Here is a 124,730-nt window from a genome sequence, read left to right on the forward strand (position 1 = left end):
TAAAAGGGTTATTATGCCTGTCTGAGGCAGAAGGATGCAAGAGTGGGGTCTGGGCTATAAGGGGGGAAATATCTCTAGGAACAGGTAGTTCAGAAAGAAGATCAGGCTAGAGTTTACATTTAGGAATAAGATAAAAAAAAAGGAAACCCCAGGAATGTGGTGTGAGTTTGGACACTGACCCTGTGTCTATTCTGTGTCACAGTAGGACAGGGACTCTGCCATTTTTATCTAACCCCCTTTCCAAGGCAATAGATCGAAGCCACATGCCTCCAGGTGACTTGAGCTCCTCAAATCAACAGCTGAAAACCTGCTGTTGAGTCCTCCCACACTGACGGAGATTCAGCCAATGGAATGTCCCAGCCTTCCCAATGGAGAACTAGCAGGAGAGGTGTGCCTCTATACTTGAGTGATTGGCACTAGCTAAATACCACAGGTGAAGAGAGATGAGCGGCCTCCCGCAGCCAGACACCCCAGTGGAAAATCTGCCAGGTGATAGGTCCTATCCTCTTGGCAGCCTGACCCCCTGCAGGGGGAAGGAGAATGAATGGTGCAGTTTCCTGGAAGGTCATTACCAGGGTTTTAATAACATGATCTAGAACTGCAGTCTCTCTTGGATTTTCAGTTGACTCCCTTTCCAGTGAAGGCAGAAGAACACCAAGGCAGAGACTAAGCCTTTGCCCAGTCACATGGTATAAATAGTGCTGCTGGAAGCATAACAGGAGCTCAGTAAAGCAAATAAGGATGTCACAGGTTCATAGAGTTTAAGGCCAGAAGGGACCATTAGATCATCTGTCTAGTCTGACATCCAGTATATCACACCCTGGGGAGTTTCATCCAGTTACTCCAGTCTGGAGCCCAATAACCCATGTTTGACTAAAGCACATCTAATCACTATCACAGATATCACAAATAGATCACAAAACACACCCAGAAGCCAAACTGGTCCCTTCCAGTCTTGATTACCAGTATCTGTAGAAGTGATTTTTTTGGACGTGAAGTCTTGGGTGCAATTATGTATTTGATTGTCCAATAAAAAATCCAGCTGGTCTGTCTTTTCTATGATTAAAAGAGATGAACCAAATGTGGGGCATTTTATCTGAACCTCCTTGAACGCTGGGGTTTTGGATAAAATGGAACCGAGGTCAGAACCATACCTGGTTTTGGCATCAATTTTGCTAGCCTGAAACCATAACACCTGCTGTTTTTCTCTTTTCTGGCATGACACACCCCTGACTATACAAATCAGGAGGACACCTAGAGCCTTAATTCAGTCTGGGGGTTGTATAATTATGAACGTTCGATCCAACCGATCTCTGATCCCCACAGGGTTGAAGGCAAAGGCTTGTGTAAATGAGCCGTAAGTGCACAGCAAGCTGGGGTGTAATTTTACATGGCTATAGCACGTGCAGTACATCAGTGCAAACTACAGAACTTTCAGTGCACATCAGCAACGTCCACATGGACAGTTAGCGCACAGCACACTGGAGCTCTGTAGATTAACACCCCAGCTTGCTGGGCACTAACGGCTCATTTAGACAGACCCTAACATCAGAAGTCCTGCAGAAACTTAATTTCAGCCCTGAGGAGTTTAGTTACGTTGCAGGACTGGAGTTACGTTGCCGAGATCAGGAGCTCTGAAGAAGCAGAGTGTCAGTCAGCCAACTTCTGAGGATCAAACCAACTTTCAACCCATCAGGAATTTCACCTAACCATGCTTCAAAAATATCCAGGAGGCACTGTAGCTGTGTTGTTCTTTGAGTGGGATGGGTCGAGACTGAAACCTTTTATCTAACCACTTTCGCCACCTATCCAATTAAAGTTCTACAATGGAATGGCACCCAGAACCAAACTGCATATGAGGTTTAGTTGTGCAAAACCTAACTGACATTTTGTGGGCTCCTCCCCACCAATCCAAACCCATCCTCAGTTTGACTCATTGCCCTCCGCAATCGCTGTCTCTAACCACATTAAAAGGGACTGAGATGAAGACCCCAAACACTCTGAGAAAACAGGAACTATAGTGAACAGCACTGATGGCAGTAAAGGAGCTGCTCAATAACACGGAAATTAGTCAGTGTGGCGAGAAATGCCCCTTGCAACAGACAGGCCTTTCTCTAGACTTCTCCCACATTCTGTTACAAACAAGTTACAGCCAAGCGCACGTGAGTTAATATGACTTTGATTTTGACAGAAGAAGAATTCCAATCAAACACCCAAGACATAATATTTGGACATCTTTGAAGCTTGCTGGTCATTTTCCAGTGACTATTCAGGCCATTGATAGTAAGTCGGAAGAAATTCACGTTACTCATAAAAAGAAAAACACAACAACAATGGTGCTTTCAGTTAAGCTATGGGTGCTGGACACAAGGGCCAAATGTTTAAGCCCTGGCCTCCAGCTAGATTTGCATGCATGCACAAAGATGCCTTGTGTGGAAGGGCAATGTGTTGCTGGGTGAAGAAACAAAGGCCCTATGTAAGGGTTGAGATGTGCAAATAAGTTGGAGTAAAAATTGGAGGGAGGTGAGACTGGTTGCAAAATCACCCCATGAATGTTTTTTCATGCAGTGCCTTACGTGGGAACTATTGAGTGCTCAGCACTTTTGAAAAATCAGATTCCTCATTTAGGAACCCAATGGTAGACTCCTGTGGTTTACACTGTTGGCCTTTGAGAGAGGGACAAAGGCATCAGAACGCCTGAGTCTGTTTTCTGCCACTGTGGGAGATCAGGCAAGTCGCTTGGGACTAGACTCACAAAGGAACTTAGGCTTTACGACGCTCATTGGAGCTGGGTGACTCGATCCTGCACCTCCCACATCTAAACACCAGGCGGAAGAGTGGTCCTGGTCCTTGCGCTTGCTCTCTCTTCTGCTCTCGCTCTCTGGCCCAATGACTCTTTAATGATTTCATCCAAAGTGAAACAGCTTCAACGGGAGAGACCCATCAGACTATCCCATAGCCCAATGGTGAGAGCACTCAGATCCCTATTCAAATCCCTTCTCCCACTCTAGCAGAAGGGGAGCTGAACCAGACATCTTCCACATCCCAGATGAGTACCCCGAGCCCGCCTATCAGACTGGCCCTGCAGGTGAGTCGGGCAGAGGAGAACACTTCTCTTCCCCCGGTCCATGCATGCACTGAGGCTTAGGCGTGCAGCAGCAGTGTGCTTGCCCAGAGGCAGAAACATAGGCAACAAGGGAAATTTTACGGCTAAAACTTAAGTGCCAAGTGAGTTTAGGCACCTACAGGATTTGGCAGCAGCTGAGCAGGGGGTGGGGGCTATGAAAACCAGTATTGTCTGGTCCTGGGATGTAGGCACCTAAAGTGGCAGTTAGACACCTAAGTCCCCTCACCTCTCTGTGTCTCAACTACCCTTTCTGTAATAGGAAGACAATAGTGACCTCCCTCGCAGAGAGGGCAAGTTCATGAACAAATGCTGGTCTGATACTCTGCTATCCAGAGGGGTGAAATACTATTATCCCTCCCTAGCTACAGGACAGAAAATAGGGAGCTGTATAACTACCAGTGGGGGGGCCATTCTGGTGGCCTCATTGTCACAAATTAATGCCACGTGTCAGACTTCTAATGCCACATCCCAGTTAATGCCATCTCAGGCGCTGTCCACTCGATGCCGCCTTGTGAGATCCCTGCTGTCTCCTTCCCTGATATATAAGTGTGGATTTCCCAATGCAGCATGCTCCTTATTTCGGAGAGTCTCTGTGACGCTAACAACAATAGCAGTGCTGTATTGCTAACCTCCAAATGATGGAAGGGGACATGGGAAAACTCATGACATCTCTCGAAATTTAAAGCATCAGCTTACACCATTCCAGACGGAAAGAATTTCCCAGCCAATTGAAAATCTATCAACATTTCTGAGTGTCGCTATGAATTGAAGTACTTGCTGGCTGTTCCAAGTGCACGGTTTATGCTCAACACTCAGTCCAGGCATGAAAGAACCTTCCTTTGGAAGAAGATACTTGGAATTCTCTAATCTGTTCCTGTGCTAGAAGGTGAATGAAAGCACTTGTCTCGCCTAGGGCTATACAGGGTTTCATTCAATGCGGTCGTCGAAATGATGGTTCAAATGATAACTGACAATGTCCTTGACATGTGGCCAAATGCCAGCTTCCTTATCAGTGGGAGTTTTGCATGAAGAAGGACTGAACAAGGACCCCGGGGGTTGACCTGTGGCTGTTATTCGCCCTGTCATCATCCGTTACTGACATGGGATATTTTCCCACCCAACTTGCTTGAGGGTGTTTAGAAATGTCAAGTGTAAAATCCCCCAGGATGCAAACATGAAAGGGGGTCCTATTTGGCCAATCAAATGAGAGGATTTCAGTCCTCCCCTTTGCTTTGATTGGCTGTCCTTGATTAACTGGGAACAGCCTCACAAATGGGGTGTCATGTGACCTTTTTCTTAGCAATGTGGAAAAGAAAGGCCTGCAAGAATGGGTTGAGTGCATATTTGGCACTTGTATGAAACAGACCACAATGGGGTGGATGAGGTCTGTCCCATGCCTATTAAGCCTATTTCTCTCCTACCCAGTGCACAAAGCTACCACCCTCTCTCCATTCAAATCCTTCTTCAAAACTCCCAGGAAACCAACTGATGCCAATCCATGACAGTAAAAATGCTGTCACCCACCTGCTGACAGAAGAAACCCACTATGCTGTAAAATACAGCTGGTCAGGTATTTTTAGATTAAATGTTTTTCATCAGAAAAATGCAGATTCATTGACACTGAACCAGTTTGCAGAAAATGGTTGGTTTCAACAAATATCCTGTTTTGAAAAATTTTGAAAAAAAAGTTTTGAAATTGTCAAGATGCCCTGGTTGGGACATTTTTTAGAGGGGAAAAAGCTCCATTTTTTTTTTACAAAGTGACTTTTAGTTTTGAAATTTAAGTTAATTTATAGCAAAAAAAATGTTTAAAAAGTCTAAATTTAAACCAAACATTTCCAGATTCTTAAAGAAAGATGTTTTGATTGACTGAATCCAATGTTTTAAAAAATTTTCATTTTGTGAACATTTTTCCAGATTTTTGACTTTTCATCCCGATTCACAATGGAAATTTTTTTTAAAAAATAATCTTGAAAATCCTCCTGAGATGGGAAAACTGTCCTGCCAAGTTCTCCTCTAAAACAGATATCATCCTCTGGGTCACCCAGGACATTTGATGTCTGATAAATGTTGTCTTTTTGTTTAGAAAAGGGCAGGGACCATGGAACTTCAGGGTCAGTGCCACTCTTGGTATTAAGTATTGATATTGACCGTGCTTGAGTCATTGTCTTCTACTTCTACTGCTTGTAAGGTCTAACTTTCACACCCACCAAAGCAACAAACCATGAAAATGCCAGCCTCCAAGAACGTAGTGCTAATGCACATTGCTTCTGTCCATCCATTTATGTTGAAACATTAAGAAAGACCGGGGTTGAGCTAAACAAAATTACTATTTTTAAGGGGGCAAGGGATAGCCTATCTAATCTAATCTAATCTATCTGTCTATGCCTCCATCCCTAATCACTGTAGATCTGAGTGGAGAGCTTCAGATTCTGTAGTAGCAACTCATTCTAAATGCTTTAAGATCTTCGGATTCATCCAGGAGAACAAAAGGACCAAAGCAAGGGGGAGGGATGAAATCTGATTGGCTGGAAGGGACCATAGGACACGTGACCAGGTGGGTTTTACATGTAACATTTCTAAATATTATCAAACGAGCTGAAAACAAGTGGGAGGGGCTATAGCACAGTAAGACCCTATCGGTGTCAGACTTTCAGGGGCGTTCCCATCCCACCATCCTATATCAGGCAATGAGTCTTCAGCTGGAAACTGTACCCTATCTCCCATCTACTGTCCAATCGCTTCCTTCCTGCCCGATGACTGGAATCACACCAGTGTTGATTTCACACCTGCTGGTAGTGAATACCCCTGCGTGACCTTTCCAACGACAGCTAAAGCAGGGAATTTCTCGGCAGATAGATATACATACGTGCATGCAGGAGTGGAGGGAAAGGGAACAGGAAGGGGCCTCGCAATGCTGAAAAGGGATTAAAATAGCTCTTGCCCTGGTCGTTGTGGAATATTAGACTTCAGCAATGAGGCAGCGGATGTTTAAAACAGATTGAAATGTCTCACTAACAGGGGAGGGTGGAACACAATGTTATCGGATCCCTTCCTCCTTCCTAATCAGCTTGCGCCCTGTGCCCAATTCACTGAGTGATGTCAGTGATTAAAATAACAGGACCAGAAGCAGAAGCCAACAAGCGAAAGGAGAACATTTCAATGAGAAAATAGCTCTTTGAGAGGCAGAAACTGGGATAAGAAATACTGTACAGAAAAAGTATGACAGTTGAACTGGGTCTTTTTGTTTGGTAAAATATTGTATCTTCTGGCCTAATTATTCTCTTCCTTACACAGTGTAACTCATCCTAACGCACCTCGGGGAGGCGCTCAGATACCATGGTAATGGACGCAGTCTAAGAACCTGAATAGAATAGAACCTGATTGACTTCAGGGATGTTACTCCTGATTTACAATTGATGTGAGACAATCACAGGTACTCAGCTACCATGGTGGTGAGACTGGCATGAAACACATGATTAACTAGACCTCGTCCACATTAGAACCGCAGCCTGATTATTAAAGTAGATTTATGGGGCCAGATTCTCTGCGGGCACAACAACACTGAGGTTAATATAGTCCATAGCCAGTAGTGTGTGACTGTGTATGTGTGACTCTTCCCAGTGGACAATAGCCATACCACTCTGGTCTATGATTTTGGCAGGACAGTCTTAGGCTTAGCCAGCACTTGGATGGGGAAATCTAAGTGCTGTAGGAAATTATGATGGTAGTTCAATCAATGGCACTCTTCCCTCGGAGCAGCTACTGGATCAATGACTCAGCATCGTGCTGCCCCGCTGCTGAGATGTCCCTGTAGAGCAGATGTCCAGGCCTTGCAGATTGGCTTCCCACTGGAGGAGAAATCAGTGATGTGGCGTATGGGTCTATTCTAGTTGTAACTTGTTTATTTACACAAATATACACCAGACCTGGAGCAGCACTGGTCAAACAGCACGCAGGGAAATCTCTTCTTGCAGGGATCTCAGCCCACCACCAGGAAATAAGTCTGCCTCAAGAACTGACTCCAATCAGAGACCAGGGCAGAGAGCAAACTCTCCAGTGGCTCATACAGCTCCCCACGCCCTCTAATTTTTCCTACAAAACTAACAACTACAAGGCACATCTTCCCAAGACTGAACATTTGCTCGCCCAGCACGTAAAAGAACCTGGAGGGCTCTGGGTAACAATGCCAACCAGTGATACCGATCATAACAAGAGTGTTAGGGGGGCACTGGGCTGTTGTAGGGGCCACCTTTCAAATGAAACATTAAACTGGGTCTTCGCCTGATCCCACTGAAATTTGGGCAAGAGTAAAACTCCAGGGGGCCTGACCAAATTCCAGCCTGGGTAATTACATTCTGCCAGTCTAAATTCCCCCTACAGTTTCAACAGCTGACATTACTCTTCGCTTCCTCTGCTAAACAAACTATGTAGGATAATGTTGCTTGTGCAGAATGAAGATATTTCAATGGGAGGTGAGAGATCCTGATATATGGATAGTACGTGTTGTACAGATCCGTCGGGATGAAAGGTACTATGTCAAATGTCACACTATTTGTAACCATTATGCCACTGGCTTGGTGACTGCCCCTTGTGAGTTTCAAGGAATATCTAGCTAAGTATTCTGTGGCCCCTATCACCCGAGTATCTGCATGTCTCACAATCATCAAAGACTCGACCCACACAAGCCCCCTGGAGGGCAGCCTCATTAGCCCCATTTTACAGATGGAGAGCTCAGACGCAGAGAAAGAGGAGAAGGACTCTTACCCAATGTCACGCAAGTCTGCGGCTGACCCAGGAATTGAAATGGGGTCTTCTGGGTCCCAGGCCAGTGTCTTGACTCACAAGACCCTCCTCCCTCCCTAGCCCCGTGTTGCAATAGGAGTCCTCAGCCCCTCTTTATCTGATCTTTGCATCTGGATAGTCCAAAGATATCAAACCAAATTCTGCCCTGACTTCCACCCTGTGCAGCCCCTTTCACCTGCGTCTGTTGGTTTGCACAAGTGGTAAGTCAGGCAGAATTTGAGGCTGGGGGGTAAATGAGGTGGCAGCAGGTCACACATTAGATTGAGGCCCTGCCGAGCAAAATTCATGCTTAGAGAAAAAACGTCCAGTGCCACAATGGGTCCCACAGGGAATGACCAAAATGGTCCTATCCTGCCTCACTGCCCAGGAACTGCTACCTTAAGTGAGCCCAGCAGGGCAGCCTTTCACAACACTTGCTGCAAGGATTTCAGATTTCCACCCCTAGAAGCCTGCTCAAGTACAACAGCGTGGCTGGGCCATGTAACAGGTTATTCCTCTGCTCCAGCCTGGTGATGAGCCGTGATTGGATTGGGGTGCTGAGTAGGTCGGGGACACAGAAAGAGCAGGGGCTGCTGTGGTGGGCTTAGCCAACACCTGCTATTCAAACAAGCGGGGACAATACTCGGTATCTGCAAAACACAATGACTCAGCTATGTGTGGCTACAGGATTTAAGATGACCTGTGAAGTCAAAGCTGAGATCCAGTCCCTTGCTGGCAGGTGTCTTGCTCCAATGGGTGTGAGCCCGGCTCACGTGATCTACACATAGCTGTGCACATGTTCGGATTTAGCTCTGCCGTCAACTGACTCCGCTTAGAAAAGGTTTGTTTGTCTTGTTCTCTTTGTGTTTACAACTGCTTGACCAAGCCAGAGAGTTCATTGGCTGCTATGTACAGCTTGGGCTTTCCTTAGTGTCGCTCTCCGGTGAACCATCTGGTTGCAACGCAAGGTCAGACGGGCCTGAAATGGACGAGGGTTTCAGATTCTCTCTGCAGAGATGCAGTCTGATGGGAAAAGAACCGCCTTTTCTGGGCATGTTTAAGACATTAGACTGGGAAACAGAAACACAGTCATAAACAGACATTGCAAAAAGCATAGAATCAGGGGGTTGGGTCTCTAGTTGGTTTAAAACCAAGACCACCCTTATTGCCACACAAACTGCCAGACTTTGTTAACAATAATTCTCGTTGTTCCTGTGTGTACAGGGGGTCTGACAGATGCTCTCGGTATGTACGCTTACCAAGGGGCTATGTAAAAACCCCATAAGAGAGGTTCAGACAAAACATATACCCCAAATCAGAAAAGACAATCAGAGGACTAAAAGAATGCCACTGTGGCAAGACAGCTGAGTAATAGAGGCTGTTAGAGGTGAAAAGGCACCTTAAAATTTGGAGGTGAAAACCTAGTGAGGATAATAGGAAGGAGCACAAATGCTGGCAGGTCAAGTGTAAAAGTATCATACAATAGGCCAAGGAAGGATCTGAGAAGCAACCTGCTAAAGGCACAAAAAACTAACAGTAACAATTTTTGTAAGTATGTCAGAAGCAGGAAGTCGGCCAAAAAGGCAGTAGGGCTGCTAGACGACAAAGGTGCTAAAGGAGAGCTCAAGAAAGACGAGGCCATTGTAGAGAATTTAAATGAATTCCTTGCATCCATCTTCACTCCAGAGGAGGTGGGGGAGATCCCCACAGCAGAGCTATTCTTTTTGGATGACAAATCTGAAGTACTGTCCCATGCTGATGTGCCCACAGAAGAAGTTTTAGAACAAATTGATATATTAAACACTAGTAAGTCACCAGGACCAGATTTCCCCATGTTTATTTCCCCCCCTACGCCCCCTGCAGCCCCCATTGTTCCTGAGATGTTCTTGTCAACTGCTGGAAATGGCCCACCTTGATTATCACTACAAAAGGTTCCCCCCTCCCCCCCCCCCCCCCAGCTCTCCTGCTGGTAATAGCTCACCTTACCTGATCACTCTGGTTACAGTGTGTATGGTAACACCCATTGTTTCATGTTCTCTGTGTATACAAATCTCCCCACTGTGTTTTCCACTGAATGCATCTGATGAAGTGAGCTGTAGCTCACGAAAGCTTATGCTCAAATAAATTTGTTAGTCTCTAAGGTGCCACAAGTACTCCTTTTCTTTTTGCAGGACCAGATGGTTTTCACCCAAGAGTTCAGAAGGAATTCAAATATGAAATTGCAGAACTATTAACTCTGGTATGTAACCTAGGGCTGAAACAAGCTTCTGTTCTAGAGGACTAGAAGGTAGTTCATGTAACGCTGGTTTTTAAAAAGGACTCCAGAGGCAATCCTGGCAATTACAGGCTGGTGAGCCTAACTTCAATACCATTAAAACTGGTAGCAACTAGAGTAAAGAACAGAATTATCAGACTCAGATTAACAAGATTTGTTGGGGAAGAATCAACATGGCTTTTCTAAGGGAAGTCATGCCTCACCAATCTTTTAGAATTCTTTGAGAGTGTCAACAAGTATGTGAGCCAGTGGATATAGTGTACTTGGATTTTCAAAAAGCCTTTGACAAGGTGTCTTACCAATGGCTTTTAAGGAAACTAAGTAGCCATGGGATAGGAGGGATGGTCCTCTCATGGACTGGTTAAAAGACAGGAAGCAAAGGGTAGGAATAAATGGTCAGTTTTCATCAAGGAGAGAGTAAACAGCAGAGTCTCCCGAGACTCTGTACTGGGACCTGTGCTGTTCAACATATTCATTAATCATCTGGAAAAGAGAGAGAACAGTGAAATGGCAAAGTTTGTAGATGATACAAAATTATTCACAGTAGCTAAGTCCAAAGCTGACTGCAAAAAATTACAGGAGGATCTCACAAAACTGGGCAACTGGGCAACAAAATGGCAGATGAAATTCTACATTGATAAATCCAAAGTAATGCACATTAGAAAAAATAATCTCATCTATACATATATAATGATGGGTTCTAAATTAGCTGTCACCACTCAAGAAAGAGATGTTGAAATCACTGTAGATAGTTCTCTGAAAACTTCAGCTCAATATGCAGCAGCAGTCAAAAAGGCTAACAGAATGTTAGGAACTATTAGGAAAGGGATAGAAAATAAGACAGAAAATATCATAAAGCCACTATATAAGTCCTTGGGTCACCCGATGAAATTAACAAGCAGCAGGTTTAATGCAAAAAAGAGGAGGAAATACTTTTTCACACAATGCACAATTAACTTGTGGAACTCATTGCGATGGGATGTTGTGAAAGCCAAAAGTATAACTGGGTTCAAAAAAGAACTAGATAAGATCATGGAGGACAGGTCCATCGATGGCTATTAGCCAGGATGGTCAGGGTTGTAGCCCAATGCTCAGGACAACCCTAAACCACTGCCACGAGGGGACGACAGGGGCGAATCTTTGCAAAATTGCCCTGTTCTGTACACTTCCCCAGAAGCTCTGGTACTGGCTGCTGTCAAAGACAGGATCTTGGGCTAGATGGACCGTTGGTCTGACATTGTTCTTATGTTCTTGGTGTAGGAAGGAATTTCTCTTTCCTACTGTCCAGACATCACCGCAAATATTTAACTCAAGCAGTTATCTCTTCCTGTTCAGTCTCTTTCTAGTATTTTCTTCTTATGTCTGCATTAGAGCTGCATGAATCAGGCACAAACAATTAACAGTACTATGTTCAGCTCATTGATACCCTTGAACAGACACTCTGATAACTGTCCATCCAAGGTATCTGGTGAGCGCATACATAAAATGAAAACTGAGTCATGAACCATTCACAAACAGAGGAGAGGGCAAAATTCACATCTAAAGATATACATAATGAATAATAATAATAATAATGTGACCAGATCTAATAATGATCCCTGATATAGATCGTGGTTTTCAAGGAGAGAGGCCGATGTGATCTAGTTGTCTGAGCATAGGACTCAGAAACCAGAATCTCCTGGGTTTGTACCTTAGCTCTGACACTGATTCTCTCTGTGGCCTTGGAGCAGTCTCTCAACCTCTCTGTGCTCCAGTTAGAGAATGAGGACAACACCACATACTCCCTAACTCACAGGGGTAATGAATTATTCAGCTAGCTCTCGTTTACCCCCTCTCGTGTTATAACCAGTCTCTGCTGTCTCGTGCAGCAGCTGCCATCAGCCAGAAAGCTATTTTCTCTTGATGGCGCTGAACTTCATGGGCTGGGCGTCCCGTAGAGAGGCCAGGGTTCTGGAACTTGCTCCTTCTAGCACAGGGGTGGCCAACCTGAGCCTGAGAAGGAGCCAGAATTTACCAATGTACATTGCCAAAGAGCCACATTAATACGTCAGCAGCCCCCCATCAGATTCCCCCCAACTCCCAGCGCCTCCCACCCACCGGCAGCCCTGCCGATCAGCGCCTCCCTGTCCTTCCCCCACCTCCCGATCAGCTGTTTTGTGGTGTGCAGAAGGCTCAGGGGGAGGGGGGAGTGAGGGCACGGCAGGCGCAGGGAAGGGGTGGAGTGGGGGCAGGGCCTGTGGCAGAGCCAGGGGTTGAGCAGTGAGCACCCCCCAGCACACTGGGAAGTTGGCACCTGTTGCTCCAGCCCCAGAGTCAGTGCCTACACAAAGAGCCGCATAGTAACGTCTGAAGAGCCGTGTGGGGCTCCGGAGCCACAGGTTGGCCACCCCTGTTCTAGCAGGTTGGTCAAAGTGGGAGTTGGTTTGTGGCAGAATCAGCTTACCTACCCGGTATGGTAAGTGACAGAAATTGGTTTATGTTGCGATGCGGTCCAGATACCATGGCAATAAGCATCTTTTGTGATAAATAGTATCAGCTGCTGTCCCCACGCCATAGAAATAAAGGACTGAAATTTGAACTTGGAAGCTGACCAAAATACAGAATGATCATTGTTTTCTAATTTGCACAATCAAATGTCTAATTGGCATATGCAGTTCAGGTATCCCAGCTTTCCAGGGGACGCTGCCCTGCGAACAAATGCATTCACTTTCAAACCCTTCACTGCATTAAAAGACAACCACATACACACGTAACTTTCTACAGAACCAAAGTGATCCACTGAAAGTAACACAAGGTGGGAAGGCATCCAAAAGAAGACTCCAGCTCTGGTCTGCTGGTATCTTCATACAACATTGTAGGGGGAAAGCTTGAGCCCTTGAGAAAATCATCCTTCCCAGAAAGTGGGGTTCCTGGGGAGGCTCCAGGGATGTATTCCCTTCCCTACAATAACAAGAAGTTGCGAGAACTGGCTGACATCTCAAAAGGGGATTTAACTTGGCCTCTGTATTGGTTTCCCCATATTTTGGAGCCTGCTGCATTAGAAGATGGCATGTTTGCATGTCCATATGCTTAGATTTGCTCAGGAAAAATTAGATAGCTTGAGGGCGCAAAGCCAGGTTTAGGTCACCGGCGTGCAAATGTAGCTACTGTTTAAGAAAATGTGGCTTTAAATGTGTTAAAGACAAGGATGGTGAGTTTCAAATCATTGTACATGTCTTTCTTTCTCTCTCTTCCTTTCCCTTCTCTCCTCTCCCTTCCCATTTGGAGAGCTTCCCCCCAAATCTCAGCCTGGCTCTAACAGCTGTGATAAGACCTTGCTGCTTCTAGCCTCAAACCATGCTAGCTGACGTGTTTCTAAAAGTGGGAACCCCGTCATGACATAAAGGGATCCAGTCAGTAAGGGATCCAGATGCACCTGGTAAAAGGCACCTTATTCCCCCTATTTAATTCATTTCCTTGTCTAAGGATTCATGTCATCCTGACTGTCCGCCAGGCTGGAGTACTTGCTTTGGAATTCAGTTAATGTTACCCTCAGCCAGCTAGACTGAGGTGACTCAGGGTATATGTTCCCTTTCTCCCTCCTGCCAGCGGGGTGTGAACTCCAAAGGCTGTGAGACTGGGACGTGGGCATTTTTTCCCCTTCTTTCTTTGCAGCACAAATATGTGGCTGTGTTCATAAAACTGGCTATTTTCTCCTTCATTCTCTAACTTGGTGTTGCTTTTGGCCCCGAATGAACCCTCCTTTCGTATGTAACATTCCCGGTGCGGGTCTCCAAGGGCACGTTATCGGGCCTGCAATCAAAACAAAAGTGCAGACCAACTGTAGTTCCCAGCCAAAAATAGGAGTCAGCAATTTCTCGCGCTCTGCCCTTGAAGGGTCTCTGAGCAGCCTCATGTCAGTGCCTGTGTTCACTGGACACGCTCAAGGTTTGCGTGTCATCATTCCTGTTTCTTTTGGCCATGACACGCCCAAAGAGACTCCTCTTGTTTTACACAACTGTGCATGACAAACTATATGCAAAACATCTATGACAAAAGTCCCATATTACAAATACCCTAGAAACTTCTAATCTGGCTACCTTGGGCTCTGCTGGTGACCCGTCACGCAAGCTAGGTAGGGCTCAGTTTGCAGGTGGATGGGAGACCTCCGAAGAAAACTCTCGGGGCTTCAGAAAGTGATGTCAATGATTCAGTAGGTGGCACTCTTCTCTGTCTGTATCGAACCAATGCCCCAGTCCAATACTAGTTTTATATCTCATCCCAAAGAATGGCACGTGCCCACAAAGGTCCTGAGCACTGTGGTCATTAAAGAGTCCATGCTCTTGCCAGAACAGAGTAATCTCGGTCCTGGCCTAATTCCAGAACAAGTAATGATTAGATTCTGCCTACCTAAAATTCCTCTAATGGTTTCATATGAAGGAAATATTCACAGGGTTGCTGTGCACTGTTGAATAGCCCCACCTCAGAGATGGCTGCATTATTGCATTATTTCAGTGGAGGATGAAGCTGTGATCTCCCTATCGCTATCTGTAAAGGTCAGTCACCCCCTGCCAATTTTCAAGTCCCTGCTCCAAAGCCGGGGGGTGCTAGAGTTTTTCAAAGAAAAGGCCACCAGGATTTTTTAATATGGGCAAAACAAAATATCTTTTCCTAGCCTCATCCTTGGGAATATCTGAGTGATTTTGGCTGAACTGTTGCAAAAACATTCAGGTTGAGGCAGGTACCCCCCATGGCTATAAAGAACAAATGGCTATAAACTGGCTATCAACAAGTTTAGGCTCAAAATTAGGTGGAGGTTTCTAACCCTCAGAGGAACCTGGAACAGCCTTCCAAGGGGAGCACTGGCGGAAAAAAACCTATCTGGGTTCAAGACTGGGCTTGATAAGTTTATGGAGGGGAGGGGATGATGGGACTGCCAGCGATGGCATGTGGCCCATCAGCGATGCCAGTAGCAAAAATCCCCAATTGTTGGAGACAGGACACTAAATAGGGAGGGCTCCAAGTTACTACCGGGAATTCTTTCCCAGGTATCTGCCTGGCGTGTCTTGCCCACATGCTCAGGGTCTAATTGATCATCATATTTGTGGTCAGAAGGGAATTTTCCCCTGGGTCAGATTCAGTGGCGTAGCCAGGTGGCGCGAACAGGAGGAGCGGACATAAAAAAGGGGTGCCAGGCGCTTGTATTCACCCGGCGGCGCCCCGGGTTTTCGGCGGCACTTTGGCGGCACGTCCTTCACTCACTCCGTATCTTCAGTGGCACTGAAGGACCCGCCGCTGAAATGCCGCCGAAGACCCAGAGCGCTGCTGGGTGAGTAAAAATTAAAAAGGCACCAAAAAATTAAAAAGGCACCACTTGTGCTCAGTGGGAGAGTGGCTGCTATCCCGCTCCCCCCTCCGACCCCCCCGCTAGGCTACTGGTCAGATTGGCAGAAATTCTGGGGGCTTTTCATCTTCCTCTGAAGCATGGGGCATGGGTCACTTGCGGGTTTAAACTAGTGTAAATGATGAATTCTCTGTAACTTGAAGTCTTTAAACCATGATTTGAGGACTTCAATAACTCAGCCAGAGGCTAGGGGTCTATTTCAGGAGTGGGTGGGTGAGTTTCTGTGGCCTGCAATGTGCAGGAGGTCAGGTTAGATGATCACGATGGTCCCTTCTGACCTTAAAGTCTATGAGTCTATTTCACCCCAAATGGCTAAAGTTTGTCAAAGTTATAAACAACTTTAAAAAGATCTGGTAATAGGAAGCATTGGGCAATCTTAATAATAGGTGATGCCACCAACCTCACCTATAATACAATACATATATGGTCACTTTGGGTTCCTTCAGGAGGAAAGGTAATATATATTATTATACATATCTGACATGAGCAGCATGTGACACGTGACTTACTAATAGATGTGTTGGTCAGGGAAAGCTGACTGCACCAAAGCCACAGTACCTATGCCTGCAGTCTACATGCCACTACAATATCACTCTGCTCTCTTGGCTTTCCAGTTTACCAGGAAAACTCAGTGAAGGGATATGGCATCAGAATGATGGAGGGGGGGGAAGGGGGGAGGGAAATTATCTTCAGACCCCTCTTCCCTCTTTGGTTATTCCCATCAGGGATCAGTAAACCTTCACTTCAAATCACCTGGCACATCACATCATTCATGCTCACACACAATACAATGGACAAGCACGATACACTGCATACATGTCGCTGCTACGCGTAATTATATATCACACAGTGCAAGCGCCATAGAAATACTGCCATCAAATGAGTTCAACTGATCAGAATAGGGGAAAAAAAGGAATATTAAAGCCCCAGATACCAAATTAATAAGAATAAAAGCATGTAGGTGAGAATTAAGAAGGCATTAACATTCAGATGGCATCTGCTGACTAAATTAAACTGCAGAAGCTCGGGATCAGGACAAATAGTTCTCAGATGGAAATCAGTTTTTTTTTAAATATGCAGACAAAAAAGAACACATTTTAGGACATTTCTGACTGTGAAGTTCTTTCTCCAGGTAGGGTTCTTAGGCTAGGTGGAACAGGCTGAAACATGATAAAAACACTGTATGTTCCCATCTCCACCAGAAGGACCAAGGTGGCTAATAACAGGACCCGGAAGTGCTACTGGGCTATGCAATTCCACAATAGGCTTGATTTGCTGTTGTAGATGGGCCTTTATGATGTCATGTTTGAAAACCTTTTCATTCATGGCAATGACAAGTATTAATGTGGGCTGAGCCAGAGGAAAAAGGAGGAGTATTAGGAATTGAATTAGGCCTCGATTTTCAAAGATGTTAGATGTGCAATTATATGGGTAATTGCACACATAATTTACATGTAGTTACTGTGACTAGTAACAGGTAGTGTCATAAGTAGCCTTCTAAGCATGTGATTACCTGATCTGAACACCCAGTCATGTCTATTTTGCACACAAATTAGGCAATCAATTGCATACACATTTTGCATCCCTCACTGGGCACTTAACTTCTTTAACAATTATGCCCTTAATCTCCCAGCACATCTAATCTCAGAAGCAGAGCACAGACAGACCTCGTGATACAGAAAAGCCTGCATGAGCACTGTAGCACAGTTCAGAGTTGTCCCTCAGACATCTAATTAATTTGATCTGCTCTTTCATGAGTTGTAAATTACCCTTCCGTTCCCAGATTTCTGTCTCATTTCTTTTCTCATTTCAGTAGCAAGGCAGTAAAAGGAGACAGTGCCAAATAATGAGCTCCCATTCTGATAGAAGCGGCCGAGACTCACTCATGCTTCATGTAATGTCCTTTGCCTGTGTCCAGAATACAAAGGCGGCCAGGGCTTAGAAAGGCTGCCAATGAGTCCTGGCTTTTCCTGGAGTTAGGGAATTCTTACTCTGTAAAAAAAAACCCAACATTGCTCTACTCACAGTTGAGAATCTCTTTAGACCAGGCTTAAAAACGTGACAAAGTTTTATTTAATACCTTTCAGGTCTATCAATACTGTAGGCATAGCACATGGCCCAGGACTGATGCAAGCCCCAGCTTGCAGTGGTTGGAAAGACGGGTCTACCCGCATTTCATAAATTCATGGATTCCAGAATGGACCACTGTGATCACCTAGTCTGACCTCCTGCACAACACATGCCAGAGAACTTCCCTGTGATTCAACTGAGCCGATGCAACCTGCCTTGCCTCGTCCCCACTATGGCCAGGAAGCAAGCACCTTTTTCTGCCCGTCCTCCTCAGGGAAACTCTTCTGTCCACACTTCCCAGCGTCACTAGAGAGACTGCTCTGAACAAATGGTGCCTTCAGCGAAGAGGGTTTGGCAGAGGGGTGGCATCTTTGCTTCCACTACAGCCCAGGCCAGAGGCAAAAGCTGCCCACTTCTCTTGCTGCATTTAGATTGTAAAATCCTGCTGAGGGAAATCTAGTGATGTCTGTGTCTTTATTTAGAAGGCTCCTCTGGAGGGGTTTCAACGATCAAAGCTAAGAGATCAATGTGTTCTCCCTTTCATTGGCTTACAAGCCCACTGAGATCCAGGAAATTTCCATGCATCAGTTACACATCTCAAACATCAATTGCAGCAATTATGTCCTCTAATGTCTCCTTTGCTTCTCATTGCTCTCATTTTCTGCACCACAGACAATGAGTTCCCCTCCCCAGCTTCTTTCTCTTAAAACATGTCTATAGTGCCAACCTGTCCTGCTGAACGTGTGGACTCTCTGGCTCAGCAAAAGGGGCTGCCAGAACTGCCTGTAAATCAGAGCATCCTTTAATTTGCACCAAAGACCAGATCAGCACCTCAATGACCGTAGGTAGGATCATTAGTGCAAATCCTTGTACTTAAGGCGTGCAAGAGACTTACCTGCTAAATAGCCTCTAGTACATCGAACACAGAGAGAAAAACGTTTGCTCACATGGCTCAGGGAAACGGAGCTATCAGTAGCCGTGCTTAAGTGCAGATGTGACATACTAGCACAGTCCCACCCCTAACGCAGAAGCTGGTCCCCTAGCAGTAGGGACACAACATAAACACACTTACAGTAAACTGGCTGCCCAGTCCCTGTGTTTTAGTAGATAACTGAATCCATTATTAACCACCTTCCTTCGGCTGCTTGGGCCTGGGCCTTCGGCAACAGCTGATGTTGTGTGGTTGTGGGTGTCAAGTGAGCTGCTCAGGTGTGTGTTCTGCTGATGATCTCACAAGCAGCAGTTCTCGCTTTTTCGACATTTCCCCTCTGCTGACTTTTCTCCCCTTACAAGGCAGGTGTCTTCCAGTAAACAAGATGAAAGTTCGTTCAGTGGAATGGCTTTGGATTTGGCTGGTGAGTGGGTTTCATTTCCTCCGCAAATCTCATGCTGTAATTAAAACCGGTTCCACCTGCGTTTATTTATTTCCTGTTCTCCTGGCGTTTAAAGGCCCGGACGCAGACACTTTGCATGTAACTAGCTCTAGCCCCCCATCCTGTCCTTTCTTATTCTATTTATATATGGGCATTCTGTGTTTCTCTTCACCCAGCCACGTTGCTCCTCTCTGCAGCTATCTCCCTCCCGCTTGCTGGTCTTACACAGCTCTCCAGCCAGCTTCCCTCGTGCCGGGGGTGGAATGGCAGCTCCGGGCTGTTTGCCACACAATGGATGCCCCCTGCTGTCATGGCAACAGAATGGTCTGGCCTGATTATCACAGCACCCCCTGTTGGAAGGACACTGAGAGCTTCCTCGTGCCATTTCAAGAGCCCATTTTAAAGGGCCATTTGTCTACTCTGCACCAAGCTCCTTCCCCATTGCACCCTGATCCGTGGGGCTTTATGGTACCATGAAATCTCAATATATTAAGTAATAATTCTGGAAGAAAAGGGACTTCCCTTCCTGTATCATTCCTGTGTGCTAAGGAAACCTCTTCCAGCCTTCTCCCTTTGTGGGATTTGCTGGGGATTTGTTCTGCCTTTTGTCTTGCTATGAAAACCCTTGTGCTGATGAGGGAGCAGTAACTCTGATGCATCAGCAGTGCCCGTGGTAACCAGTGTGTATTAGATACCCCGTTAGAGCTGCTTGTTCATATTTCCATGCGGCCAGAGGGGATGTTTTCCATTGGAATGAAGATTTTATAGTTATATTTTGGTCCAGCTCTCTTAAAATCAGGAGCATCCCACTACAAGCAGGTTTCAGAGCAGCAGCCATGTTAGTCTGTATTCGCAAAAACAAAAGGAGTACTAGTGGCACCTTAGAGACTAACCAATTTATTTGAGCATGAGCTTTCGTGAAGTGAGCTGTAGCTCACGAAAGCTTATGCTCATATAAATTAGTTAGTCTCTAAGGTGCCACAAGTCCTCCTTTTCTTTTTGCCACGACAAGCAGCAAATCCAGCTCCAGGAGGAAAGGTTTTCTTGTCCTGCCAACAATAACACTGTAAATAGTAACAAGCCCAGAGTGAATGAGACGCCAGCTGTGACTGTAGAGCAAATGGGACCAACTTACTGTCTTGCTCTGCCTGGCAGCATCTAAATCTCCACAAAACCCTTGTCAAACTCTGGGAAGGGACAGTCCACTGGAGAAAGAAAAAGATCAGCTGGCTGGGTTGTGTGGCTGAACTGTATAAAAAGCGACATTGAAAGAACGCAATGGATTTGAACTCAGGACAAGAGTAGCCTGAAAGTCTGTCCTCCATCAGGCCATTTAAAGGACAAACTCTGCTAGTTCAGTGTTACGATCAATTCTCCTATTCTCCAGCAGAGGGTGGTGTCGCCCATCCACCACAAATCAGCACATACTTCCTTCTCCAGCTATGGCCTCCAGCAGGAGACAGAGTAGCTGACGTTCACCAACGGGTGGCCGGGGCGGGTCTACCAATTTTGCGGCCGCAAGCAGTCACCGCCGAATTGCCGCCGCCCCCGGAAGAGCGGCGGAGCTGCCGCCGAATTGCCGCCGCGGGACACGGACCGCCGCTCCATTCTGAATGCCGCCCCAAGCACCTGCTTGGAAAGCTGGTGCCTGGAGCCGGCCCTGACTGGTTGGGCACCAATCTGTAGTGATTCCCATAGGCACAACATCCAGAGGAGGCCAAGGAATTCAAACTTGCTAGTTTCGCCTCCAGAATGCCTGGCATCTAGCCTGTAAACTAAAAGAGCAGCTCCAATGGTTCTTTTATGGTCTAGCTCTCCACTGATGCTGCTGTCACCCAAATTGGCTACATTCAGCCACACGGCTGTTGCAATCTGCCTGGAATGTTCAGAGCAGTCACAAGCTATAAAACTAGCTACTTCCAGCTGAGACAAGCTTAGTCTTCACTCTCACGAGAGTTGCTTCACTCTAGTATCTGGCGACCAGTTTAGAGCTAGTTCCGCTAATACGAAAGAAGTTTTACTGGTATATTACTATAATCTCATCCCTCATATAGCACTTGGGGCGGGGGGGCACAAGACAGTACTGCATCATGCTGGACCAGTCCACCCATTTAAGTCAATGACAAAACTCCCATTAACTTCAATGGGATCCGGATCATATTAGTGAGATCTACTGAAGTACAACGGCTTCTTCTGCACGAATGGAGCTTCTTTTATCTTCCAGGGAGGGAAAACTGTACCTTAAAGCTGCAGATTCTGAGTTCCAATCTCAGCCAGATGTGTACATGCAATAGGTTAATGACCATAAAGCTGGGACGTCTGTTGCCTTGAGTCATTTACACAGTGTCATTACCAAGGCCTGAGCAGGTTAAAAAGGGCCAGTTAACTTATAGGCTGCACCTGAAGGAGAGTCAGGGCCTGATAAAGCCTAATTGAAGGTGCAGCCCTGCTGGGCAGAGGCAGGCTGGGCTTGTACAAAGTCAGGACATGGAGCACAAGAGGGGCTAGCAGGGAGGAGCTCTGCAGTCCCTGCTGAGGGAGAAAGGGAGCTGGCTAGGGATAAGAAGTAGTTTTAGGGGGGGTCATAAGCCCTTGGATCCTGCCCTGGACTACAGCATTGGTAAAGAAGCTGAGGGGGTAAAGCAGCCACTGGGAATGGAGGAAGCCTGGGCTGGGGCTGGAAATACAGTGGGGCAGGAAATGGAGAAGTGAGGTAGGAAGGAGCCCAGGGAAACAGCAACAAGGCTGGAGATTGAGTAGACCGTGGTTGCTAAGCATAGGGTCCCTGGGCTGGAGGTCAGAGTAGTGGGTGGACCCGGGTTCCCCTACCAGCCACTGGGAAAGAGGTACCGGACCTGCACTTTGATCAAAAAACTGCCTGACCCTGCATGTGGACAGTTTGTCTAGGAGGACTTTGATATTCTGGAATAGGAGGATTAAATAGTGACCTGCCCGGAGGGCCAAGTCACAAAGAGAGATGGGAGAACAGTGCGAGCAATCGATGAAAAGGGGTTCCAGAGTGGGCAAGAGCTAATTCCCAGACCCGGCCGCAAGGCAGTTCCCCAGCTGTGAGTGAGACCCATCACACATGCGCAACACATATTACCACACCTCCAGACTGATTCACAAAACCCTGAAGCACGGGATTAATCATTACTCTTGGGCTGTTGAAACTGGATAGCAGATTGGACTTCCAAAGTAGGCATCCCGAAGTCCTGCATTTTTCAGGAGGGAACTGTTACATTTCCCTGTTAACAGAAAAGGAATCAAAGGTACATGTGCACAGACCAACTCCCGCAAGTCTTTGTCTGCCTAGTTAGACCTTGCTTGGATCGTTGCTTTGTGTAATGACTGGAGAGCCACTTTCCCTAGGCTACTGAGATGTAAAGAGGAAACGTTTATTGCAAAATGTGAGGCAGCCAGTGGGTCTGGGCCATGGTTTAGAGATAAAGAAATGGCTTTTTTCCCCTCAGAAATAGAAGTCACTAAAAATAGCAGCTCCGCAGAAACAGGGCTGCCTGAAAATAGCCGTTTCTCAGGAGCAGGGCTGGCTGCTTCTGAAAGAAGTAGCTATTAATGTATAATTGTCCCTTAGGCTGGCATCTGAGAAAATGCTATCTATACAGAAATCTGAAATGAGATGTATTCACAAGCAAGGAACAAGGGCATCTCTTAGTTTTCAACTGTGCTGTGAACGCCTGTAGATCACACTCGCTCAGTTAGGTCATAGGGGATTGATCTGCTGTCACACATACCTAGATCCATCACCCGAGTCATTGTCCTGCACCTTAATTAAAACAGGGCTATAAGAACATAAGAATGGCCATACTGAGTCAGAAACAATGGTCCATCTAGCCCAGTATCCTGTCTTCCACCTGTGTCCAATGGCAGATACTTCAAAGGGAATGAACAGAACAGAGTAATTATCAAGTGATCCATCCCCTGTCGTTCAATCCAAGCACCTGGCAGTAAGAGGCTTAAGGACACCCAGAGAATGGGGTTGCAGCCCTGACCATCCCTAAGTCCATGGATGGACTTATCCTCCATTAACTTGTCTAATCTTTTTAACCCAGTTTTGGCCTTTGCAACATCCCCTGGCAATGAGTTCCACAGGTTGACTCTATGTTGTGTGAAGAAGTACTTCCTTTTATTTGTTTTTAAACTTGCTGCCTATTAATTTCATTGGGTGACCTCTGGTTCTTGTGTTATATGAAGGAGTAAATAACCCTTCCTTATTCAATTTCTCCCCACTGTTCATGATTTTATAGACCTCCATCATATCCCCTTTTAGTCATCTCTTCTCCAAATTGAATAGTCCAAGTCTTTCCAATCTCTCCTTACATGGAAGCTGTTCCATATCCTTATACATTTTTGTGGCCCTTCTCTGTACCTTTTACCATTTCTAATATATCTTTGTTGAGATGGGGCAACCAGAACTTTATGTAGTATTCACGGTGTGAGCATACCATGGCTTTATATAGTGGCATTATGATATTTATTGTCTTATTATCAATCCCTTTCCTAATGGCCCTGGACATTGTTAGATTTTTTGACAGCCACTGCACATTGAGTGGATGTTTTCATAGAACCATCCACAATGACTCCATGATCTCTCTCTTGAGTGGTAAGAACTAATTTAGACCCCCCCCCCCACATCATTTTGTATGTCTAGTTGAGACTGTGTTTTCCAATGTGCATTACTTTGCATTTAGCAACATTGAATTTCATCTGCCATTTGTTGCCCAGTCACCAGGGCCAGATACTTTAATGGTCAAGACTGGTAAATAACAAAGCTAGGATAATGATATTGCAATCCATTCTCAGCTAACCTACCTAGGTTCTTATACCATGCCCAACACAGTGATATCTGAGTGGTAGCCGTGTTCGTCTGTATCAGCAAAAACAACGAGGAGTCGCTGTGGCACCTTAGAGACTAACAAATTTGTTAGTCTCTAAGGTGCCACAAGGACTCCGCCTTGTTTTTACAGTGATATCTGAGCACCTTACACATCTAAAGCCAACTTGGAAAGTGCAAAACTCTGTCTGCATCAGCTTCAGGTTCTGCAGCTGCATGCCCACCTGTGGAACCTAGCTCCAGTTTTCAGCCTTTTCAGTTCTCATGACCCAAAAACGTCACCTGCCAGCTCAAGGTCTTCAGAAGAAAGGCCTTGTGCTACTCCAGCCACTGTATTTCGTGACAATGGAGAAGCAGCAAGTGCTTAAGAGATAGGAGACTGCTTGGCCAGTCTTTCTCTAAAATGTCTCAACCTCCCTTCTTGCTTCATCTCTGTCTTAACAGATCGTGTCTCAGGCCTCCTCTTTACCTTCCCAACGCAGACAGCCAATATCTCTGCAGCTGCCATCTTCCTCTTCTTCCTTTTCATCTTAGAGAAAACCCCAGCTGAAAAGGAGCCTCGGACCAAAAGAGAGAAGAGGAAGAGGCCCTAGGATATGAGGGCTTGCCAGGGCAGCCACTCTAAGGAAACATTAATGATAGCAAAGTGCCGAATGCGCTGGCTGCTGCTATGTTTTGCATGCCCTGGTGTGCACCAAACTTAACACTATGCCTGCAGCCAAGCTATCATCTGCTGTGGTTGCCCCGAGATCTCAAAAGATAAGTAGGATTGGGTTGCATCACTACTTGGCTAGGAGACCTCCACGTAACATCTTCCTGTTCTAGGGAGTTGTGCTAGCAATTCATTAAGTGATACCCGCCTCTCCAGTCAGTGGTAAACCAATATCCCATTAAGGTGTTAGGCGGGAGGACAGTCTTCTGGATGTGATGTAAAACTGAGGATCTGATCACCATGGCCATTGAAGATCCCGTAGTACTTTTTGTTAGCACAGGAAATTAATCCTTGTGTCCTGACCAAATTCCAATATAGATAATTACAATCTGCCTGCTTGACTTCTCTCTGCAGTTTCAATTAGCTGTGGTAGCCTTCTTTACTTCCTGTCCTTATTGCTAAGTAGTGCTGCTCTGTGTTGCTAAACTGCTCCATTATAGCAATGGATGGAGGGGTCCTCATATATCCCTTACCTACCTTAATTCATTAATGTTTGTAAAGTGCTTTGAGGACCTCAGAGGGAAGGAGCTAGAGGAATGCAAAGTATCATTACTGTATGATAAAAGCTAAGTGTGGACCCTTTGCAGTTTGGATGGGTTTGATTTATGCAAACATTCTGCTACTTCAGTAATACAATAATAATATTAAATAATACTTTGCACTTCTGTAGTGCTCATCATCCAAGAATCTCAAAATCTCAAAAAGAGGCACAAGGAAGTTATTATTATTATTTGTATTATCACAGCATGTAGGACCAGGACTCCTTTGTGCTAGGCACTGTACAAACCTTAATTTTAAACCACTTCTCATTCATCTGGCTATAAAACCTTTCTTTACTCAGGTTTCAGAGTAGCAGCCGTGTTAGTCTGTATCCGCAAAAAGAACAGGAGGACTTGTGGCGTTTTTCTTTTAGTCTCTAAGGTGCCACGAGTACTCCTTTTCTTTACTCAGCTTAGCCACTGGGCCAATGGGGCCCATGCCCAGGGGCCCCGGCCAATTCAGGGGCCCTGGAAAAATGGGCGCTGCCATGCCCCGATTTGCTCCGCCCACCTGGCGCTCCTGCAGGATTTCTCCCGCTCCCTGGCAAGAGTGCCAGGCGGGCGGGGGAAGCCCCCGCACCTTGACCCTGCTCCCCAGCAGGAGCATGGCGGGGGGGCAGGACCCCGCACCCCGACCTCATTTCACCAGCAGGAGCGGATTGCAGGAGGAAGGGGTCGGGAGGGGCCCCCACTTGCTCTGGCCCAGGGCCCCACAAAACCATAATCCATCTCTGTCATTACTCTTTAGCTTACAATTGGCTTTCCCAATGAAGCATACTGAAATACTGTGCATCAAGGACGTTATATAAAAAGAAAAATGTCCATAGCATTGATTGAATTCTTTTACAAAACACTCTGTATATTTGATAGATGAAATCCCTGGTGTTTCCATGTGATTACTTAGGAAGTAACTTCCCACCATTTAGGAGGTCCCTGGAGAAATGCGTGAAAACCTCAGGGCAGCACTTCAGGAGGCTATTATGTGTCTAGGAGGCTATTATGTGTCGCAGAACCACTGCACATATTTACATCTGGTAAATATTGTGCTCCGCTCAGGGTTGAGGTTGTTTAAAGACTAAAACTCAGCTCCTCAAAACTTATTTAGGCACCTAACTCTCATTGATTTCCATGGAAGTTAGGAACCTAAACACCTTTAGGGCTCTGGGCCTAAACACCTACTATCTCTACTCTTGCTCTAAAAGAAGGTGGACAGTTCATAATTGCCACCAGCCTGACATTATCTTCTTTGCACAGTGCCAGGCACTTTTCCACAGGAAAGGACCTGATCCTACAGATTTTCCCCCTGCAAATTATCCTTGCTCACATGAATAGTCCCATTTCAAACAACAGGACTACATGCCTCAGGAAGGGAAGCAGGACTGAGCCTATAGAGTCTAGCAATATAAGAAAAAGGCCACATGAGAGGGCCACTTTAGCAATTAAAAAAAACCATTACCGGTAAGTGCAATAATAAAATAAAACTTAATTGAATAGAAGGATTTTTAACTCATTTAACTGACCATTGGGGAGGAATAATTCCTTTAACTGACTGAGCACATTACATTTTCCTAATACTGGTTCCTACTAATAACTAAAAGAAAATAAGCTATTCCATCCTTTTTCTTATTTAAGGGAGAGAGCATTCTTCTAAGTTAAGAAATTGATTAAGGCAAAATATGACCTGAACATGTAGAACACCAGAGGATAAAGTCTATTAAACTGTAGAATAGTACTATCAGAATAAGTGGTAGCAAAGCTCGGGCCTTTCCTGGCACTCCAAAGGCACCATGGACAGCTAGTCTCTGTTTCCTGCTGTATCATTTTGCTTTCGTAGAAAACCCAACGCTTATTTCATGAGTTTGAATTATGTCATTTTAAAACTTCTAGAGGTCGGGCTAATGTAGAGATTATTTCTCGACGAACAGTTCTGCTAAGCAAGGCTGACACCTGCTGGGGTTTTCTACTTGTTAAAATGATCATTCATTTAATCATATCTAGTTTCTCAGAATCTACAGAGTAGGCGTATGTCCCTCCCTCCCCTCTGCATAAAGAGATCTCCTTGCTGCCCAGCCCACACATGCCCAGGGACCCCAACAGTGGGCACAGAAAATTAAACATGAAACAAATCTGGATGCTCTGTTAATATTTATGGAAAGGAGGGAATAGCACTCATCATGGCAAGGCACAGTTCCTGTAGGTAATATGCTAACTATCCTTACGCTCTGCTGCCTATGCAGAGGCATAGAAGTTCTTAGTTACGGCTTCTGCTGTACTAGTTCTTGGCCGCTTTTGCCTGTGGTGCTGAAGGGTGGGATGGTTTTGACATGTAAAAAAAAGCCTGAAAGGGACGAAGATGGGACCACGTGATTCATTTTTCGCTTGACACATAATCACTAGTATATGAAAAGCTAGTGGCCTAACTCACCCCCTTCATCCTATAAGTAATTTAATAGCAGTGCATACACAGCATTGGAGACCATTCTGTAAGATACAATCCTGAGACAGAAGAGGGATGTGGTGAGAGCACAGAGGTGTGTGGAACAGAAACAAGAGGAGTAGGAGGATCGATGGAGATGCTAATTACAAACCAAAATCCATGACGCCAGAAAGGGCCCAGAAAGAGATGAGGACTCTGCAGTGACGGGCTCTTTCTATCAATAAAATTAACATATTTTAGATGCACGTTATTTTGGGTGAAGAGGCAGGTAGCGGGTCCTCAGCTTCAGAAACATTAAGAAACACTGGAGTAACATAGCTAGAAAAAAAGATCAACCCCTCCAACTCTCTAGTATTTTCGAAATGGTAAAAGAGAAAGAGCTTTATGGGTGTTTCACTCTCCAGCCCTTAGACTCCTGATATCATCTGAGCTGACAGTGCCAGGATCGTCCTCTTTTTGTTGCACTGATCCTACATCCTGGAAATGTCACTTGCAGGATATTAGCAGACCCCAAATAACTTTTGGGAGGGTTGTGAAACATTATTACACTGCAATGTTCTGATGTGATGTGGCAACAGTATCATGTAACTTCATCGTGTGGCGCTGCCATTTGGACATCACGTAACATTCTCCCATGTGGTTCTCAACCAGCGGTCCACTTGCGGCCCAATCGGCACACAGCTGTGGCCCATGTGACATCCTCAGGGCCATACAGGCAGTATATATATTGTGTGGATGCGGTCTGCATAACACATAGAGAGCTGCATATGCGGCCCACAATGGTAAATAGGTTGAGAACCACTGATCTAACCCATATGATGTTTTCACATGACATGATGTCATTCGGATTCAGTGTCCTCACACTGCATTGTTCCTTGGGAACACTCATGTGACTTCATGATGGCCAGACATGAAGTGATGATGATGCATTGCGACGTGATGGTTTAATGAACAAAGATGTTCTAACATGATACAGGATTCATTGCCACAGAAAGTAACTGGACCCAAAAACTTAACAAGATTCTAAAAGGGTCTGGACCTTTACATGGCTAAAAAGAATATCCAAAGTTATAGTAGACCCCTTCTTTTACAAACTAATGGAGGATCAAAACATTAATAAAATTAAACATCTCAAAATTACAGAAGATACGGTGCATAAGTTGCAAAACGATGCACTGCACTGTTTTCTTTTTGTCCTTCAAAACACTGCAACGTGATTTCCAATGCACGGAGGGCATTGGAATGTTAAGGGATATTGACTTGGTCTTCATCAGCATTACTTTCATTATGTGATTACTGTTTTTCTCCCACAGGAAAAAAAATTCATATAACCGGTTACTCATAAAATTGGTGTTCATAAAATCGAGGTTCTACTGCATCATGTTTGATAAATTTTGGAAGGGATATTACATCTCGTGTATTAAGCCATTCTCTGTTAGGTTCCATGATGATGAGACTTAGGCCTTGTCTACACTACCGGGGAAATTCGATCTAAGCTATCAATTTGAGTTACGTGACTAGCATAACTCAAATCGACATAGCTTAGATCAACTTACCGCCTGGTCCACACTATGCGATGTTGACGTGAGACGCTCTCCCATCGACTCCCCCTACTCTTCTCGATCCGGTGGAGTACAGGGGTCGATGGGAGAGTGATCGACGGTCGATTTAGCGGGTCTTCACTAGACCCGCTAAATCGACCGCGAAGACCCGCTAAATCGACCCCTGATGCATCGCTCGTCGATCCCCCTGTAAGTGTAGAGAAGCTGTTAATGTGGGGAATAGAGTTTCCCACATCTGCCTAGTGCAGGGCTCTTACATTTTCCACTGAAGCATCTGGTGTTGGCCACTATCAGCGGCAGGACGTTGGACCAGAATGGACCTTGGGTTTGATCCAGCCTGGCACTTCCTATGTTTCTATGTCTTTGCCTTGAGATGGTAGGTGATACTGCATGTAACTTGATCTTATTTGCATACGAAAATCATTGCATTGCATCACGTTCCGCACGGAAGTCCTCTTGCTGCCTCTCTGCAAGACAGCGTAGAGATGCACTGTGCAGACATTCCGACGCAGGGTGATGCTGCTTGGTCACGGGTCAAAGATGTTACCGTATGGCACCACGAGTCACTGCGCTTTCACACGACTTCCGCCTCTTGCGTCCCTAGATCGCGACAGCCTCACGCGAGGTGACGTCAGTTCGATACACGGCACTGAGTCCGGCGAGGGGGAGAACGCACAATGGAGCCGTTCTCACGCAGACACACGGCCGGGGTAACGTTTGGGGGAAAGTCCAGACGGTGCCCGGGCACAGCTGCTGCTGTGTGTCAGGCACCACACAAAGGTCGCCCCTGAGAGCACAGGGCGGCCCCTGGGCGGGGTGCAGGGCCTGGGGAGGTGACCCGCAGGGGTCTGTTCACGGGGGGCGTCGCCTTGCAAGCGACACGTGGGTGGTCTAGTCACACGGGGGGGCGGTGTCTCCTAGCACGTGACACGCGCGGGAGGGCCTGCTCGCCCGTGGCCCGGAGCCAGGCAACCCCGCCCTCCCTATCATGGCGCCCCGGCAGCGGCTGCCTCACTTCTGGCGTCTGAGCCCTTCCTCCCGTGAGTCTCAGCGCCACGTCCTGCCCGTCTTCCTCTCTTGCGCACCGACACCCTGCGCAGCTGCAAGATGGCGGACCGGCCCGGTGAGTGCGGCCCCGGGGGCTCCAAGGTGACCGGAGGCGGCGGCTGGTTCCCGCCCAGCCCCCGGTCCAGGTCCTGCGGGGCGCCTCTGGCCCTAGCCCGGCCTCCGCAGCGTGACCCCTTCCCCCACAAAGGGACCCCCCATGCCCCCAGGATTCCCTCCCTCCAGTGCCTGGCCCTCCCCTGCCCCCTGTGCCCGTCCCCGCACCCCCAGGATCCCTGCCCCTTGCCCATCGCCCATCCCCTGGACGGGGGTCCTTGCTCACCCCGCACCCCCAGGATCCCTGCCCCCCTTGCCCATCCCCTGGACGGGGGTGCTTGCTCACCCCACACCCCCAGGATCCCTGCCCCCCTTGCCCATCCCCTGGACGGGGGTGCTTGCTCACCCCACACCCCCAGGATCCCTGCCCCTCTCTCGGATCCCCTCCCCTCCAATGTGATTCTCTCCGTCCCTGTCCCGGTGCTGCAGCTACTCCCAGACAAACGGGCACTGACTGGGCTTTCTCTATGTCTCAGTTCCCCTCAAAGACACCAGGCTGCTGGACGTGAAGCTGGGCCAGCTGCCCAGCTGGTTTGCAATGCGGGATTTCACCCCCTCTGGGCTGACTGGGGCTGTGCGAAGAGGTGAGTCTGCCCCATGAGCCAGCAGTGGTAGCCTTGGTAAAGGACAATGCCAAGAGCTAGTGACAGCAAGGACAGATGTGGAGCTGCCCTGCCCTCTAGATCCCTTCCACATAGCCAAACCTTGCACATATTCTCAGATCCTGCTCAGAGCCAACTGCAGGATCTGGGCCTAAATGGCCATACCTGGCTTTGCTGGGGAGCATGAGGTGGTAGTATATGCCCCACCCATCCCCCACTCCTCTCAGACTTAGACCTTGTCTACCCATCACAGTGAAAAACAGCCTGCATCCACGCTCGCTGCCGTGTGTAGATACACATGGCAATGAAAAGTTCTGGCAAGGGGGAGGCAGTGAGGAAGGGCTCTGGCAGCTCTGCCTTTCCCAGCTGCTGGAGTTTCACTGTGGCAGCGGCATGCTAGACTTGTAGAGAGCCACATAGGGCATATACCCTAGAGTTCAGGCATGTAGGGTACTTAATCCTACTTGCCAGAGCTGTGCCTCATCATCTGTGGTGGTGTTTATACCTGTGCTAGCTGGGTGTGCAGCTTCTGTATCCTGCACATCACTACAAGCGTAGACCTACCCTCAGTGGGGAATGCTGCCCTCATTAAGGAAGTGGGAGTATCTCCTCTACTGAGGCTGACCAGCACCATGCACATATTTAAAAATACTGTCACCATCCTTCCTGTGAGGAGGAAACTTTGACGCATAAGACAACCTCTAACTATTGTAGAGATCAAGCAAAAATTTTCCCTGGAGACAGGTTATCCCACAATTGCCTGGTGCTGCTTCTGAAGCAGCTGGTACTGGCCACTGGTGCAGACAGAATACCGAACTAGATGGCCCACTGATCTGATTCAATATGTCAATTCTTATGTTCCTAAAACAGGCACAGAAATGTTGCCTTTTATAAGTATATTGTTCTGTTCTTTTGAATGTGTGTGAATTCATTAAGGTTGCTTTGTCAGCCTGTTCAGAGGTTTAATACGCTTTCAGTTTACATATCAATTAATAGATCTTTTAGAAGTTTTAAGTCAGTAAAATGGCCTGCTTATTCCTTAAAAGTAGTGTGTGGGACCTGAATTTTATCACAAGAGGCAAATAAAATGTGTAATTTTAGGTGATGGTGGCTTGGTAAGAAACAAGCTTTTGGTAGAGATTAACATAATACAAAGACTAATGAAATTCAGTAACAATTTTGCAAAAACCCTAAGGACTAAGCAATTTCTAAATACTGTACTTCTGTGTAACTTCATGGTTTATGTAGGTGCCGTATGCATCTTCAGATATCTTTAAACACATGAAGCTTCCAATGAGCTAAAGTACTCTTGACTAATCATAGTTGGGTAGGCAGAGCATATAGTTCTTTAAAAAACTGGATAACTGGAGAAACAACTTTGATCTCATGAAAGTCACAGTAGTGTCTGGCTTGCAACAAGATACTGAGTCACTCTTACTCCTTTCCATACATGAGTCTAAAGCTAATTCTAATCCTATTTTTCTTAACGTGAGAGTTATCTTCTGGTAGACTTGTTTCTTTAGTACAGTGGTTCTCAACCTGTGGCCCAGTCAGCACACATCTGTGGCCCATGTGACATCCCCAGGGCCATACAGATAATATTGGATGCGGCCCACAATGATAAATAGGTTGAGTACCACTGCATTAGTATGTTTAGAAAATAGCATCTATCATCTCCAGGGATTTTTTTTGCATTTTTTCTCATCTGAATTTCTGTTGAAAGGGGTGCAGTAAGTAGCTGTACAAAATGACTTTTGAGTCGTAAGTATAATTGTATACAGGGTCTAACTGACACTGAACCTAAGAAGAAAACTCTCTCCCCTATTTAGGTTATGATAGATACTTAAATAAGTACATCAATGTGAAGAAAGGGGGCATCGGTGGTATCGCTATGGTGCTTTTTGGTTATGTTGTTGTCAGCTACGTTTGGAACTATGAGCATTTGAGTAAGTAAAACCTTACTTTGTATGGTTGGGCACACTAGAATAGTCTGTAAAACTATTTGGGGAAAAACATTTTATTTCAAAAACTGTTCCTGGAAGAGGAAGCAAAGTGAGAGAGAGTGCTTAACTTTCTTATTTATATATCCGAGAAACACTGACAAGACACATACTAACAGATTGAGCATGGGACTAGGAATCGGGGGGGCTAAATTCTAACCCGCTTCTGCTGTTTTGTGACCTTCACTTAATTTTAACCAATGTAGAAAATGGGTCTAATACTTGCCTGTCAGAAGTTGTGAAGATGAATTAGCGGTTTGGTAATATTTAGGAATTAAATAATTTACAAAATAGTACTTGTGCTAATGGTGAACAAAGATGATCTCACTGCTTTTACTGTCCAGCAGTATCGTCAACTGCCTGCTGTGTAGTGCAATCTTAGACTGTATTTTAAATACGTAAGTACTAAAAATGGTCTTTGACTTCAGCATACTGACTTGTTTTAATTTAAATAATGCAGAGCATGATCGTTGGAGGAAGTATCATTGAAACATTAACTTACTGCAGCAATGCAAGTTACAGCCCTGGACCTGGACTCAGCTGCTGGAACAACTTTCCCTGATGAAGGCATATAAGCCATTCACACTGAATTCTGTACTGTTATAATTCCAGGCAGATTCTATGACCAATAAAATATGTACATTTAAGGTTGGTTGGTTTATGTAACTAATATTCTTAATATTGTGAGACTTTCACTTTCTGGTGCTGAACAGTGTGTGTGTGTCTCGTCCCCCCCCTCCCCCATGGTAGGTACAATGAAGATGGTTAGAAAGCCTTTTGCCATTTAATAATAAATAGGTCTAATGTGCAGTGCAAATGACTAAGGATAAGACTGATTAATCTTTAACTTTTACTGAGCAGTATTACCACTGTATAGGGTACCTTCTACTTGATCGCTTGACTTCAACCAAAGTGGTGCAAATGTTACTGGTCAGAACTTGTTTTAACAGGATTCTTACTGTTGTGAGTGGAGCAAAGGAGAATTCAATTGTTTAAGATGCCAACAGACACTTTATTGTAGCCACAGATGCCTAAAACTCATAATCATGGTTGCCTCATATAAAACAAAGTTTCTCTGCTGGAGGAACCCTTTCATCCTTTTTATTCTGTACTGTTTTACTAAGTAAGATCTCTGATCATGGTTGTCTTCAATAGTATGTTGCCAAGCAGCTCCTGCCACTGGTCCTAAAAGGCTTCCATAGATGTGTGTAGAACTACCCTTGCCCAAGTGATGGTAAAGGCAGAATGAAAGCAAAAGAGTAGCCTGAATTTGAAATGGAATGTGACAGATTATTCTAAATGCCAGGGAAAAGCAACTATGCTAAAGCTATTGTTTTATTTTTTTAAATAAAGGGGCGGGGTGGGGGGTGGAGATTAAATGAAACTTCTACAGCAGCAAAGTCATGTTTGCCAGCTGACACTTCCAACCATGATGGTGAAAGTCTAAATAAGCAATGGAGAGTACATGGTTGTCACTTAAAGCAGCACAGCTTTGATATACTCAGGACCATGTACACTAACAAAACACATCAGTAAGTAATGATGCCACTATGTTCAGAAGGATGTAGGGGCCAGTGCTTTATGGATGAATTACAAGAGGTTGTTTGTATAAAGCTAACAGTGATAAGTGTTTGATAACAGCTGTTAATGGGGTACAGAGGCCCCTACCTGTTAAGAACATGGTTAGAATAAAGGTCTTCCCGGAGGATAGCAGGGGGCACTTCTCTGTTCAGCCGTATTATAAAGATGTAATTACTGTCTGGCTTGAAAAAAATTACTAACACAAGCTGACTATAGTGAACTAAAGCATACCTGCATAAGAATAAGTGTAGACTGGGTACTTGCTTAGAGATGTAGAGTCTCTCACAGCCCTGTGCTGGAAGTATAAATACAAGTTTGGTACCTGTTTATACACTTCAGGAACAGAAGTCTTGATGTGTGTGTTCTGAAAAATGCAGAATGAGTAGTACAGTCAGCCAGTTTACACTTGTGGATTTAATTTTAACTTTTAAGTCTGAATATCCCACTGTGTACTAGAGGGAGTATCACTAAGTACAGCTTCTACAAACTGACATGTTTTTTTAAATTAATCAGTTTAAATCAACACAGGGCCTTATCTCTTCCCAGCCATACATTACCCTTTTCCTGAGAAATCACAATCTAATTTTCACAGCCAACTTTAAAACAGGAAGGAAAAAACAAAGGCAGATAGGCAAATGTAGATAGATGCTTGAGAACAGAAAAGGCTCACATATTCCAGATGCAACAGTTGGGCTTTTTTTTTTTAATTCCCTTTGTCATTGGCCCTTTGAAATAAAGTCTTACAAAATTAAGGTGTTTTGGCTTGGAAAAACATGCTCCTAAGAGGATATGCTCACACTCAGAGTCCAATTTAAAAGCAATCTCAAGAAAATATAGTTCCATTTGTTTTGAGAGCCTTTGAAGATATTTGTACAATTTGACTGCTTGTAGGAATGCCCACTAACTTCATCTGTTGGTATCCATACACTGTTACACCTTCAAAGCTACTTCAGCTCTGAGTTCAGGGTTGCTGTGGTGAGAACAGACCTGCGCCTCTTCTACAGCCAAGGCTTTCGTGATTTCAGCTAAAACCATAAATGTAAGTTCATGCCACTAGAAGTGGTTTTCACATACAAGGACCAACTTCTCACCCTGCAGACCAGCGAGGGGGAAATGCTTCCAGCCAAAGCATAAAAACTTTTATTGCAGTTGGACAAATACTTTACATCTTGGTACACAACATGTTATGTGAGCCATCAGAGCAGGTTAAGAAATCTCAGATTGAATAAGGGAACATGGGGCCTCCTTTCAAGGGCTGCATGACAAGCTCCCTCACTGAAGTGGGAGGCATTTCAAGTACTAGTTCTTCCAGTTTGTCTTCCTCCTTGCACAAGGATTAACAAAAGGTTGGAGGTTCCCAAAGGCTGTCCTTTACAGAAACACACTGGTGCAAGATGTGTATTATGCTGAATGTTGTATTGGTGAGGGCTTGCATATCTATTTGCCTTTAGATCTACCTCCCAGCTAGGCTCAGTGAAAGAAGGCAGAGGCCAAGATCTATTTTAAAAGGTTAAAACATAAAAAATTGGACAGTTACAAAAATGTTTATCAGCAGCCAGCCTCTGGCCACAGTTCTTTCACTAATGGCGTTAAAAAAAAAAACAACCTGATCAATAGTTCAAGGAATAGTGCTAGGCAGAAACCTTTCCCCAGTGTAAAGATCCTCCTTGCACACTCTTCCCTCTGTGCTGTCTCACTGTCCGCTAAGAAAGGCCAGATGTCCTTTGGTGCATCTGTTGGCGTAATGTCCTTTTTCACCACACTAGGAAGGAAAAAAGTGAGACATTATTGTGGCTTTTCCCAAAAGTGGCTTTAACAAATCAACTGGCAAAGTAGTTCTAGTTTGGAAATGATACCATTTGTACACAAGAGACACAATATTCAGCAAGTTAATGCATTCTGTACTATATCATAAATGAGATTGCCACAGAACCTTTTGGGGCCACTTGACTGTTAGTGGCAGGTAAGTTCTGGTCCTATAACCTGAAGATCCAGGTTTCATCTGAACATTGGGGTTCTTGGCACTACCCGTGGGAAAGGGCTGCAATAGAGACACACACAAAGCCCTGAGGAGATTTAACTGCATTACTCTGCTGTAGAGAAGGAGGCTTTTTACCTGATGTATTTCAGCACCTGAAGCCTCGAGGACTCTGCTCTGACCAATGTGTATGATGAACATGGAAGTTCAGATATGAGAGTCTCCTTGTCAGCCACTCTGGACTACAAGGATAAAACTCAATCTGAACAAAAGATGCTTTCTATGCTCTGAAATAGCCTTCTAAACTATGAAGCCATGACATATCGTAATCCGACCCTCCTACTTTCTCCAGATGTGCAATTTATTTGAATTACTTCTTTAAATCCCAGCCTGACAGCACTCTTTTATTGATGACTATGCAGAGAAACTGCTTAGCCTTGGGTAGGGTAGTGACTTCAATGCTCCAGCTGCAGAAAAATGGAAAGTCATGCATTGATAATCAAACCAAACAAATGCATGACAAGAGTCATGGGGTAACTAATTTAAATCAGAATATCCTTTATTTTCCAGTAAAAATCTGACCTGAAAGTTAGAAACCATTAAACATACAATCTCAGTGCCTGGTGGGGAAGTCCTGTGGTAAGAGAGAGAACAGGGCAGGAGAGAGGGAGAAGAGAACTGCTGCTGCCCCCATGTCCTCTTTTGTGCTGCTTTCCTGCTTTACCTTTGACAAAGGCAACAGCATTGCATAGATTAGTCGTAAAAGAGCACTGGAAGCCTATGACTTCTCCCCTGCTGCCCCGCCGAACTATGACATACAACTAGCCCCAATTAGAGTTTCTGCTACAAAGGAAGTTAATGGCAAAACTCACAAGGATAACTTTAGTGGGTAGGTTTAGGCCCTTTGCCTCCACTGAAACCCAAGTCTTGTATTAAATTGGAGCCTTAGAGGTTGTCAGTGAAACTGATTTGGATGTTTGCTGTTATAATCATGTAGCCAGAAGAAATGTCAAGTTATAGAAGATAATGATGGAATCTGAGTCCAAAAAACAAACAGTCTTAGTTGTATGTTTGGATTATTAAGTGACTTAGTTTTGAATAAAGAAATGTTTAGGTTCAGTATTAATGCTAATGCTCATCTTGGCCCGACTCACTGAAAAGAGTGGCTAAGAAGATCCTTGCTACCTACAGTAGCATTTGGGGATGTTTCTACAAAATGTTAATGGAAATTGAGGTTTCAATTTAATTGAGGAGCTGCCTGCAACACTAACTGAGAAATTTGGGTTTGATGTCTTGTTCCTCAGTTTGGCAGGAACTAAGTGTGCTGTGGCAGAACCATCTTCAGCCTTTCTTGATTTGACTACATTGTGTATAGGTCACTTTCCCCTGTTGTTTGGGTGATTTTTTCCACACAGCAACAGGGTAGAAGCCTTTTTAAAAACAGGAAAATGCAAGGAGGAACATTCAGGGGCAGGGGTAGCATCTGAAACTACTTTTAACAAGGTTTTTGAAACTGGCTCAATTTCGGGTTGATAATGTCCTTTTAACTGCCACCAGTGGGGTTTTCTGTGATTAGCAAATGGATCAAGTGCATTGAATCACTTCATACAGGCCACTGAGGAGCCACCTGACCGTCATTACCAACCCACAGGCTCCATAGCTCAATACTAACTCCCTGATCCCAAGCTGCACCCCCTATCCAAAATACATGTCGAATAACCAGTGCATACATTTCAATACTTTTCTTCATGTCAGTGCTTCTTCACAGGCCCTGCTGCCCCAGCAACTCAGCCACCTGTTCCCTTTACTGCACCCTGCACCAAGGTGAAAAGTGATGTGACAGGTGACTAGCAGCACAAAGGATGCACTAGTCAGTTTAGGTGACTTTTACCTTGCATTTTTCAAATGCAAACACCCTCTGAGAGTTACCTTGTAACACGTGACCTGCTCCAGCGGCCGGGGACCTCTGTTCCCCACGTTGTTGTTTTGAGACTGCATAACTCCGATGACTTGTGGGGTCCTCTGCTGGTTGGGAGAAGAGTTCTGACTTGTTAACTGGATCAAGGATGATGACCTTTGTAATGGCGGATTGTTATTTTGCTGGGAGGGAAGAGAACATCCCATACATTGAATGATAAATTTTCCTCTGAATTTATTTAGAAGGTTATCTGCCAGCCCAAGCTCCAGAGATGAAAGTTCAGAAACAGTAGGGCATACAGGGCTTGACCTAGCAACCAAGACTTCCCTCACAAAACAGATCTACAGAGCTGGGCTAGGCTGCTGGATATGTCCATTATAGCTCTGCGACAGGTGTCAAGCAGATTTTTTTTTTTAATCTGGCGGACGGTTCTTGGAATAAAGAAAACACAGATGTAGATGATATACTATGTAACATGGTAGTGCTCTGTGACCAAGGGCTTACACTGCAATATACAGTGATCTTAGGACTTGTGCTTGTCAGTGTAGCAGAGCTCAGGTGCACTGCTTAATGCTTACACAGTGCCCACCTTCCAGACAGTCCACGGAACAGAACTGTCACTACTGGCCATGCATTTGCCCTCTCAGCTGAAGGAAGGTGGCAGCAGCAGAATGATGACTGTGGAAGAGGGAAATCAGGGGTTCAGTTAGGAGGAAAAAAAAACAACCCCAGAATGAAGAAGGCAGCAACTGTGATCAATGCCAGAAGTAAGAGGAGAGAGGAAAAGGATAATACGTTGCATTTTTATGGTGGATTTCCTCCAATGATCTCAAAGTTCTTTAAAAACTTTTGGTCAAGTTTCAATATGCCTGTGAAATAGGAAAGGATTATACCCATTTTACAGATGTTTTCCAAGACACAATGAGTGGGATAAGAGTCCTGATGGCTTGTTCCAGTTCTAACCACTATACCACACGCCCTCTTAAACAAATTTGACTTTGTTTTTTATCTAATTGAGCTACGCTTCAAATGTGTTGTCTCTGGGAGAAGCAGGGAAGTCGTGTACCTTTTGCTGGGGTTGTGTCGGCTGAGGCAGTGGTGGTTGCTCTGTGGTTCCCATAGGCAGTTCAAATCGAGGACTGGTTTATAAACACACAAAGAGAAAAGACACACAGAGAATTGATACTAAAACCAGAAATTGGCATATACCACCAGCACAGCACTGAACCAGTTCCTTAAGAGACCAATAACTGTCCAGAGAGCAAAGCAAATGTTTAGTTATTTAAACTGTGCTTCACAACAGGTGGACCTTCTCTCCTGCGTTCTGCTGCTTAGCCTTTATAAACTAAAGTGGTAGGGGAGGTACTGAGACAGTAAAGAGTATTTCTGTATGCAGCTGTGAAGCATTCTGGGATATATACTCATGGAATCTGCAGTTGTCCTCACAACCTTTGTTTGATGTCCCAGAGTTGTGTGTGTAAATATGTAAATAGCCACTTGCGTCCTTAATCTGATATTTGGAAAATGCAATGCAATATAGTAAATGCCCATACCAATTTTGGCCATTGAATGAACTGATTCATATGCAAGGATTAAAAAAATATATACTACAAAATAAAACAGATGTGCAGCTGAAATCATAACAGTTGGAATAACGTGTCTAGAGTTAAGAGCACCAGATCAACTGTCATTAAACAAACTGCTTTGTACAAGTTGTACTGACCATGTAAGCACTGACTGACATTTTCAATGTCTTCTTGGGGAACATAGGTGTGATTTGCCCAATCCCTTTTGGTCATCCTGACTACAAATTCTTTTCACTTTTAAGAGGTAAACTCAAATATGAACAAAACTTCAGCTGTGTGGTACAGTACAGTTATTGCATCAGTGCTGCAAATGTTCTACGCTGATGGGTGCAATATAGGTAAAACAGACCTGATGGGTAACTGATCAGAGAGGAAACTACAGATGACAGAAAAGGCCCTAGAACATACTCACTGCATGAATTTACAAGCAGGCCCCTCTGGACAGAATCCCACCAGGTAATTCACACAAATGACTCTTCGAGTGTGTCTGTGTCTGCAGAGGGGACCTACAACATAAAACTTCATAGATCACATATATTACACGCATACCCCAGCACCTACCAGTAGCACATATGGGAGGTGGATTACATTAGCCTCATCTTTATAGCCACAAAAGCAGCACCTATGAACCATACATACCGTGTTTACAGAAGCCTCTGTCATACCAGGGGCAGTCTTTGATCTTAGACTCCGGGTCAATGTGCAAGAATGGACATTCTTTGTTACTGCACTCTCCTGTACCAAAGCCAAACACACGCCTTAGGTATTGTTTTGGGAGGGGATTCAACCTCATTCATGCTCTGTTTCCTAAGTCATCTAGTCCCAGCAAAACTGTCATGAATATTTCTAAATCCAGGCACAAAATCTATTTGCCTGCCCTTTACCAACAACAACAAATACTCCCTGCAGGTGAGAAAGATTTTGCTCAATTGGGTTATTTAGATGCGCATTTAAAAATAAAGTACACTGGAAAGGGAAGCCATTACAGCCAGATTAAACATTTAATGCAGCAAAAGTGTGGCGAAATTACAAATTACATGCTAACCTTGATCCAAGGAAACCTACAGGACTATAGTTTTCTAACAAGTTGCCTCAATATGTTAATTTAGCCCAGGTCTCCAGAGCTGAAAGGCTGATGCATTAAATTTCTGGACCCTTGAGCCTCCTGTCACTCATCATCTGCTGAAAAATTAATTCATGTAGAGACCATCTATTCATCCAAATCAACTCTGATCCAAATCAGCGTAACAGGTACAAAACCCCTTAAAGTCATGGGGCAGAGAGTTCAAGTTAGGGACAAGCTATGAAAGACAAAACATTTTAAATGTGTGAAGCGTTAAGGTGGTAAAATACAGTGTGGGACTAAACTGATCTGATCAGAGCTCGTAAATTACAATCTAACAAGCATCAGTAGCAGACATAGAAGGGTAGAGAGGGCAGATGAAGCAGGGATGACAGGTATATACCAGGGTCCTCTTTGCCTATTCCCATACTAGCAAGTGAAGTCAATGAGGAGCCACAACACCCCTTACCAAATTTGGAGTAGAAATAACACTCAGGCATCTTGGTCATGTCATACTCATGCAGGAATTCACACTGGTCTCCCTTCTTGCACAGCCCTCGGAGCCAGTGTTTGCAAACAACTGTCTTTTCTCCACTGATGTGTCGGAAAGGACACATGCCTCCTGTGGATGGAGAGGGGAGAAGCAAGAATGAAAAGTTGGAACTTTTAGTGCAAGAAGTTTCATGCAGACCTACAGGGCAGCGATGATCCTTTGTTTGAATCCTGGAAGAGGAGGAATTTCAGAAGTCTTTACATTTACATATGAATTTACCATTTAGTTCTGGTGACATGTCCTGAACTGACAGCCCTAGAAAGCGAGGTCTTCTGTTTATCTACGTAGATGGCTAGGAGTTCAACAGCCAGATCCTCTGCATGGCAGTCTAGTACCCAGTGCCCAAACCCCTCAAAAGGGTTTGCATGTAATCAGTTCAAGCCTCACGCTCCTGAACATCTCAGTTCACGCATCATCCACCTTACAGGGATCCCACCATTGCATCTTCGCTTTGGAGAGCTCCAGTGGGTGAAATATGGTCCCTCTTGATCTCCATCTCACTGTCTCTCTCTCTCTCCCCAACCCCTGCAATATAACTAGGGTATTATAAATTAAGATAATATAATTAATGAACTGCCAACCCCCCTATTTCTCCTATTTTTGTTTCTGTCAGAATACAGTATTAGGGATGTCACTTGCCTTTTCCACAAGCAGCTCTTAAAAAAAATTCACAGACAGCAGCACCTGATTCTGTGGAGAAAAAAAATTCACAATGAAGGTTTCTGAAACTCGGCAGCCATGTTAAAAGTGTTTCCTTCCATCTGGAGATGCGCTAGTTCTGGGCATCAAAAGCAGGAGAGCAGTATTAAAAATCCCCCTGGCAAACTGCATGTTAATGGAATATATGAACTTTCTTGTGCTGGTCTCAGCCATTTGGCTCTTCAGAGTATTTGTTGTTACTTTTATGTCAGTTTCACATTTGTGAAAGAAATTGACAGTCCTGGAGACTGAAATCTCATACAGTATTTATCCACTGAACAAGTACAGCATGGTCAGCAGCACACTGCCCCTTGTGATGCACAATGACCCTGACTTAGAGCATCTGAAGAGTGCAAGCAGAGTCAAACACAGGGACACTAGGCTCACCAGCACATATTGTTAAACTGTGACTCTCCTCCCACTCCTGGTGTCCTATCATCAGAACACAAGGTTTTGAGGCTCAGCCACAGACTTGCTGTGACCAGGGACAAGTCACTTCACCTCTCTGTCCAACCGTTTTCCCCATCAATAAGGTGGGGATTCTGATGCTGACCTTCCTACAGTAATTTGGTCCCTAGTGTCCCTTATCCAGCATTAATGAGATAACGTCTGTTTTCAAGCAATAAGCATGCAGATCAGACACCAAAATACAAAACACATTCCATTAGGCCATGAACGAGAACCTGTGGGGCCATCTGCTCAATGCTGGGGTGGTGGTGGGGGGGAGGTTAAAGGGATGAAGGAAGGATCTCCTCAAGGCCTTGAGGGGAACGTTCCCTTAGGAAGAAAGATCTGGAGAAGTCTCCCCAGGGAGCGGAGCAGGGGTGTTCCCCCCCCCCCAGGTCCGTGGGGGGGGGGTCTCCCCAGGAGAGAGGGGGTGTTCCCACCCCCAGGCCCGAGGGGGTTGTTCCCTCTGAGGGACCGTGAGCGGGGAGGTCTCCCCAGGAGAGGGACGGGTGTCCCACCCCCGGGGGCCGGCGGGGTTGTTCCCTCTGGGGGGCCGTGAGGGAGGAGGTCTCCCCAGGAGAGGGGGGGTGTCCCACCCCCGGGGGCCGGCGGGGTTGTTTCCTCTGGGGGGCCGTGAGGGGGGAGGTCTCCTCAGGAGGGGGGGTGTCCCACCCCCGTGGGCCGGCGGGGTTGTTCCCTCTGGGGGGCCGTGAAGGGGGAGGTCTCCCCAGGAGAGGGCGGGTGTTCCCACCCCCGGGCCCGAGGGGGGGGGGTCTCCCCAGGAGAGGGCGGGTGTTCCCACCCCCGGGCCCGAGGGGGGGGGTCTCCCGGGGGTGGCGATGCGGAGCGGACTTCCCGGCCCCTCACGCACTGTCCATGCCGGGGAAGGGCAGCGGCTGCGCCCCCAGCTGCTGCTCCACCGCGATCTCCAGGTCGAACTTGATGTGGTCCACGCTGGCGATGAGCTCCTGCATGGTGGCGGCGGGGCGGGGGCCTGGGCCGGGGACGCGCGGGGCCGGGGACGGGGGGAGAAAAGGGGGGCCACCGGCTCAGCCGCTCCGGACCGCCCGCCCGCGGGATGCTGGGATCTCAACTCTCACCCGCCGCCGCCGCCTCTGACCCTCTCCCCCTCCCAGCATGCACCGCGCGGGGCCGCCTCCGCCAATGGGAAGGGGAGCCTGCCGTGACTCCGCCCCCCAGCGCGAGCTGAGGCCGGGGCTGCGGGTGAGTGGAAGGGGTTTGCGCCCGCGCTCTGGGCTGAGGGACGGGATGGGCCATGCCCCCCCTCCCCGGATACCCGCCCCACAAGCAGTACCCGGTAGAGCCCCCCCTTCCCTCCAGGGGGCAGCGGCACCTCGTGGGGCCTGGCCCCAGCAGGCCGGGGCTGGGGGGCGGGAGGGAGCAGATCATAAGGTGCATGGACACCCATCCCCATCTCTGTGCTCGGGGAGAAGCCAGGTGCCGTGGCTGGGATTAGCCCCGACAGCCTGTGCAGGATCCTGGACTTTCTCCACCCTCCGCCGGGGAAGCCCTTCAGCCCGGGCCGCTTGCGGGTGTGTCTCCCGCTGTCGCGGAGGGCTCCCCTCGCTGGCCCCATTCAGGCTCCTCTCATCGGATCTCTTTCCTTGTTGCCTTTAGGAGATGGACGTTTAACCTCGTAATGAAGGGGAGCGACCCAAGAGGTGTATCATGAGGTTCACGCAGTTGGTGCCCCGCCAGCTCCCTGTGGGATTGTTCTCCCTGAAATGCTACTGTCCCTTGGTGTGTCACACTCGAATGTTGTGGGCAACTCCAAAGAGCTATTTAGGGTGTCCCAAAAATATACCGAGTCTGCTCAGATTCCTGGGCCAGAGACTGCAGTGCACGAGGCTGAGGCCTTTCAGCTTATCGCAGGGTCTCTATAAGTTACACAACAGAGACTTGAAACAGATTGACCCTGCCAGCTCTCCTGAAGCTATCAGGAAACACGAAGAAGAATCGGAAGATGGTGATGCAGATGAAGGCTTTGGAACACTATCTAATAAATTTTCTTCTAGAAAATATTTTCACAAAACAACGTCAGAGTTGCAGAACTTAAGATTTCAAGCAGAGGAGGGAGAGGAGGAAAAAGAGCCAGAATGGAAACCTAGACGTGGTCGTAAGAACACACCATACTGGTACTTCCTGCAATGCAAGGCACTGATAAAGAAAGACAAGGTTGGTTTCTCAGGTCTTGTAATCACTAGAGTAGTTAGCGGCATTTGATGATTATGGGGCAGTATGATCTATTAGATTGGTTGTGAGACTGAGACACAAAAATTCTGAAGTAGCATTAAAGCCCAGGACACTTTGCCTACTTCCTTATATACCTCAGTTTCCCCAGAATTAATATCTATCTACTTAATTCACAGGGGTGTTGAGAGGATTAATTCATCAAAGAGTGCAATGTGCTATATGAATGCTAAATGGTGTTTAGTGGCTGGTGAAATCCTAATAAAAGTGCTGAGCAATGAACACTAGTCTATATTAGCAAAGAAAAGGAGTACTTGTGGCACCTTGGAGACTAACAAATTTATTTGACCATAAGCTTTCATGAGCTACAGCTCACTTCATCGGATGTAGCTCACGAAAGCTTATGCTCAGATAAATGTGTTAGTCTCTAAGGTGCCACAAGTACTCCTTTTCTTTTTGCGAATACAGACTAACACGGCTGCTACTCTGAAACTAGTCTATATTAGAGTATCTTAATAAACAGCACAAAAATGACTACTAGTGACTGATCAGTCTTGTGGCCTCTGAAGAGCACAGGAAATACAGCATTTTCATACTTCTTGAACCAAGTCATCAGTAAAGGTCAAAAGCACAGTCCAGCTATATTATTTTTTGTCCAGATGCCATGTTTAAAAGTTCTTCTTTTGTTGGACTTGTTGCCCCAGTGACTTTGACATCTGGGTCAAGGAAACATGGTAGTTGTTTCTGGACAGTGAGTAGGGAGAGGAAGAAGTTCATGCAGGGACCACCACAAACATACATAGATGCTGTAATAGAGACATTAAAAGACCTGAAGAAGAGCTTTGTATAAGCGTGAAAGCTTGTCTCTTTCACCAGCATAAGTTGGTCCAATGAAAGATATTACCTCACCTACCTTCTCGCTGTAAAAAGCATCAGTCCATCTTGATACCATCTGGAGAAATACACTACTACTAAGATGCAAAGTATACTAATACAAAAAGTGCAACAGTACAGTCCTGGTGCATGCCCTTTCTGTGTGCTTGTTGCTTCCATCAACTCTGGTGCAGGAAAACACCCTGAGCTCAGGTACTAATTCCCTGTTCAGTGGCTTTCTACCTCCCCTTTTGCAGTTCTTCATCCCAAGCCCTGCAGCTCTCTGTCCCATCTCTGCTGTGCAAAAAAAGTCAATTTGCTCACCTGGCATCAAGTCCTTTCTTGTAGGTGAGAAATGAGGCAAACAAGTGCTAATCCATGTCATGTGAATGTTCATTCACTTCCTGGTCTTTCTCCAGGCTAGCATGGACTGTGAGTATTGCATAACCATACTTGGATTGTATGCTTTTGGGGGGCAGAGAACTGTCTCTTTGTTCTGTGTTTGTACAGCACCTAGTACAAGGAAGTCCTGGTCCACGACTGGGGCTCCTAGGTGCTATGGTAATATGAATAATAAATAATGATAATTGCTCTTAACCTCTGAGTGGGAAGGAGACTCTCACTAGTCACCCCTTTAGGCAAAGGAATTATGATGACATTTCTATGGCTTCATAAGGAATGGTGGGAGAGTGGTTTCTATTCCAAGGTGAAATATAAACATGCACCCCTTGTCTCATCATAGTGGTGTCTCCATATTTGTATATGTATCTGTTTTATTAAATGTTAGTTAAGGAACTGCTTCTCTTACCTTCTCATCTTTGTCTCTCCTGTCTGTAGCTGGCAGAGGCTCTGGAGCTATTTGAGGTGCAGATGCTGAAGGAAGAGCGTCTGCAGCCAGAGGAGAGCAACTACACTGTTCTGATTGGTGGCTGTGGCAGGGTCGGCTATGTGAAGAAGGCATTCAGACTTTACAACGATGTAAATATTATAGCTGTTTCCCTAAGAAAGGGGCCAGGGTCACTGGCAGGTAGTACAGTGTGGGGTCATTCATGAATTAAAGTATGCCCATTCACGTTCTGTCCCATAGAAAGATGTCATTCTGGAGATGCTTCCTCCAAAATGCCTTTCCATGGATGTTTCCACTTTGCTTGGGGACTCAGAAGGCTGGAGCTCAAGAATTTACTGTAGCCTTGAATCGTACATGTTGTATCTAATCTATTTTAGGTTTTCCTAATGTGCCTATCTCCATGGTATCTGTACAAGGTGGAACTATTTTTTAACTTAATTCTGGGCTCTTTATTTAATATTATTTCCTTAACTTTTTTTTCCTCTGAGAGTAGATGAAAAAACGGGGTTTAGTCCCCACAGACGCTACGTACACAGCCCTCTTCAATGCCTGTGCTGAGTCGCCATGGAAAGATTCGGGCCTGCAGAGTGCGCTCAAACTACGGCAAGAACTAAAGAGCAAAAATCTGGAGCTGAATCTGATAACATATCATGCTCTGCTGAAAGTATGTGCCATCTGCTCAGATCTCAGGACATGCTTTGACGTACTGAAGGTAAAGAGGAGTCTCTTCTTGTACTATACATATCTCCATCTCTAATCAAAGCACTTTAGGGAAGCATGTGGCTTTCCTTGCAGACAGATTGTAATTATGCATTGTTATATTAGCCTTTAAGCTTGGAAGAATAGATCGGTCCTTTAAAAAAAAAAAAATCACTCTTTTGTGCTTGCGTTGAGTTGTGCAATCAAACTGGGTAGGTAGTTCGATATCTTAAGTATTCAGTTTAAACAGACAAAAACAGGATTTTGCAGACTCAGACTTCAAGGTTTTGAAATTCTGCTCTTAAGTATTAAGTGTTGTGTAAAGGTCAGGTTTATAGTCCCCTTTTTTACAAATGTGTATTAATATAAAGCGATTGCTTTTACCCCTATTGCAGCTCCCCCTTGAAAGGCTGACAGTGGAGCAGCTGAGTGGTTCCTTCCCATATCCCACCCAAATTTCCTACACTATTCCTTATAGTATCTTCAGCTGGGACAGGCTGAGATTGGAGTAGCTGTCAGATGTTTTTCTCTTTTCTACAGCCATCATTCTGCTTAAAATACTTGGAGTCCTTAGACCTCCCATTCAGTTTGCTGCAGATGTGTCTCCAAAAAGTGATTCCATTGAGTAGCAAGAGAGGCAGTACTTTCAATTAAGGAATCAGCTGCTGAATAAGCTGCCTTGGTAACTGTAAGCTTCCTTTTCCTTCTCTAGGAAATTGTGCATAAAGGCCATGCTGTCACCACAGAGACCTTCAGCTTCCTTCTCATGGGCTGCATAAAGGACAAGGAGAGTGGCCTCAGATATGCCTTGCAGGTCTCTATCCTGTGTTTTGCCATTAAAGTATTCCTTCATGTAACTCTCTTGTATCTGTAACTTGGGATTGGAACCTGCTGGAGGGGGGAAGGGTGCCTTTGGAGCTGGTGGAGGTGGAAGGTGCTTAAACTGTAAGCTCCTCAGTCAGGCTCCTTATTTGATGCCCATAAAGTGCCATGTGCACTACAGGATTGTACTAATCATAGTTTGGATGGGTGTCCAGTATCTGGTGTGGAGGTCTTTTCTGTTGAGGAAGTGTATTCATTCCCATTTGTGCAGCTAGAAACCCTGATGGTGGGCACCTAAAATGTTACAATAATTGGGTCTAAATATGACAGATTACTTCTGGCTAAAAATACCTCACTTCTTTAATGCTGTACACATTTCACATACATTAACTCTATCTAAGCTTCTCTACCTTTTTCCCTTTCAAAACAGGTTTGGCGACAAATGATTAAATTGGGAATTAAACCTCATGGTTACAATTACAATTTGATGCTCCATGCTGCAAGGGATTGTGGAATAGGTGACCCAGTTGTGGCTTCTGACTTGTTGCTAACAAGCACAGATGAAAACCCTACTCAAGTAAAGCTCATATCGGGTAGGCGGGGTCAAAAGGTGAAAGGTCAGAAAAGGAAGGGAGCAGACAGTGGAATTTCTACCCAGTTGGATGTGGAAACCATGGAAAAACAAATATTTCAAGAAAATTCCAGGAAAGCTGAGAAACATTTAATCAACCATGAAGACAAAGTGAGTGAGGTTCAGGCTGAGCCAGGAACTGGATTGGCTGGAATCACCAATAAGACAGTAGAATGCAGTAGGACTGGAGACTTCAGTAGAAACCAGGCTATTTCAGATCCACCTCAAGCAAACCAAGGTCAATTTGTTGAGCCTGCTTGCAACCTGCCCAATTTGTTGGACTTGAAAATCTCCAGTAAGAACTTGGTTTCCTTAGGGACGATAGCAACGCCGTCCGATAGGCTGGCTTTGATGGGGAACATGGAAGGGTTTTTGAATAAAATGAAAGAGGACAATGTGGCACCCAACATTAAGACTTTCACACTGTTGGCTGAGCTGGTTGAACCTCTGAGCCAGTCAGAATCCTCTTTATTGACCGTCCTGGATGAACATAAAGTGAAAGTAGATGTGACCTTTTTTAATACTTTGTTGAGAAAGAAGAGTAAACTGGGAGACCTAGAAGGTGCAAAGGTGAGAATAAGAGCCCCTAAATGATGACTATACTGCAAACCCTTATCTTCCTACTGGAGTTGTGTTAGCTGCCTTTTAACCTCTGAGGAGATCAACTCTCCACTCACAGCAGAAGGCAGAGAATCCTATATTCTCTCTCCCACCCCATAAGTGACCCTTAAAGTACTTATTGGAGCCCTGAGGTTTCTGTTGCATGCTCAGATAGGAGCCTTCTGTCTAAAGAGAACTATAGGTGGAACTTCTTTTGGAAACCATCAGTGCTGCACCGTAAATCATCTAGAACCGTCTATGAGTACTCAAGTGTTTGTTTTACAGGGCATGCTGACAGCTCTAGTGCAGAGGGGAATATCACCCAACATACAGACGTTTTGTAACTTGGCAATAGCCTGCCGCAGAGAGAAAGATGGACTGCAGTTACTTTTGGACATGAAGGTACAAAAACTACAGCTCTGGCTACTGGAAAGTGTTATTACTTTGTTATTGGGACAGGAGTAATTGTGGGGTTCCTTCAGTCAGTGATTCTATACCTTTCTCTATATGAGCTTTCACTGAGGCTAAAGTAGCTGAACCCCCTCTAGTCAGATCTTCAGCAACTCCTTTGTGGTACAGTATCCTAGCTTAATGCATGGGTCATGGGAAGGAGGACTGGATTGTAAACTTACCTAATACTGTACAGGTAACCAAAAACATAATAGGAAAGGCAGCTGCACTCCCTAGGCAATGGGCCCTTCCCTCTTATCTGTAGTGGAGTTGTGACACGTGTCTCCCAAAGTGCATGTTGGCAGGCAAAAGTATTTATGCTTCAGCTCTTGCACTCTTAGCCTAAGTGGTGATGTGACTTGCCAGCACTGAGGTCAAATAATAACACTGGTCAAAGATCCTCCATTAGGATGTGCTCATATCTCTCAGGCAGAAAGGTCTGTAGAGATCAGCTCTGTAGTAAATAGCAGGCACTAGCAATTCTGCCACTGATGTGTTTCAGAAGTCTGGGATTACTCCTAACACCCACATATACAGCACCCTTATCAATGCAGCGGTGAAGCAGTTGGACTATACTTACCTCACAGAAATCCTACGAGACATGAGAAAGAACCAGGTCCCCCCAAACGAAGTTGTCATACGCCAGCTGGAGTTTGCAGCTCAGTATCCACCTCAGTTTGACAGGGTAAGTATCACAGTCATTTATTAACTGATTAAGGCTGAAGTGAACATTGTAATGTGGAAAAACACAGATGAGACTAAGCTCTTTTGGATAAGGACTGTCTGTGTTTATAATGCCTAGCAGGAGAGTGAGTAATTTTTAAGATCTCTACCTTTCCTCCCTGCCCGAATAAATTTATATCTTCCTCATTTACCACCTGTTTTAGCATCAGCTGAAATAGTGACAGTTAAGAGTCAAGTGCACCTGCCAAATATTTTCTATATTGGCTTAGTAGTGGAATATTCTGTCTTCCAATTTGCAAAATCAGAGCAGCCTAGTTACTCTTCCAAAGTATAACACGTACTATTGGGTTTTTACTTGCAGTATAAGTCAAAGAACACATACCTGGAGAAGATTGATGGGTTCCGAGGCTACTATTTCCGCTGGCTGAAAGCAATGGTAGCAGAGGAGACTCCACACCCGTGGGCAAAATACAGAACTTCAGCAGCCAAGGGCAGTGCAGAGGACATGCAGCCCCAGGGCACCATGGAACAGTAACTATTGAGAGCAAGTCAGTATTTTCCATGTGTGGAATGTGCACTATTTCAGATGCTGGAACTACCTAGACAGAGGAATTTGGAGGGCTGTTTCCTTCAGGTGCCTTATAGTAGGCACCACTATACTTGTATGTTCTGACTATTTTAATAAAGTACCATCTCAACAGAAGAAATAAGGGGGTAGTCATAGTGTAGCTTCCCACTACTGTTAAACAGATGCTTTGTTAGTAGTCGCACACTTGTGTTAGAGGTTTGAATTGCCAGAGTTGTTCGAAACAACTTAGTGGTTCTCTAATTCATCTGCAGAGGTAGATCATAAGGCAGGTTTTGATTCCATCTGCCTCTGTGTCCAGGCATTACTGAAGAAGAGGACCTTTAGACCTGAACAGCAACCAATGTCTGTTGCTTTTGTTTTAGGGGTGATGTTAGTTTCCTCTCCTAGGGAGCAGCAAAGGAAATGAAGTAAAAAGTAAGAGGATTATCTCTTTTTCAAAGGCCAAAACACTTATTAGATGCAAATGCTTTCCTATTACTTTTCCAGAGAAGCATTTCCTGCTGTTTTTAGGAGGGATACACTGATCACGTGGCAGAGGAGATGGAGAACTTAAAATGCTTAACACTAACAGCTGCTTGTGGAATACAGCTGCTAAGCATCTGTAACGTGAATGACAAACCTAAGGCCAGTTCTTGGCTCAAATAGGAGACGACAATACAGCTTTGACCCTGTTACTTTCCTTACTGTTTGCCAAGGGTGTGATTATCCATGAAATTAAGTACTCAATTTGTACCTCCATACTATCTCACTAACTTACAATGCAATTCTTGTTAAGCAATTTATTGAAAGCTGCCTTACCTTCCACCTAGAGAAGCTTTCAGGGCTTGAAAGTTGGCAGTCTGGGACTTGCTAAATTTAGTAACAGAGCAGAATTCCAAACCCCAGGAACTCATTCCTAACAGAAAGCTGTAACCCAGGGAGAATGAGGAAGATTGACTTTCCAATGGTACAACACACAACCAGGCCAGCTAGCCTCACTAGTACTGAAATTTGAAGTAACAGAAAACCTGCATTGAAGTTTGTACTAGTTTCTGTCTACCTGCCTCCCTATCTTGCTTTAGTGAGTCACTTTGTAATTAAGGACACTACTATTAAAGACAAAAGGATAGTTGTACAAAGTCAGCTTTCCGGGTATGGCATAGAGTTGTCACTTGTTAAGGAGTGCACCCCATTCACAGGTGCCTCTACTACTGACAATACAGCTCTGCTGTAAGAGCCATATGCCTGTGAGTGTGAGTGTGTGTGAGAGAGAGAGAATGTGTAATTAATCTTTGAACCTTGTCACAGGACTGTGCCACTCCACTGTGGGGGAGGTAAAATTTTATTTTAAAATAAAATGGATATACAAGACTAATCAAAATCACTCACTACTGCATTTTATGATCCAGGTGGACATATTGCTGTTCAGACTGTTAAAGGAAGCTTGACTCACTGCAGGGTTTATACAAGACAATTATAGCAGTAAAAGTCCATGATGTGGAATCAGCACTTTTCAGAACCTCAAAAGAAGTGTCCAGTTTTTAAAGATTTCACCCTGAGCAGCCTCTGCATCCACAGTGAGTGCACTCAATGATTCTCCCCTATAAAGCAAAAACAAGCATTAGTCACCACATTCTAGATAAGTTACTTTATATAGAGAACAAGTATTCTTAATAAGCTAGTGCAGTATGCTATGTCTCAAACAGGGGAAGTCCTCTGAAGCGTCCATAGCTCTAAATTTCCTGCTACTCTACATACAGTCTCTGCCACCGCTTTACACAACATTATGCGGAGGAATCAGGCATTACTATAAAAACAAATGGAAGTGAATATTCCATCAGGAAAGATTATGGAATCCTACAAAACTAGGTTTGGCCAAGAAGTGGATCACTGGGACTCTGCTGTCTGGAACTATGAATAGAAAATTCAAGGGATAGTCACTGGACCAGTTAAAATCTGGAACTATCAGTTTTCCTTTCTACTATACAAATTTTCATCTAAAGCAGTAGGAGCTTCTGCACTATAGCTATGTTCCAAGCTCAAGTTATCAAGAAGAAAGGGAACACATCAGAAACTAAACAGTTGTATTTCCTTTTGGGTATTTTAAGATTCACTGCACTTTGCCACAGTCAAATCCCTCTCAAAAATAGCTCAGTCTGACTTGCAGGGGACAAGGACCATTCTTTGTTCTGTATTTGTGCAGCACCTAGCACAATCAGGTCCTGGTCTAGGACTAGGGCTCCTAGATGCCACAGCAATACACATAATTAGGCTCAAGACACTATGTATAGGAAGTCAGTGCTCTGGTCTCACGTGTTGTTCTAGCACCCTAAACACTGCACCAGAATTTTAGTTGGTTAAGTGTGACGGTAACTGGGGTAAGTCTATATTACCCCCTTAATGTCATTTTCATGGGCAAATGCTTCAGGAAACAAAGGAAAAACAGAGGATAGCCACTTAACAGCAGAATCCAGTGGTAAGGAAACTAGAAACTGATACTATTGTCAAAGGTAGTAGGGGAGATATCATTCCGGTAAGTCATAACTGCTGGCTCAAAATCCAAGCAAGGAAAATAGCATTAGAGCAAATAAAAAATTCATACCACTTCCAGCTTGCTTTTTGGGACCCTGCAAATGCAGTTAGTTCCGAAGTTGGTATCCCGAGTCTGGATACAGCGCAGGCAGCAAAGGTTCTCATAACCCTGTTTCTTCCACTTTGCAATCAGGTTTTTGTCAGCATATCCTTCTCTGATACAGTATTCATACAGTTCTGCACAAGAGAGGTGACTGGTCAGCACCACAGAATTCTCAATGAATAGTTTATTTAAAAAGTTTTAGTCTTTACACTGAATCTAGTTCTCAGTGTCTGTATTTGTTAGCAAGTCGAACTAGCAGAGGGAAAAGTTTTTTTTTTTTTTTTTTTTTTTAAAAACAATTATTTAATCCTTTCCCATCAATAATCTAATTCTGGTTTACACTCACTGGCTAATGACTCAGACAGTCCATCTGGAAGCTGTGATCTCTTCACCTCAAGAGCAAATATTTAAGCTTTTTACCTCTGCTAATAGCTTTTCTCTTATAGAAGAGATCAAAGATGTAGCGTGTTTTCTGGTGATGAATTCTGAAGATGGGCCAGAGGGATTCTACCTTCCTCTTCCCTTCATGAGGCTCAGTCTCCGCTGAAGAAAGAGGGCACAGAAGTCAGATTTTGCTGTCAGTGACCTGCAAGTTATTACAGCAGTATATATCCTAAAAAAGCACCATTATTCTGAGAAAAAAAAATGTAATTTTAAAGGGGCCTGGGGAGATAGTAAAAAACAAAATTCAATGGAGAAAAAACACACAGGAGGTATTTAACTCTCATGCACTCTCACTGGAAAGAGAGTCAGAGAGCTAAAGGGATGATGGTAAGGAAAATGCAGGTATAGTGATTGGATAGGACAGGCACATCTGAATACCCATGAAACCAAGAGTGACAGCACAGACTGGAATCAAACACTGCTGGCCTTTGCAATGCAAGCTTCCCCCTGCACATAGTTATACCAGTGTGCTTTAATTCTGGCCTACAGTAGTCCTTAGAGGTTGGGTGGGGTACTATTGACTCAGAACAACATTCATTTCATTTGCAAATCAAGCCATAGATCCAGAGATGATCCACATAACTCATTCAGCCATGTCTCAACCCCACGTGTCTTAAATTAGAATTAGGAATTTGTCTTCTAGGGGTAACTTTCAATGCAGGAAATTAACAGACTAAGTTACCACCACCAAAGTGTTTCATCATTATTAGCCCCTACTGAAAACAGATTTAAAAAAACACACTTGCTGTCCTTTTATAAAACATGTGTATCCTGAAGCTCTTAAGGTTTGTACAGTCACAGGGTCACATGCTAACCAGCATCTGGCTTCATAACTTACCTTCTCTCATTTTTTGATCCAGCTCATCCAATGTTGGTTCAATCAGTTCCCAGCCATCCGGAGGAGCTTTCCTGCTTCTCTTTACTTTGGGCATCTTCTCAAAAAAGGCTGTTCAGGAGACAAATACAGGTCAGGTTTTAATAGCACTCGTTTCCAGACATCATAAAGTCATCGTGCCCCCCGCCGCAGGGAAAGAAAAGAAAAGAAAAAAAGAAGCATAAGGAAGCCCGTGAGACTTTTCAGGATTATTTTGACTCCCTTGCTGTCATTACTCCTTTTTCAATGATAAAGATAAAGGTGTTTTTGTTTTTTTTTTTAATTTAGAGATAAATGAAACTAAGGAACAAAACCAACACTTTTTTTTTTTAAATACAATGAATAAGTGTTTAATGTGTTACCAGTGTATAGGAGGGAGTGAGCCTTTCCTAACTGCCCTTATAATTCATCACATATTTCTTCACTTTTGGGGGCCAGCTAGGGAAGGTTTCCCAGTTAATAGTACTTTGGACTGAAGGCATTAGAGAAAAGCAAAGACCTGTTTATTATGCTTCACAAACTACTATGAGATACATATGCATCATAACTGCCATTGTAATGACAGAGAAGCCAAATAGCACCCAGCAAGTCAGTGACAAAGGTGGGATGGAAATCCCAGAGTTTTAGCTCCCGTCACACTTGCTTTTAACCACAGACTGTGGCCATAACCATTATACACAAATATTGTGAAACCACCTAGCCAAGTCAAAGAAAACCCGAGTTTAAACATCCAGGGCTGGGCTGAAAGCTAGTCATACCGACCAGTGGTTGCTACGTGTACCTAGGGGACTATCTCTGTACGAGACCCAGCCCAGACGCCCCAAGGGATGGTCGAAGCGGGCTGGCTGGAATAAGGAGCAGGCCCGAATAAGGAGCAGGCGCGGGTCTCTCGTTGCTAGGCTCGAAGGGAGAACGTGCCACCCCTTACAATGGCCTGGTGCCCCCTGACCTACTCTCATCCCGCCCGGCAGCGCGACGCGACCCACAGCCGCCCCAGGGGATATCGCCCTCCCTGAAAGAAGGGAGCTCACCTGCCAAATGGGGAGAGAAAGACGATCACTATTTACTGCTTCCGCCTTTTCAAATCCGTCGCTCCCCTATAACGTCACAAGCAGCTGGGGGTCCTTCCGTTGCCTAGTCGCTTTAATGACCTAAACGCACTCGCTGTTTTCTGGGCGGGGAGCACAGCAACCCGCGTGTGCATTTGGTGTCCATCGCAACGCCTGTAAGGAATCTCCCTCTCCTCCCCCTCCATGGGCGGTGGGTGCGGAAGGAAGGCGCAAGGACAGGCTTCTCCACTGGTGCCGTGAGTGAGGTGCCATGGGAAGCTAGCGGCTCGGTTTGTACTCAGGCAGTGCCGCAGGTAGCCCTGGTGCTGGGGGCCTCGTGCTCCAGGGCCAGGCTTGGTGACTGGGCTGAGGAGGGAGCCGCGCGCTGGGGCTGCGGTTTGCGGCTTCCGCTTCCGGGTCGAGGACTGGACGCAGGGGGGGACTCGCTGCAGCTGCTGCCGGAGCCGCCATCGCCGCCGCTATGCCTAAAGGAGGTGAGGGAGGAGCGGATGAGAGGAAACAGGCCCCAGGAACGGGGGGGCCAAGGGGGGGCCAAGCCCTAAATCCCTGAGGGAGGGCTATAAGCCCCCAGGAGCGAGGGGGCTAAGGGGAGACAATCCCTAGGTTCCTGGGGGAGGGATATAAGCCCCCCACGAGAGGTGGGATAAGGGCGGGCCCACGCTCTAGGTCCCTGGGGGAGGGGTATAAGCCCCCCAGGAGTAGCGGGGTTAGTGGAGGTAACACTTAGGGCTCTGGGGAAGGGGTGTAAGCCCCCCAGGAGTGATGGGATCAAGGGAGGGCCCAAGCCCTGGGGGAGGGGTATAAGCCCCCAGGAGCGATTGGGTTAAGAGGGAGAGGCAAGCCTCAGGTCCCTAGGGGAATGGAGCGGTGGGTTTTGGGGTGCAAGTCCCCATGGACTGATGGGTGGTTCAGGGGAGTACAAGCTTGAAGTCCATGTGGCTGATGGGAGAAGCATGAGGGGGCATAAGCCCCTGGGAACCTAGGGGTGTGTGCAAGCTGTAGGGGTACTGTGCGCAGGGGAAAAAGTAGTGGGACTGGTGGCCCATAGCAGATCTAGTGCAGAGTGATGGGTTTTGTTCTGCACTGGGGAGGAGGCTGGCATTTGTTGAGCATGGAGAGTATGATGGGTGCTGTACTGAATACATGAGGCACTGAGCTCACAAGCTAAATCGGGCACAGAATGCAGTTCCCATGTACCCAATGTACTGGCTGATGGGGCCTGTTTCAAAGGGATGCTGATGGCATATGGTTCTTTAAGATTCTTCTTTCAGTGGATTAATATTTGAGAGGTCTCTGTGGATATGTAGAAAGGATCTAAAGAAAGAGAAGGTGGTTACTTGCTGTGTAAGAGACAGTACAGAAGAAGACACACAGATGACTTTTAATGTATCATTTTAGAGTTTTTAGTGGCTCCAAACCCACCACCATAATAGCTTTACTCACAGCATCTTGCTGTTATGCAGCGGGTACCAACCTGCCTGCGTGTGATACAGGAGAGCTAATGAGGGAATGAGAGGCCATCAAGTCTGAGCTGGATCCACCCAGATCATTCTCTAGATGCACTAAATCTGTCCACATAATTGGCTCTGGCGTACTTTGTATGGAATCAAATCTTACTATGTTAATGTCAATTATTATTCCCCATTCTGCCCTTCGTGTAGTCTCTGCCAATTTAATTTATTAGTATCCATTAAGTGAGTTTGTGAATTGTTGCCAGACTGTGAGAGAATTCTTTAGGCATCAAATACAGTATTTCTCCCTCTTTCCCCCCCCCCCCCCGTCTTTAATATCATGAGATTTGTTTCCCAGTTTTTTTATACAGTTTCTTTGATGTCTTGATCTAGGCCAGACATCCTTCATACCAGTTTGTACTATATAAAACTGTTGCTAGATAAAGAAAAGGATCCAGACTTATTTGTATTGATGCTCATAATTATTTTTGTAATGAAAACTCAATCAATTCAATTTTTCTCATTCCAAATTCATCACACAATTCTAAACATGCCCCTCAAGTTTGTCTGTGGCTTTGCAGGGTGAAACCCTGACCCCATTGAAATCAGTGGATGTTTTGTCATTTACTTCAGGGGGGTCAGGGTTTTGCCTGCAGTGTTTGGTAGCAGACTTGGATTTAATCCTGTCAGAAATAATTAACAAAAACCCCAGCTGCATATGTTACAAATACATCTTGCTCCAAAAGGATCCACTCAGTGAATGCTCTTCTCTTTTCTGTAATGTGTGTGTGTGTGTGTGTGTGTGTGTGTGTGTGTGTGTGTGTGTGTGTAATTTTTTATCCTCTATATTCTGTAAAGAAATAGCTCTATTGAAGAAGTAGTTCCTAATGTGTTGGGGGGAGAGACCCTTTCTGCTGCACAAATATGAGCTTGTCTGCTAATACAGAACAAGTAGTTTCTGAAGTACTTCTCAATCTCTGTTTAAAGGCTGTAGAAACCAGGAGTTTTCCCATGTTTTTTTTTTTTTTTTTTAAACTCATAGCTCCATAAAATTCTGCTAAGCTTAAATTCACATTAATAGTGATACTCTTATAAACTGAAATAAATATGTATTTAAAACCATGCCTAGTTTAGGCTCTGTGTGCCTTTACCATAATTTAAAAATACAATCATCTGTGGGTTTCAAAGTGCTTTGCAAAGGAGGATAAGAATCATTATCCCTATTTTACAGATGGGGAAACTGAGGCACAGAGGTGAAGTGACTTGCCCAACGTAATGCAGCAGGTCAGTGGCAGAGCTAGGAATAGAACCCAGGTTGCATGACTCACAGTCCAAAGCCCCTTACAGTCCTGCCTCCTTTACCATGAGCAAAGGCCTTCCCTACGCCCTCCTTGATGAAATATCTGCATACTAATGTGACTCAAGTCTCATCTCATTCTAGTTGATGAGATGATAGTAAAAGTATTGAGCGGTACAATACTTAATTCTTTGGTACAGGCTTGAATACAGAATGAGTAAAGCTTAGAACTAATAAGCTTTGCTCTTCATATCTATTGCTTTTGACAGCACCTAATGTGAAGACCAAAGGGTTACAGGCTAGTTTTATGTTTTGAAAAAGTACATTGAAATCTGCTGTTATAAGCTGACCTTACACATAAAGAAAACAAATGTCTGAAAATGAATCTGCCAGACAACAATAAGCCTAGTTACCCTGGTAGTATTGTAGCAGATCATTGTTTTAGATCATGTAGCCCTTCATGGTGTAGAATAACGCATAAAGTTTACATCATAGTAGTTACTTTGTACCTGTATCAGTCATGCCACACTTTTTTTTAAATAAGTAACCAATTTTGAATTGTAACTCTACTCTGGCAGCTCTAGTAAGCTGTGAGAAGAAAGGGTGGTTTAAAGGGGTAGATAAAAGTCCTTTAATGTACAGCACCATCTATCAGTGGCAGCAGACGCTCTAGTTGAAATCACAACTGAAAATCCATCACCTGCTTTTTTAAGGTGAAGTGAAGACGGCAGGCACATATAAGTTCCTTGAGTGAATATCACCTTTCAAGGCCACTAGTGTACAGAACCTCACCTCTCATGTTAGAAAACTTAGAAATGCAGAGGTGAAGGTGGCCATCAGGCTTCCTAAGATTTATGGGGAGGTGGCTCATTGAGCTCCCTAAGATTGGCTGGGAATTCTTCCTTCAAGCCTCCTACTTTTCTCATTTCCCCCCTTCGGATCGTCTAAGAGCTGCAGGTTCAAGGCTCCCTTCCTAGAGACATCTGAAAATCTGCAGTGATAAACAGGGTGAGGAAAGGGGATGGGGGGAGGAGGTATGTTGGAGCTACTGAGTTATAGAGAGCCCTCCTCATGAACAGTTGTGCCCCCCCAGCCTTGGTAGGCTCCTCAAAACGACTCCTCGCACAGTCACAGTAAGTGGCTCAGCTCTGATCAAGAAAGCAGGGGTTGCCTGCCTCTGCTGAACCAACGTACTAATGCTGGTTGCCAAACTTACAGCCAAAAAAGGGACAGTTTTTTTCATGAACATTTTCCAGTTATTCAACCAGCTCAACAAATTAGGTTAGTTAGGCACTAATGAACCTCTGAAGGGGAGTGGGGGCTCTCCCCTCATACAGATCTCAAGAAGTGTTCCCTTGATTTCTCGCCCCCGACCCCTTCCCCTCAAGGCTACCTACTGACCTCAGGGAATAAACAGGGAGGGATAAAGAGGTCAGAGGGATGTCCCATAGCTCCTGCCAGTGGCCCTCCTGAGATCTGCAGGAGAAGAGAACCCCCTCATGAACTGTTTGGCAAAAAAATAATTGCAAAGTACTTTTAACGGTCAGATTGTACTCTGAGCTCTGTGTCTGCAGGCAGAAAGGTAGAGACTGTTTTAAAAAAGAAAGCTCAGGTCTCCAGCAGTCCTTGGATGTCTTGTGCCAAGACCACGGGAGCTGCCATTCTTCAGGAAACATTAATAGTTTCAGTGATTTCACATCAATCAATTAACGTTTGGTGGTAGGTACCGGATCTCAGCCAGGGCAATCCATCCAGGGAAACTGATTTCATCTCTCATTTGTGTGTGTGTAGGGGCAGCGGGCAGCCAGGGAAAATCAGGGTTCTCGTAGAAACTCACTTACAATTGCTGTCACTCTCTAGTGTTTCTCTGGCAGCATAGTTAGAGTGCAGCGCCTTGCTGTGCAGGAAATGCAGAGTAAGGAGCAGTTGTGGGATTTATATTTGGTTGCCAACCCAGGAAGTGAATCAGAGGCAACTGTGGATGTGGATGGAAGGGGAAGGATGGTGTTATTACTCACTGTCTGAGTCCTTGGAAGCATAATTCTCCTCATCCTTCTATAACCTGACAGAACTGGGCTGCAGTGCCTGGTGTCTGTAGTAGCTGAGGGATGAGAACAGTAGTACCTACCTTGATGAGTGGTGAGAACATACCTAGTGAACTACAGGCAAAGTTGAAATTGATAATAGCTTTTAATTGCTAACATGATGTAGATATACTTATGGAGATGATGGGCTATGTTCTTTTCTGGTGATGCCAGGTATAAACTGGGCCCTCTCAAATACAGACCATTGGATTAGATGGTCCAAGTGGGGCAGGCTTCCCTAGAATCTGGAGGGGGGTAAGTTAACTGCTGGGTGGTCTGAAAGTTTTTCTCTGAACACTTTTGTGGTTCAAGAACAGTTCTCTGTGTATTTATCCAAGGGCTCGAAGTGCTTGACTAAGGTCGGTGAATTATTGGGCTCCTTCTGTGTTCTTTTAGCTTTTACTGGAAGAACTACTGGTCTGTACCTTGCACAACCACAATCAAGAGAAAATGGGGGACAGGCTTTTGAGTTTGTGGAAATGTCTCACTAAATCAGTTACTGACTTATTTTCTCATGCAGGTAGAAAAGGAGGCCACAAAGGCCGAGCAAGACAGTACACAAGCCCTGAAGAAATTGATGCACAGCTCCAAGCAGAAAAACAAAAGGCCAGGGTATGTGTTCTCTCTGGTCACATGCTTAGCAAGATAAACTGCTACTCTTATAGTTCAATTATTTTGCAGTTCATGAGCAAAGGCCGCTTAGAGTCAAGTGTTGTAAATCATTCTGTCACCTGAATTACGATATGTGGAAAAGCTTTTATGTTGGGTTTGACAATCTGCTATTCTCCAGATTTTCTGTTGATGACCTAGAGTTTTAGAGCTGGATCTAGTTTGTAGTAATGTTTGGGCAGTTTCTATCAAAATCAAAGGGGTATCAAGCACTTGAAACCAAAGTCTGAATGTGTCCTTTATTCTCTGCCTCTGTGGGAAGTAAAATGTGAAACATAGAATACGGTGATCAAGTTACCTAGCGATGGATATCATATTGTATATAGAAAGCAGTGGAGTCTCTTATTGAGGACCCTGTTAATGCAGGTGATATGAATAATGGGACACATTTTGTGCCCTAATTGTATCTTGCTCTTGGATGCGATAAAAATAAAATTGATTATAGGAGACATGCCAATAATACTGACATTCTCGGCTATATAATTGTATCCCTTACCTGCTAATGTTTTCACTTCTTTTAAAGAGTCATTGCTAGAGGTTACAATTTCATCAGTTTACATTTTTTCTTAATCTCCTGTAAACTGACAGGAAGAGGAGGAGCAAGAAGAAGGGGGAGAAGGGGCAATAGGAGACCCCAAAAAAGAGAAGAAATCCTTAGATTCAGACGAGAGTGATGAAGATGACGAGGACTATCAGGTACCGTAACTCCCAGTGCGTTTAATGTAGATGAACACCCCATAGTCTCAATGTACAACCAACCTGCTAATCATTGATTTTTATTTTCCCCATGAATCTTCTGGCTCCTGAGCCCAGATTTATAAAGATGGTGGGATTTTTTAAAGTTAAACTTAGTGTGTGTCTCCTCCCAGTTAATCTTCACTCCATTAATAATTTGTTCGTTGCTGTACACTGAAGTGGAAGAAACAGAGGTGGTAACTTTCATGATTAACAGTGGGGTTGAAAACACATGGTAAAGTAAAATATGATGTGGCAGCAGGTATATTCCCTGGTAATAAGAATTTTTTTAGTATCTGTCTAGGTTTGGTTTCAGAGGCAATGACCACATGAGCAAACTTTCTCCACCAGGACGCACATGACGAAGTCTCATTGAGCCTTGACAGCTACAGAACTCATTGATAACATGCATGTCCTTTGTTTCTAAACTCCAGCAAAAGCGCAAAGGCGTGGAAGGGTTGATAGACATAGAGAATCCCAATCGAGTTGTTCAGACAGCCAAAAAAGTAACTCAGCTGGATCTGGATGGACCCAAGGAGCTGTCCCGGAGAGAGCGGTAACAATCCTCCTCCTCTCTTATAGCTTGGAGATGTGTGTGTGCTGTTTGTTCCTAGAATAACGCTCTTCCCCCTGCAATGGCCAAGCCATGTAGTGCCGGTAAATCTGACCCTTTGGGAGGGAAGCTGATGTCTCAGTGAGGTCCTTTATTTATTTGAGCCCACTGTCACAGTAGGTGTGAAGATAATTATCAGGATTCACTTTGGATCCCAATTTCATTGGGTAGGAACTTACATGGTTAAGTAGAGCCAGCCTATGTTGGTGGCTGCCATCCTTCGTGTGTTAACTACTTATGCTAAACAATCTGTAGTTAGCTCTGACACTCTGAGCACCTTTCCCAGACCTGAAGAAGAGCTCTGTATAAGCTTGAAAGCTCGTCTCTTTCACCAGCAGAAGTAGGTCCAATAAAAGATATTACCTGGCCCACCTTGTCATCCTAAAATCAGGCAGCTTTGTGAAATGCATTGAGATGGGCATAAATGTTTGTTCCTCTGATAATTTATTAGAATGATTATTAATTAGTGTTAAGCACCTAGGAGCCCTAGTCATGGACCATGGCTATCTAGTTTTCCTTTCTAAAAGCCTGATGTCAATAATCAGAAATAACTGCCCCTGTGCATTAGCGCGTAGTGCCAGAAAAATACCATACTAAGGGTCATGCTGTTAATTCCTGGTGTGGCGGGAGCCCTGGTATTGATGGGAGTGTGTTTTCCAGATTCCTGGAGTCAGAGTGAAGTTACTTGCCCCAGTGGACACTTAAATTTTGTTTTCAATCTTGAACTCAGTTGCCATTTCACACGTGAGTTTTTAGAGAGAAAAGTGAAAGTTTGATTCAATTCCTTCAGCTGGAGGACGGCTTGTGGGTAGGGCACTAGACTGGGAAACAGGAGGACTGTGCTCTGTTTTGACACTGTCCTGCTGTGGGATATTAGGCTAAGTCACAGCTCTTTGTGCCAGAGTTTTCCCTGGCACAGTGGGAACAGAAACAATCCCTAATTCACTGGACTACTGTGAGATACTTGGGTGTGGTGGTAATGAATGTTAGAAAGAAGCCTTTATTTAGGTATTCATTATATTGAATAGCTTTTCAAGCCAGAAGCCATCTTCAGCATGGTTCTTCCCAAGCCCCAGGACTACTTTTAAAAGGATTTAAACATTATTTTGATCTTCAGCCTCCTTGAATTGCTAGATCACTAACATGATAATTGGAGACTGAAATGACTGTATGCATTTGTGCTCCAAGATCAGAGGTCGATGCTGCTCGAGATCATGCCTTCTCTTAATCCCCTTTCTAACTCTAACGATACCTGTGTGTTAATTTGGATACCGTGATGACTAGTGTATTTCACTCAAACAGAGAAGAAATAGAGAAGCAGAAAGCAAAAGAAAGATACATGAAAATGCACCTAGCTGGTAAAACAGAACAGGCAAAGGCAGATCTCGCTCGACTAGCCATCATCCGGAAACAGAGGGAAGAAGCTGCCAAAAAGAAAGAGGAGGAAAGAAAAGGTAAGGCTGTTACAATTATATTAATGGTTCCTCATTCAGTCTACCTGTAACTGCCCTCACCGACAGCCATACCACCAGGAGCTGTGATCTCAGTATCACAGGCGAAGTAGGCATAGTATTCACTTCCTAACAGTGCTGTTACTGTGTGCTGTTAAGCAGCTATTCTGTTCAACCCTAGAGCCAGCTGTGTTTCGTCCTCTGCTTTATGCTGATTCATAAAGTGGTAGATTAGGTAGGCAGTGAGCAGGAAAAGTAAGGAGGGAATTGCTCTCTACACCTACAACGCTTCAGCTGAACAAGGAAAGGGACTTTTGTACACGTTCACACCAGCAGTTCAGTGAATTCCTTGCAAACAGCGTGGATATTGTTTATCAGAATTACATATGACATTATCTAAATGGCTCAGGGAATTGGTAATGGGATATAGAGCTTTGCACCTCCAGCTTACAGGCTGACTCTTAATTCAGCTGAAGTCTCTAATGAACCAAAGTGGTGATGGGGGTTTGGTCTCAGTCCATTTCGCACTGCACAGATCTCTCCACAGCTGGCATGAATGACTGAGACCAGGGTCAGAATGGACCGGAGAGATGGAATTCTCCTTTCACTCTGGATGTGGGCCCACCAGGAATTTTAGCGTCTAAGGAGGGGGGTGACAGAGGGACACTTGCTAGGCTGCTATGTGAGTGGTGTGGCTAAATGGAGCTCCGTCTCTCTAGGGCCACTGAGACAGCACCAATTCCCCACATGCATCTGGAAACATTGACAAGTCTCTCTCTTTTTTTTTTTTTCCCCCTCCCCCCTCCCCCCCCTCCCACCCCCCCCATTCCCACAGCAAAAGATGACGCGTCTGTGGCAGGCAAAAGACTGCAATCACTATCCCTTAACAAATAAGCACAGGACATGCAGGAGGAAGAATTCCAGGGAACTGTGCCTGGTGCCTGCCAGGAACTCTGCCATGTTGCATACCATGTAGGGTGTACTGCAACATCGAAGTCAAATTCACCTCCAAGAGACACTGACCGTGTGTTTGTCTTCATCTTGGCACAGAATTCCATTTTGGGTTGGGGGGGCAGCTGCTATCTTCGGGGCAGAACCGTGCTGAACAGCAGTTCTCTGTGTAACAGTTTGGAAACCTGAATGTTTTTGCTGTTTTTAGGACTAAGAACACATTAGGGGCAGGGTGGGGGAGCAAGGTGGGAGGGGAAATGCTTCATATGTTAGATTGCAAAACCTAGATTTTCTGTCAGCTTGGGGGTGGGGCATGGGGTCGGCAATCTTGATGAAAACCCAAAGGTCGGGGGGGGTGTATCGTAAGGACCCTCTTCTGCAAACAAACAGCCCATGAAATGGAGCTGCAGAGTGTTGTAAGAATAGTCTGGAAGCCTAACTTCATGGCTGTTTTTCTGCAGTGCTGTTCATTCCCATTTTCACCCTTCGCCCCCACCCTTTTCCCTCCTTTTTTCTCTCCTCTGACTAGGGATAGTGTCAGTTTTTAACCACATCATCCTTTGTTTAAAGCAAAGCCTTCATTGATTGTACCAACATCCAGGTAAAAAGAAAAACTCAATAAATTTAAAAAAAAAACCAACCCAAACGTGTATATTTGGCTGATTAAAATTTAAATTATCGTAAACGCTTTGCCCTTGTCTTTTGTGCATGTCAGCATGAAACTTCATGGGCACCGGGTGTGCTTCTGCGGGGTTTCCAGTTACAACAACTTGTGGGAGATGCCCAGTGCCTGTGAGCTATGATGGTGACTTGCTATTTCATGTCTCAGTTTTGCTCTGCTTTCCTGGCATTTTGTGCCGCTTACACTGTCAAAATGGAGCCAATAGGACAAGTCTGACTGGAGCGTCTGGACTGTACCGACAGCTACAGCCTGAAGGTAACGTGCTTTCCCTGCTTGGCTCTGGTGGACATCTCATTCGATCTGCTCTACACACACATTTGGCTAGTCTAGTGGAAGGGGATAATTGTCCTCTAGCTTCTTTCAATCCATGTCCTCTTCAGTGTGGATAGAGCTAACCCTGGACTGTTACACCATTCAGAATTGGGTGGCATCAGAGTGGGGGTTAGTGTGGGGTTTCTGGAGGGAGGAAAAAGAGGGTGTATTTAGCATGGAAAGCCCTGACTTGAATGTTTGTAGGGGGAGTGTGATGTATCCGTGAAGGTTTGATCAGTGTCTGATAATCTGTCCTGCATGGAGTCTCCCATGTTAAACACCTGTCTCAAAAGTGTCTCTCAGAATCACCTGTGGTCAGACACAGTGGGGATGTAAACTCCAACAATCAAAAATGCCACTCAGCTACTGGGAGAGAGTTGTCCTCTAGCTGAGCGCCAGAACATGATCCTTGGAAGTCTGTATAAATGAGCAGGAAGCAATGCAGTGACCTGGCATTGCCTGGAGAAGGAGACGTTTAGAAGTGGACATGACTGGTTAAAATCCAATGGGAACGATCTTTTTTTTTTTTTTTTTTTCCCCTTGTATCTTTAAGTGCTTTGGAAAGATAACGTGCCACACACCACACAGCTTGTTATTCGCGTTTTTGAAAAGCCCCAACCTGTCTGGAAGCTGTGCTGAACTCAACCGCGAGGATGGCCCGCTGGAGGTGCAAGCTTTGGGTCACGTGTTTGCAGGTAGAGTTATGAAACCAGCGCAGCAGCATTGCAGGTTGGGAAACCTGCTTGTCTTCGAGCAGACTGGGTGGGGCTGTACGTGGCTGAGGCAGGCATGAGCAGAACCCCTCCCAGCCTTTCCCAGGCAAAAGCTGCTGCTGTTCTGGCAATGAAGGGTGCAAGGCGGCAGTGCAGCAATTGTTTGACACAGGAAGTGGTTATGAGGTGTGAAACAGACGCGGAGACAGCACTAGGAGACTCCCCCATGATATCTGCTACCTGGGGGAGAACTTAACAGTGATACTGACATCAATATATATGAGAAAAAAAGCAGCCGCTTGATTTACATGAAAAAGACACTTTATTTTCTGTTTCTTTTAAGCAATTTATGACCAGCATAGGTGCACTGTTTTAAAATTTAAAAAAGTCTTTAAAAAAAAAACGCTTTAATTTCTTTGTACTTAATTTACCTCAGCTGACAACTCTCCCAAGTGCCTTTGAGCCCAGGCAGTTGTACCGTTGCCAGGGGAGATGTGTCTCTGCAAATATCAGTCGTCTTGATCTAAACTCAACATCTTACAGAAAAAGAAGCAAGCAGAATTGGAATAAGAGAGTGAGGCTGGCGGTGCTGCAAATGGCCTTTCCCCACAGACTCTGTCACTTGATCTTGAGATCCTTCAGTGCGGACTCCAGGCTCTACAAGGAAAACAGCACAGATTTCTAACAAACACTTTTCTCCGAGCGTGTGAGAGCACAGTGAATGAATAAACACGTCTGGGCAGCCTGGCCATTGCAAATTCGGGGACTGGCTCGCTCGGCCAGAGTGCAAGCACAAGCCATGGAAATATGCCTGCTTCCTGCAGCAGGCTCCTTGCCTCTCAACCAGCACCTCTCTAATGCAGGGCCCCCTGTACCCTCATCTTGTAAGCCTTGTCTACACATGCGAGATGTACTCCTTTATCTGTACTGCTAGAGTTAGTGTTGCAACACCACCCGCTACTGTGGACACAGTCATACCGGTATAACTGATTCCATATGGGAAGGGGACTAAGCCACATTTCTGTAAAATATCTTTCTACCACTAAGGGTGTGATTTAGTGTGGACCCACCGACACTGCAAAAACTGGATGTAGACCAGGGATTTCAAACTCGAATCACCATGAGGACTAGTATGTTGGCCCCAGGGCCGCATCACTGACATCTTTTCATATATAGGTACAAAAGCCCCACCCCACCCCTTCCATGCGGCCCTGCCCCTGCCCCAACTCTTCCCAGCCCCCATTCCAACCCCTTCCCCAAATACCTGCCCCGCCTCCTCCCCTGTGTGTGCGGCTCTCCGCTCCTCCCCTCTGCCTCCTGGAAAGCGCTAAGTGCTATCAAACAGCTGTTTGGCGGCAGGAAGCACCTGGAGGTAGGCAGAGGAGCAGGGATGCGGCGTGCTGGGGGGAGGGGAGCTTGGTGGCCTGCAGGAAATAACTCTTGGAGGGGGCATGGGGAGTTTGGCGGGCCGCAGGAAATAACCCCGCGTGCCGCATGTTTGAGACCTCTGATGTAGACCATGGCCTGTATTTGTTTTATGCTGCGGGGGGGGGGGCATAGCTAGACATTGTGGCCATCTATGTAAAAATAGAGGCTAGCATGCCCCAACCCCCCCAGCCCCCCTCGCACCAAGAGGAGAAATCATGGCATGCTCTTCTGTGGTGCTTCGCATTTACAGCTCTCCATTGCTCCAAAGGGCTGTTCAAGTCACCTGTCTGTTAGAGCCAGTTGGGTGTGTTGATTTCTTTTGCAGGATCCTCTAATCAGCAGGGCTAGTGTCATGTTCTAAATTTCCCTTTGATCAGGCTGAATTTTAAAAATACCATCCCAGGAATATTCCTCACTAGCCTGGAGAACTATCTGGGTAGGTCAAATCATGGACAGAGTGTCCCCGCAGAATGTTACTAGCTGTGCTGGAATGGGTGGAGTCGCACCAGATGAGAGCCAGAGGCGAGGCGGCATTCATTCTGATGCATGTCTGATCCCATTCCAAGCAGCGTTTATTACACGACTCAATCGTTCGTGCTCATGTGAGAGTGACTGTGATGGGCGCAGTGCCGGCGTGGAACGCTCCCTCTGGCCTGTTGAATAGCTTTCAACAGAAGAAAAGGTTGAAAAGCTGATCCATGTTGTGGGGTATGAAGGCGAGGAAATAGCCTCCTGTGACCATAGATCCTCCTGGAGCTAGCCAATGGCAGCAGAGAATGGCACATTGGCAGGGGCAATAACAATTCGTAGCTATATGCCTGCACCAGCAAACAGCTAGCGTTCAGTGCCATCAGCTCCTAGCACTGCTTTGGGGAACCACGCGGTGGCTTTGTGAGTCTGGATAGTGCAGTGTTAGGTAAAGGGTATGTGCTCTCAGTACCAGGACTGGCCTGCAAGCAGCGTTCGGTGCTGAGCCGTAGCTCCCAGACATTTGGGTGTCACAGAACTGCAAATCAGTGGGATGCTGACATGAAATGGAACCTTTTGTTACAATATAACGTCTCCCAAGCACCTTCAAACAGAGAGAACCCAGCTTCCTTCTTGCTGTCTAGCCTTGTAATCAGGCAAAAGGCTTCTGAGCTAAGTCCTTCCAGGTAGTGTGAATTTTGTTACCTGCTGCTAATCAGCGGCCAAATGCTGCCAACAGGTGTAATAAAAGCAACTAGAAAGCGCAATCAGGGCAGAGATTAGCTTTATAAACAGCCTAATAACTGTGGTTAAACAACACACGGCTCCCAAAGAAGTAATTTGAAATGTCTGTGGAGGTTTCCCCTGCTCTTTGGGTCTTTCATGCCAACAGTTTGAAAACAATCCCGCTAAATAAAAACGCTGCTTGTTTAAGGGCTCAGAGGTGGCCTGGGAGCAGTTAGGCCAACGCCAGGTGCGTTTGAGAATCCCACCCACAGTGACTGCAGAAGTACCACTACCCGGAGCCAGCAATGCGCTCGTGTAGAAGGGCTGCGGGGCTGCGTGTTGTTTTCTTTTGCAGCTGGCCGCAGTGCAGGCACAGACACTATTAGAACTGCGAGCAGGGCCTGGCCCTCAGGCTGTGATCTGAGGTGACCCAAGGAAGCCCCAAAACTTGCAAACACCTCTCCGGTCCCTGCTGGGATTGTTTACCTTGATATCCCAGATGCTCAGCCCCCCGTCCATTCCTGTGGTGCAGAACTGGGAGCACTTGGCTTTGCCACCGGCAATCACGGAAATCTGGCTGGAGAGCAGAGACAGACACTGGAAAGTCAGCTGGCATTTGGCTTCCCTGGCCTCAACATTTGATAGTCTTTCGAAGCCGGCGTATTCGACTCAGGAGTTTATTAAGCTCTGGGGTTATTTTAACACCTACCACCTTTCCATGCCTGCCACACGGGAGGGTTGGCTCCAACAGGAGAGCTTTGCCCAAATTTCTGTATCGTGCAACCCAACTCACCACCTTCAGTTGTGAAGGCCACCAGCAGGGGCTCTCCCAGCTAACAAGGCAAGTGAGCTCCAGCAAGGGGAGGCAGGTTGTCTTGGCAGAATGGCCAGGGAGATGCTCCTGCAGTGCAAGCCTCCGCTTTTGGCCTCCTGCAGTACAAGCCTCCACTTTAGCCACTCCCATGCTATTGTGGTCAGAACTGAAGTGAGGAGGCAGCTCTGGAGTTTGGGTTTGGCAGGACTTAGCTCCATCCCTGACCCTGTCTCCAGGACTAACGTGCAGCAGGGTCTCCTGGTGCCACACCCGCCACTTGCCTGATGCTGTTCTTGTGCAGTGTTTCCAGGATGACGTTGTTGGTCTCAGTGCTGGCTTTCTTATCCAGGTTCTGGAAGCGCTCGCGAGCGGTCAGGCCACGCTGGGAGCTCTGCTTGGGGACGTCCAGCTTCCCACCAAAGGTCAGCGAGCCCTGGCTCTCATCGTAGGTGAAGAGCATCGGGTAGCAGTCGTGGCCCTGGGGAAAGACCAACAGTGTGTTCTGCTCAGTGCTGCCAGACTCCAGAGCAGCCACTCAGCTTCCCAGCGCGAGCCACAGACTTACCGCGGCCACCAGGCTGTTCTCGGTAATGAAGGTGACAGCTAGGAGCGGCAGAGTCTCCACAGACAACGAGGCGACGCTAGGCGGGGAGAGGAAGCCAAGAGCAGTTAGCACCTCTGAGCAGCCTTCTGGCTTCACATCATATCCTCCTTGGAACCACCAGGGAACGTAACAGGCACCCCAGATTTCCTGAGCGCGAGCAGTGAGCCAGACTGCATCCAGGTTTAGCCGGCCCTTCCTTGGGCGGAGCCCATCCTGGTCTCCAGCACCACAGGGTGAGCAATGGAAAGGGGAGATAGAGGCGTGGTCCCCTCCTTGCCCTGGCAGCCTGGCAGGGCAAGATCAGGCTGGGTTGGTACGTGGCTGGGAGAGGGGCAGGAGATGGCGTTGGATGCAGTGTGTTGGATTCAGGCTTCGCATGCTGCCCTAGGCTATTTGCGAGTGTCCAACTGCTGCCACTTTTTGCCCCCAGAGGTGGCTGCAGCACCAGCAGAGAAGCAAGAGAGGCTAGAACCGCATATGGCTCAGCAGTCAGCCCCGGTGCTAGCAACCTACCCTGCTCATTCCCAGACCTCTGACTACAGAGCCCCATGACCCCTGACAGTTGATCAGCGCATGGGGCGGAGCCAGGCTTTCAGCCTCGGGTCAGAAATACCCAATTCCCGGCCGCTTCAGCTTCCAAGCTACCTGCAGCCAGCTCAGCCCTTCACCCGGCCTTAAATTGCAGTCCCAAGCTCGTAAACAGTGAGGTTCTCCCTGCTCTGTGCAGACAAGGGCTTCTCCCACGAGCTGGGGTTTGCCCCGCTGTGCGTCCAGCCAGCCCCACTGGAGATGCAGGTGTCCTGGCTGCAGCTGGCACATCCTGCTCAGTTAAAGAAAACAGTCCCACTTACGCCGTTTTCTTGTTGGCGTCCCAGAGGCAGACGGTGCTGTCGTGGCCGACCCACGCCACGCGGTTGCCGCTCTCAGCGAAGCAGATGCTGTGGACCCAGCCACAGCTGCTGCTTGACTCAAACATCAGCTCCCCAAAGGGCATCTTGGAGCCCCACGGTGTGGGGGACGGCCTCTCCTCCACTTCCTTAATGTAGGCCGAGAAAATCCTATGGGGAGCCGAAGCACAGATCTGGGCTGCTGGATGAATGGTGGCTACGGTGCTGGTAGCCCGAGAAGCAGCAGCGTCCAGCAGCCTGGGCCCTGGCTGAGGAGTTGGGCGACCAGCTTTGTAATCCTGGCTGGTGTGACCTTGAGCAAGTCCCTTGGCCCTCTCTGTGCCCCTGGGATGAACGGTGAGCTCCAGAGAAGAGCTGAGCATTGTTAGAACCCAGAAGGGGGAGTTTTCTCTCCCTCCCAGACAGGCCTCACTCATTCCTGATCCAGGCCCAGCTGTGTTAAGAAGGGCCACAGATGACGGCCTTTTGCCAGGGAGCTGAGCCACATCACTAATGAGACACCCCTAGGGTGGGGAACAACAAATCGGAATGGATGCCTAAGGCAGGCACTGACACCAAGATGCCTGATGGATGCTTAAGGCAGGCACTGACACCAAGATACCATCTGCTTTATCATCAGCCAGGGAGGCAATGCTGCCACATGGAGACTCCCCTCACACATCCCGGGTCCTGAATGACACTCCCAACCCTGGAGGGCCCAGTCCTGCCTAGATCTGGCAAACCCAACCTCTTGGCTGCTGCCTTGATCTTTATTTTAGTCCCATGATCGTCCCTTGTTACTCTCACATGAGAGGCTTTGCTGTTTGCCCAGTGGACGTTTCTGGTTCTGAAGAGCCAGCGATGGCCCTGAGCTGCACAGCTAGGATCCAATCCAGAGTCAGGGCTTCCCCAAAGCTTGGGGTTCTCTGACCTAGGGCCCACTTCTAGTCAGAAATAAACAGGGAAGGAGGGTGACATCCGCTTTCCCTGAGGAAAGTGACAGGTCACAGCAAAGGGAGAGGCAGTTCTGTGCAAGCCCTAACCCCAGCGGGGTCATCATCCAAACCCCAACACGGCCCCATTTCTAACCTTGGAGCACCAAAGAGCATGTCAGTCCAGACAGGGCGAGGGTGCCCCACTAGAAAGCAGCCTTCCTGTTCCTTTCCAGAACCCCCTGTTCCTTACCATCCCCGGGGCTCAGTGTTTCCTCAAGGACTCTTAATTCACCTGCATTTGAAGTCACAGGCACCGGCAGCCAGCAGAACATTATTGGGGTGCCAGTCCAGGCTGAGGACGGTCGAGCGAATGGGCTTCTTGATGTGCTTGCAAACCCACCTAGGGCACAAGACAAGCAGGTAGCATGGTGCTTGACTCAGCGGCAGGGCAGAGGCGCCCGACCCCCTTGGAGCACGGTCCCCCAGGGCTCCAAAGGGCCAGGACTCACCAGTCGTTCTCCTGCTCGAAATAGCAGATGGAGATGACCCTGGAGCCGCTGCCCACAGCAAACTTGTTCTCCTTGGGGGACCACTTCACGCAGCGGGCGGCGCGGTTGATCCTCAGGATAACCAGGGTGGGTTTCCAGACGTTGCCCTTCAGGGTCCACACGTAGGCGTTCCGGTCCGTCCCACAGGTCACGATGCGGTTGCTATCGGGGGCCCAGTCGATGCCTGAAACGCAGAGAGCCGTGTGGGTAGGGCAGGGGCGGGGGCGGGGAATGCTGAGGGAGGGCAGCCTAGATGATGTAATGGTTCCTTCTGGCCTGAAGATCTATGACTGTGCTCCCAAACTCCTTTCTCCCCAGCTCTTCGAGCCCCTCCCCCGTCACCACATTCACAGCTGGGCTTAAGGGGCCTCAGGGGTACGGGTGTTTGGGCCTGACCCAAAGCCCTATCTCCATTGCCGGCATCAGTTTACTGCCCCCTGGAAAGCTGGCGAGACGAAACCAACAAAATGGCCAGCAGAGGGCACCCTTGCCCTTTCCTTCCCCCTCTGCTGCCAGCCTCCACTTCCAGAATTCCCCCCTCCCCCGCCCTGCCCCTTTCGCTCGTGCCATTTCACGTTCAGTGCCCCAGGCTGCCAAGCTGGATGTGGGGTTCCTGCTACAGAGCCACAACCTCCTAGAACGAGTCAGCTAGGCAGCCTGTCAAACCACAGATCTTTGGGGTTGGGAAGCTGCAAGCGTATTCATTTTGAGGCAGTAGGATCGATCCCCTCCCGAGAAGGCCTACCAGGGGCAGGACAGGGCTGGATGCTGTTCCAGTTGGAGACTGTTGATGCCACTCCAAGCCTCTGTCTCTCCCCGTCCTTGCAGTGACAGGGTGTTGAGGTCCTGAAGTCCAAGATGCTGCCACCTGACAGTCCCTGCCCCAGATCAGCTTTAATGATGGCTTAAAGCCATCTCTCCTGTTAGCTGCAACTCCCCCCTCAATTTAAACCTTGGGGAGGTCCTTTCAGCTGCTTCTGCCCTCAGCTGGCTATCAGCAAAAGCTTAGATTTCCACTGTTCCTTTCACAAGATCCCGCACTGCTTAACAATTTATATAAATTCCTTCACTCACCCCTGAAATGCAGCCACCTCGGGGTGGAACATAGCAGCTGTTTGACAGCATACAGCAACACAACCGTTCAGTACAGGGAGTGAAGAATGAGACCAATGGGGAATTCAGCCAGTACATGAACTGTTGTGGAAAGTGCCCCGGGATCTTAATGACCCTGGGTCAGGATCTCCTCTGAAAGACAGCGCAGCGCCCCCTACCACCATGCTGGGACTCTGGGCTCAGTACTGACGAGGGGAAGCGCACCACCTGCTGAGGCATACGCCACAATCTCCGGCAGCACGGCTGTGTGCCATGGATGCCTCCCGTCCAAGGGCTGATCCAGCCCAACCCTGCTTAGTTAGCAAGATGACCAAGTGCAGCCTGAGGGGTTCTGGCTGCAGCTGGGACAAGATCGCAAGGCCACCAGTCCCCCCCTCCCACTGCAGATACACGCGCGTCCTTCTGAGCGCATTGCCGAGCAGGGAGCCCTCCCAGTCGCCGGGGATCTGTCTCCTCCAGCCCCGTCGCTCGCAGGCGGCTGTGTCTAGGGGCAGTGTTGCCTGGCTGCTCTCAGAGAAGGGGGACCCTTGGCCCAATGAGGCGTTGTCTCACCTGTCACCTGCCCGTTGTGCTCCTTCAACTCATGGACCTTGTTCCACTTTTCCCCAGCTTTCTTGTAGATGTGGACCTCGTGGTTGTTGGGGCAGATGGCAAGCTCTGTGGAACAGTAACAGCGGTTACGTGACCAGCCGCCGGGGCGGGGGGGGCGGCAGGGGGCGCGAGGGGTTAAGTACTGCAGCTGGGTTCCAATGAAAAGCCGGATGCGCATGACAATAGCATGTGGCTATTCAGGCCAAGCTCATGGTGAGAAAGGCCAGTCTCAAGCTTCAGGGTGTTCACTTATGGCCCGCAAGGGTCAGGCAGGAAAGCCTCTACCCTGACTAGTGCCAGGGGCTGGGAGGTTGGCTAGGCAACAGCTGCCAGCTGCAGCCGGAGGCCGAATACCAGAGCCAATGGATCAGTTGTACACTTCAAAGGGGCTCGCTCTGAGCAACCCCAGTCCCCAGCCGTTCCTCGTTCAACCTTCCACTGCTGGTACCTTCCCCGGGGCTGCCTGCTCTGTGACCCTGAGTCTGGAGCCGGAGCCCAGCTTGTAGCGTGGATACTGAGTTCGCTGTTGTGGGAAAGCTCCTGAAAGCCACATCCCCCTTGCCTTGTGACGAGGGGCTGGGGGGGGGGGGTCGCTGTGTACAGTGACAAAGAGAGGTGCTAGGAGAGAAACGTCGCACATGCTGGTGCATTGATGCCAACTCCGGGGGTGCTCCAGCCCTGGCACACCCACAGGGAAAAATGATGGGTGCTCAGCACCCACTGGGAGCCCCTCTATCAGCTCCTCCCCCGCCCCTCAGCGCCTCCCACCCGCAGGCAGGCCCCACCGATCAGGGCCTCCCCTTCCCTCCCAGTGCCTCCTGCCCGCCGCGGATCAGCTGTTTCGCGGGGTGCAGGAAGCAAGGGGGAGGAGCGAGGACGGGGCACACTAGGGTTGGGGGGGGGAACAGGGGCAGGAAGAGGTGCGGGGGGCGGGGGGTTGGAGGAAGGAGCAGATTGGGGGTGGAGCCTGGGGCGGAGCAGGAAAGTCGGCGCCTGCGTGCTGGTGAACCTGGCACTAGCATGTGGTGGGCAGGGGCCTCTACGCAGGAAGGTGGAGGTTTTAAAAGGGACACGAAGGGGAGCCTGAGGCCTTGTTCAAGCATAGCTTAGATCTTTCCCGTTGCTAAGGCCCCAAGTATCTGAGGGCAGTAGCACAAGGGGAAGAGGCAGCTGGGTGAAGCTAGGTGAGACCTAGTGCTGGAGGGGAGCAGCTGAATGTGGATTGTCCCCGCTGAGCGCCTCTGACCCAGCCCATCCATGCCCCAGTCTGCTACCACTGTGCAGCCCCCGGCGTTGATTTTCAGCTCCGAGTTAAACTGGCAAGTGGGAAGAAGGTTCCACCCACCACCAGAAGAGGCCCCGCCCACCACCAGAAGAGGCTCCGCCCACCTCGGGTGAGCCGTTCTGCTGGGAGGTTCCCTTTGGAATGCCAGCTGTCGAGAGTTGGCCCCCTATGCCCACCCCATCCTGCCTACAGCCAGCCGTATGGCCCATTTCCCCCTGCCCCCTACTGAACGTGCTTTTTGTTCTGGTGAGCCACTCCGTGCTCCCTGCAGCCCTTTTATACCCTCCACCCCGGGGCGCCACGGCTGGGGAGACAGTGTCACTCACCATGAATCGCCCTGGGGCTCTGCCAACAGGCCACAAAGGCAGCTCAGATTGTCTTGAAATGTATTTATCTGCGTTACTAACAGTAACAGTCTGTTCCCTCCAACCTCGATTCTACCCACGGCTGCACCATGGGGGCTGGGCCCCCTGGAATGCAGCACATATGGTGCGCCTGGCTCCAAGTAAACGGGGCTGCACGATCCTCTCTCTGAGCTGGCTGCACTGGGCTGAGCCTCCTCCTACATGACCCCAATCTCCTGCTAGGGAGACATGGAGTGGGAGCCTGCTGGAACATCTCCCAGATGTGTTCCCCACTTGCTCCTGGGCATTATCCCTCTGTACGAACTGCTTCAGAGACAGGACAAAAGCAAACTCTGGGATCCGCCCCCCCCTCTCCACCAGACTTGCTGGGTGTTTGGAACTGGGACTTGGACTTTGCAAATGGCCCCCTCTCTCTGTTAGGGTCCCGGATTTGAAAACCCCTCTGCCAAGTTTAAGGCGCTCAGAACCTGGATGAACATTGTGTCTCTTCTTTCTGACAAACAGCATGACTAGGTCATAGGCCCAGCCCAGTGTGTCATTGCACTTGACAAAGCCATATGGAAGGGGTCTCCACAGACTGCACATCTGGGGGGAGCGGTGGCTGGGGAGAACACGGGAAGCAGTCTTGTGAGCCAGCCCTGAAGGGAAGCCAGTGTGGCCAGCTCTGCACTCTGCGCTCTGAGGCTGGGTCCTGGGAAAAGGGACCTTTACCAGTGCAGCATGTTCCATCCATACCATGGGCCAGTTCTGCTAACTCAGTTATATCAGCGTAACCTGTTTTCACCCCCTGGTGCTAGGGCACATGGAGGAGAAGGGATCTGTATACTTACGGGTTCTGTCCTTATTCCAGGAGTGGCAGCTGATTGGTTCAAGCACGAAGCTGTGGTAGGCCATGGCTTTTCAGCTGGAACGAAAGTGAAAAAGCACAGGTGTAATAGCCAGGTTAAAAGACGGCCCTTGTCAGCCACATCTAAAGGAAATAGCCACCAAAGGATCAAGCCACTGTAAGGGCAGTAAACTGGAATCTGCTCACTGGTCACCCAATCATTGCCTGACTCGGCAGATTCATGGTGATTCTCACATTGGTGTTCAATGACAACTGAAACCAAAGGCCAGTTCCTCAGTTGGTGTAAATCTGCATAACTCCATTGTCTTCAATTGGCTTTCATAGAACCATAGAAATGTAATGCTGGAAGGGACCCTGAGAGGTCATCTAGTCCGGCCCACTCCACTGAGGTAGGCCAAGTACACCTAGACCAATGTTGGCCAACCTGTTCTTAAAATCTCCAAGGACAGAGATCCCACAGTCCCCCTTGGAACTCTATTCCAGAGCGTAATTATCCTAACAGATACGTTTCCCTAATAGCTCATCTACATCTCCCTGGCTGCAGCTTAAGCTGATCACTTCTTGTCCTGCCTTCAGTGGAGATGAAGAACAATCGATGACAGTCCTCTTTACAGCAGCCCTTCACATATTGGAAGCCTGTTACTAGGTTGCCCGTTAGTCTTCTTTTCTCAAGACTAAACGAACCAATTTTTTAAAATCTTTCTTGATAGGGCAGGTTGCCTAAACCTTTTGTCATTTGTGTTGCTCTTGTGAAAGTAGAATGCATTATATTGAAATTATAATTCATTAAAGAAATGCTACTTGAAGGGTTTGTTGAAATATAGTTGTCAGGAAGAGAAACATTAAGGAGTGTGAGACAATGGATCCTCAAACTAATTAACTTAGAGCTCCTACTGAGCTAGGAGATTGGTAAACGTTAGTATGCAAATAAGATATGTATGTATATTTGTCAATTTCTGCTTTCTTTTGTCTCTTATGTTAAATTGGCTTTGGCTTAGCTGTATAAATAAGTTATCTTGAGCCTCAGAGAGGGACTCACATCTGGGTGCATTAGCAAAGCGCTTTGCTAATAAACAGAGTGGGCTGACAAATTATGTGAGTCCTGAATCTGACTTTGACAATTTGGAGGTTCCACTGAGATGGCAACCGTCTTCTCTGGGGCTGTGTGACTCCTGACTGTTCTTAGGACGGCCGTGGCAAGCCGGCACCTGGGCATTTGGCCCGAGCGGTCCTCCGCCAGAACGGAAGGGTGCATGACTACAGTGAAGTCTACGCCATCGAACCTGTTGGTTCCCACTCTGTTCTAGTAGGGATCCCGGGATCTGACATCAGGAATCTGGTCAGGTAATTATTTCTGTGTTTTGTCCGGACTGAGGACTGTCTTGTCTCTGTGTCTATCCGTCCTCCCTGTGGTATGTTTGAGTCTGGGCGCCGTCTCCGTCCGGGGATCGCCTGACCAAAGGGTTCCTCTCCCCACGGTCTGAGTGAGTGAAATCTGCACAATCGCAGCCGCACCACGCCTTGGGTAAAACCCTTGGTGTGAAAGCAAGGGCGATTGAGGCAGTAGCCTGTGGGCTCCTTTTGTGTGTTGCACTGGGCATCGCTCTGATGAACCCGACTTTCCTTCTTGTGTGATTGGTGTGTAAAGTCCTCCTGTATGGGTAACCAGAAGTCTAAGTCGGGACAGTTCCCTAAAGGAATGCCGGCTCAGTTTATGTATTTTAGGAAGAGTCCGGACTCCTGTAAATTTCTGGAAAAATGGTCTAGGCGAAGGGGGTCAGGTCGAGTGGTTACTACCACCACTACGCTTCTGTCCCCAGAAGCCTTTACAGCTATTCTGAGGGAAAATGGACCCTTTTCCCACAGAAATGGTCTATAAGGGACTGCTGCAGGCAGCAGGCAGAGAGAGAATCTGATCAAAATTGTTTGACTATTGGGTAATGTAATCAAAATCACTAAAGGATGTAAGGGGTTTCTATTGGAACTTAACTTGGCTGCTCCTGGTTGTGTCTAGTTGTACAAGATGGAAGTGTAATCGGGGTACAGTTGTGTAAAAGAGTAATCACAGTGCAAGGGATGTTAGGCAAAAGGGAATTTTGTGTGTGTGTATAGTGCTAAAATCTGAAGCTGTGTCTCAGCTCTTACCTGAGAATAAACTTATAACTTGGTACGAAAGAGAAACTATTGCAAACATGGTCTGTTGCACAAGAGGGGAAACTGAGGTACACCACCTCATGAATTTCATAAATGATCAGTGAGTGGGGTAATTCACTAGCCTGACTATAGAACAGCCTGACTATAGAACAAAATAAGGACAGCCTGGAGGTAATTCTTCTGTTTTTCCTGCAATTAGCAAGGAAATTCGTAAAAGAAAGTGGTATTATTATGAAGCAATGATCTGTCCCCACCAGGGGGGTGGAAATTGTTTCTTTTGTTTTTAGACTCTACAAGCAAGCTGGCGCCAGCGGAAGAATAACTCAGAATACCATGGATCTATGTTTTGTGTTGTTTGTCTGTGGTGTTTGTCTTGTTACTGACAGGTTTCAGAGTAACAGCCGTGTTAGTCTGTATTCGCAAAAAGAAAAGGAGTACTTGTGGCACCTTAGAGACTAACCAATTTATTTGAGCATAAGCTTTCGTGAGCTACAGCTCACTTCATCGGATGCATCCGATGAAGTGGGCTGTAGCTCACGAAAGCTTATGCTCAAATAAATTGGTTAGTCTCTAAGGTGCCACAAGTACTCCTTTTCTTTTTGTCTTGTTACTAGCATTGTTGTGTTTTAATGAACAGAAAACCTCATGACATGGGTGGGGGATGGCTTCAAAAGGCTGACCTTGGGGAGGGAAGATGTGTATGGGAATGCAAAAGGCTAACTCAGGAGAATCCCAAAATTCAGTGGCCACTGTTAGGATCTTGGGACAAAGACCGAGTAGACATCTTAAAAGACAAACTAAAACTAAATTGGCAAAAGGAGAGGTTGATTGTTTCATGCAGTGGTGGGAAGAGGCAAATCATAGGTGGACAGAATCAAAACTTGCCCCTCTCAAAGATTCTGGCTTCTATCCCACCAGATGCAACTCATTTTACTGTTGTTGATTTGTGCTCTGCTTTCTTTTCTGTCCCGGTTCACCCTGACTCCCAGTTCCTGTTTGCCTTTTCTTATGAGGGGCAACAGTACACATGGACCACACTGCCCCAGGGGTATACTGAAAGCCCGTCATATTTTTCCCAAGCATTAGCCCGAGACCTTGCTGACCTTGTTTTCCCGTCCAGGTCCACACTAGTCCAATATGTAGATGATCTACTCCTCTGTTCCCCTTCATTGTCTGCCTCTGAAACTGACTCTTTAGTGCTCCTTACTGCCCTAGCAAATAAGGGTCACAAAGCTTCTCGCTCTAAACTACAACTCTGTCAAGCTTCTGTCACATACCTTGGCTTTCTCCTCTCCCAGGGTTCCTGTGCACTTTCTCCCACCCGCGTCCAAGCTATCCTTAACTTTCCCCGACCCCGCTCCCCACTCCAGGTCCGGAAGTTTTTAGGCATGGCTGGATTTTGCAGACAATGGATTCCCCAATATGCCTCCCTTGCAAAACCTCTCCAGGAACTCACTCGATTCTCTGTGCCTGACCCCATGCCGTGGCCCCCTGAGGCCAATTCTGCCTTTGTTTCCCTCAAACAGGGTTTGGCTTCTGCCCCTGCCTTAGGGCTGCCTGACTATTCTAAGCCTTTTACCCTTTTCTGCCACGAACAATCTGGGTGTGCACTTGGAGTTCTCACTCAGATGCACAGAGAAAAGAACCGCCCAGTGGCTTATTTCTCTGCCACTTTAGACCCTGTTGCCCAAGGCTTACCCCCCTGCCTACGTGCTGTGGCTTCTGCAGCGCGCCTAGTCGAAATGTCTGATTCCCTTGTTCTCCGCTCTCCTCTTACCCTCCTGGTCCCTCACTGACCTCACCCTGCTCCAAGACTCTGCCCCAGAAACTGAGAGAGAATCCTGGGTTGCCCAGGGTTGCTCTCTACATCCCGATTCCTTTTGGCGCTCGCCTACTGGAACCTTTGTAGCCCCCTTTTCACTCTACCCATCTCTGGCCGCCCTGCTACACGTGTTTCGCATGTCAGAAAGGAGGGGATGTAACAAAGACAGGATGGTGGGCCCCCCCATTTTAGCTCTTTTGCAGCCCGCCACTGTGCAGCCTGTACCATTTGCCAAAGCCATAATATTTACAGGTAAACCTGTAAAAGCGGCCCAGGGGTTCCGGGGCCTGCCTCAAGCACCGTTCTTGCACAAATGCCTAAGTGTCAACAATATGAATTTATATCGGTTACGGTATGTTTATTCTCCGGTTGGATTGAAGCCTTTCCTTGTCCCAAGGCTGACTCACTGTCTGTTGCCAAATGTTTGTTAAATTATATTATGCCTGCCAAGGGAATTCCTGCTACTCTGTCCAGTGATCGGGGTACACATTTTACCGGACAACTTGTTCAACACCTGGACCGTATATTGCATATCAAACACCTGCTGCACTGTCCCTACCACCCACAGAGTGCAGGTGCAGATGAAAGATGAAATGGTGTACTTAAGAATAAGCGTGCTAAAATTTGTGACTCTACAGGATTAAGCTGGCCAGTAGCCTTACCATTAGCCCCTATGGACATGAGATCCACTCCATCCCAAAGGCATAAATTAAGTCCCTTTGAAATTGTTATGGGACGCCCTATGCGAGCTATGACTACCATTACTCCCGTTCCAGATTTGAACTTGACTCACAGTGCGCTCCTTCAGTATTGCAAGGGACTAATGCAAGCTGTAAGTCACTTCCATTCACAGGTTCGAGTCGCCTGGCCCACGGAACCCACCTCCGACGCTTGCCACAACCTCGAGCCAGGTGATTGGGTCTACGTACGGTGCCATCATCGAAAGCACGCCTTGGAGCCCCGGTGCAAGGGTCCTCATCAGGTACTGCTTACCACACAGACGGCTGTTAAACTATCTGGCATCGCAGCGTGGATACATGCTTCACAGTGTAAGAAGGCACCATCCCCAGAGAACCAATCATCACCTCAGGACAACGCAGAGTCAATTTTGACTCCAGAAGAAGACGCAGAGGAACAGTCTGCAATACCTTACAATCTACGCTCTCGTAAGGGTTGCCAGAAGCAGACGACGAACAAAAAAAAGCAGTAGCGAGCCTAGCGCCTACTGCCTGGTGGGCGTAAAACCGTGACTGCGGTTCCTTCCGTTGAGGTTGTCAGAACCAAAAGAGCCTTGCCTCCAACACGCGCCTCAGCCTGTTCCTCGGCTGCTGGTATCTTACGGTCTGGGGAGACCATGATGACAATTCTTTTATCCAGCAGCAGGTGTGGATAGCTCAGACCCTTAATATTTCTAATTGCTGGGTCTGCAGCAACATCCCAGCCCACACTCAAACTGGTGTTCCTGTCCTGGCTATCCCACTCAAGTCCCCAGACCTCACTGGAGGGCCTCGTCCGTTTAACAAAATATGGAACAGCAGTGACACTTGGGAAGCGGTGGGAATAAATGCATCTAAATGGATAAGTGTGGTGGAGGGAAAAGGTCATTGGTGTTGGGTGTGTAATGGGACAGGGCTGGATCTGGGGAAAAGCCATTGCCTTCAGCATATTGTGGCCAATGGTGTATGGGATTATTCAAACAAAACTAAAAAGTGGCAGGCCAGGTATGGAGATATGAATTTTTTTCTCAACCTGGGATCAAACAGAGAAATCACTCATGTTCCCCCTACAGTAACCTTAGTGAAAACAATATAATCTTTCAATGTCATGCAAATAACACCACTCCTCGTAAGGAGAATTACCCTGTACCCTTTGGGGGATACTTCTCCTCCTTTGCAAACACCTGTATGACAAATGGGTGCAACCAACCCTTCCTGGCCTTAATAGGCCATCACTGGGTGTGTCGGACCAGAGCTTATACCGAACTACCAGCTAATTGGTCAGGAATCTGTTATCCTGCCCGACTCTTCCCACAATTCCGAGTGCTAGGAACCTTCCCTCGAGAACGCCTCCGCAATTTCAGGGGAAAAAGAAGGGACTTAACAGATGCCCAATGGTATGTAAATAACGTAAGCCCCTTAACCTGGGAAGAGGCCACTGGTGGTTCCTTAATACCATTAGGGGGCGTAATACACCATGCAAAAAGGCTCCTAAGGTTACAAGCAGTAGTTGAAATAATGGCAAATGAAACCAGAGAAAGTTTAAGAGCCCTGGCCAAAGAAACAGGGGCAATCCGACAGATGGCCCTCCAAAACCGTCAGGCATTGGACATAGTGCTGGTGGCAAAAGGAGGGACTTGTGCTCTCACTGGAAAAGACTGCTGTGTGTATATACCAGACAACACCAATGAGGTAATAGATTGTGCTAGCCACTTAAAACAAATCGTAAAAAGAAAAGGAGTACTTGTGGCACCTTAGAGACTAACCAGTTTATTTGAGCATGAGCTTTCGTGAGCTACAGCTCACTTCATCGGATGCATAGCATATCGTGGAAACTGCAGAAGACATTATATACACACAGAGACCATGAAACAAAACTTCCTCCCACCCCACTCTCCTGCTGGTAACAGCTTATCTAAAGTGATCATCAAGGAGGGCCATTTCCAGCACAAATCCAGGTTTTCTCACCCTTTCCCCCCCCCCCCCACAGACACACATACAAACTCACTCTCCTGCTGGTAATAGCCCATCCCTCTTTGAAACCTCTCTTTATAATGCGCATGATAATCAAGGTGGGTCATTTCCAGCACTAATCCAGGTTTTCTCACCCCCCCCTCCCCACACACACCCCCCTCCAAAAACCACACACACAAACTCACTCTCCTGCTGGCAATAGCTCATCTTACAATGTGCACAGCAATAATCCAAGTTTAACCAGAACGTCTTGGGGGGGGGTTGTAGGAAAAAAACAAGGGGAGATAGGCTACCTTGCATAATGACTTAGCCACTCCCAGTCTCTATTCAAGCCCAAATTAATAGTATCCAATTTGCAAATGAATTCCAATTCAGCAGTTTCTCGCAGCGATACACAGATACAGAGGAACCAAACCAGAGTGCTAATTTGATGATTTTAAATATCACTGATGAACAAAGAGATAAAGAACGATTGATATGTGGAACCCAGTCATTGTTGGTCATTGCGTAGCTTGACCAAAAGGAGGGATTGTGAAAGTAGAATGAATTATATTGAAATTATAATTCATTAAAGAAATGCTGCTTGAAGGGTTTGTTGAAATATAATTGTCAGGAAGAGAAACATTAAGGAGTGTGAGACAATGGGTCCTCAAACTAATTAACTTAGAGCTCCTACTGAGCTAGGAGATTGGTAAACATTAGTATGCAAATAAGATATGTATGTATATTTCTGCTTTCTTTTGTCTCTTATGTTAAATTGGCTTTGGCTTAGCTGTATAAATAAGTTATCTTGAGCCTTAGAGAGGGGCTCACATCTGGATGCATTAGCAAAGCGCTTTGCTAATAAACAGCGTGGTCTGACAAATTATGTGAGTCCTGAATCTGACTTTGACGTTCTCCTCTGGACTCTCTCCAGTTTGTTCACATCTTTCCGAAAGCATGATGCCCACAATTGGACACTGTATGACAGCTCCTTTTCGGGAGCACTCCTGCCTCGCCAGTTATTCCCCATTTTATATTTGTGCATTTTATTTTTACTTCTGAACTGTAGTACTTTGCACTTATCTCTGTTGAATTTCAGATTTGATTTCGGACCAGTTCCACTAATCATGACCTGTGTAGTTGTTTGGAGCACTAGGAACTAGGATGAGGACCCACCAATTCATTGTTAACCTAAGGCTGGATTTGAACCTAGATTTCCAACCGATGAAAAGCCAGTAAGTCACACACTCCTCTCTCTTTGGCCAGCCCTTTCTGGTCAGTAGCCCCAAGCATTTCTTAAGACGGTCTGATTCTCACAAGTCAGCGCTGGAATGCATTACTAATTTAGTCTGGTAAATTACTCCCCTTATGCCTTTGGCTTTGGTGGAGGGAGATTTGTGGTGCAAAATGAGAAGAGGCTAGGCTAGGGCCTCATGGTCCATCCCACAGAATGGACCCGGCACTCTCGCAATGATATTACCATCCAGTCGAGCCTTATTGCTGGAAGCACACAGCGAGGCCTCCCCCAGTTCCCTTTGCAAGTCTCCCTGGAATGGCCCTTTGGCAGCAACCTATCACAGTCAGGGCATTTAAAGGAAGCAAAAAGGTCCTGATAACCTTAAAAAACAGGAAGCTGGCTCAGAATGTTAAGGGACTTTCTAATCACTCATGAACCTTCTTGGCGCTGGTTCCTGCTCCAGAAGCAAACAGACTCAGCACATAAGCACGTGCTGGGGTTTTACAGGAGGGGATTGGAGCAGGCTAAACACAAAGTCGCTTGTGATCTCAATCCGTTTTTGTGGCTAGTCTGATGCTCTCATAGAAATCAGCTGTATTGTTATTACTTTTTTGCATTGTGGTAGCCCCTAGGGGCCGCAATCGGGGCAGTGCATTGCTCCTTGCTGTGCAGACACGTACCTAGGACAGTCCCTGCCCCAAAGCTCGCAGTGTAGGGTGGATAAAGTCAAGATGCAACAAGTGGAAGGAGATAAAAAGGGGGAGGATGCGGTGACAGTCAAATGGACGCATTAGGCAGGATTTCTGGTTTCTGCAATGTCTATAAACATCGGGGAAGCTCTCAGCATTTGGGGCAGAGGAGATAAGAATTGGGCAGAAAAGTCAGGACCAAAAACACTTGGAACAGCTCCATCCAAATGGACACATTTGTTCTTGGTTTATAGCTACACACGGTTTATGGGAAAGTCTGCTGTACTGATGCGGAGGTGCAGGAAATCATTCTGTTCCATGGCCTCTTAATCCAGGTGACTGGCACATAACTATCTGTCAGCAGATCATATCAGTAGTGCCATTCAGTCCACTTCACATGGACGGTCCTGACTGGCCCCTTAATAAAGGGGAGGTGACCTATCTGGTGCTGATTCACATGCACCAAGCCCAGAATTGGGGTTCCTTGCAGATGAATGAAGTGCAAAATTCTTCAAGTTCGTAGTGTCAGAGAGGAACTGCTGCTTGCCTTGCCAGCCTCCCTTCTTCCTGGCCAGGACCTTCAGTGTGATCTCAGAGAGCCACTAACCTCCATCAGCTGGAGCACAGAGCAGCTGGCTGTGCTAACCCCTCCCCATCCTTGTGCCTTAGACCCCTCCTTCACATGCCTGTCACATTCCTCAGATGCCCCAGCTACGAGCAGCAGAATGTAGCAGCAGCGGGCCTGGGAATTAAGTGCACTGGGAACAGCCTGCCCCATCTGGGAGTCCTCATGGACGCCTCCGTGCTGAGGAGACTGTCTGTGGCTGGGAATCTTCTCTTTCCCATGGCTCAGGTTTCTTCCTGACTTTCCCCTCAAAGCCACAAGCAGTTGGACACAGTCACCTACTGGGGGCCGTGTCCCCACTAAGTCTCCATGGGGGCAGGGGGTGAATTCAGTGCTGGGTTGACTGCCCTAGAGAGGCCAGTCCTCCATTTATTTATAGAAGGGGGACAGTCGGGCAGCTTCAGACTTAGTGCAAATCTCCCCTAACGTTGCCCCAGCCCAGCCCAGATGAGATCAGACACCTGGAGGGAATGGTACCAAGACAGGGAGCATCAAGCCGCTCACAGCCAAGGAACAAATGGCAGCGGAGAAGAGTTTTCTGTCACTACCAACCGTGATTAGATTCAAGCTGGTGCCCGAGTGGTGAAATGCTCCGTGTCCCCATCCCCTGAGCCAGGCAGTCCCCCATGGATTGCCTTCCAGTTCACTATTCCCAATCACTGGTGCTAGAATCATGTGATCCATTCCCACCAACACCGCCCTGAATGGAGCAGCGGGCTGTACCAGTTACCCCCGGCTGCCCTATAAGGATGCATTTTATGGCTAGATTGGAGGCATTCCAGTATTAAAGAGGCTGACCTCAGATCAAATGTTTGTCATGCTGAATCAGACCAGTGGCCCATCTAGCCTGGCTTCCTGCCTCCAGCTGGGTCCACTGCAGAATGTTGCAAAAGAAGGAACCATTGTCTGGCTGCTGGGAGGTGCCTCTCTGAGATGCAGTCAGCCAAGTCAGACCTGGTAGCTCTTGTAGATGTGCTTGTTCGAGCTTTGTCTAATGGCTGGCGTTGCCCACGCAACACACGGCGTCATTCCGTCTGCAGTCACTATGCTGCGTGCTTTAGTCCAGCTTCTGATTTAGTCAATACAAATGCCACCGGTTTTATTCTGGCTCATGCTCAGCTATTGCGCTGAACATCCCAAAACACAGCAGAGGCTGTGGCTAAAAGGCTCAGGGGCCAGCACGCATGTGCCTCAAGATGCTTCCATACCGAAATCAACCAAAATCAAAATTCTCTTAGCAAAATCAACCATGATCGTCTTAACAAGTTGCTCCCAAGTCAGAGAACCTTTTAAATGAGAAGTCATCCTCTTCTTCTGGAAACTATCTTGCCGACACTGTACAACAGTGTGCAATCTCTCAGCCTACTTGGTTGCTTCATCTTAGTTGCCTCACTTTGGTTCCTCTGTGAGTTCCTTCCTCTTTAGAAACATCTCAACTCTTATGGTTAAAACGTTCCTTTCTCTTTGCCTCTCCTCAGCAATCAGTCTACATTTTTATTAAGAGCAAGCTGGCTGTTCAACCCCAGTGTAGATCATGAGTAATATCTTCCACTAGCTTAGCTCACCGCTGGCTTTTGCCAGTGTACAGAATTCATAATGAAAGAACCACTGTTCTGCTTCTTGAAATACTCAGTGTTGGAGTGGGAGGGGTTATTTTTACAGTTGTTGTTTTTTTTTTAATTAACCTACCCTTGACTTTTAAACAGGCCTCGGCCAACTCTATGGAAGGAACCGGAACCATCGGATAAGGAACAGACTCCGGTTTGCTGAGCTGGGCTGCACTCAGAGGTAATTTGAACCTAGAAGTCAATTTGATGAGGAGTCCTCAGAAATTGCCATGGTTCTCTGCGCCAGCCTTGGATGGGACAGACAGGATGTTAATTGCAGCGTTTGCTGCTTGTTATTATTGGAGGCAAAAAAGCATTGCCCACTTTCTGGCAGCTGTGAATGCTAAGAAGGGGGGAACGTCTCTAATAACAGATTCCAGCCTCCCTATGAAGAGCAAGAGAAACAGGGCCCCACACACAGGAATTAGCAAAACCCAATGCCTAGTGGTTTGAGTCCCAGCAAAGCTCAGATCCACAGCACATAATGTGCCATCTACCCATGCTTCAAACAGCTGTGACACCCAGCCACACCCTCCAAGGAATTGCTCATGAGAATATCTGGAGATGGTGGAGGACATAGGACTTACTACAGCGGATCAAACCAATGATCCTACTAACCCTGTTGCAAGCAGTCCTGCAGGCTGGATGATTTGCACACAGCTGTAAAACCCGTAATAAATCTAAGTGCACAATGCCGGCTGTGACAGATCTGGCAGTTTCCTGCACTGTCCTTCACAAACCTTATTGAATTAAGCTTAAGTAGCTTTGGAGGCCGTTGTATTAAAAATGCAAAGGTTCTGTATTATTGCGGGATTGTACGTATCATCTGCAAGGGGGAAACGTGACCAGCATCAACCCTGGGCAGTGTTATGAGCATCAAAGGACTATGCTATAATCCCATCAAAGTGTCAATGAGGTTACACCGGGGATTCGTTTGACCCAATGAGAACCAGACAGACCCTAGATTTCAGTGATCACAACGCAGTGCTGCCGCTGTCCTGAAACCTGCCACAGCGCATCCCATTTGCACTGCTGCCGTGAGATGCACAGGAAGCAAGCAGGCTTCTGCGCTGGGTGCTTAAGGAGGCCGGTCTGAATACAACTGGCTGCAAATAGGGGCCTGGGCCCAGCTCCTCAAAGCTATTTAGGTGTTTAACTCCCATTGAAAGCAGGGCATTTTTGAGAAGCTGGTCCTGGCTGCTAATGTTAGGGAAAGCTTGGAGCAGAAAACGTGAAGGTGCTAACCAGAACTAAGCAGCTGACCTTGCTTCAGGAGAGATGGGTTTGGGGGAAGGGTGCATCATCTCTGTCATTTTTAACAGTGAGCTGCAAAGGAGAAAAGGGGAGTTGTGTCCCCGTTCCCTTCTTTTTGATGCATCAAGACAGACTGAAAGGTTTAAAATAATATCAGGAGGGGGGAAGTTTTGTTTAATTTTGCCTTGGGAATATCCAGTTCTGCCTTCACTCTTTTGCAGGAGGACTCGTTGGCTGCCTTCCTCACCCTCCCTCGAAGGCGCTGGAGGCTGCATGGTTAAAAATGGAGACGCTCTGCTGCCAGCTGCCTGCACCCAAGCGTTTTAAGCAATCTGAATAATAATCACTTCCCCTCCGAGGTTAGGTTTCACTTGCCTGGCATCTGATTTCACAGCCCCACTATTTGTTTTCCGGGCAGACTATACAAGAGCTGAAGTTGTAATGCAAGGACAAAGCGGGACAGAGGTTAATAAAACAAGCTTTTTGGTCTCCTTTATGCACAATAAAGAACCAAAAAAGGGTCCGGAAAAATTCCGCCCCCCTTTGCTCGTCACCTTTCATTCTATACTAACATCCACTCCAACAGCCGGTCCCATTCACCTCCTGAATCTGCTGGCTGCACATCGCCGCCCTGGAACAATCAGACACCTGCTCTCTCAAGTAAAACAAAGGCAAGTTTGAGGATCTTTGTCTGCCTGAGACAGATGAGTTGATCCCCAGCGCTGATATGGCTTAGAATTAGATAACTTCCTCTCGTTTCACTCCTTTTCTGCCCAGGCTCAAGGCCTCACCAATGAAGACAAAGGCTGGGGGAAGTAACTGAATGTTTGATCCAGAGCTGGGCAATTTCTCTTCCCCCGCCCCAAGCTAAGGAAGTTGCTCACAAGGAAGGGCCTTGATTGCAAATGTTGTGGGGAGTGCTGAATTAGGTCAGAAACGGGCAAAATGCTGGATCAGCCTCTCTGCTGTTACTGCCTCCCCTAGTGAAAACGCTCAGCAGGAAATTGTATTTAGCACATGCAGCTTAATATAGTCGTCCTCCCCGCCCCCGCCCTGAGCCAGGCGGGTCATCCGCGTTAACCCCTGCCCCGCTGGACGGTCAATCAGGGGGGCTCTATTGGTAGACTAGGCAGAATCAATGTTCCCTTGGGAGTCCAGCAATGCTCCTCTGGCCCTTTCCGGGGGAGGTGGCGCTAGGCAAGCTAACATGCTCTGCACTAAGTGACAAGCCAGCAAGCGTGAAGGATCAGGACAGGAGGTGGGGAGTAACAGACACCTACATCAGACAAAGCCCCAAATATCGGGACTCTCCCTATACAGTCGGGACGTCTGATCACCCTGCTCTGCACAGGGGTTAAGTTTGCATCTCCACTGTCCTGCTTCAGCCTGGGGAGAGAGAGACCCAGAGCAGGGATGGGAGCAAGTCAGGCCACTGTCCCAGCCCCCTATTACTGACAGTGCCCTCGGGCCTCAACGGTCAATCCCATCAACTCCAGCAACAACTGCAGGGAGGGGGAGGCCCCTGCTTTCTACCCATCCGCTCCCTAAATTGTGGGGGTGGGCGCTCTGCTCTCTCCTTTCCTCCTCTCCAGCCAACCCGGCGGGGTGACACTGTGTGACTCAGGGGCCTGCGACCCATCGATTTCCCCTGGGATTCAGGCTTGGCCTTGTCACTGTGGTGAATTGCCCCCCCCCAGGAGAGGGAGCCAGCGGCAACCCATTGCTGAGGGTGACAACGGCTCCTCACCAGGATTTTCTCTTCCTTCTTCCAAATGCACCAATTTCACTGACGGCACCTTCCCCCCGCCCCAGGCGGCCAGAGATCACCAGAGCCGAGGCAGTTCCTCTCCGATAGACTGGGAGGAGCTCTCTGTCTGCCTGCTGCTGCGAGGTCTCTGCCCCGCGAGCAAAGCCTGATGGTTTCGGCAATAAGCCCCGAATCCAAGAGCGGAGCATCCAGCAGATCAGCGCCCCGTTCGGAGCTCCCAGGAGGGCACTTCCCTCTTCGCTTGCCCACATGGTGATGCAGGAATCTGCGCAGGATCTGTCCCTTTGGCTGGGAAGAGAGCACCCCTAGCCGGTTCGAGGCATATGTGCCAAGAGCCACCTTCGCCTCGAGTGTCAGTGTCAGGGCTAGAGGGGGGAAATCAAGGAGGGGAAGGCGCGGAGGCCCTGACTCTCCTCTCACTCCCACCGGTGTAACGCAGAAGTAACTCTCCCGAAGGGAGCCGTGTAAGCGAGGGGAGAGTCAGACCCAGCGGGCAAGCAGAGGGGATCCCTGGGGAGGGATCTGGGAACAGCAGCAGGGCTAACGGGGCTGTGGTCCAGCACACCGTTTCCATTAATTTCTGCGGTCTCCCCGCTCAGGGATCTGTTCCAAATCCGTGGAGCTTTCAGGCCTCCTAGGGGGGGAAAAATGCTACAATGGAAAAGAAACATTTAAGAAAGAGAGAAAAAAAAAGCCAACAGCTCTTTGGCCCTATTGATTCAAAGGGGAAGGGGACATTCATTCCAGTCCCAGCGCCGTTCTCGTAGCTCGGGATCTGTTCTGCTCAAGTAAAAGGAACAAAGATTTTTCTTTTGGTGGCACACTCCGGGGTTAAACACACGGCCAGTAACTCCGCTAGGAGAAGAGGACGAGCCTCCCGTTCCCGTGGTAAAAGAGAAGACACTCCAGCCAACTTACCGAGAAGAGAAGCTGAGGAAGGCAGGGTGAAAATCTCTCTCTCCAAAGCGGGTTCGCTAGTTCATGGACTCTGGACAGTCGACACGAACAGCCGCTGAGCCAGCCCCGAATGAAAGGCAGGAGTTGAGTTCTCGCTCTGAAGTAGCCTGACTTCCCTTTTCCTCTCTGAGAAATGTAACCACTTCCTTGCGTGGGCGGGTGGGGACTGCAGAAAGCTGCACAGGCTGCCTCCAGCTGAAGCAGCCGCCGCAGCAGGCTTGGGTTGTCTGCCCCAGCCCTGGCTCAGGGCTCCAGGCCTGGGTGCAGGGCTCCGGGGCCAACACCTGGAAGTGCCGGGGCCTGGAAAGAGCTTCCCTCGCCGCAGCTCGGCAGATGCCCTTGGGGCTCAGGGGAGCGCGGCTGTGCTCAGCGATCCACGTTCGCATCTGGCCCAGAAACCTGGCAGATTCGAGGTGCCTGGGCTCGAGAGGAGGCTTGGCTGTGAAAGGCCAAAGGGAAGGGGCAGAGACAGGTGACTGCAACAGGGAAAGTTCCTGCTCTGCTCCCCAGTTTGACAGTTTCATAGCTGGAAGGGACAGGCTGGTGGCCCAATCCTGGACTTCTTGATGCCCGGGAGTAACAGCATTTACACCTTTCAGAGTAGCAGCCATGTTAGTCTGTATTCGCAAAAAGAAAAGGAGTACTTGTGGCACCTTAGAGACTAACCAATTTATTTGAGCATAAGCATTTACACCTGAGATCAGCAGGGCAGTTACTCGCAGAAGCACGTGCAGGATCAGACCCAAAGCATCCTCATTAATGACAGAGAATAGCCACCCTCTTTTTCTTCTGAGCAAAATATTTACTGCTCTCCCTGTTCTGGCAAGCCAGCCCAGGGTATCCCAGTGGAGTCTGATGCTATGGCCCTATTTATGGCTTTCCAATGCTGGCAGGTTGGAGAGAGGAAGGACGGGTCAAAATGCCCCTAACAGCTTCCCAGCATGGCACGGTGACACGGGTTTCATGGTGGGCTCAGTCGGGCTAGCAGAGCCCAACTCTCCCACACTCCCAGGAGTAACCGCAGGGAGATCAATGGGGCGACACCACAGAACAGCTGGTGCATGAGATCAGAATCCGGCCCTTGGAGGGCAATGCTGTGCCAGCTCTTCGCAGCGTTAAAGGGGAGCTGCAACGTCTGCTAACCCAAGTCGATGTTATGATTCAGGATCCTGAGCAGATTGTGGGGCAGATTGATCCCTGGGCCAGTTCAGAGCCTGGCACGGGGACAGAGAGGAGATGGCTTGCACCTCGGCAAGCCCTGCAGTGCTGGGGCCCAGTTCAGCCCTGCAGGGCTAGTTAGGGCAGCACTGAGCATCTCTGACTTCCAGTCCAGCTGCTACAACCCTACAGACCTGGTGGCCCCTTGGGGAAGGTGGAACAGCCCCATGCTGGGGGGTGAGGTGTTCTCTAGCAGTTCCTTGTGCTCTCTTGATGGCCCCTGTGGGCCAGTGTCGCTGGTAGAACACGGCCACAGTGAAGGAGGGAATCCCCCCTCCCTCTATATAAAAAACATCTTAAAAGCAAAGTAATTGAGAACTATGTCCTCTGGCTCCCACTTGCCAAGACCTCCACCCCCTGAGTGTGCCAGGAACACAGCCCTCACACAGCTTTAGACAGTGACAGCGCCAACCCAGGGACGCCTGGGCTTAGCTTTTCAGTTCTCCTCTAGATTTGGAACGTGGGATTATTTGACGTTATTTCTGCCTCCTTCAAGGGACGTTATCGACGGTTTTGCAACTGGCCAGGCTATTTACTAATTTACTATGTATTTCTAAGACAACCAGCACTGTAGCAGCCAGGACCAACCTTTGTCAATCTCTGGAGAAGTGCTAAGTATTAATATTCATGGGCATTGCTGGTGGGGAGGATAAGTAGCTGAAATGCCTGCACAAATGCCTGACCCAAAAAGGCTTTGACAGCTTTACATTTCACATATTCCTGGCCCGCTCTGCAGATTTCCGGCTTAACTGGAGAGTCCGGATTTCTGCAGCACGTAAGGAGGGTTGTTCTCAGAGCATCCCTAGAAGCCTGCACGAGTCTAAGCAGGAGTCTTTAGGTGGTGGGAGGGCTAGGGTAACCAGATAGAAACTGTGAAAGATCGGGAGCAGGGGTGGGAAGGTAATATGTGCCTATATAAGAGAAAGCCCCAAATATCGGGACTGTCCCTATAAAATTGGGACATCTGGTCACCTTAGGGAGGGCTGAAGGTAATAGAGGATGATCCGGCAGGAAAATATGTCTCTTAAAATCAGGCAAGAGGCCTAACTCTAAGCTTTGAGAGGGAAGATGCAAAGCCCTCCAAGGCAAGTTGGCAGGTGTAACCGCTCCTTCTTGTCCCTCAGTGGGTGACTTGGCTAACAATGCACCTGCTATAGGCTTCTCAGAGCTGAAAGCTGTAGCTTAGCAGAGGTTTGATTTCCCACCCTACGCACCTCCTGTCCTTAGACCAAGCAAACCCATCCTCCCTTCAGGCTACAGGTGGCTGGAAGCTGCTGTGATCTCAGCAATGCCGAGCTAAGCTGCTCTTGCAGGGATCCTTTCCCGTACATCAGTGTATTGACTCTTTCATTGTAAGCAGTAGGCCTGATGGCACAAGAACGCTGCCACTGATCTCTGGCCACAGAGAGACCTGACAGAGTGAACACAAACTTACTTCACTGCAGTACCAGAGATTCTCCCCTCCAGGCCACGTTAAGACATTCAGCTGCCTGGAGCACTCCACTCACACTCACTGGTACCGCATGTTAAGACTGAATTAATTATAGGGCAGCTTCATTGCCGTGGGAAGGAACACTTCCCTTACTAAACAGAGAGAGCTTGGAATGAAAACCCAGCAGCATCCTCTGCAAGCAGTTCCCTATCAGCTACTGCATTTCCTCTTTGCTTCGGGCTGAGGTGTGGCTGCCGCTGCACATTCTCCTGTTCAGATGTGTTGTCATTAACAAGGACAGAAAGCAGCTGCCAGCGAACAAGGGCAGTGCTTGCAGCCATCCGGCTTGTGTGCATCTCTAGTCTACAGTGTGATGCAATGTATCCCCTGCAAGGGAAAGTAATCCCTGCCTAGGACTGGTCTCAGGACTCCTGGGTTCTATTCCCAGCTCTGCCACAGTGCTGGCTACCTGTTCACCTCCAGAGGCAGATAAGGCATTGGTTACACTCCATCCTCATCCTGAAAGCTTTAGGGGCTGGTTCTTCTCTCCTTACACCAGCTAGTTAGCCAGGTCCCATTTGCTGTTGCTGGGCTCAAACTCTCTCAGCCATCACAGGGTTTCACACAGTGCTTCTCACAAATGTACCGAAGGGTCCAAGACCCCATTGTGCTACACGCTGTACAGACAGAACAACGCCAATCCCTGCCCGAAGAGCTTACAGTCGAAGATACCTACACGATGGGCACTAGTGTAGCTCTTTCAAAATTAGGGTTTTAAGTTGGCCTGGTCCAATAAATACGTATTTTTAAACGTTTCTGCTCAAACCACATCATCGGATACATTGAATGCAGCAGGCCCGGACAACCCTACAGCACCTTCAGAGCCCATGAGCTTCCTCACTAGTTATCCTGCTGGCAAAAATTAAAATGAAGCCACAACAAAAGGTTCCTTGCTTCAAACAAATGAGTTCCCTGGGGGAAAGACATTTGTTAAAAGCAACTCTACAGTTTTGCTTCCCCCACTTTAGCCTTTCTCATGCCTCTTCACATAAAGCAGACAGCAGGAGAGGATCAACTTACAAGAGGGAGAATCAGTGAGCACAGGAAGATAGCGGGATTTTAAAATTCATTAGGACCATAAGATCAGGCTGCCCATCTTGCTGATGTGACAAGAGAATGGAAGCTGCTGCTTATCCTCGGGCTAGTGTATACCATACTAGCATCTGATGAAGTGGGCTGTAGCTCACGAAAGCTTATGCTCAAATAAATTGGTTAGTCTCTAAGGTGCCACAAGTCCTCCTGTTCTTTTTGCAAATATAGACTAACACGGCTGCTACTCTGAATACTAGCTTGTGGAATTGAAAGTGAATTGAAAACAGAATTATTTGACAATGGTGCTAATTCTTCACTGTAAGGAACCTCAAGACCAGCTGAAAAGAGGACAAGACTACAATCGTATGCATCACTTGACTTATGATTTACCTGACATTCAATGGACAGCTTGCACAGATTTCCATTGCCAAGTCTCAGGAAGGCATACGCACAGTAATGATGTGAAATATTACACACAGAGAATTTGTATGCTCATGACACCCGAGAAACCCCTCAATGACCTAAACCCAGCTCAGCATAAGTGCAGACAACTAAGCAGGATGTAGACCTGACCGTGCTGCTATTGTCCAATTGTCTTAAGCAGGATTGGAGCGAACACTGCTAGAAAACACAATAAGATTGCTCGTTCCCATAGAATTAAGATGGCAGCTATGAGTTTCATTTTTTAGGACTATAGCTGTCTAAGCCCTTGTCTACACTACAAACTTATGCTGGTATAACTACATCGCTTCACCACTGACCAAACCCCCGGTGTAGACAGCACTGTGTCTCCCATCAACATAGCTACCGCCGCTCAGGGAGCTTTCCTGTCGGCTGTCACAAGAGCTACAGCTGCACCATAAGTGTAGACAAGCCCTAAGACGCCACTGACCAAACTGGGTGCGTAGTCTGGTACTGCAGCTGGCCAACACCTACTAGCCGATTCTTACCAAAGCAAGATACAAAGAACTCCCCTTGGCCTCCTTAAAAGGTGGGAAACCAGGGCAAGGAGACTGATTGACTCAGCCAGGCACCGTACAGACCTTCAGTTTGGTTTAAGGGAGAGGAAAGATGGTCATGTGGTAAATGCAAAGGGTACAGGAAGTGCTATTCTGGATGAGACCAATGGTCCCATCTCTGAGAGTTGCCTCAATGGGATGCTGCAGAGCAAGCAGCAAGAAATTCTGCGCTGGACCAGCATATAACAACTTGCCTATAGGAGAAGTTTATTCTTCATCCCAAGCAGCTGTCAGTTGAATTATGCCTTAAAGAATGTTGTTTCATATCCCTTAACTTCATAATTTTATCCTTTCTTAATCTAACTGTGAATGTTTTCATTGCCCGTAAGCATTTAATCCATTTTGAATCCCACTAAGCTTCTGGCATACACATTTTTGTGGCGATAAGTCACACAGCTTGTGTTATGTCAAGGAGTTTGGAAATTGCTGATTTTTGCAGTTTTGTGTTATGCCTTCTCCGTTTGGAATTTGCTGGTTTTGCCTTTTTTGTACTATGGACAACAGAGTTCAGTTTCCCTTCTGTAGACCCCTTTATTTCATATGCCTCCATTCTACCCTCTTCTCTGCATTAAACACGCCCACTTTTCACTCTTCCGTCAGATGTGTGTCTCTTTCTGCCTCGACTCATTCTTGCCACCTATTTCTGAACCCGTTTCTGCTAGTCTTTTTGAGACGGGAATAAAAAATTTCAAAAGCACCCACAAAACTTGGGGGGGACTAACTACCATTGACTTCAAATGAGACTTAGACACTTCTGAAAAGTTTACCCTGGGTGACCAGAATTCAGCAGTATTTGAGACATTCCATTATGGTGTGTAATAGTTCTAATATTTTCTATCCTGTTCCTACCTGATTTATTATTTTTGACGGCCACTAGTCTACCCCTGAGCAGGGCTCTCCTTACAGTGAAGCTTAGTTCTTTTTTCTGAGTTGTTTCAGTTAACGTAGGTCCCAGCAATCTGTAGTAGTAGTTCCCATATCCCCCTGCAGGGCATACAGCAATAACGCGTTTTAACTGTCAGAGTGCTCCCCCATGCTCCCGGCTGAGAAAGGTTCCTCCGGAGTTTCTCAGTCTTCTCTAGCCTTGAGGAGCCAAAATAACTGTCATCTGACTGCTCCCCCCCTTTTCCAGATGATGAACATATGCACCACTGGTCCAAATATAGAACCTTGGGGCATTCCATTGTTACATTTTTGCCATGTTTGGAATGGACCATTTGTTATCCTAAGCTGTTTCAAAAACAGTTTCTTATTCATGACAGTACATTCCCCGATTCCATCACAATCTTAATGTCTCTAATAGCTTCTTGTGACAGGTTTTAGCCAGGGGGATATTTTCCTCCCTCTGAAACAGACTTGCCTACAAGAGGGAGATACTACCTATGCAATTGCAGCATAAGAGGGTTAATTCACTACTGTTTCAGGTACACACAGGCTCACATGGAACATACAAGGAAATGCCGTGTATTATTACGGATGAAATCAGTCCGGTACTTTGCAGATCATGGCACTAGATGGTGAATGAGAGGTTTGTTTCAGCCCCACTGATTCTATGCTCTTGAGATGAAGAAAAAACTGCAAAATGGTGACTTCCCTCCCCCCACTCCTGGAAACCAGAAACAGATGGGGAATCGGAAAATAATCTTTTCTCTGTGTTTCACATACACCTTACCTGAAAAAAAAGATGGGTCTTGGAGTTGCGGGTAGCTTGTTTTTTAGACATGCAAGAGAGACCAATGCCTTTTGGGCTCCCTCTCACCCTCCTTTTCAAACCATTCAAAGGGGAGCAATAAGTAGTGTATCAAGTTACATGCTGGTTTCAGAGGAAGTGGTAAATATAGCCAGTGGTTTTTTTCCCCTCTCTTTCTCTTCATTTCTTGTGTTTAAAATGCAACACTCAAACATGAGCGGCAATGCAAACTGCCCATAGCCAGATAATCCCCTCTAATGCACTGTCAACCTCAATGCATAAAGTAAGATTCGACAGTCACCTTACATGGCCGTATGGACGTAGTTATTCATAACTGCGTCTATGAGTTATCAGGGGGTCAGAAATGAACTCCAGCAAGTATGACTGGTCCAACATTACTTTTTAAGTCTCTGGAGAAACTGGTCTATGCTCTCTGTGCTGCTAAACAAGCTGCACTCCTCCAGCGATCATAGTAAAATAGAATTTTATACACCATGCCTAGAAGGTCATTGTCTCACTTGTCCTACTAGACTCTAGCTCAGTATTAATTATGCTTCATTTCCAGTATGTAGTCTCCATCCCATATCATAGACACTTTGAGCTAATGCTATTTGAGGAGGTGCTCAGTGCAAGCCTCAAAGCATTACAGATAATCCTGGTCATTTAATTTGCCTTTAGCGAACCAAGTCTGAGCTGATAATGAGAGGACTTCCAGTTTTCATTTGCTACTATTAGTCTTTGTTAACTGCTAAAGCAGACAGGACTAATCACTCTGGAAATAATCATTGAGACAAGTCTCCCTCATCATTCCAGCTTTCCATGACCAGGCTCTTCCTTCAGAAGAAGCCTGGTTGGATTTATCCTCACTCTTGAGCTTGTAAAGAGCTTTTAGCTGAGAAGACGAACTTCCTCCCCTTGATACAGGAGGGCACATTAAAGGTTTTTTCCTTTCCCATGCACTCACTACTGATTAGATCATCATTAACAAGGAAAAAACTACAAACACAGTCTGTATCTTTTATTTCTAGCAGACAATTTACATAAAATTCCCCTTTTAAGTTAGTGATCCATAACTTCCTGCAATATACTGCTAACGGAGCAGCTTTGGTAAAGAATCGAATGCAACCACCAATCAAAACGAAAGAGACACAATCACAGCTGATTTTGAAACCAACACATTTCACCAAGTATGTATTTAAAAAGAAAATCTGCCAAGCCATATCTTCTCAGTGCTTCCAAATGATCCAGCTTACTCATCCCTTTTCAGGTCTGTGTGGATGCTGGAGATGCATGCTGTCAAGCAGTCTGTCATGCTAGATAATGGAGATCCATCTTTACATGATTCGTAGACCTTGGATAGAGGACTCTAAGGTCTTGAGAGAGAAAACATTTATTAGTAACTACTACAGCACCTTGTGTCAAACAGTCAGCCCCTACCGCAAAACTAAGTGATAGAACAAAACAGATGAAACATGAGACAGGTCCAGCTCCCTAACTTGGCCCAAACACTGGTTGGGGCTGGTACGTGCTACCAGATTATAAAGCAACGAACTGTTCTCTTACAAAAACTGTGTACAGTATACCACCAGAGTTACAAACTGGCTGGTCAACCACACACCTCATTTGGAAACAGAAGTATGCAATCAGGCAGCAGCAGAGATGGGAAAAAATAAATAAAAAAAGCAAATACAGTGCAGTACAGTGTTAAACATAAACTACTAAAAAATAAAGGGAACACTTCTGCATCGTAAAGTTTAAAGCTGTATTAAGTCAATGTTCAGTTGTAAACGTTTGAAAGAACCACCATAACGTTTTCTTCAGAGTTACGACCAACCTCCCTTCCTGAGGTTCTACTGTATTCCAGAGCTCAACAGAAGAGTCGGGGGGGTCTACAGAGACACCTGCTGGCCAATCTGCACCAACACATGCAATCTGGTCTGGAGGAAATTCTGAGACTTTGCGTCGAGAACAGGGCACGCGTAGGTGTACATATGGAAAAATAGCTTTCACAAAGTTGGATCCTTAGATCCTAATTATATCCCAATTATGGTTGGGTTTTTTTTAAAGCACCAAGTAGGGCACCCTGCCATAGGAGTGTCAAGCAGTACTCTGTGAGGTCTTGTGCTGAAATTTTGAACTATAAATCCTAGTTTCCAGGATGAATGACCTAGTCTGTTTTGACATCAAGATGAACCTAGTAAAAAGTCAGCCTAGAATCATTTGCACATTTAAATCCATTTAGGCTTTTGGTTTGAACTTCCATGTATTTTGGACCTCATGTTAGATGCTTTTTTGCTACGTTTAAAAAAATATAGTCAAGAAAGTCTCTGAAGAGCCTGGGTGCTGCCAAGCTCAGTCCTTAGAAGATGGAGAAAAGGCAACAGTGGCCCAGGTGCACAAAGGTATTTAGGTTCCTAACTTCGATTGATTTCAATGGAAGTTATAAGCCTAAACACCTTTGTAGACCTGGGCCAGAGTCCCTTTCATTGATGCAGTGATGATTCTGGTCTCCTGAGCCAGCATGGTTGTGGCTCAAAAAAAAAAAAAAAAAAGAAGAAGGGGATTGGAGGAGGAAGAAGAGGATTAACAGGATTCCTACACGGACCTGAATGATCCCATTAAAAAATTAGTCTGGATTAGTACCATATGCTGAGCAAATACATCTGTGATTATGTTGAGTCTTGGATCTGTCCTCTCTAAAGAGTTCACTAACAGTCCTAAATATCCAGAGTCTAGATTCCCTAATGCGAATACAATTTACATTAGGGCTGAATCCCAGGTCCTGATGTCCAGAGATTAACAAGTCACAGACAGTTCACACATAAGGCTAAGATTTTGTCATGGTTATTTTTAGAAAAAAAATCACAGACAGGTCACGGGCAATAAACAAAAATTCACAGAAGCCTGTGACCTGTCCCTGACTTTTACTAAAATGAGCTGTGACAAAATGGGGAATGGAGGAGCCAGCACCCACTGCTGCTCAGAGCAGCTGGGAGCTGCAGCGGCCCTGCTGCCTGCGAAGGCCGGAGCTCCAGGACTCGCGGCTGGGAGCTGCGGGGCCCCCAGCTGCCGCTCAGAACTCCAGGTCCCCCGCTGCCTGCGGTGGCTGGGAGCTCCGGGGGCCGCCCTTCACGGATGGGAGCTCCCCGTGCCAGCTGAGAGGGCCCCGCCGCAACTCAGAGCTCCAGGGCTGGGAGACACCTGCAGGGGCCCCCCACAGCGGCTTGGCGCGCCAGACCAGCAGCTGGGAGCTGCGGGGCCTAAGCTCCCTGTAAGCAGCGCGGCCGCACAACAGCCTATTCAGCACGGCGCAGGCATTCAGGGAACCCGCCCAGGGACCTACCGGGGTGCCCCTCCCCCGGCCCCAACTCAGCCTGCGGCCCGGACCTGCTGGGGCCAGGGCAACGTGGCCCGGACTGGCCTGACCCATCCCGGAGCAGCCCAGCCCCAGCCTGGACCTGCTGGGGCTGGGGTAGAGACGCCTATCCTGCAGCCCCAGCCCCAGAGCTCCCGTGGGGGGGAGAGGCGCCTCTCCCCCCCAAGCCCAGTTGCTTCTGTGGGGGGAAGAGAGGGCTGGGGGGGTCCTCTCTCCCCGCCGCACCCTTCTGCGCCCAACCCTCTGCCCCAGCCCTGAGCCCCTCATCCCCGGCCCACACCCCCTCATCCCCGGCCCCACCCCAGAGCCCACACCCCCATCCGGAGCCCTCACACCCCTGCACCTCAACCCTCTGCTCCAGCCCTGAGCCCCTTCCCACACTCAAAACCCCTTGGCCCCACCCCCACCACACAAATTTTCTTATGTGCACAAATATGGAGGTGATGTGTCACACATCACCTCCATATTGGTGCACATAAGAAAATTCTCTGCACACAGGTGGGAAAAATTAGAGGGAACATGGGGGGGGGTGAGGGAGGGGGACTGCCCTGCATAGTGGCTGGGAGTTGTGTGGGCCCCACAGCTGAGATCTCTAGGGCTCCCTGGCTGACAGCTCCAGCCCTGCAGCCCAGGGGCTGAAGCAGAAAATGTCACGGAGGTCTCTGGAAGTCACAGATTCCGTGACTTCCGTGACGTCCGTGACATAATCGTAGCCTTACTCATAAGCAAAGTAGTAAATACATACCTTGAAATCCCAGATGGTCATTGCTCCATCAATGCCAGTGGTGCAGAACTTACGACAATCTCGCTTGTCTACCTCATAAATAGACACTTGGCTGAAAACAGAGAGTGACAGCTGTAAATGAGCTCAGAATACCAGAGGGCCACAAATAGTGGAGACATGGTTAAGTAGACTTTAAAGCACTGGATATTACTGGCTTTGTAAGAACTGCAGAAGGTTCAATGCCTATTCTCCCATCGGAAGAGTGACATGATTGTAATGTGTACTTTCCGCCCGATTTTCAGTATGCCACTTGAGAAAGAATAAAGCAAGCATCATATTTGGAGGATGCCGGAGAGTCTGCCTGAAACCCCTCCATCTTTCATTGGTTGTGCTATCAAGTGAAGATTTCAAAACACAACCCCACCTCATGCATCTTCAAGGAGTAAGAATGGTGAAGCCTTTCTGCTAGTGTAAGAACTTGGGAGGCAGCCTCCAAGGCAGACAGGGAAGGTCATCCAGCACTATTATAAAAGGCTTATAATTTAAAGAGACCCCCACTTTACTTTAGAAGTGTTAGTGTATTTTGTGCACATGGAGTACTGGGGCAAACACAGAGGAACATCTCACATGATTAACTTGTATTCGCTCATTCCAGAAGAGTAATAAATACTGAAATAAATTTTTGAACATGAGGGTGCAAGGAGAATTAGTTTTTCAGGTGAATTCTGCTCACTGGATTTAGTGGCTTTGGTAAGTGTCAAGTCCTGGTTACACAGTGTCTGTTCAGGTCTGAATTATGAAACACATAAAACACAACTTTACCCAGAAGCAAAGGGAGATAACATGTGTAACTATCAATGTTAATGATTATCTTTTATCAGGTTCCAAACAAAACTGGAGCAATTAAATCTCCTTATTCAGGGCATCAGACAACAGCCCAAGGGGTCAGGAAGGAACTCCATGTCTCCCTTTCCAACAGCTAACTTCTATGCACAAAATTGCTAAATTGGCCAGATCCCTGGGGCAAAGCATTCTTGCCTTTCTATGAAACACCAGGAATAAGCAACTGTCAGTGAAAAGGTAAGTTTTCTGATAAGGGAAATCCAAGGTTGAAGGGTCTCAGATATGTCCTGGAATATATAAGGTGCCAGGGAGCTCTCCTTGTCACATGTCCTGAGCGCTGTGGCACTCACGTGATGCTGTTTTGATGCAGCGTCTCCAATGCAGTGTTACGATCTTCTGTAGTGGCTCTCTTGTCCATGTTGCGGAAGCGTTCCATGGCAGAAATATTGCGCTGAATGCTCTGCTTTGGAATGTCTAGTTTGGAAACGAAGGTCAGCGAGCCACGATCATCACAGTTAAAGAGCATTGGGCAGCAATCATGGCCCTGCAACAAGACATCATTAAGGCAAAAAAAAAATCTAGCTAATTAAGAGCAGCACCTTTGCTTTTTATACCGCACTCTGCTGCAGAACAGCTCATGCTGGTGCTTCTGAAGAGGTATTTTATTATTGACTAACTTCACAGTGCAGTGCTTCAGTGAGAGGATAACACATACAACATTCTACAAGGGGAAAGAAGAGACACTTACAGCTGCCACAACGCTGTTCTCAGAGACAAATGACACACTCAGGAATGGGAGGTACTCTGTTTTCAGCTGTGAAACCCTAGACACAAGAACAATTGTTAAAGAAGGGACTCACTGAAACCTCTTATCTTTTGTTTCAAGAGAATATGACAAAAGGGCCCATTCTCAGACAGCTTGCTATTAGTACACAAGCTCGTATAGCCCGATTACTATAATATGCTGCCTTCAAGTGACCCAAGTAGATTGTGACTTACATGAAAGTAATTACAGCTTAGTGCAAATGCCCTGTGAAATCTATTTTTATTTTAAATCCTGTGCCATGTCCCCAAGAAATTAAAGAAGAGACAATAGTCAATGTTTATAAAAATTCTACAGTAGTTTATACTGTGCTGCTGAGCAGGCAGCAGAGGGAGCCGTTAACCAGAAAAAAGAACAGGAGTACTCGTGGCACCTACAGAGAAGGTGGAAGTTGCCATACAAACTGTAAGAGGCAAATTAGTTAAGATGAGCATCAGCAGGAGAAAAAAAAAACTTTTCTAGTGATAATCAAGATGGCCCATTTAGACAGTTGACAAGAAGGTGTGAGGATACTTAACATGGGGAAATAGATTCAATGTGTGTAATGACCCAACCACTCCCAGTCTCTATTCAAACCCAAGTTAATGGTATCTAGTTTGCATATTAATTCAAGCTCAGCAGTTTGAGTCTGTTTTTGAAGCTTTTCTGTTGCAGAATTGCCACCCTTAAGCCTTTTACTGAGTGGCCAGAGAGGCTGAAGTGTTCTCCTACCGGTTTTTGAATGTTATGATTCCTGATGTCAGATTTGTGTCCATTTATTCTTTTGCGTAGAGACTGTCAGATTTGGCCAATGTACATGGCAGAGGGGCATTGCTGGCACATGACGGCATATATCACATTGGTAGATGTGCAGGTGAACGAGCCCCTGATGGCGTGGCTAATGTGATTAGGTCCTATTATGGTGTCACTTGAATAAATATGTGGACAGAATTGGCATCGGGCTTTGTTGCAAGGATAAGTTCCTGGGTTAGTGTTTTTGTTGTGTGGTTGCTGGAGAGTATTTGCTTCAGGTTGGGGGGCTGTCTGTAAGCGAGGACTGGTCTGTCTCCCACGATCTGTGAGAGTGAGGGATCATTTTTCAGGATAGGTTGTAAATCTTTGATGATGCGTTGGAGAGGTTTTAGTTGGGGGCTGAAGGTGACGGCTAGTGGCGTTCTGTTATTTTCTTTGTTGGGCCTGTCCTGTAGTAAGTGACTTCTGGGTACTCTTCTGGCTCTATCAATCTGTTTTTTCACTTCAGCAGGTGGGTATTGTAGTCTCTAAGGTGCCACAAGTACTCCTGTTCTTTTTGCAGATACAGACTAACACGGCTGCTACTCCTAAACCAGTCATTAACCAGAAAATTATTCCTGGCTATATGCTGACCTTATAGAGCATTCTGTACACAAGTGATGACACACATTTAAAAAGATTACACATTCCAACAATATTGATAGTTACCAATTTGGGCCTTTTCTGCTTGATAAGACAAAAAGTGAGGTCTCTATAAGGTTACAAAAATAACGTAAAACACTCCAGTACTTAAAGTATGTGGCTGCATCCTTTTAAGATACAATAGCTGGGCATTTATATCAATACTAAATGATCTCATCATTCAAGTTATTACAACAATACTAAGGGAATTAACGAACAGGCCAGGATTTCAAAGATGGCCCTAGATCATCTGTATTATTTAAGGATCTCTCTCTAGCTAAGTATACATTCTGCATTTCTCACCAGAGCTGTGTGTGTCACAATTAAACACAGCTGTGCTCAGATGGCCCTCTCCTCTCCCTACATCCCTGGAACAATGTCACCTCTCCCCATTCCCAAGAAAAGAGAGGTTGTACTTGTATACTGTGTTTAAATCAGGAGAAGGAGGAAGGGCGGGGGAGTACAGGAGGGTAGTAAAATATTTCTACCCTAGTTGGAGGATATAATTTAAAACCTTGCAACAAGTAAGATGGTAAAGAGGACAGGTGTGGAATTGAGATTTCATGGAATAAACAGTTTATTCTCCAGTCCCTAGTTAACACTATCAAATCAGGTACTAGATATGTAGAAGAACTGGACATGCTCTCACAGAAGTCTCCTGTAGCTATTCTACAGGAGAACGTAGTTTCCTAATAGCAGAACAAAACGCACAGTTTCAAAAACAAAACGGTTCTTTCAAAAACCATTCATTTACTCCAGATTGGTCTTATTTATCCAAAATTTCCAAGAGCCAACTTGAATAGGCCTCAGAGACAAGTCTTCTAAACTTTAAATGGACTGCTTGTACGAGCTGGACACAACACTTCTGGAAATACCAGCTTTGTTCTTCCTTGTTGCCAACACAACATTCCACATGCCATGCTTGCCCTTCCCTCCTAGTATCACAGGGCTAATAAATCACAAACAAAAAGAAAATACTTACATCATATTTTTTGAGGCATCAGCAACTGACACGGTACTATCATGGCTGACCCAGGCTAGGCGGTTACCACTGGCAGAAAAACTGACGCTGTGCACCCATCCCCCACTTCCAGCACCACCAAACTCTGACATCAGCTGCCCAAAGGGCATCTTTGAGCCCCATGGTGTGCTGGCTGGCTTTTCATCCACTTCCTTAATGTAAGCAGAAAACACTCTGCAAATAAAAGACACCAAAATGATAATGGAAAGAAAACCAGACACTTTAACTGCATAAAAATCTCACATTAGAGTCACCAGGACAGACGCTCCATTAATTATGCCATGCTAAAGCGCCGTTTTTTGAGCTTCCTTTGACAGCAGACTTCTGTGTGCTGTGGGAAAACATCAGCACTCAGCAGCATTATGCATAAAACGTACACAGCCTTCTATTCTATTGCATTAAGATTTTTGTTTCTTCCTTTCACAACACTAACAACCCTGACAATCAAAGCTAGGAGAGAATCTGAGAAGTGCAATATGTAATAGCCAGCTAACACAAATCCTTACAAAGATACCATTCTCTAGATTGAGCTTTGGAAAGAGAGACTGTCACATTCAGACTAACTGCTGGAAGAGCGCATCAAAACATATTAAACGGTCACTATTTTTCTGCATCTCTTTTCCCAGCACAGCTATTTATCAAAATGTGTTAAATAAAAAGTCTCCCCATATAATCAGATTCCTTTTGTGAGATTCAGGAGTGGCACAATATGGCATCCATAACTGCTACCATGGAAGTTATTATAATGTCACAGGCATAGGATTAACAGCAGCAGTTAATCCAGTGAGCAAGAATGTTCTTCCATTTGAACCACACCATAGTACAAATAATTAAACATTTCAGTAGAACAGCAGCAGTGATCAACTGATCATGCTCAAGATCAAAAATGCAGAGGAATTTTTTTTTTTTTTTTAAAGCCTGAGCTTATGGGAGTATTTTTTAAACTCTGCATGTGTGTGGCACATTGTTCCACATACGCTTTGAAGAACACACACGTCTTCAGTAAAACCAACAAATATAGAACAGAAAAAAGGCCTTAACTGCAGCTATGTTAATATGGCTACCAGAGAATTCTAAATTGTAAACATGAGTTCAATCAGCCTGGTCAGTTTAAAACAGAAGTTGGCAGAAGGACTGTGTGTTGTTGGTAGGCTTAAATTTAAGAGCCCTTTATAAGAATCCAGAAGGACATCTCAGTTAATATATGGAAATAGGACGTATGTTAAAAGCAGCAGAGTCTTTGATACAAGGCAAGAATAAATCAGTCCCACGTAGCAAGACGACTGGGAGATGACTGGTGATTGAAGAAAGCTTTTCATTTGCTGAGATTTCTTTCTGAACCATTCAATTTTTAGAACTAAAGCCATCTCTCTGCTTGAAAGTCTCCACATTCAAAGAGCACTAGAATATGGCCTTTATTTCCAGTGACGTTGCTCCAGCTACAGTATAAAAAAAACTCCCCTACATAGTGCTTGTAGCTATACTCTAAGAGAGAGATAAAGTTAAAGGAAGAAGCCCTATGGATTATCAAAGCCAGCCATCTTAAATCCAATTAAATAACTATCAACCAGCAGCACCTCTTGCCCTGGATTTTTATCAGCATGTCTCCTGCTTGTTGAAGTGATGTACACTGCTAGCTACTACTGATTTTGGCCATTTAATAACCTTTCAGAACCAGCTATCGGTACAGATGTGCTAAAAGCCCAGTTGTCTTTATAACCTCTAGTATATAACTGAACATTCGCCTGGAAAAAGAATTCCAGAGATCTGTATTCACCCTTCAGCAGAGAAAGACATTTCTCCTAACATTCAGAAATAGGTTATTCGCAGGCAATAAAAGTAAGATTTGGAAATGTGAACTGAGATGGACATTTCTTCCTCTGATGCATCTTCATAAAGAACCGTTCCGCTCTCTGATCAGAGTTGTAATTGGTATTAAATGGTCCATCCTGCAATGCAAACTTTAAATAATAAATGCCTCCTAAATATTGTAATAGAAAGATTCACATTTCAGAATGGACCATTTCCAGTGGAATGAAATGCAGGGCAGAACAAGTTTTCCAGTAGGAAGTACATGAAACGAGAATATTAATCTTCCATGAATCATTGTTCTGTTCTAAGGAAATCCTGGGAACTTGATTCAACCTATGTTTGGGAATTTCTTGCATATCCATATCTTCAATAAGATTCTTCAATAAGGGATGATTAGACACAACAAGGCATTATAAGGTAATCAATTCCAGCTTCTCAGCAGCAGTCAAAAGAAAAACCTTGCATGAGATTCTCTCCACATAAGAGGTGTTAGAGAAAAATACCAAGACAAAAAAAATTACAAGTCCAAGGAAACTGACATTAATATAAAAAACAACTCGCATTTAAACAGCACCTTTCATCTCACAGGGTTGCAAAATGCTTTAAAAACCATATACAGAAGGAACCTTTCACACACAACTCAAATGCAGTCTCTTCTGGAGGGGTGAAAGAACAGTTCACAAAAGTCAATTGTTTAGTGCAGGAAGTGAAGATGTATACCCTATCCAATTTAAACAAACTGGGCTTTGGTCAGAACACCTCTCCTCATGTGAAAAGTGCCATGAGATATCAAATGACCAAGTGCTCCAGACTTCAGATTTACATCTCATTTTAGACGAGGGACTGTAATGTTTGGGCCTAGCATTTATACTAGTAGACATTTTGAGTACACAGACCTTATTTTTAAGCCTGAATACTTCCCCTGTAGCATAAAGCAAAATCCTACATTTATTTTAAGCAGAAGGAAGGGAAATTCTCGCTACTGTGCAAAGCAAAAGTGTTTAAAATAAAAAAAAGAATATAGTGAAATCACCATGTAGAAAGTTACCTATCTGGGCCCAGATCCTGCAAGCTGAGCCACATGGATGGACCAGTGCACTGCACCCCATGACTTTAATGGGATGCTGTGCAGGTAGCAGGAATCTATCTGCACTGAGCAGCTGCCAAGTCTTCCAGCCTCATGCTAACAATGGCCAAAGATCTGTTTCAGATAAAAGATGGTGCTTGACAGGCTTTGATTTCATATTAGGAGCAGCATGGAACTGACCATTAGGTACCTGCACAGCTGAAGCAGTATTAATAAGTAAACACTGCTTTATGAAAGTAACACTGACTTTTTAGTGGATACACGCTAAAAATCCAAAGCCCTGTGTACCATGTGTAGTGGCACAGATTCAATAGTCTTTCAAGGCTTTATTTTATTTTTCTAAATAAATACATTAGTACGTGATGGGTTGCTATTTTGACAATGTATACAGGATTAGCACATTCTTACTGCTGACTGATTTAAATCAGTAACCCAAATCAACTTGCAAATGCTTTATTTACTCTCACCTGCATTTGAAGTCACAGGATCCTGCAGCCAGCAAGACATTATTGGGGTGCCAGTCCAGACTTAGGACAGTGGAGCGAATAGGCTTTTTAATGTGTTTGCTCACCCACCTAAAATATCAGGAAATAAAACGTATTTATTGAGAACCATTTGCTTACCATTAAAGCGCCAAATATCCCGCAGTATATGACTCCAACACATCAAATCACAGTGCAAGTGACTGGAAACATTCCAACTTGACATGTAAAGGAAGAGAAGACTGAAGTACAGATGGCCCATTCAATCATCATTACTGTTAAATCTGCCCCTATCATGGAATCATAGAATATCAGGGTTGGAAGGGACCTCAGGAGGTCATCTAGTCCAACCCTTTGCTCAAAGCAGGACCAATCCCCAATTTTTGCCCTAGATCCCTACATTGTCCCCTCAAGGATTGAACTCACAACCCTGGGTTTAGCAGGCCAATGCTCAAATCACTGAGCTCTCTCTTTCCCCCCCCGACTCCCCCCGTCCCAATTCTCACCAGAAAATAAATAGTTCTAGACATCATGGATGGAACTCCAGCCCTCTTATTACCCCACAGTGACAGTACATTAAAATGCAACACTTGTAATACACACCTCTATTCTATCAGATATATGTATTCTCTTTACTTTTCAGTTAGCGCTATGTAGGTTTTTGAGACACTGATCAGCTGAACTTTTTAAAGAAGACTTCAACTAGTTATTCTCTTTTTGCTCCTTTCTTCTACCTTACTCCATCTAGTCGAGATTTTGTAAATTCATTTCAGAAAGTACTGATGATTTCAAAACCTCCAATACAATTCATGAATCTCAAGGGGTTGTGAGCTCTGTCAGCCAGGCATCGACAATTAAAACAAAGAAACTACTATTCTGATCAGATAAGCATTTGGGTCCTATGCCCTTTTGAAATCAATTTTTGGAAACACTTTAATATACCAGAAAGAAAAGGTGTACTTGTGGCACCTTAGAGACTAACCAATTTATTTGAGCATAAGCTTTCGTGAGCTACAGCGCACGAAAGCTTATGCTCAAATAAATTGGTTAGTCTCTAAGGTGCCACAAGTACTCCTTTTCTTTTTGCGAATACAGACTAACACGGCTGTTACTCTGAAACCTTTAATATACCAGATTGACTACTCTGACCTTGAGCTCATTAACTTGATTTTGATGCAGTCATTTTCCTCTTTTATATGCCCCAAGAACAAGAAAACATTGCGGAATCATAATACTAAGTTGAGCAGTATTATTTTCTTTGTACAACATTCTGAATGCATTTTTTTTGCAGCGAGCTTTAAAGTGTTTTCTGCAGCTTATCAACTTTTCTGTTCTTTATATTTTATGGTAAAATTTATGAAAGTTTTATAAACTCATATTTCATGGAAATTTTCACAGGTTATTCAGAAGATTACAAAATACAGATCAATTAAATGCCGCATTTAAGCCACAAATAACAGCAATAGCAAAACAAAGCTTTTTCCATCTAAATATTGTGACTTGGGAGCAAGTTCTTAGCCTGTAACTGAGTAAAAAAGACTCTCTAAAGATGGAGGATTATGCAAATAAGGACGAGGTACCATTCAGTCCATGTTTGTAAATATATCTTAAAATGCAATGTCTTCTGGCCCGCCCAAATGCTGTGGCTTTGGCCTAGTGTAAATGCTAATGAAAAGTCGCATATATCTCACTAATCTTGTAAGAGATATGGAAGTGTTAATGGTTATACATTGTTTGATGCTGTCAGGTTCAAGTATGGTCACCCACTCCATTTCTGAGTGTCTGGTAGACCACTTGTTTCTTTACACATCAAACAGAAGAGATTTATTAAAAGTAAATTCTTCGCTTATGCAATACATTTGTTTTGAATGGTTATGTTTCAGATGGTATATGACTAAAAAATAAAAACTATAGAAACCTGTGAAATTCTCTCCTTTTGGGGAATTTCAGGGTATTTTGTTTTATCCATACCAGGCGGTTGGACCCTGCCGTGTGTGCGTGTGCGCATAGAGAGCCTGCCCTGCAATCACCCTACAATGGTCTCTCATCAAATGGGTCTGGCTCCCCTCTCTGGGCCAGGCCACAGTGCCACTCACTCAAATTTAGCCAAAACGCCTTCCCTACGCCCCATGATGATGGAGTTACTGGGCCAAACCTGAGCCGTGCCATGACCATTTGATTTCATATTTGGGAAAGATATGGGGCTCCATTTCTGAAGCCCTATACAACATTTACCCAAACCACTTCAGAATCTTGGTGAATTAGTATTGAGATGGTTTGTGTGTCAACCACAAAGACTATTACACCAAAAAACCTATTCGGTAAATGAGCCAAGTCCCAGGCGATGGTTAGTTATAAAAGAAATTCAGGCACTTTTGAAAGAACACCAAATATTTGAGAAAATCCATTAAACCTGTCAGAAATCAGGTAGTGGAGTATGAAAATAAAGGTTTAAATAGACGTACAGTAAAACCTCAGAGTTATGAGCACCAGAGTTGAAAACTGACCAGTCAAACACACACCTCGTTTGGAACCGGACGTATGCAGTCAGCAGCAGAAAAATAAAAAAAGCAAACAGTACAATACTGTGTTCAACATAAACTATTTAAAAAAAAGGGAAAGTTTAAAAAAACAGATTTGAGAAGGTAAGGAAACTGTTTCTGTGCTTGTTTCATTTAAATTAAGATGGTTAAAAGCAGCATTTTTCTTCTACATAATAAAGTTTCAAAGCTGTATTAAATCAATGTTCAGTTGTAAGCTTTTGAAAGAACAAACCATAACGTTTTGTTCAGAGTTACAAACATTTTGGAGTTACGAACAACCTCCATTACTGAGGTGTTCATAGCTCTGAGGTTCTACTGTAAGTGTTAGAAATACATTTTCAGGGCACTGTTCAAGGATTTAGCTACATATTAATATTAATGAGAACTGCATGATTAAATCACATGAACAACATGTACCCTTTACAGCTTTGAAACGTTAAGAAAACCTCAATAAAAAAGATAAAAACTCAGCAATTAAAGCACATCTATGGTCCATTAGCTGCATTTTAAAATACACTATGGAATACAGAACCAAGACAATGTATTGCCTCATGGATTTGCCTTAATGGAAATCATCAAGTTTAAACTGCTCACCAGTCATTTTCAGACTCAAAGTAGCACACAGATATGAGTCGAGCTCCACTTCCTACAGCAAATTTATTCTCCAAAGGAGACCACTTCACAAAGGTGGCCGCGCGATTAATTCTCAGAATCACTAGAGTTGGCTTCCACACGCCGTCTTTCTGACTCCAGACGTAGGCATTGCGGTCTGCACCACAAGTTACAATGCGGTCGCTTTTGGGAGCCCAATCAATACCTGCAATTTAGACTTCTATTAATATCACATTTTCTTTCTTGTGAATCCCTGTTTACTGTACAGCAACCCAGAATGGAGACATCAGCTATTGCCCTTTGCCATGAAGACAGATACCAATGATGTCTTCAGCCACCACTCATTCCGTGACTATTGTAAACCTTTACTGCTCCTGACTTCCCTCTCCAAATCCCTCTTACTGATAGACTTTACTGGAACATAGACTGTGTGATAAGGAAGACTGCTTTGAAAGCTCGCCCATTTGTAGCAGAATGGCTACCGTCCTCTTCCTCCACCCCCTCTTCTGGATCCCAATTCTGATTTCTGCAAGAAGCTTATTACTTCAATAGCTAAAGACGCAGTACTTCTAAAACTTCGCCTAAACTTCTAGCACAGTTGTTTACATTGCTGCTGCCAAACTACACAGTCATGGTCTAAAACTTTAGACAGTAGTAGTTTTTAGCTTTGTTCTAACATTTCTATCAGTTTTTATGTAGGAATACAATACTTATGTCTGTGTCATGCAGACTTACGCTGTGCCATCAGCCAAAAATACATCAATGTCAATGCAAAGCAGCAAATAAATGTCAGAAAAAAAATAGTATAAAACATCCCTTTGACAAGCTTGCCGCAACTTTCTGTCTTTCCTATGCAATGATGGATGTTCTCAACTGGAAATATTCTGAACAGAGTTATTTCCTATTTCTTTCCTCAGCAGCTTTCTTTTTGAGTCAGACTGCTATCATTAGTCTCCCCCTGCCACAAAAATATATGTAGACCTTCCATAACAGCACTACTCTAGTACTAAAAAAAAAAAATTCCTTGAGCATGCCAATTGAAAAAACAACATGAAAGATTCAAAAATAGAATTAAAGTGGAAAAATATGGCAGAATCTGATACCTAATATTTTTAGATGCAACGTTTATTCTACAATTCATTTCTGGCCTACTATAAAAATAGGTTTCTTAATGTTAAAATACCGCAAGTATCAAGACTTGGTAAGCTTTAAACACCGCATAGCACCTGGCATTTTCAAGTGGCAGTGGTATGCAACATTGACTTCTGTAATGAACACCAAAATGTTGCCCAATTAGGTGATGTATGTCTTCTTGCTAGTGGCAACAGGTGCAACTAAAATGCTGAGGAACACCTTTGGGGATGACAAGTCTTTTGTACATTCAACCAGGCTAAGTGGTTAGGTCAGCATGCAAGAGTGTAAACTGCTGTGCTTGCCAATGAGGAGCAGGTAAGTTTGGCAAAGTTCCCACAAAACCTTGTAGTACAAGCAGAGGCTTCTGTCCATTTAGTGGGCTGATATCAGCCCACAATACTGGTGGACAGGGCAAATGTTGATTTTAACTAGTTTCCTTTGTTAGAGAATAGAAACCTTTTCAAAAAAGCACCAAGTAATTTTGTTTAAAAGGCTAATGCAGGACACTCCCATTTTATACACACTACTGGGGTGACTCATGTTTTGGTAATCTTACCATTCCTACATTTTAATTTTGGATCCTGAAAATTACACAAAGTATGACCAGAGAAAAATCACGACAAAATTGGCTTATTTGAAAAGTTGAAAAAATTATTCCTGCTCTCTCAGTAAAGATTGTTTTTAAAGTCACAGGAACAGGACACTACTACTTTTTACAGCCTTGAACTTAATATGGTAGCTACTCAATGGAAGTGTTTGGAAATCAATGCTTTGCTTCCCTGCATTTGCTTTATGTGGTCCAGGAAAATACTGCAAAGCTCAACATAAAGTGAGAGTGCCAACCTATACAAAGGTTGGATCATCTATTCATCACTTACAGATTTCTTACTCTGTTTGTCAGACTACTTCTTAAAAGCAGGTTGAATCACTTTCTATAACAATGTTGTCAGACTCTGCATATTCACTTACCTGTAATGTGTCCATTGTGTTCCTTCAGCTCATGAGCTTTTACCCACTGGTTCCCACTCTTCTTATAGATGTGAACTTCATGGTTATTAGGGCTAATGGCAATCTCTGGCAAAGGGAATGAATCCATTAGTAAGTGAGATTATTTTTTATGACAAAAGCTTTAGAACAGCATATCTTTCCAAATCAAGTCTGTATTTTTCAGTTTCAAAATGTGTACACAGGTGGATACAATCTCATTGGGAATGCAGAGTCTGGACTAAAGAGACTTATTCCCAAAGTCCAGAACACATTGTAGGGCATTTCTTATCTGGAGAAGCTGTGAAGAACTTTAGAGCTGTATGATGTTCAGTATTCAACAGTCTCCAAAGAAGAAAAGAGGTTCTGAAGGTTATAATCCAAAATGGGTGGGGAGAAACTAGGGTACAAAAAAGGCTGGATCTGGGGCATGGAAAAGAGGGTTAAGAGTGAGGGTAACGGGAAGTCATGTTGCAAGTGATGATGCCCACTTCAATCAAGTTTTTTGCTTTTGGGCACTGCAGCTAAATACTTCTAAGACTCTAATTTCCCGTATACCCAATGTCCTAGTACGGAATTTCGAAGACTATCACTATTGCAGCACATTTTGCCGTTTTTAGGGGAGCGCTCAGTGAGGAGCACTAGGTATTTGATATGGTCTTGTAATTGTTGCTGTACTGGATTGTTTTCTTCTTTTCAAAGTTCTGGGTCACCTTTCTGTAAGTATATGGTTCTGTAGCATGTACAAAATACCAAAGGGGAAAAAGATAATTAATTTGGTACTTACGAGTACGATCTCTGTTCCAGGCATGGCAGGTGATTGGTTCTAATAAAAACTGATGTAGAGACATTCTGAATAAAGGATATTCTTAGTGTTTTAACCAGTGAAAAAACTGAAAGGAATAAGAGTTGAAAAATCAATGCTTTAAATTTGATAATTACACAAAGCTATAGTCTTAGGCATTACTTACTAGGGTTGTTTCAGTCAAATACTATAGCATATTTACACAACATCATAACTAGTTCAACAAGAGTATAGATGCCTACAAAGGTCACCTTTGCTATCTCACGAATTTATAAAGCACCCATTCACTATGGTATGCAGACTTATTTTGTCTTCTCATTCTTAATACAGCTAATTGCAAATTATCGCTTCTTAGTGTTTCTTCACACATACGAGTGAGACAGGCTTTCCCTGACTTATGAAAAGTCTTCTAACAAACCTAAATAATTCTACATAGATATAGAATGTTGCTTTTTAAAAAGCTCTCTATTTAGAGGGATATTTCAATAAACTGATCAAAGTCCCCTGCAATATCAAGGCTCAATGGCAGCATTAAGATGATTCCAGGAATATTTTTTTTTAAATGTTGAAAGTGTCATTTTAATATTAAACACACACATTCCACTGAAACTCAATTACAGTCTACTGACACATTTGTTATGTGATAAATTATTCACTTGATTAATCCCAAAAAGAAACTACTTCTAATTAGCTATACATTTTTGGATTACAGAATTTTTTCATGAAAACTGAACACTAAAACATAAAAATATTCTAATCTGTAAATAGACAGTTTATTTTAAAAAAGTTTAGTATTCCATAATTTGTATCTGCATTAAAACAGATGCCACCGGGTTCTGCAACCAAAGTTGTGTTAGTGAGTAACCACACAACTATATAATACAGTACAGTCTGAGACTCTATACGTTCCACCCGCACAACTGTCAAAAGTATAAAGATAACACTGCAGCAGTTTAAAAGCACCTGGAGTCATCAAACTACATACAGCTCAGTACATATAATTTGTATTTGCCAATCCCCACACATATGCCTACTAAATTTCATATCCAAGGATCAATTTATAATAGTCCAGGAAAAAGCTTTTTTCCTACATGCATCTAAAAGAAAAAAACAAACACAGTGATGTCATTCTAAGACACACATACCCATTATAATCTGAAATTACAACATACCCAAGTATGGCCATGTTAGCCGAGGGTGGAGATTGCAAGGCAAGGTAGGAATTCAGATGCAAACAGGAAATGAACAGAACCCAACAGAAACTCAGGAGTGAATGGAAGATGAGCAACTCCTTACTGAATTTAGCAAATGGAATCACAGTAGTTTAACAAATGATACAGCATTCCAACACCACCAATATTTTTGGAGACTTTTTTTTTTTTTTTTTTTTTAAACTTAAGTACTGTCCCCATGTCATTACCTTACACTTAAGGAAACAAATACAATTATATATCAGTGTACTTCTTCTTAAAGTGCATTTTGAGAAAAACAGTATTTAAACTTTTAGCTAAGGTCAAGGTGATATAATTTTAAACTGACACCTGATTGCTTGTTCTTCTAACACCCATATTTGGGTAAATCAAAGTAAACTATTATTGGAGAGGTTTTATCTGGTCCTACCAAAGTGTTATGTCATCGTTTCCTTAATTAAAAGGGATTTGAGTTACCTCTGACCTGGAACAGCCATGATTTGAGATTCCATTTGTTAATCTAAACAAAATGCCTGCAACTTCTTTTTATCATCTTCTTGTTTTAGTGCACGCCAACACTCAGTGGCAGTAAATTTCCATATACAGGAAAAATTGAAGAGATGTTCCACCAACAAGGATGGCTCAGCCCTTTCTACTCTTTCAGAAATAAAATGTTGAAAATTTTCCAAAACCCAAAGAGTATAGTTATTTCAAAACACGGTTTCTAACACAATCCTGCTACTTTCCCACACAAGCGCTACATGTTGGGGACACACTCCGGTCTTTATAACATCTAGTCCACAGATTTTACTTCTAAGCTTCACACTAAACAGCAAGTTGGTATAAAAAAATAGATGCTCACACATGAAAACAGCTCTAGTTCACCTTAGAAAGATTCCCCCATATCCAGTATTAACCTAAAATGCCCATTCCGTGAATCTAGATAAAAGGTATCATCCATTCTTTCCAAATGACTGGGTTTCTCTAGTGCAATAATGGTATTAATAGAACAGACATTAGATCTCCCTTCAGCTTTATAAAGCGACAGTATTCTGTTTTGGAGGACCAACTAATCACTACAGAGCAATGCTGGGGACAGATGTTCTCAAAAATGAATACCTCTCAGCCACACATTTGATAACTGCACTATCCTTTTCCTAACCTTCATTTTTAAGAGAGTCAAAAAAAATTAGTACAATTTTCAGTCAAACCCTTCCTAATCACCAAACAGCTCACTGCAGGACAAAGACGCTAATCCATACTTTAGTGAAGTCGGCCCTTTGATATTACTGACAGGTATTCAGTGCAGTTCTCAATCATCAATATCTTCAACTCTCCCTGCCAGACCAACCTGAGAATCCCCCACAGGAAATAGATTGCCCCAGTTAACCTTGTTATCTAGGTACTTGGCCTAATATATCTAATTAATTTACAGCTGCAGAGTAATAATCCTTGCTTTGCAGTATCAAGACTGGAATTTTATCTTTCTGTACAGTACCAGCTTCCTTTTTCATGGGTGGCAGGGAGGGGAGCGAGATAATGGGGTGAAGAAGGGGTTTTAGGCTGCTCTCATTCCCTAACCAAGACAGGATGAACATGTTATGGGGCTATCCCCAACACACACATAGCAGGAATACTGCCCCAGAATCCAGATACAGTGCTAAAAAGGCAGAGATTTTTTTAACCCCCATCCATCTCCTTTCAGATCACAATAAATCATCTGCAACATCTGGAAGGGAAGTTAAGTGTCTGCAGTTCACCGCCTCTTGCTACTGTCATCCCCTCCGAATCGGTCTGGGTTGCTCCGGCGCGGGGCTAGCTCCTTACAGCCGGGGCGACCGGCCCAGCCTGCCGTCCGCCTTCTAAACAGAGACGCCGTTTCCGACCCCGGCCCAGGCTGTCACGACCGGGGCGCGGGGCTCGCCCTAGACCTTGGAGGGCCGGCAGGAGGGGCTCTGGCGGGCCCCCCCCCGGCTGCTCTCAGATGTGTGGGGAGCCCCGCACGCCGCTGGGTAGGAGGGATCAGCCCCAGGCGGGAACACGGGGGTGGCGCGGGGACAGGACAGGACAGGACAGGACAGGACAGGTCCGTGCCGTGCCGTGCCGTGCCCCCCCCCGCGAGGGGTGAGCGGCTGCTCTCGCCACCGCCCCCCCCCCCGGTTCCAGGAACAGCCGGACACCCCCCTTCACCCCGCCCCCCGGTACGGAGAATGGGTGGGGAGGGGTTCCCGCCCCCCGGCGTGAGGGAAGGGGGCGGGGCCCAGGTACCCCCCACCCGCTGAGGGGAGGGGCCCAGGAAGGGCCGAGCCCCCCCGGGGGGGGAGATGAAGGGCCCGGGGTCCCCAGGCGGGCCCGGCACTTACCTGGGGGGGAGGGGAGGAGGCAGCGGAGCGGGACTCGCGGACTCTGGTCAGTCAACGCGACTCCGCTCCGGGCGGCGAGAGAGGGAGCGGCCGGCGGGGCCCGGCACTGACAAGCGATCCAGGAAACAGCCTCCGAGTCTGCGCCCGGGCCGGGAGCCGCTCCTCTCACTGCGCCTGCGCACACAATCGGGGCGGGGTGAGGTCCTGCCCCTACGCTTGCCTGCGCACGGGCCGAGAGCGGCTCCTCACTCTGCGCCTGCGCGTAGAACCGAAGCGTGTTGAGGCGAGAGCGCTTCTACACAATAGCGGGGGTGGGGGGGAGGAGGAGGAGGAGGAAATAGGAAGGAGCATGCGCAGTGTCGCCAGCCTGAAGGGGAGAGCTGTACATGCGCAGTGATCAGTCCTGGAGGGGAAAGTTACACATGCGTACTGCTGTTGGTTAGTGGTTCTGTGCAGAGCTACTCCCTGAGGTGTCTCCCGAGGGTGGGGCTCAACTTCGCGCTGTGGTTTGTGGCAGCGCCTGTCAGTTAAGCAGGATCTGGCTGATCCAGCAGCTGGGTGGGAATTCTGACCTCCTTTGTCAAGTGGTTTGAGATCTACTGATGAAAAGAGCTGTGTAAAAGCTAGGGAGTAATGTTATAAATCAAATTGGGATGTCATAGTTACCCCTATTCTACAGATGGGAAAACTGAGGCACAAAGGGGTTAAGTGACTTGCCCAAGTTCATCTAGTGGGCCAGTGGCAGAGCAAGAGTAGAACTCAGCTCTCCAGAGTCCCGGTCTCGTGTTCTATCCTCTAGGTAACACCACTGTATTTATAAAAGGCAGCACTTGTAAAACTGGCAACATAGTACAGAAAGGACAAGTCTGAGTGGAGCGATGGGAAGATTAGAGCGATTCTTTGCAATATGCAATCACTGGAGTTCTTATTGGTCTGCTTATAAAACTAGTTGAGTTGTACAGATTAAAGATATGTAACTAGGTCAACTAAATATTACATAACAGGATTGAAATTGCATTTAAATACAGTATTACATTTACAAAATGATTTTCACTGGCAGATGGGTGAAAGCAGCTGAGCCAGATATGTTACAGAGAAGCCGTGTTCTGCAGGAGCTCAGAGATTTTAAATGCAAAAATACTAAGGCCTTGTCTACAATAAAGGTTTCCAGGAATCTCCCACTTCGGCTCCAGCTGTATCACTGGTGTAGCTGTGCAAGTTCCAGTGCAGACAGGCTGTCAGCAGTTTCACCATCACATAGAACCATAGAATCATAGAATATCAGGGTTGGAAGGGACCTCAGGAGGTCATCTAGTCCAACCCCCTGCTCAAAGCAGGACCAATCCCCAATTTTTGCCCCAGATCCCTAAATGGCCCCCTCAAGGATTGAACTCGCAACCCTGGGCTGGAGTAGAAGACTTAGTCGTGAAAAGGTCAGTGACCAATCTACACTAACACTTCGCTAACAGTGGTGGAACTCCACTAATGTGAGAGCAACAGTGGGAGATTTTCAGAAGAACCTAACTACAGCATTTGCTCAAGAAACTCCCTGAAAAAGCACAAGATCAAATCCGCACAGACACACCCCTGGAACCCCGACCTGGGATATTCTATCTACTACCCAAGATCCATAAACCTGGAAATCCTGGGCACCCTATCCTCTCAGGCATTGGCACCCTGACAGCAGGATTGTCTGGCTATGTAGACTCCCTCCTCAGGCCCTACGCTACCAGCACTCCCAGCTACCTTCGAGACACCACTGACTTCCTGAGGAAACTACAATCCATCGTGATCTTCCTGATAACACCATCCTGGCCACTATGGATGTAGAAGCCCTCTACACCAACATTCCACACAAAGATGACTACAAGCCGTCAAGAACACTATCCCCGATAATGTCACGGCTAACCTGGTGGCTAAACTTTGTGACTTTGTCCTTACCCATAACTATTTTACATTTGGGGACAATGTATACCTTCAAATCAGCGGCACTGCTATGGGTACCCGCATGGCCCCACAGTATGCCAACATTTTTATGGCTGACTTAGAACAACGCTTCCTCAGCTCTCGTCCCCTAACGCCCCTACTCGACTTGCGCTATATTGATGACATCTTCATCATCTGGACCCATGGAAAAGAAGCCCTTGAGGAATTCCACCATGATTTCAACAATTTCCATCCCACCATCAACCTCAGCCTGGTCCAGTCCACACAAGAGATCCACTTCCTGGACACTACAGTGCTAATAAACGATGGTCACATAAACACCACCCTATACCAGAAACCTACTGACCGCTATTCCTACCTACATGCCTCCAGCTTTCCCTCTGACCACACCAACGATCCATCGTCTACAGCCAAGCTCTGCGATACAACCGCATTTGCTCCAACCCCTCAGACAGAGACAAACACCTACAAGATCTCTATCAAGCATCCTTATAACTACAATACCCACCTGCGGAAGTGAAGAAACAGATTGATAGAGCCAGAAGAGTTCCCAGAAGTCACCTACTACAGGACAGGCCTAACAAAGAAAATAACAGAACGCCACTAGCTGTCACCTTCAGCCCCCAACTAAAACCCCTCCAACGCATTATTAAGGATCTACAACCTATCCTGAAGGATGACCCAACACTCTCACAAATCTTGGGAGACAGGCCAGTCCTTGCCTACAGACAGCCCCCCAACCTGAAGCAAATACTCACCAGCAACCACATACCACACAACAGAACCACTAACCCAGGAACCTATCCTTGCAACAAAGCCCGTTGCCAACTGTGCCCACATATCTATTCAGGGGACACCATCACAGGGCCTAATCACATCAGCCACACTATCAGAGGCTCGTTCACCTGCACATCCACCAATGTGATATATGCCATCATGTGTCAGCAATGCCCCTCTGCCATGTACATTGGTCAAACTGGACAGTCTCTACATAAAAGAATAAATGGACACAAATCAGATGTCAAGAATTATAACATTCATAAACCAGTCAGAGAACACTTCAATCTCTCTGGTCACGCAATTACAGACATGAAAGTTGCGATATTACAACAAAAAAACTTCAAATCCAGACTCCAGCGAGAGACTGCTGAATTGGAATTCATTTGCAAATTGGATACAATTAACTTAGGCTTGACTAGAGACTGGGAGTGGCTAAGTCATTATGCAAGGTAACCTATTTCCCCTTGTTTTTTCCTCCCCCCGAGACGTTCTTGTTAAACCCTGGATTTGTGCTGGAAATGGCCCACCTTGATTATCATACACATTGTAAGGAGAGTGGTCACTTTAGATGAGCCATTACCAACAGGAGAGTGGGTTTGTGTGGGGGGGGCGGGGGAGAGAGAAAACCTGGATTTGTGCTGGAAATGGCCCAACTTGATTATCATACACATTGTAAGGAGAGTGATCACTTTAGATAAGCTCTTACCAGCAGGAGAGTGGGGTGGGGGGAGGTATTTTTTCATGCTTTGTGTGTATAAAAAGATCTTCTACACTTTCCACAGTATGCATCCGATGAAGTGAGCTGTAGCTCACGAAAGCTTATGCTCAAATAAATTGGTTAGTTTCTAAGGTGCCACAAGTACTCCTTTTCTTTTTAACTATAGATGAAGTTTGCCTTAAGGTATTAAGAAAAAAATGACGGGACATAGTTTCAGAATGCAGACAACTGCAAAATATGTGCAGGCATGTGCAAAGAGATAACTGCAAGTGCACAACATGAATTTGGGATTCAAAATGGGTAATTAAACACAAATGCATTTGTGGGTGAAAGTATCTATTTTCGAAGTGCAAGGTAGGCTCCGACATTTGAAAATTTGTCACTTTCAGGCACAGAGATTTTTTCCAAGATGCACTTGCTTAAGACTTCAGTATAGCATCCACCTAGGTTATAATAATTTTTCAAAATCAGTTTTCATAACCAATATTGGAGCTGTCTGACTTAGCAAAGGCATTATATTGATCTCAAATAGCCACACTGGATGTACTGAAGTTGCAAAATTTGTGATTCTTAGCAAAGGAAGGTAAATTTATGCCATCATCTTGGACAGCTTCCATAGCTGGTTCAGACAGGCCAGTTTAACAGCTGCAATGCTGTATTTTAATCTTCTGTGTTTAAATGGATTGTGTGTGAAATGGTTGTGACATACACTGGGGAACGAGGGGGCATGATTCAGTTGTTTTTAACCTGATCAAAACCTTAAGTAAATGCCATCTTTCAGCTGTGGTCTTTGGTTCATGTTTTTCCTTGGTAGTTCCTGCAAGATGAGGTCTTCCCTGAAATCAATGGAAGTTGGGAAGCTCAGCTCCAAGGGTCAGGCCTGAAATGAGCACATTTGGAAACAGATTTAGGGCCTCAGCCATTTGGTAAAGTGTCAGATATCTGCCATGACAGCCCCGCTTCCTAGGGTTGCCAATTTTGTTTGGATGTATTCCTGGAGATTTCATCACATGACATAATCTTTAATTAATTAAATAGATTAAATTTAATTAATTCCTGGAGACTCCAGGCCAATCCTGGAGGGTTGGCAACCCTCCTGCTACCTCCTGCATACAGGAGAGTTGTAGGCACAGCTACATTTGCTTCTCTCAACC

General features: G+C 46.1%; 7 protein-coding genes across 11 annotated transcripts; 3 read left to right on the plus strand and 4 right to left on the minus strand.

Moving 5' to 3' along the window:
• Positions 1–30,103: 30,103 nt before the first annotated feature.
• On the plus strand, positions 30,104–33,528 carry ATP5MF (ATP synthase membrane subunit f). Its single transcript, XM_074965142.1, has 4 exons — positions 30,104–30,241; positions 30,756–30,863; positions 32,711–32,827; positions 33,342–33,528. Exons 1-4 carry the CDS (start codon positions 30,226–30,228, stop codon positions 33,368–33,370), a joined length of 270 nt encoding a protein of 89 aa, XP_074821243.1. The 5' UTR covers positions 30,104–30,225; the 3' UTR covers positions 33,371–33,528.
• Positions 33,529–36,020: 2,492 nt separating this feature from the next.
• Positions 36,021–43,701, minus strand: CPSF4 (cleavage and polyadenylation specific factor 4). 3 transcript variants are annotated; one of them, XM_074965139.1, is made up of 8 exons: positions 43,578–43,701; positions 42,200–42,250; positions 41,477–41,629; positions 40,584–40,679; positions 40,357–40,450; positions 39,425–39,497; positions 38,370–38,462; positions 36,021–36,224 (listed from the first exon to the last, which is right to left on the minus strand). In XM_074965139.1, exons 1-8 carry the CDS (start codon positions 43,678–43,680, stop codon positions 36,156–36,158), a joined length of 732 nt encoding a protein of 243 aa, XP_074821240.1. In that variant the 5' UTR covers positions 43,681–43,701; the 3' UTR covers positions 36,021–36,155. The 3 variants fall into 3 exon arrangements, with proteins under 3 accessions (XP_074821240.1, XP_074821239.1, XP_074821238.1); XM_074965138.1 differs by having other exon boundaries at positions 38,370–38,465; XM_074965137.1 differs by having other exon boundaries at positions 38,370–38,540.
• A 159-nt stretch (positions 43,702–43,860) lies between these two features.
• PTCD1 (pentatricopeptide repeat domain 1) lies at positions 43,861–52,455 on the plus strand. 2 transcript variants are annotated; one of them, XM_074965135.1, is made up of 9 exons: positions 43,861–43,930; positions 44,345–44,902; positions 46,628–46,768; positions 47,131–47,349; positions 48,049–48,150; positions 48,589–49,359; positions 49,675–49,791; positions 50,342–50,524; positions 50,885–52,446. In XM_074965135.1, the coding sequence occupies exons 2-9, from the start codon at positions 44,396–44,398 to the stop codon at positions 51,056–51,058; spliced, it is 2,214 nt and encodes a 737-aa protein (XP_074821236.1). In that variant the 5' UTR covers positions 43,861–43,930; positions 44,345–44,395; the 3' UTR covers positions 51,059–52,446. The 2 variants fall into 2 exon arrangements, with proteins under 2 accessions (XP_074821236.1, XP_074821237.1); XM_074965136.1 differs by lacking the exons at positions 43,861–43,930; positions 44,345–44,902 and adding an exon at positions 46,126–46,222 and having other exon boundaries at positions 50,885–52,455.
• BUD31 (BUD31 spliceosome associated protein) lies at positions 52,415–56,227 on the minus strand. The gene is made up of 5 exons (XM_074965141.1): positions 56,076–56,227; positions 55,009–55,116; positions 54,147–54,269; positions 53,694–53,860; positions 52,415–52,692 (listed from the first exon to the last, which is right to left on the minus strand). Exons 2-5 carry the CDS (start codon positions 55,100–55,102, stop codon positions 52,642–52,644), a joined length of 435 nt encoding a protein of 144 aa, XP_074821242.1. The 5' UTR covers positions 55,103–55,116; positions 56,076–56,227; the 3' UTR covers positions 52,415–52,641.
• A 204-nt stretch (positions 56,228–56,431) lies between these two features.
• PDAP1 (PDGFA associated protein 1) lies at positions 56,432–65,508 on the plus strand. Its single transcript, XM_074965140.1, has 6 exons — positions 56,432–56,587; positions 61,467–61,558; positions 62,204–62,311; positions 62,785–62,906; positions 64,266–64,417; positions 65,250–65,508. The coding sequence occupies exons 1-6, from the start codon at positions 56,575–56,577 to the stop codon at positions 65,306–65,308; spliced, it is 546 nt and encodes a 181-aa protein (XP_074821241.1). The 5' UTR covers positions 56,432–56,574; the 3' UTR covers positions 65,309–65,508.
• A 1,896-nt stretch (positions 65,509–67,404) lies between these two features.
• ARPC1B (actin related protein 2/3 complex subunit 1B) lies at positions 67,405–92,596 on the minus strand. 2 transcript variants are annotated; one of them, XM_074964567.1, is made up of 10 exons: positions 92,430–92,596; positions 77,667–77,740; positions 75,148–75,252; positions 73,444–73,666; positions 73,227–73,334; positions 71,964–72,170; positions 71,074–71,149; positions 70,786–70,986; positions 70,181–70,267; positions 67,405–67,729 (listed from the first exon to the last, which is right to left on the minus strand). In XM_074964567.1, exons 2-10 carry the CDS (start codon positions 77,728–77,730, stop codon positions 67,691–67,693), a joined length of 1,110 nt encoding a protein of 369 aa, XP_074820668.1. In that variant the 5' UTR covers positions 77,731–77,740; positions 92,430–92,596; the 3' UTR covers positions 67,405–67,690. The 2 variants fall into 2 exon arrangements, with proteins under 2 accessions (XP_074820668.1, XP_074820667.1); XM_074964566.1 differs by having other exon boundaries at positions 70,181–70,271; positions 70,790–70,986; positions 92,430–92,595.
• A 7,328-nt stretch (positions 92,597–99,924) lies between these two features.
• On the minus strand, positions 99,925–120,318 carry ARPC1A (actin related protein 2/3 complex subunit 1A). Its single transcript, XM_074965144.1, has 10 exons — positions 120,132–120,318; positions 116,561–116,666; positions 115,759–115,863; positions 113,638–113,860; positions 110,486–110,593; positions 107,081–107,293; positions 104,611–104,686; positions 104,213–104,406; positions 103,041–103,131; positions 99,925–100,292 (listed from the first exon to the last, which is right to left on the minus strand). The coding sequence occupies exons 2-10, from the start codon at positions 116,622–116,624 to the stop codon at positions 100,254–100,256; spliced, it is 1,113 nt and encodes a 370-aa protein (XP_074821245.1). The 5' UTR covers positions 116,625–116,666; positions 120,132–120,318; the 3' UTR covers positions 99,925–100,253.
• Positions 120,319–124,730: the final 4,412 nt, after the last annotated feature.

The sequence above is a fragment of the Natator depressus genome, chromosome 10, assembly GCF_965152275.1.
Source record: "Natator depressus isolate rNatDep1 chromosome 10, rNatDep2.hap1, whole genome shotgun sequence".
Taxonomy (NCBI): Eukaryota; Metazoa; Chordata; order Testudines; family Cheloniidae; genus Natator; species Natator depressus.

Excerpts from the sequence above, each read along its gene's own strand:
- ATP5MF (XM_074965142.1), top strand. Across the intron at positions 30,864-32,710 it reads GACTGGGGCTGTGCGAAGAG|GTTATGATAGATACTTAAAT; the intron begins GTGAGTCTGCCC and ends TCCCCTATTTAG. Across the intron at positions 32,828-33,341 it reads TTGGAACTATGAGCATTTGA|AGCATGATCGTTGGAGGAAG; the intron begins GTAAGTAAAACC and ends TAAATAATGCAG.
- CPSF4 (XM_074965137.1), bottom strand. The coding sequence starts at position 43,680 with ATGCAGGAGCTCATCGCCAGCGTGGACCACATCAAGTTCGACCTGGAG. Across the intron at positions 42,251-43,577 it reads GCCCTTCCCCGGCATGGACA|AATCAGGTGCTGCTGTCTGT; the intron begins GTGCGTGAGGGG and ends TTTTCTCCACAG. Across the intron at positions 41,630-42,199 it reads AAGAGCTGCTTGTGGAAAAG|GAGGCATGTGTCCTTTCCGA; the intron begins GCAAGTGACATC and ends CTCCATCCACAG.
- PTCD1 (XM_074965135.1), top strand. The coding sequence starts at position 44,396 with ATGAGGTTCACGCAGTTGGTGCCCCGCCAGCTCCCTGTGGGATTGTTC. Across the intron at positions 49,360-49,674 it reads GAGACCTAGAAGGTGCAAAG|GGCATGCTGACAGCTCTAGT; the intron begins GTGAGAATAAGA and ends TTTGTTTTACAG. Across the intron at positions 49,792-50,341 it reads AGTTACTTTTGGACATGAAG|AAGTCTGGGATTACTCCTAA; the intron begins GTACAAAAACTA and ends GATGTGTTTCAG.
- BUD31 (XM_074965141.1), bottom strand. The coding sequence starts at position 55,102 with ATGCCCAAAGTAAAGAGAAGCAGGAAAGCTCCTCCGGATGGCTGGGAA. Across the intron at positions 54,270-55,008 it reads GGATCAAAAAATGAGAGAAG|CGGAGACTGAGCCTCATGAA; the intron begins GTAAGTTATGAA and ends CTCTTTCTTCAG. Across the intron at positions 52,693-53,693 it reads CAAAAAGCAAGCTGGAAGTG|GGGAGAATCATTGAGTGCAC; the intron begins GTATGAATTTTT and ends TTTGCTTTATAG.
- PDAP1 (XM_074965140.1), top strand. Across the intron at positions 62,907-64,265 it reads GAGCTGTCCCGGAGAGAGCG|AGAAGAAATAGAGAAGCAGA; the intron begins GTAACAATCCTC and ends TCACTCAAACAG. Across the intron at positions 64,418-65,249 it reads GAAAGAGGAGGAAAGAAAAG|CAAAAGATGACGCGTCTGTG; the intron begins GTAAGGCTGTTA and ends CCATTCCCACAG.
- ARPC1B (XM_074964567.1), bottom strand. The coding sequence starts at position 77,730 with ATGGCCTACCACAGCTTCGTGCTTGAACCAATCAGCTGCCACTCCTGG. Across the intron at positions 75,253-77,666 it reads CTGGAATAAGGACAGAACCC|AGCTTGCCATCTGCCCCAAC; the intron begins GTAAGTATACAG and ends ACTGTTCCACAG. Across the intron at positions 73,335-73,443 it reads TTCGAGCAGGAGAACGACTG|GTGGGTTTGCAAGCACATCA; the intron begins GTGAGTCCTGGC and ends CTTGTGCCCTAG.
- ARPC1A (XM_074965144.1), bottom strand. The coding sequence starts at position 116,624 with ATGTCTCTACATCAGTTTTTATTAGAACCAATCACCTGCCATGCCTGG. Across the intron at positions 104,407-104,610 it reads AGAACAGCGTTGTGGCAGCT|GGCCATGATTGCTGCCCAAT; the intron begins GTAAGTGTCTCT and ends GTCTTGTTGCAG. Across the intron at positions 103,132-104,212 it reads CTGCATCAAAACAGCATCAC|CCAAGTGTCTATTTATGAGG; the intron begins GTGAGTGCCACA and ends CTCTGTTTTCAG.